The sequence below is a fragment of the Saccostrea cucullata genome, unplaced genomic scaffold (assembly GCF_032062105.1).
Source record: "Saccostrea cucullata isolate Sc308-1 unplaced genomic scaffold, CSIRO_AGI_Scuc_v1 ctg2667, whole genome shotgun sequence".
Classification (NCBI taxonomy): Eukaryota; Metazoa; Mollusca; class Bivalvia; order Ostreida; family Ostreidae; genus Saccostrea; species Saccostrea cuccullata.
The window spans coordinates 104,899-227,500 of record NW_026927697.1 but is presented as its reverse complement, the minus strand read 5'-3'; the positions used below and the strand labels follow the sequence as shown (position 1 = coordinate 227,500).

The 122,602-nt window shown below is 32.6% G+C and overlaps 8 protein-coding genes and 1 long non-coding RNA gene across 17 annotated transcripts in view; 5 read left to right on the top strand and 4 right to left on the bottom strand.

Moving 5' to 3' along the window:
* The window catches only part of LOC134275268 (uncharacterized), a 28,779-nt gene extending 11,575 nt beyond the window's left edge, over positions 1-17,204 (top strand). Inside the window, exons 5-7 of the mRNA XM_062757544.1 lie at positions 15,372-15,446; positions 15,579-15,660; positions 15,768-17,204. Coding sequence (XP_062613528.1) covers positions 15,372-15,446; positions 15,579-15,660; positions 15,768-16,185 — 575 coding nt within the window. The 3' untranslated portion in view covers positions 16,186-17,204. The remainder of the gene's footprint in view (positions 1-15,371; positions 15,447-15,578; positions 15,661-15,767) is intronic.
* Positions 11,559-12,290, top strand: LOC134275271 (uncharacterized). The gene is made up of 3 exons (XM_062757547.1): positions 11,559-11,604; positions 11,694-11,879; positions 12,088-12,290. Exons 1-3 carry the CDS (start codon positions 11,559-11,561, stop codon positions 12,288-12,290), a joined length of 435 nt encoding a protein of 144 aa, XP_062613531.1.
* A 16,968-nt stretch (positions 17,205-34,172) lies between the features above and the next one.
* On the top strand, positions 34,173-48,700 carry LOC134275254 (uncharacterized). Its single transcript, XR_009993783.1, has 3 exons — positions 34,173-34,288; positions 35,192-35,296; positions 48,611-48,700. It is a non-coding gene; the product is annotated as an uncharacterized LOC134275254 (long non-coding RNA).
* A 1,845-nt stretch (positions 48,701-50,545) lies between these two features.
* On the bottom strand, positions 50,546-69,800 carry LOC134275267 (uncharacterized). 2 transcript variants are annotated; one of them, XM_062757542.1, is made up of 10 exons: positions 69,669-69,800; positions 57,092-57,178; positions 56,084-56,215; positions 54,458-54,537; positions 54,308-54,379; positions 54,020-54,194; positions 52,813-52,977; positions 52,633-52,706; positions 51,680-51,751; positions 50,546-50,686 (listed from the first exon to the last, which is right to left on the bottom strand). In XM_062757542.1, exons 2-10 carry the CDS (start codon positions 57,132-57,134, stop codon positions 50,558-50,560), a joined length of 942 nt encoding a protein of 313 aa, XP_062613526.1. In that variant the 5' UTR covers positions 57,135-57,178; positions 69,669-69,800; the 3' UTR covers positions 50,546-50,557. The 2 variants fall into 2 exon arrangements, with proteins under 2 accessions (XP_062613526.1, XP_062613527.1); XM_062757543.1 differs by lacking the exon at positions 57,092-57,178 and having other exon boundaries at positions 69,669-69,748.
* LOC134275253 (uncharacterized) lies at positions 58,288-60,399 on the bottom strand. The gene is made up of 2 exons (XM_062757524.1): positions 59,442-60,399; positions 58,288-59,349 (listed from the first exon to the last, which is right to left on the bottom strand). The coding sequence occupies exons 1-2, from the start codon at positions 60,246-60,248 to the stop codon at positions 58,618-58,620; spliced, it is 1,539 nt and encodes a 512-aa protein (XP_062613508.1). The 5' UTR covers positions 60,249-60,399; the 3' UTR covers positions 58,288-58,617.
* LOC134275265 (uncharacterized) lies at positions 67,147-71,556 on the top strand. The gene is made up of 9 exons (XM_062757539.1): positions 67,147-67,476; positions 68,066-68,223; positions 68,535-68,640; positions 68,875-69,047; positions 69,265-69,580; positions 69,689-69,868; positions 70,006-70,298; positions 70,476-71,209; positions 71,306-71,556. Exons 1-9 carry the CDS (start codon positions 67,456-67,458, stop codon positions 71,509-71,511), a joined length of 2,187 nt encoding a protein of 728 aa, XP_062613523.1. The 5' UTR covers positions 67,147-67,455; the 3' UTR covers positions 71,512-71,556.
* A 5,888-nt stretch (positions 71,557-77,444) lies between these two features.
* On the bottom strand, positions 77,445-79,414 carry LOC134275266 (baculoviral IAP repeat-containing protein 2-like). The gene is made up of 3 exons (XM_062757540.1): positions 79,178-79,414; positions 78,725-78,906; positions 77,445-78,561 (listed from the first exon to the last, which is right to left on the bottom strand). The coding sequence occupies exons 1-3, from the start codon at positions 79,344-79,346 to the stop codon at positions 77,860-77,862; spliced, it is 1,053 nt and encodes a 350-aa protein (XP_062613524.1). The 5' UTR covers positions 79,347-79,414; the 3' UTR covers positions 77,445-77,859.
* A 2,283-nt stretch (positions 79,415-81,697) lies between these two features.
* LOC134275245 (transmembrane protein 161B-like) lies at positions 81,698-87,040 on the top strand (the record flags this gene model as incomplete). Its single annotated transcript, XM_062757517.1, has 2 exons — positions 81,698-81,725; positions 85,687-87,040. Coding segments are annotated over 2 exons (1,335 nt in total), but the record flags the coding sequence as incomplete, so codon positions are not given.
* An 11,856-nt stretch (positions 87,041-98,896) lies between these two features.
* On the bottom strand, positions 98,897-121,245 carry LOC134275261 (uncharacterized). Of its 8 annotated transcripts, none has more exons than XM_062757529.1 (19): positions 120,297-121,245; positions 109,557-109,657; positions 108,318-108,341; positions 107,750-107,867; positions 107,399-107,424; positions 107,132-107,272; positions 106,853-106,948; positions 106,694-106,755; positions 106,228-106,350; positions 104,501-104,611; positions 101,823-101,931; positions 101,164-101,307; positions 100,761-100,866; positions 100,470-100,555; positions 100,290-100,365; positions 100,050-100,138; positions 99,782-99,851; positions 99,431-99,571; positions 98,897-99,328 (listed from the first exon to the last, which is right to left on the bottom strand). In XM_062757529.1, exons 1-19 carry the CDS (start codon positions 120,900-120,902, stop codon positions 99,215-99,217), a joined length of 2,343 nt encoding a protein of 780 aa, XP_062613513.1. In that variant the 5' UTR covers positions 120,903-121,245; the 3' UTR covers positions 98,897-99,214. The 8 variants fall into 8 exon arrangements, with proteins under 8 accessions (XP_062613513.1, XP_062613516.1, XP_062613515.1 ...); XM_062757532.1 differs by lacking the exon at positions 104,501-104,611 and adding an exon at positions 105,864-105,899 and having other exon boundaries at positions 120,297-121,244; XM_062757531.1 differs by lacking the exon at positions 104,501-104,611 and adding an exon at positions 105,403-105,483 and having other exon boundaries at positions 120,297-121,244.
* Positions 121,246-122,602: the final 1,357 nt, after the last annotated feature.

Sequence of the window (122,602 nt, the reverse complement as noted above, 5' to 3'; positions counted from 1 at the left end):
CTTTCTCTCATTATATAAACATTATAATCTTCATTGGTACATTATATGTATTCTGTACAAAAGTAAATGCCTTTTCAATTGATCCAATAAAATTGCTTTCAATAAAAATTATTTTTATAATATTTTTTGGACTTTAAATGAAGTCCAAACATGACAGAAAATCAATAAACTTTGACTTTTGCGTGCTCGACATGAACTCGAGTAGATTACCCTTGGTTTTGACATGAAAGTCATATGTATTAAATGTATCTGGTATTTCTGATAAGTTAAAGAATTTTTGCAATCTCAGGGATTGTTTTGAAAGTTTCTGGTAATTTAAACAGATTTTGACCCTAAAAGATATCACACCTACTTTTTCTTATCCTTTTTTTCCAAAGACACCTTCGTATTGAATCCTTTTCCAACCCAGTGTGTCGAGTCTTGGACGAAAACCTATGTCAACAGGAAAGCTAAAGATTGCCTAGATAACAATATTTATGAATCGAGGAAACTGACTTCTATATCCAATTCAATCAATAAATATCAGTAACTGATTGAGATGTGAAATTTCATTCCCATTTAAAGATTCATCTATCTTATCCATTACATGTTCAAAATGATACATTTAATTTATCAGCTGCTATAAATGCAGAGTGAGAATAGATGCTTTTTTTGACTTTTGCAGTTTTTAATTTTTATATTTTTACTCCTTGTAGATAATAACGGTGATGCGTAAATGTCGTTTGAGTCCATATATAATGTCTTAATTAATACATGTAGTTTGAACATTTAAAAATGAAAAATCTTAAATTCATATCGCAGCGATTTAAAAAGAATAAACTATTAGATATTCACATACAAGGTGAAAAACCTTCGATAAACCATGAAATATTTGTTGTATTATTGTAGTGCTAATGCAAGTAATTGGATTCTAAATTAGTATTTATGATTTTATATATATCATTGTTTTTCTCATAAAATACAGAATAAAAATTCATCTACATATAGATATGTATTAATAAAATTTTGGTTGGGAAGTATATATCGCATAAATATATTGTATGGTTTTATTTTGGCTTACAGAATGTATTTCATAAGTCTACAATTAATTGTGATATTTCTGACTGAGATATTTTAGTTATGTATGCCACACTTTATTTTGGTGATAAAAGACAAACTTTATTTAGAACCTAGAGTGAAAGTAATTTGTAATTACATCATATAATTTATCAGACACAAACATTACCACAGTAGAAGAGAATAAAGCGACTAGATCATACGACTTCACCTCACAATTTACTGAAAGGACAACCTCTTCAACGGATGAATTAGTGGCAGAATTATCTTGTTCTTCAATTTAGGAAGAAGGTAAGTCTAAAATATTAAAATAATCATCATGGTAGCAAGTGAACGAAAAAAAACTTGTGACTTTCTGAAAATTCATAAGGATGTTAAATACATTGCTTACCCCAATATATTTCACGAAGAGCGTAATTTATGTGACACTTATGACATTACGTAATTTGAGCTATTTTTCAATCATTGCATTATATTTTTGATGTCATGACAATTTTATGCTAATGCATGCAAGTTAATATGACAATAAATTGGATCGTTTTTTAAGAGAATCTTTACGGATATTCAATGTGTTTTTTTTTTATGAGCATTTCAAAAGATGTTAATCTTTATGACGTAGACCTGATTCAAATACAGATGGTATGTTGCATACTGTATATCATCTGAAAACATTTTTCAGTTTAGTATTTTTACCGATTCAAATTATATCATCAAAAAGAAAAAATACAGAGTTTTTATGATTTCATTTTTTCTGTAGAAATGTTAAAAGCAGAACATACAGTCATATATAATGCCGGCTTTCTCAAGACTTGGTAAATTAAGAACCATTACTAAAAGATTTGAATATAGCTGTTGATAGACTATAAACCTATTAAGTCTCTTGATAGCCTAAGAGTGTACTTGCTATTAAATGTCATCAGGTCACTGTCCATTTCCCCACGTACTAGTTCATCGTCCACTTTTGTGTTTTTTAAATTCTTTTTGAAACACTAAAATAGTTTAATTTTTCAATATATGTATAATTATTTGTAAATAAAAGATCATACAGTTATAAATCGTATATTCTCTGCGACCTAGGTCATTGTTGGGGACCAAAATCATCCTTATAAATGCAATTTTTTTTCCCAGAATTTTTCTAACGTGCTAAACATTTGAAAACAAAATTAACAAGCAAATCCTTTATTAACATTTTGAAAATCACGGTTTCTTTATTTTAGACTTCAGTTCGGACATAGTTTTAAGTAATTTGCATTATTTAATATTTCACTATGAATTTAAAACAAACGTGTAGATTTTAAGGTAATTTTTAGCCAAGAAATATGCACACTTTTATGAGAGTAAGTCAAATTCAGGAAAGTACACAACACATTGAAAATTGTCCTATTTTAGAGGAAAAAGTTTCTTACAGATTGCCGTTTCTTACGTGGCATAAGTGATAGGTTATGTGCAGTGACTGGATTTCGATTTCTTCCTTTTTTATGAATTCAATTTGTTTTGAATTTTAGAGGCCTGCTTGTCTATATGTATACCAATATCAACTATACTGGGTTTGATTGCCCTTTTTCTGACTCTATTACTGTGGCGCCAAACCAGGTAATTGTCAGTTATTTCATGCCAAAAGATATCCTGTATTCCTAATCGTTATTTGTGTGAGTTTTACAGTTTAACTTTTTATTTTTAATAGGTCATTAAAATCCTTTAAGGAACTACGAGAGACATATTCTGATGTGATTGGGAGACCTATGAGAATGAACACTGATTATGAGCGGATCACAAGAGAGAAGAGTAACACGTACGACAAACAAGGAAAATAATTGTGACAAAATTATATTAATTGTGTAAAAATGGTTCCTTTGTTTTTGTTACATGTACTGGAATACCATTGGGTAGATGCAACTGTCTCTTAGAATTTTTTTTTTATATTATCATTATTAGTTCGCAGTCATAGACCATTTTCTGTAATTTAGGAAAAACATAAGCGTAAGGAAATTGTAAATCTCAATTATTAACATAAGGCATAAAAATAAATCTATCAACATTGTCAGCAAATATTACTCTCATTGCTACAGTGTAGGTTTTTAAAATGCATACCTTAGAACTCAGTGATTTTGAATAAAATGACAAATCATTCAGCAAATGCTGATTTTTTTCCAAATCAATCGTTATTTTAAAAAGACCAATTTGCAAATCATAAAGAACTCGTTTCATCGCCCTCTGCAGCTTAGGCTTATGATTCAATGATTTTTAAATAGACCAAAAGAAAACTTTTCTGAGAAACTAGCCAGTAGGGCTAAAGGATTTGACATTATTACTAGCCCAAAGAAAATTTTAATAGCCAACGAAGAAAAAAAAATGAAATCGCAGAATTAACTGTTGTTACACAGCTGTATCACTATTCCATTTAAATTTCATACTGATTGAATTCCTTTCCTTTTTGCTTTTCTTCTGCTTAATTATTTTGTTTTTCCCCCTCAGTCATAAACACATGATAAATAAATCACTTATCATTAATAAAAAATTAAATTAACTTGAACAAACAATATTTTTATAGCTTTTTAACAACGTAGATGCATTGTTCATTAGCCCTTTTTCTGGTCATTAGTCTTCTCTTCCAACGGAAGTTATTATTTGTCTTAACAAATTTTCAGATACATGTGCTGTTAATATAAATATGGATTACAGATAGCATAGCTAATTCATTTATCCTTTCCTCTTCAGTTAAATGAGTAATCAGATTTATTTAAATGGGATATCTGCATGCATTTACCATAAATGATGGAATGGAGGAAAACCCCGATGCATAAGCAGATTGGTCTAAACCAAAGCGTTACATAAAATCTTTCTGTAAGCTTTGAATTAGGTATTTTGACATCCAAACTTGTCTTTAAATTTTTTACGTTTTGTGGAAGTTTGTCGCTTAAAACTTAAATTCTGCGATTTTAACACGTCAAATTCTATTAAATTGTACTTATTAATTATTAATCTATTAATTATTAATTAATATTCACTCACAGTCATTGATTTTTCATTATAGCATATTTGTAAATTTAGTAATAATTCTCAAAACATAAAGTTTAATTAACGAACGTTTCAATTTTTTTTTCTTAAAATGTGTTTTTCACATTGAATTTTCTTACATTGTTTAATGATTAACCTCTTACTTTAACAAAGAAAAAAAGAAACAGGATTTTCTGTTTAATATGGATGCTAAGTTTGTCATAAATGTACGATATTTTTATGTTCGCGGAATATTTTTTATGATATTAAATGTATTCAACTTACAGTATGAACATCCATTATACTGAGTAAAGAAGCAAACACGTATGACGTAGTGGATTTCTTACATAAGTGCAGCTGTATCTATTGTGATAAAAGGTTGGATTGTATAACTCAACTGAGACTTGCAGAATTCATAAAAGACAAAATGTATTGGAGGGAAGTGGTTTTTTTTTGCAAGGAACAAGTGGATTGAACGAATGAAATAAGATTTTTTTTTCGAAAACATCAAAATAGACGCAACAATGCATGCAAATACAAATGTATATCAGATATCTTTGAGAAAGATATTGAGAATCTAATAGGACAGATACACAAACAGAGATACGAATGGAATGCAGGGAAAATTTTATTTTCCTGTGGTTTATTTGTAGAAAAACCGTTCACTGTAGCTCAATTTAGCAGAGCTCTCGCTTCGTGACAGGGAGGTCGTGAGTTTTAATCCCGGCCGTGACTGACCTATATCGATAAACGATTGGGTAGCAACTGTCCCTTCGCAATGCGCTGGGCAATTCAAAGTAAAAGTTTCGGATGAGACCTTAAAAACCGAGGCCCCATGTTACGGAAGGCGTTGGCAAGATAAAGATTCTTTACCGCTCAATGGCTCTGAATGCCAAGTGAAGTTCAAAGTTGAAGCCTTTAGCTGATTTATGTTGACGTCTCTATGAATATAAATGAAAAAAATTTTGAGTGTGACGTCAAACAACAATCAATCAATCATATTTGATATAGAAAAACACATTCAACAGTCTTTGCAATACCCATGATGCTTAAACTTATAAAGTCTGAACTAAATCTTAAAGGTATTCGTCTTGATTATTCTTTTACATGTACATTAATCTGTTATCATAAAAACGTTTTTAAAACTATCACAAAATTCATAGAAGAGTTTAAACATACGGTATGATTAATTAATATACGAGGGTTGTCCCAAAAAGTCGTAGACAATGTTTATAACTTTTTAAACATGCAACCAATTCTCACCAAATTTTGCATAGACATAATATATTCAAAGTTCTTTAAAACTGTGAAATTCTAAATTTATATCTTTCATATTAATAATATTAGGACGATTTATGTGATGGCCGATAAGGTCTGTCGGCGCACGAACAAAATTCGGAATTATTTACGCATATAACTGTTACATTTCCTTTAATTTTTTTTTAGTGCTATGTAAAACAGTGAATTCAAATTTAAATCAGTTAAACCAGAATCAAAACCTTAATAATATTTCCAAATTTCATATAAATATCATTAAAAACAGAAGATTGGTGTACTGATTTACAAAGTGTTGTTGGAATCGAGTTTGATGAAAATGACGTGGTCGAACGCGTAACCGGCGCACGGAGATCTAATAAATAGTGTTGGATATGGTTTATTTACACCAAAGACTGGAAAGAAGAGTGCTGAAGTGACATTAAATACTAGATTTTAATAGAGAAGTTATTTTTAAATGGCTTGAAATTCAATGAGAGTTTTTCCTCTATACAGAAAATAGTACATCATGTAAGAAGTAGAGTACTGTTTGGTAAATGCAGGCAATGGGAAAAAATCGGGACCATGGACGACGTCAAACAATGTGTATTCTCTGCTGCCTAAAATGTAAGGCGATCGATCTTTCAACAGAATTTCGACTGAAATTCGATTCTGCTTTAAAAAAAAACAAAAAAGAAAAACCGGACAGTAGTGAATTTTTGTAAGTCCCTTATTCAAGAGGAGTGGTCTTTCACTTTTAAAAATTATTGAATGTTAATAGATACGTGTTAAGCAGAAAAAGAGATCATGACGTGATAAGAAACGTAATTTACGTCTGTCTTCGTTCGCCGATATACACTTACATGCTTTCTTTATTTCTTCATAATTTTTTTTATTAAATATGATATCATCATGAAACTTGAAATGCATGATCCTACAATGTTACTTTTTCCTATGACAAGGAAAGAAATTTGATATAGCAAAGAGAAACTAAACTGTTGTTCCTGTCTACGACTTTTTGGTACAACCCTCGTACATAAGGAAGAATTTCTATTTTTTTTTTATTTGCTTGTTACAAGATTCTAATTGCCACAGGGGATAATGCATTGAATACACATTTGATTAATATCAAGTCGAGTTTAAAATATAATAACGATAAGGAACTGTTGTTAAGGAAGCAAATGACATAAAATTGAATTGAATATTATGTTATGTAAAGTGATTCGTTTCTTGCAAAGTAAGAAATGCATAATTAGAACAGCAATGCTTAATACCGAGTTTCTCTTCAAAAGAATCTAACGAAAGAAATGCTATGAAGTTGACATCGTCATATAGTCAAACTTCAAGGTCATGGGGAATAAATTCATAGTGTATTTAGAATGGCATTGTCACAGGTAAATACTAATACACATGTGTAATATGAAAGTCCTTCTCTTCTCATTCAAAATATATGACCATAATGACCAACGTTAGATTTATTGTGATAGACGGACAGACTGACATACATATGAAATTTAATGTCCCCTACCTTTCGCGAAAATGGGGGACAATAAATGTCCTTGCTGTTCTTGAGAAGTAGATTTATGATGGAAAAAGTCAAATGTATATTTCTATGTAAGTTGGTTGCAATTGGCCCAGTGGTTCTAGAGAAGTTGAAAATGTGAAAAGTTTGCAGAGAAACAGATACACGACAGAAAAAATCTGATCAGGAAACCAGAAAAACTCAAGGAGCCAAAAATTTATGATTCACAAGTATTTGGAAAGGGTTACAGTTTCTGAAAAGCTGTTTTTTTCATGCATTTTTTGAGAAGCTGAAAATGTATGCAACCTGATGTTGAAAAAAGTGCACATTTCAGATAACAGTATTTGATTGAAAATAGTTAATTAAGGTGCTTTGAGTAGCAAAAAGCTAAAATGGTATAACTAGTTCAACTGCAGAACTTAGTCAATTTTAATTTGCACTATTAACCTTTTAAACTCTAATAATAATTATTTTAAAATATAAAATGTACATTGGCAAATAATCACGATGGTTTTAATTTCACTATGTTTGCGATGTGTAATTATTCCGCCAAATAAAACCTATCGTGAATTCTATCATTAGTTTCTATAAACGTTTAAATGCGTATACACAATTAAAATTAATTTCTTGCAGCGTGAAATTAAAACCATCGCAATTGGTACTTTTCAAGAAATCGTGAATTTTAACACCGTGGAATTAAAACAACTTACAGTATATCATCATTTCTGATTCAAGGGAGAACTTAGTAGATATGACCAGAAGTATGGAGACACCACCCCTTAAAGATTACCATGACAAGACGTGTTTGTGAAACACTGATGCCCCGTATGGCAGCTTTTAGCGAAGATTGAAGTTTCTCAAATGTAAGTCAAACTCCAAGGTCAAAGTGTCAAAATTGTTGGTATCAAAAGGAAAGTCTTGTCTCAAGGAATAAACATGTGACATAAGAGAGAAATCACAAGTACTTCCTGTTTAAAAGTTATTGCCAAGGTTAAAGTGTTTTTCAAGTGGATCAAACTGAAGGGTCAAGGTCAAAAATATTTATACCTGTTGAAAGTTCACAATGAATACACATTAAGCATGAAAGCCTTAGCACCAACTGCTCAAAACTTAGGCCAAGTTTATACTTTGGTATTTTTCCTGTAAACGTGGGTCAAACTCCAAGGTCAAGAGATTTATTAGGTATCCATGTGATACTGTAAAACGAGAAAATTTGGCGCATACGTATTTTAACGCAAACGCAAGTGGGAATGCATTGGCGCAAATAAATTTTAGCGCTTGCACTTGTCAGTAAAATACTAGTATATAAATGTGATATTCTGTTTTTTTTTTAAATCCACATCCGTATTTGACTTTTTGGTTTGTCAAGCACAGAAACACATTAGTACTCTCATAAACATTCGTTAACTTTACCGCGTACGTGTTATCACATGGCGGTGGTACAATGTCAATTTTTTTTTATTTCTAATTTCAATTAAAAGAAATGGAGTATTTACTCTCTTAAATTATACAAAAACAATGCATGCATCGACAGAAAATTACTCAGATAAAACGGTAATCCTAATCAGGTATTGTCTGCAAGCTCAATCGCCATGCTTGATTGCATTGTTTCCCTCCAATCGATAGATGACTGACACGCCGAGAAGCCAAACTTTGAGGGTGCTAATGATAATAATCGGCTAACAACTACCGGGGTAACAATAGCTTAATCAAATTATAATTTGGCGAACTTTCTGTCTTCCGAACATCTGCAGTGCTAGTGTGTATATAAAATCCTATGACCCTTCGACATTACGTAATCGCGCGTTATGGTTTACAAGTACTTATGTAAAAGCTTTGAACACACACAAAAATGATATTTAGAAACCTTTAGCGCACAATAAATTTTAGCGCTCAGGGGCTCTTGCGCCAAAGGCGCTAAAATTAGTAGTGCGCCAAATATTCTCGTTTTACAGTACATTTATTTACAGCAAATTTTTGAAAGAAAGCATCTTATTTTAATGTAAATAATTTTTTTAATTTTCTTTGAAAAAATACAAAAAAATCATATGAAATAATTAAGAGCTAATGTCGGCCTTTCAATGCTGAAACCATTGTTTAAAAAGGTTGACTCAGAGATCTATAAAATAAAAAGTTGGTGTGGCATTCCTCCTTAAAGGTGTTGTCACAAGGAATTTACCTATGAAATGTGGAAGCCACGTGTATAGCCCAACGTAGAAGAAACAGACATAATGTAAACACAAGAAACAATTAAAATGTAGAGTCAAATGGAAAAATATTCTACTACTTTGGAGTAACAAGATCATATATCATTTCAGGGAGAGTGAGTGGCTAGGGAGATCGGACCCCCCCCCCTCTGGAACTTGCAGAGTTATTTAAATAGGACTGTATACTTAAGCAAATAAAATGACTTTGGACGCCCCCCCCCCCCAAAAAAAAACCATGAACCCCACCATCATTGTTTTTATTTTATTCGTTTTTTCTTTGCTTCTCGGGAAATTCTGGGTGTTGGAATTTTTTGACTGAGGTGTGACCCCCTCCCTCCTTTCCAAAAAAAAAAATAGTATGGATCTGCGCTTGTAACTGAATGTCACGTCGACAACGGGAGATAACTTAAGAGTGTGAAATTCGTCTACTGTGGCATGCGATGATCTTTGACTTTTTTTGAACTTGAACTTAACCATGTGCATTTCAGTTTATTTCACTCCAATCTATGTATAAACTTGTTCTTACCGACTGTCACAGGTCCTGTCAACTTCATGAAATATAATCCAATTAAAACACAAAATGAATTATTTCAAATGACATATACACACCGAACTGCACCATCAGCATGTGCTATCTCATTCGGAAAACATTGGCAAACCTTGGCTGATTCCATCGCCTTTATCAGATGAAGTACGAATTGGACGAGGTGTGCCGAGTGGTGCTATCTAAAAATGATAATGGGTGACGCAAACCCAATGTGATGAAGAAATTTCAAAAAGGTGTGCATGTATAGTACAAGAACAAATTTCAAATTATAATTACAAAAGATGTTTAAGCATAACTTTGCCGTCTACGCTATTTCAGAAAACGTGTGTGCGTGTGTGTGTGTTTGTGGGGGGGGGGGACAAAATTGATTGAGTTGGATTTTCCAGGGGTTTTTTGCCTGACCAAATACTAAAAAAAGTTTGCACATTTTGATAAATTCATCAAAAATGCTTTGTACTATGCCTAAATTAATAGTATTTGTTGTCAAGAAAGTAAATTTAAAAAGTGCAAATATCATGAACAAAAAATGTATCAAAATCTAATTTATATCATTAAATTAAATTCTGTTATTTCAGAATGGTAATGAATTAAGGTAGCCCGATCCTCAGGTTCATAAAATCAACAGTTAAGTAATTGAAAATACTCATAGAAATATCCCAGAATCCACAAAGTAATGTCAATTTATCCACAGTTTTTTTTTCTTTGAAGTTAAACATTAAAGTTAATCATGTTATACGTATAGGGAAAATTGACAAATCTCCAATATTTATGCAGAAAAAGCGAATATGAATATCAGTTATGCATTTTCTATTTGCAAATTGATCAACAAATATATTTTAGGTTTTAAAAAAATAGGTATCCAGGCATTCGGAGAAATTGTCATGATTTTTATTCTTATTAGGTGTTCTACGTCTTCTATTTCCTTCATGTATTATATAATACACAGTGTAAAATGTTTTTACTATCATTGCAAGACATCACAAATCACTTCTTATTTCATATTATGCTAATTAGCATTGGTATCTAAGGCACAATTTAAGAAAATTTTATTTCTTTAAAACTGTATTTATTTCTTTTTATAGGGTAAAATTGTCAACTTTTTATATGACCTTTTCTAAGACTTCCAAAAACCTTGAATCATAAAAAGATGAATATTTACATTTAAGATGTCTTTGTCCGAGATAAAATTACAAATAGTAATTGTACTTTATTTCCCCATCAATGTATTGGTTCATCAATAGGCGCGGTTAAAAAAAATCACGTGAAGGGCGGAACAAATAGCTAGACAGAAGCAGGGCTTGGAGCACGTGGATTGGCGGAATCCAAAGCATGTAAGTATAAGGAATAACTGTCAGATTTTTCAATTTCATGTCGATGATAATTTTATGCATAAAGGTCTTCGGCGTATTTGCAAATTATCACGCAAGCCAATCGATTGATCACATCATGAAATCGAAAAATAAGACAGTTTTTCCTTAAATAAAATGAAAATTATTACATGAAAAAATTTCATTTTCAAGCTTCATAATGATGCATTTTAAATCAAATATTGATTTTTGGAGTTATCCTTCCTGGCTGAGGATCGGATATCCTTACGTATATGAAATACATTGTCATATAAAAGGCTCATTGATCACCTAAGAATTTTATGCTCTAGGTAAATCATAGAATTATTTTGACTTTTTCCTTGGAAAGTCCAATATGAAGAAGCGTGTATTTAGAGGCAAACATCTTAGCGTGGGTATTACTGTCTTATGGCAGCATCTAGTTGAATTTGAATTTTAACAGATAACAAAAACAATAACAAAAGATGTTTAACTAAATATGACTTATTTACTGATATGCCGTGCCATAAAACATAAAATTAAATAAGGAAATTCGTGTAACTGGGGTATGCATGTACATGTATATACATGCAACCTAGACTTTAAGGTTCGTTTATTTCCTTGGTTTGAACTTCAACGTCCTGTTGAAAATGAAAATTTATTTGAAGGTTCTGTTGTTTTTGGTTCTGGTTACAGGTAGGAATTTCTTTTTTTAGAAGTACCGATTTATAAGGACTGATAAATTTTATCAATGTATTGGATTTGTTTTTATCTTTTCAATTAAGACTTCATAAGGTGCCGTTCTCAAGACGGAGTAGAGGCGTTGGTAGAAAATGCATACGTTTCCTGTTCGCCCAATGATACCTGTACAATAGAATGCTATCGGGGATACATTTTCTCTAGTGGAGAGAGGAAAACAATTTTCCAATGTTTAAATAACAGCTGGTCTCCATCTCTGATGGCTTGTAAACGTAGGTGAATGATAGCACTTCCTTCAAAATCTCCATTTTCTAGACCTACACAATTTTTAACACACTTTGATCGTACAGATACGCATTTTTTAAAGATCTACTGAAATTATACGAAAAAATAAGCATTTAAAATTGCTTCACATGATGTATATATGTTTATCTTGCATCTAAATTTTTAAAACATCTTTTCTACACAAATTTCCTACAGGTATACCTATTGTATCTATGGAGTACTACACCGTCTGGAGTCTTGACGTTCAACCATCGGAATGCAACAATATTTCACAGCGTTTAGAGAACCCAAAACGTACACTTGAAGACAATTTCAGCAATATCTGCAAATACTTAAATGTTGATGTGAATGTGACTTTTAAACATTCTTCTAGGGCGTTTGAGGTAATGATTGATTGATTGATTGTATGTTGTTTAACGTCTCTCTCGAGAATTTTTCACTCATATGGAGACGCTTTGAGGTAATGAGAAGAATGATTAAAAAAAAAGCCTTGTCAAGTTTTTTTTTAAATCCTTTCACTTCTACTTTATGTACATGTACATATTTTTTACTAGTGTGTTAAATAAATGCATAATCCTGGCTTATTTTCTTCTATATCCATATTGATTTCTACAAGCATGATAAAGTTCCTGAGATTTGGCTTATAAATGATTGAATAATAATTTAATTTTTCACTGCATTGGAGAATCTCTCTCTCTCTTTCTTCCATATTATAAATAACTTTTATGCTCCCGTTAACGAATCTGTCCGTCCGTCTGTCTGTCTGTCTCTCTGTCTGTCTGTTTGTGTGTTTGTCCGCAAAAACTTTAACCTTGCCCATAACTTTTGATTAGGTGGAGCCCTGACTTTCATATTTCATATGTGTATTCATTGTGACAAGACCTTTCTTTGGGTACCACCAAATTTGACCTTTTGACCTTGGAGTTTGTCCCACTTTTACATGAAAATTTTAAACTTTAAATTTGGCCATATCTTTTGAACAGTAGATATCAGGATATTTATACTTCACATATGTATTTTTGTTGGAAGGCCTTTTATTGGATACCAACAACCTTGACCTTGTAGATTTCCGTACTTAAAAAAAAACTTTAAACTTGGCCATAACTTTTGAACGGTAAGGGATAGGGCTTTCATACTTCAAATTTTAAATCCTTGTGAGAAGACGCTTCATTGGATACTAAGAACTTTGACCCTTTGACCTTGACCTATGAGATTGACCTACTTATAAAAAACAAAACTTGACTCTAACTTTTAAAGATTAGGGCTAGTGCTTTCATACTTTACATATTTAATTCTTGTGACAAGACATTTCATTTGATAACAAGAACTTTGACCCTTTAACCTTGACCTTGAAGTTTGACCTACTTTTAATTTTTTTTTACCTTGGCCATAACTTCTGAACGTATATGGTTAGGGCTTCCATACTCTACATAAGTATTCTATGTGGCAAGACCTTTCATTGTATACCAATTACCTTGACCTTTTGACCTTGACCTAGGAGATTTTTGTACTTATTGAAAATTTTAACTTTCAAATTTTACAATTGTTTTCCAGTGAGAATACCCTACTTTTGGTACCAATTAATTAAATTTGCATTTAAGAAAAGTTTAATCTTTGCTATGTTGCCATACGGGGGCATCAGTGTTTCACAAACACATCTTGTTAGTTTTGAAATGGTCCTTGCAAAGAGACAAAAATACTTTCATCATTTAAGTATAAGGTATAATACAAATGTAAAAACCGGAGGTTATTAGTTTTAATTTTTACACTCTCTCTCTCTCTCTCTCTCTTCAATGTATAAAAATTTATGCATTTATACAAAGATCTCCATCTGGAACATGCCTATTTCAAACATGCTTGATAACATAACATGTAATTGCGACCTCATATCAAATTAAATGTAACAGAGAAAAATGAGATTTGTCACCCAAATACTACTGTACAGAGTGTGACTAGAAGTGATATGGATAGCGATGGAAGAGAAATGTTTTGTGGTGAGTCTCTCTCTTTTTCTCTCAATAATTAATATCTAAAAATTTTCATAAACCTACACAGTTCATAAATGTGCTTTTTAATAAAATGATAATTTTATATCATATAACATGTGAAAATAACACATGGTACTGAGGAAAAATACAAGAAAATAAGATTTATCGGGCACTTGCACACTCCGAACCTTCATGTTCAGTTCAATTTTATTATTCTTATGTTTTTGTACACTCTAGAATCTGCGACGAAGCATTTTGCTAGACAAAATGTGCCTTATTCACTTTAAAAGGTTTGACTGTAAGGAGCAAATGTCTAAAATTAAAATTCTTTATTTGAAAGAAAATGTCGCATGTGTCCATATATATCCTGCATTTACAGCTGCAGGTTTCATTTACTCCTCCATAAGTGCCTGGTCATTGGTGACCTTGGTAGTTGTAACTGGTCAAATGGAGAGAGTAACGGCGAACTGGTGACAAATCTGATTCAAATGTGGTTGATAATATAAGATAATATCATACAATACGTCCGTGTTTATTTTAATTAAAACGTTGTAAACCAATGACATGCAGGGTTCGAGACTTGCCTGTATGAAAAGCATTTTCTCGCCAATTCCCGACTTTCAGTGTCAGGAATATCACAGACAGTTTCACTGAACCGTACTAATATTCCATTGAGAGATTGAAGGTTTTCTTCAGAAAATGTCGTTGCCCTCTGATGATTTCCTTTTCTGATAGTCTTTCACGCTTTGTGCTAAAAAAATCTTGGTTGAAATTGCAATACAGTACATTGCTCAGCAATTTTATTCTGATGGTGTCTTCGTATTAGTAGGATAATAGCCAGACCAGGAAGAATTTAAGTAAAACTTGGCATTTATGGTCAAAGTCTATTGAAATTCTAGATTAATTCCAGCTATATGGCTTTTAAATGAAGTTCAAGGCAAACCTAACTAATTATATTTATGATTGACGTAATCTTTAAAATCTCTATCCTTTACTTATGGTAATTGTAAATTAAAAAAAATTTTAACCATGAAAAAAGGAGCATCTATAGTAGTTCATTAAAGAAAATATGCGTTCTATCGGGTAGATCAATATATACATGTATAAGCATGGTTTACAAGGACAATTGACTTTTATTTTCAATGAATATATATCTTTTTTCAGGTGGACAACTTTGATACAAAATAAACACATTGATTTAACATGTACAAACGATAATTGTCCTTAGTATTTAATAATGAATTTCTTTTATTTTCCAGAGTGACAACTTTGATAAAGTAATAAATGAATTGAATCTCATATATTAACAATGTATCACAAACGACCGAAGCACAGATATAATTTTTTTGTATAAATATATATCTCGATAACTGAAGAGTTAAATACAAACAAAATATTGTTTCTAATTTCAATCAGATAGGTCAAATTCCACTTGGCAAAGCATGGCGGCGGGATATAACACAGAAACTAATAATTCTTTTCTGACCACAGAATATACATCCATGACAACTGTAGTCACCGAGTCCACGTCAAACTCATTAAATGTTTGTCTTGAAATACCACAGAGTAAGATACTTCACAAATTAACGAATACGATATTATTGTTGGTTAAAATTCATCAAATTTTTTAACACAATTTATATGTCCTGACATTTTCAATTTAAAATGTCTAAATGGAGAACTTTTCTTTTTTTGTAGTCTTGTTCTTAACTGTACCAGCAGCAGTCATTTTGATTCTTGTCACAGCAACAATTACTGCACTAGTTACCAAAAAATCAAAGTAAGTGAGCAATAAATTGACCTCTTATTTTACGAAAAAAACCTTTTTATATCATACTTTCATTTTTTATTTCTAGATTAATATTCATAAACTTATTTTTTGAACAGCTCTACGAAAATGATAAATGTTGATATGAACCCTGATGACGTAATAATAAGACAGATACAACCAACAGACGTAGAAATGAAAGACATAATTTATATAAAAAACAGCGGAGGTGAACTGATAGAAAACGACCTCTACCAAAGAACTAGCGGAGCACAGGACGGTGCTTCTTATTCCGGAATCAATGACGTCAGCACGTCCCACGGATATTCTCTCGTTGTCAAAGATTACAATGTTGTCAGAAACTCTGCTGTTGTCGGTAACTCTTCCGATGTCCGAAACTCAGCAGTTGACAGAAATTCTGCTTTTGTTAGAAACACAACAGAAATAAGGGAAGGACATTTACCATATACTTCAGAACATGGAGACACTGAAAACATTCCAGGGGATTATTTATATTCTCAAGTGCAGAAAAAATAAGTGGCTACGAAATAAATTAGAATAGAGAAACATTTTTCTAAAAGACAGAAAAATGTCTGCAAAGTTATAAGATTGAAATTATCTTTAAAACTGTTTACCCTCGTTTTCACTGAAAGTGGGGATATTAATTCTGGTCTGTCTATCTGTCCGTCTGTCTTTCTGTTTGTTTGTAACACTTTCATTTCCGCAAGATATCTCGAGAACTGTTTAAGCGTTTGCAATGAAATTTAAGTTAACAAATGTCTATGGTCTAAAGAAGACTTCTATTGATTTCTAGGTCAAAAAGTCAAAGATCAAGTGAAAATTCATTCATTCTTTTGTGGTGTAAAACTCTTTGAATTTTGAACGATTTCAAAAGAGGCTTTTGAGCTTCAACAATTTTTATATCATAGTTTCGTATGGTCGTCCAAAAGTGTCTGCCATCCCCTTGCTCCCTTTAAAATTAAGCATTTTCTTTTTTCCTTTAGGGTAGGACACAGATTCTCTGAAATAGCTTGTTCTGTAGTTCGTGTTTTATATGAAAGAATACAAGTCATTTACCCATGTTAAGAATAATATACATATTAATAGAATCTTACATTGTTTATCAAGTACAATTACCCAAACACCATTACTCAAAATCGCAAAGAAAATTAGGGGTCAGTTTACATCGTATTATTAATTTGCCATTTCGTAATTAAAAATTGTTACCTTTAGACTAATCACTTTAACATGGACCATACTTTTTTTCAAATGTAATCATAAATATAATGTTATGTTAGGTGAAATTATTTTAGCAATTCTATAAGTGATAAATCCTGCAAATTAATGTGCTTTAATTGTTTTGAGACATTTTTTGTATCTACAAATATTATTTCTTGGAAATAAAGAAACCATTATCTATTTGAAACATAAAAGGTATAATTACCAAGGCAACAAAGAAATCCAGACTAATGTTGTGAGCTGTACACGTTTTCTATGTACAAAATGATCAAATAAAAAATACAATAAGTTGATTTTTATAACCAAGTAAAATAAAAATGTGTAAAGCCTCAACCAGTTTATTCATGCATGGTTATGGAAAGATACTAATTTACATAAATTGGTATGTGCTTTTGAACAAGGAATTTGTCTCGATCAACTAATTAAAATTATTTTCCCCTAATTATATTTCGTATAATATCTAAATAACACTCGTTTTCTGAAAGTTTTTGCAGTCTACAGCTGCATTTAATATTTTCCTTAATCACAACACAAGTATGTCCGCCTATTTTGTTTGACTTTTTTAATCACAACACAATTATTTCCGCCTATTTTGTTTGAGATTTTGTTAACTACATTGATGATAAAATTTCTTGCTAATTTAGTAAAAATATGTCCGTGTGTAAATGCATGTTTATATATTTCTTATTAAAGATATGTAACAGTCACGACTAATTCTATTAAATCGATTATTATATTTTTTTTCCCTATTGCAGTTACATTTACATGTACATATACATCAAAAGTAATCAATGTTTTGCAAACTTTTGCTTTTATATATTCAGTAAAAAAAAGTTTAAATGAATAAATCATACAAATAATACTCAATTAATCAAATGTAATATACCCGTACTCCATTTAGTTTTGATATTGAGATAGTTTTTTATGATAAAACAATACGTAGAATTAAAATTTTAAAGTGGTAATCTAAAACAAAATTATTACATTTAATGATATTAAAAAATGCCTACAAATAAATGATATGAAATATATCGCAAACCTGAAATTTACAAAGATCACAGTTTGAAATTTTTAAAAAAAAATGGTAAAACACAAAAAGTTCTCTTGACAATGATGATATATTTTTTTTAAAAAATACTATAGAATTATCTTCAGTAAAACATTATCTCTGGTTACTTTACATAATCAATATAGGCCAAAAGGTAGTATTTCAAAAGATGGACTTCGATTCACTTGATAATATTGAATGGAATTAAAGACAGTAAATATGCTTAAGTTCCGTAATCATTAATAATTGAACGTATTTTGAAACTTTTTGATGACTTTTTGTAAAGAGTGAAATAAAGAAGTTGTGTTTTGTGTTTTAATTCTAGTAGAAAGGAAAATTAAGACGTAAACACACACTAAAAGTAAATGTGACAGAGTGATAATGATCTGAAATCATTTTTCTGCTTTGTTTTGTTTTTTTTCATAAGCACTAGCTGAGCAATGATTTTGTTTATGCCATATTTGCTAGCAGCCCACTGATTTGATTTGGTTTTCGTTCATGAATTCCACTCATAAAGTTGTGTAGTATGAAATAGTTTTCCCTCTATAAATACTGATACGCAGGCCCATTCCTATCAGGAAATTTACCAGCTGTACTTTGTAAACTACTTGAAAGGTAAATATTTTGTCTATCAAATATTTTGTATTTGAAGTTCAATTAAAAAGCGTAAGTTCTTTGAAATTCATATTTCTGGGGAAAAAAGTTTTAAGCTATAAAATGTTATATTATATAACATTTTTTGAAGAAGTTTTCGCATAATATCACAAATATAACATTTTTATCCATATGCACTGAAAAACTGTTTCATCACGCCGGATATACATGTAGTTATATTCCACCGGAAACAGTTATATTGCCCTCCCGAACCAGTTATGTTCCCTCGCGTGCCATCATTCTGCATATTAAATACGTTGGGTTCAAAATTCACAGAGGCAGTTACTAAGCAAACGTGAACAGTTCCGCTAAAATTAAAAAGTCGGGACGTCTGCTATTTGTTTACTTGAATTCATAGGAATTAGATAATTTAATTGAGGAGAAAAAATCCTTAAATGCAACAAAGGTTACCAACACAAGTGTTAGTATACTGAAAACATTCTGCCATGAAACTAGCTGCACATCTGTAGCGTTATGGCTCTATATATTTGTTATTGACCGTCAAAGACAAATACATAAAACCATAACGCTACAGATTTGCAGCTACCATGAAACAGGACGAAATATTTCGGAATTGTACTCAACGTACATGTGTACATAGTGTTAAATAAAATAATCTGTTCGATGATCGATTTGAGTTCAATGTTTAAAAATGTTATATACCATATATTACATAACTTAATTCTCGGGCAACAATACCAGAATATTTGCCCCTCGGTGACAGGAAAGCCCTAGAGTGCTATGTCGTCCTCTGCCTTCGGCTTTCTTGTCACCGAGGGGCATATTTTCTGGTATGCTGCTCTCGAAGCCATGTAATACCGGTATATGTATAAAATTACATAAGGATTTTGAAGAAGTTTTCGCATTAAATCACAAATATAATATTTTTATCCATATACCCTGAAAAAATGCTTCATCACGCCAGATATAGTTATATTTCACCGGAAACAGTTATATTGCCCTCCCGAACACAGTTATCTTCCCGCGCGTACAATCATTCTGCATATAAAATACATCGGGTTCGAAATTTACAGAAGTATTTGCTAAGCAAACGTAAACAGTTCCGCGAAAATTAAAAAAAAAAAAGTCGGGACAACGTCTGCTATTTGTTTATTTGAATTTCGTGTTTAATAAAAAATTATGTTCGGTGATCGATTTGAGTTAAATGTTTAAAAATGTTATATATCATATATTACATGGCTTAATTCTCGGGCAGCAATATCAGAATACTTGCCCCTCGGTGACAGGAAAGCCCTGGAGTGTTATGTGACCCGAAGGCAGAAGGCGACATAACACTCCAAGGCTTTCCTGTCACCGAGGGGCAGATATTCTGGTGTGCTGTCCTCGAAACCATGTAATATATGTATAATCTACCCTAGTTAGTCATCGATTGGACGTTGGTCAGTATATTTGAGTCAGTACTGTAACAATAGTTACAGGAGTCTGACACTCTCAAAAAAGATATTTTTAAAGATTGTTTACTGACATGGAACTACGAGCAGATTTTAATCTTAAGAAATTAAGAAATTAAAAAAATGATGATAAAGACTATGCATGTAAATCAGTGATTAATTTCTTATTTCAATTTATTACTTTTAAAGAAAATTTAAACAATTTGAAACCTTGTAAACTACATGGTACCAATGCAATCGATAAATATTTACACAGCATTTTTGACACTTGCATATTTTTAAGAAAACTACTCTTCGATTATGTATGAAAGAGTGACCTGTTTGTCAGTAAAATTGTTCATCAAAAGGAATTTTGCTTAACACCGAATTCAATTGAAAACCCAGCATCAATACAAATATTTGCAGCAGATGCAAACTACCTGGTAAATTATCAAATTTATATTAAAAATAACAATTAATAAGGGCATCTTTGATAGTTATACAAAATATTTATTACAATTTCAAATCATCTAATCGTATGTTATTCCAAATCTTTAAGAACTTTAAACCTAATTTATACTAAAAATAGACACGACAATGTACTGAGGACTCGCTTGTTTGATCAAGTTAGGACAAATGAGTATTTGAAGGAATTGACTTCCGTGCTAGGATGGGAGACATTTTGTTATATGGTTTTATTTTAAGTTAGTTTTCAATATATTCATGATTATTCATATCAAATGTATTAGATCTTAAAGATACATCTAACCGTAATATCGAGGAAGAAATGAAATAAAGCCTAATATGTAAATTCATTAGCAATTTGCAGAAAGAATACTACAATGAATATTTGCAGTTAATGCACACTCATTAATTTAATCATGCTACACGTGTTTTAGGTATCTGTTTGGCTGGAAATCAAACAGGTATGAGACCTTGAATTTAATGAAGCAGATGAAAATATTTATCTTCGCGGTATGTACATGTACATGTATTTCTTATTGTGGAAATCTTTTTTTTTTTGCACGTCATTTATATGATTTATATGATTTCAGATATATACTTTTTGCAAAGCAGCTGGGGAATCAATTGATTATACTTGTAGTTTATATCTAAACGTTTCGAAAGAAGCAGATTACAGTGGTTGCAACGTTATTGTTGACAAACCAAGGCATCGAAATCAAAGGAAGCTTAATTTTTTTATATAGGTAAAATTCATATCCGATGCTTAAGTTCAATTTAATTCTTCTGAGGACGATGCATTAAAGACTAAACGTAGTTTTTCCAAACACACCATCATACCACTTACATTGGAAGACAATACTAAAGGTATCTTAAAATGAAATAAATTTATTAAAATGAATTTTTTTGTATGTCTATCATTTGAATATTTAATTGAACACTGTAGGAACATTTTAGGGCTGAGTAATTTAAACGCAAAAAAATTGCAGCACGTACAGGTAACGGTATAGATGGTTTTCCATTGAGGTAATTTAAGCAAGAGTTATTCCTCATGGCCGCCATGTCCTAGATCCCTTCATTATTCAACCATGTTCAATTTGTTATACTGGTTACTGAGGTAAAGTTAAGGTCAAACGCAACGTACAGTTTGAACTTTATTGGGTTTCTTCCCTGGAGTTGAAGAGTTCTACTAAATGAAGGACCTGTGTGCAATATTTTTAATGTCTCTATATGGATTTGCACACCTCTTCTAAAATTATTTTTGAAGAAAAAGATATGGAGTTTAAGTTTTGAATTTTTTTTCTACATTTTTCTTTAAATAATGCGAAAATTTTCAAAAATTCAAAACCCCTGGTAAGGCATGCTGAATTTTTTTTCTAAGAAAATGTAATGGTATTATAAGTTTACATGTAGAATATCTTGAAAAATTATCAGTAGGTAAGGTACCTTCCCCCATATATTTCTGGCATGCATGTTAAACATTGTTTGCTCAAAGAGGAAAATTCACTGCTTTGCCCTACAAGATGGCGGCTAAGGGAAATAACTCCGAGGCAAATTATGTCAAAGGAAAACCATCAATTTGATTGAGGGTTGCTATCAATAGAACATATCAAACCATAATACGAGGGTAGTCCCAGAAAACCCAAACTGGAGCACCTTAATACCAAGCAACACTATGTTGAGCGAGATATGACCCCTGTACATAGGACAAACAGTTGTTTACGACAAAAAAGACAAACATAAGTATAGCAAACAGGTTTGTCTCTAGTTAAAGGGGTTTGAAGTTGACTTGACTTGTTATCCGATAGATAAGAATAGACCACTAACATGAAGAGAACTGAAAAGACATAAGGAGATTTCATAGGTTGCTGTTATACAATTTGATCAGTTTTTGATGGAAATTGCGAAATTGTCTATTAAAAAATTAAACTGCAATCTTTTGGTAACACGTCTTTCGTGAATAAATCGGATATAGTAAAAAAAAATTGCATATGACGAAGCACTTGTTATATCAAAATCTTTACCGGTAGAGAATATTTAATAGAATACACTTTTATGACGATCGAAAGTATATATAAACTTATGATATATACCAAACCAATTAATAAAAAATGAAAATTTAAGTAGTAAACAAAAAGCACAATGAAAGGACTTACAATGCAAGACACATCTAAACAATTGACAAGAATAAATCACGTAATACATGCGTGAAAAGAAAACTTATTGATCATTGTACATGTAGATGGGTCATGTTATACAAGACCAATCATGTTCAAGACAGGTAAAGGAAATTCACAAGGAGAGCATTCTGAATTTTTGCATGTTTGAATTTCATTCTCATTCAGGAACATTTTTATTCTTTCTCAGGTACGTAGATTTTGATATAACACATTCACCATCCGAGGAAGAAATATGCATTTAATTGTGCTCGCATATTCAAAGTACGGGGATAAATGTGAATGTAAATTGTATGTACCTCACCTTGAAATAAAGATATTTCTACCATTTGAAGTTCATTTTGGTAGACTTGGCATTTCATGAGGAAACACATATACTCACCGTCAATAGAAACGCAACACCCTAATTTAAGGTGTGAAAATTATGTACGGGATATAACTATGTACCAAAAAAGTTAGGACATCTTTTACTTTGCCAAATCAGTTATTTAACGGTTGAATGATTTTCATTCCATTACCGGAAGTTGATTTTTAGCCATCTGAACAGAAATCAAAAATAAGCATTTTTAATAAAATTATTGACTATATTTTGGGTTTTCAAGGTTTTGTACCTGTTAATCATAAGTCTTGTATAAAATGCCGGAAAAAAATATCCTTCTTTCTTTTCCGGATGTGATGCCTGTGTTTCCTCAAACCAACTGAAAACACGCATTTTCATTGCTAATGTTGGAAATTCTCAAAATAAAGAAAAGGGAGAGCTACAGATGTAAATATACACTACATATCGACTTTTCGGGCTCATGTGTTTCAAAAGCATGAATGACAGTTCCTTGACCGGAAGTCCAAGGGTTTCTACACTACGCCAAGTTAGAGAAAATTCGACCTCAATATCTGAAAAACAGGCATTTAAAAATGCACAAGATTATTTACTTCGCTCATGTTAAGACATTGATAAACCTAATGCATGGTAGAATTCGGTCTGCGTTATGTAGTGTATATTTGAATCTGTATCTCTCCCTTCTCTTTATTTTGAGAATTTCCAACATTAGCAATGAAAATGCGTGTTTTCAGTTGGTTTGAGGAAATACAGGCATTACATCCGGAAAAGAAAGAAGGATATTTTTCCGGATTTTTAGTACAAGACTTATGATTAACAGGAACAAAACCTTGAAATTAAACCCAAAATATAGTCAATAATTTTATTAAAAATGCTTATTTTTGATTTCTGTTCAGAGGGCTAAAAATCAACTTCCGGTAATGGAATGAAAATCATTCAACCGTTAAATAACTGATTTGGCAAAGTAAAAGATGTCCTAAATTTTTTGGTACATAGTTATATCCCGTACATAATTAATTTAAAAAACTGAACTGCAACTGTGTTATACGAGGGTTGTTCGTAAAGTTCGTGGACAACTGTCATATCTTTTTCATTTGACGTCATATGTTATCCCAATTTGGTGGAAATATTTTTACAATAAATCCTAATGATTTGTATTAATTTTTCCAAAATATTACGATTCATTCAAAACTTATCCAGATTTTAAAAATGCAAAAATCGGATCGCGGAGCAGGTCAAAATTTAGTAAGTTACAAACAATACACTATATAATGTCTGTAGTCGTATTTTCTGTAAATTGGAGAAAAAACGAAAAAAAAAACCCTTGAAATCCAAATTAAGAATTGTTACATCGATTCGTATACCAAATTGTGACTTTATGTTTTGCTTTGTTAAAAAAAAACAACTTGAGAAGATAGGTAGTCCTTAATGAAAACGACAAAAACGATGACGTTTTAGAACGTCAAGGAGCAGCAGATAACGATGCAATTCGGTATTTTACTCAGGAAAATATATGAATAAACTCTAAAAATGTTGGAGGAATCCAGAAAATATGTCACAAGCGAGTTGTGCACGTGTGTACAAATAGTACAAGCAGTATTTCATTGACAGAGACTCTGTATCGGTTGAGAACAATCTGTAAAGCTACGATTTAACTGTAAAAATCTGAACAAAAACTTTTAAAAGTTGGAACGTCAAGGAAAGACATAGGCGCTTCAGAGTTGCGTATCCTGTGAAAGCGGAGTTCGGTAATAAAATAAATTTAAACCTTAACAAAGGAAATTATACAACGAGAGCAATTCTTAAAAAATAAACGTCAAGTATTAGAACAAGGATTCAATGAGTGGGTATTCGTTTATACTGTGTGAAATGTATAGGGATAGTATTTTTAGAAATTCTTGACGCTATGTTTTGACGTTACATTGCCGTTTAGTGTGCTCTGCGGGTACAAAACATGTTGATTCTATCATGAAGTAAATTGATTTCTGTTAAATCGAATGGTATGAAACTTCACACATCAAGAAAACAAATATTTTTACATATTATATTGTGCTTAGTTTAAATTTCTAGTGAGTAATATAACGAAGATTGACATTATCCACGAACTTTTCAAACAACCCTCGTATTTACACGTGTAGATGGCTTATAAAATTAAATGAGAGAAAAAACCTAAGTGACAGTTTACAAGTGACATTTTCTAAATGGAATTGTATTTCTCATTCATAGTGAAAATAGATTAGTTGTTAATGAAATTAATTGTAGCGACAATTAAGTTAAAAAGACCAGAGATCTGATATTGGTCGAAGATTGATATGGAGTGTGACACAGGTTTTGTCCTATATTGATGTTTTTATATATTATGAATTTGAAAATACTGCCAGAGAAGGTGTGTTTGTGAAACAGTGATAGCCTACTATGGCAACTTATGGCGAAATTTCTCAAATGTAACTTTAACTTCAAGATCAGGTTCAAAAATTGCTACTCAATAAAAGGTCTATTCACAAAGAATAAATCAGTAAAATGCAAAAATCCTAGTACTACAATTAAAAAATCAATAATAGTCAAGGTTAGAATTTTCTTTAAAAGGATCAAATTCCAAAGGTTAAGGTCAAAAGGTCAAAATTTTTGGTATCCAATGAAAAGTCTTTTCACAAGGCCTACATGTATGAATATATGTATGAAAGTCTTGGTATTTTTTCAAAACTTCAAAAGTTATGGTCAAGGTCAAAGTTTTCTTAATGCGGGTCAAACTCTATGGTCAAGGTCAAAAGGTCAAAGTACAAAGTTCACATTTGTCCATTTTTGGCCCTCTGAATTTCTGAAAAATCAGAACTACTCAGGTTTAGTTGTAAATATGTTAAATTTCACTTGGACCGTTGGTGACTTTATATCAAATAAAAATGACGTAATTTTTCTCCTCTCCATGTATTATGACGTCATGAATTTCGTCATTTTCCTCAAATCTTGAAAATTTCTTTAAATAACAGTAAAAATTTAAACTGTTTTTTAATATTTTGCATAGCCCCCAACCTCTGATCTAAAATGTTTAATCATGTAATGAAAGAACTGTTTCAGAAGATTCTAATCCATGAAAAAAATTTTGGATCGTGGGGTGGGCTCATATTTTTATAAAAGTTGAAGATGTTCAATTTCACCCATTTTCTTCAAAAATCAAGAACATTGCAGTTTCATAACGCCCGAGTTTCCAAACTTGGACTCTCAGGATTTTTTTTTATTGGAAATGAAAGCACTAAGTCTCTACTTTATGTTGATGTTCGAAGTGGGACTTGATTTACCTCTTTGTTGCAATCCAGAGGATCGTACATTTGGCCGTGGTTTGTGACGATGAATACAACGAAGAATTCTCTATTAGTTGATAAGTTTTAAAGAAAAATTGTGCCTCTTTTCATTACAAAAGATTTTTGGATTCGTTCTCAATAATCGTGTACATTTCCAATGGAACCAGAAAAAAACAGATATACATGTAGGTGTAGGCATGAATATAAAGAGCTAATTTTTCGAGTAATCTATGCAGCAAGTTTGCATGTAAAAAGGAGACTGTCACTAAAACTTGAATTACATTTATAACTTAATTGTTTTGGTTCATCGAGAAATACATAAAAATCTAACATTGAATAACATGTTTCATGATGCCAATGCAAACCGCATGGTATTTTCTAAATTTATTTCCTGAGGCGAAGATTCAATCAACTAAAACAATCAATGAGGCCCTTTCGGATTACAATATATAAATATTGCATGTTGCTGAGTGTAACATTGAAAATTTTCACCCCAAGAAAAACCAATGTCAACCGAGGCGCAGCCAAGGGGTGAAAATGTTCAATGTTACACTCAACTACATGCAATATTTATTATATTATACTAGTACTGAAAGTTTTATACAAATACATATAACAGTGAACCGTGGGCGCATAAATTCTGCGCAGTCACTATTTTTTGGAATATCAACCGTCGTCAAGAAATGTTGACTGTTGCTACGCTGGAGGCTGTGGTTTCATTATTCAGCGGGTAATAGTGTTTTTTAACAATTATTTCTCGACCAATCATTTTCAACTAATTTACATGAAAGTATAATATTAAAAAATGTATGACAATAAGATTGGATATCAAATGTGACCACTCATATTCTGAACGCCGATGGCATCAAAAATCGATATTAAATGCAGATTCCATAGAAAGGTAAAAAATATCCTTTGTTTGATAATGTATGCATTTCAATTTAGAAGCATTTAGTTACAAATCTTTAAGGGATTTCAATCTAAATATATACTAAAAATAGACACGACGTCATTCTATTAGAACTAACATGTTTGATCAAGTAAGGATATAATGTGTATATGTAGGCATTAACTTCCTTGTAATGATGGGAGAAAATTTGTTTTTCGGGTTTATTTTAAGTTACTTAGGTAAGGATTTTACCTCTTTAAATTAAATTTTTTAAATATATTTATGATATATATATATCATACTTTGACATATAACCTTTAATATATTTATGATATACATATTTACGAATGCTTAGATCTTAAAGATACGTTTTAAAGTTGAATCTATGAAGAAGCTCACATGTAAGTCAATGTACACTTTACAGGAACTGTGACATGATTATAACATGTTAATGAAGATATAATTTGAGAAAAAACTATAAGATCAATTCGGCATTTCTAAGATAAATGAATAATTCAAAAATTGAAGACAAGACTCATGCCATACTTATTTTTTTCCAGGTATCTGCTTCGCTGGAAATCAACAAGGTATTTGCATTACTTTTACTTTATGAATCATATGGAAAATATTTATCTTCCCTGTATGCATTTCTTATTGTTGAAATCTAAACTTCATTTCAATTATTTCAGAAATTACATTTTGCAAAGCTGAAGAATCATTTGATACCCATTTACATCTACACGTTCCGAAGGTATCAGACTTACCTTGTTTGTGTCAACTATCAACCACCAACTGGAAAGAACCAACTAACATACATATAGTCTGGGCATCTTCTCTACCTCCTAATGACTGTGGTTTGAATATAGAAATTAAAGAAAAAGAGAGCAGCAAAAATGTGGAATGCAATTACCTACGTATTTTTATCTCATTGAATGACAGTACACCTGTCCTCCTCACCCTCGCTAACAACTCAGAATCAATAATGGCTTCTTTTTATTTGTTTACAAGATCTTTTGGTGTGTTATGTCCTTATTTATTATTATTTTTTGTATTCCATTTATTACGTTATTATGTTTACGATGTTAACTATAACTTTGGAAGTTAAAAAATGTTTTAATGAAATCAAGTATTTTTTTTAGGTAAAATTCACATCCGATGTTTTGGTCCAATTTTTTCTGAGGACAATGCATCAACGTTCCTGCAAACGTTAACGAATAAACATAGTTTTTTCAAACACACCACCCTTCCACATACATTGGAAGACAATACAAAAGGTATTTATTGATTGATTGATTGTATATTGTTTAACGTCCCTATTGAGAATTTTTCACTCATATGGAGACGTCACCGTATGCCGGTGAAGGGCTTCAAATTTTGACCTTTACTCGGCACTCAGGGCCATTGAGTAGTGAGGGATCTTTATCGTGCCAACGCCTGCCGCTGACACGGGGCCTCGGTTTTTAAGGTCTCATCCGAAGGACCCGCAACTTTCACTTCAAAGTGCCGAGTGCATGGCGATGTTCATGCTTATTCAATATACATACCTAATGTTGTTCATGAGAAAATCTACTGCATTTTATTTTGTAAAGAATGATAGGGGAAATTTATTGGAAATGTAAATATTGAATTTTAATTTTATTAGTATTGTTATATAAGGAAAGACATCAGCAAATGTAAATATATAGGAATGAGACACGGGATTATCTCTACATATATCAGCTTAAAAATTCATTTTTATTTCGGTCAGAAAAAGATTTCGGAATACTACCTGTACATGTTAATCGAACCACTCTTAGATGTGTTCTTATTTCAGAATTTGTTATAAATATAAATTAGTTGAGACTTCTCGTTGATAGAAAGAATTCTTGTCCGCAGTTCTTTTGAAAAAGATCAATACCTTTAAATATATACTAATATATTCGAAGGACTTTAAAAAGTAGAACGGGCCTAACTGTGAATGAACATTTTATGTACATGTACCTCGCCTTCGAATAAAGGTATTTCTATCATTTGGAGTTCATTTTAGTGAAAATCTTATTCCATCGGGATACAGTCATATTATCAGTACATGCAACATTTTGTGTGAAATTTAAATTTTATTTTTTGTCAAGCAAGTAGGGCATCGTAGCACATTTCAGGTTAAGGGTGTTTATGTATTTTTTCTCCAGGTTTAATTAGCCATCATTATATAAGTAAAACTTAAACTGATTTTCTTAACGCTATTTCATTATTATCTTAATTTTTTTCAATGAAAAACCTCTAGGAAAATTTGAAAGTTTACTTGAACTTTACGGAATTATCCCAGCAGATTTTTCTTCTGAAAATTGCTGTACAAATGTTATATTTTGTCGACATTATGATAATATCTATAATCTATATATATATAATTCATAATTACATGTACTTTATCCATGATGTACAGATATTAATGATAAATATGAATTTCTTCCATTTCAACAGTGTTAAAGATATTAAGATATAATTAAGTTCTTTTTCAGATTATTCTCCGAAAAATCTCCATTAAACGAACATAATTGATAAACTGATTATTTTAACCTCTTCAAATCTGCTTCTTTTGACCTCCATCAAATGAAAAAGTTTCGCTGTGTATGTTACATATCGTAATATGAATGAAATAAGTAATAAAATCACATGATTTTCTTTACAGATAACATCCTAGCTATATACATTTCCGTACCAACTGCTGTCCTTCTGATTGCTTTTATTATAGCATTAATTATATTTATTCTGATAAGAAAATCAAGGTATGTTAAATTTTCAAAACTGAAGCAAAATAAAGCGAATCTAAATGAAGCAGGACCTTACATATGATTTTTTTTTCAGATCCAAGAACAACACTACAACCGAAATAAATGAATGTAATCCCTACGAAACTGAGGCCTTGGGATGTCGTCAATATGTCCATGTATATGATGTGATTAACAATACTAACAACTATGAGCAATAACTAGAGTTACATGGTTCATAATACTATGAGTGATAAACATTAAAACCGTTGTTGCTCTAAATGATCAATAGTTCTTTGGACATTTTTCAACAATGGTTGGTAAAATGGTAAAATTAACGATTTTAATTGTAAACTTAAGGAACTGCATTTAGATACAAATAACTGAATATAAATGAACCAAAATTAAGCCCTACAGCGAGAAAAAAAATGAGTATTGAATTTATTTCTCTCCATAGTGTCCATGATGTTTACAATTGAAAAAAAAGACGAGAAGAAAGTCAATAAAACAGACTTCAAAAATGATTTTCGCTTAAGAAAAGTAACAATACGAAAACATACTGGTTAAGGACAATTGGGTGCATTTATCTACGATCTTCGTACAATTATCCAATATAAATTTACACAAATTTACTTTTAATTCATTACTACATTATGCAAAAATAAGAATAGTCGTGTTTTCATCACTTTTTCACCAATCTTTACTCTGTCACTTTGAAAATCTATGATCTGAAAATAATATCTTTTTAAAGACTTGTTTGTATTCTTTGACAAACAATAACACCTTGGAACTGTTTTGACGGATAATGCCGATGAATGACTTTTTATAGACCTTAATGTTTGACGGAAGAAAATACAGATCCTTGACAACAATTGCAGTAAATAGTAACAATTTTCGATCACAAAATGTTTCATTCTTGTATTCAATCAAATTTTTATTTTCAAATTGAAGTTCACACTATGCATTTCTTACTAATATATGTTAACTACTGATTCAGAACTTTCTACAGTATATTTATATAAAAAAATCTACACTGACCACATACCGAACTCATCACTGGTTATGAAAACAATGTTATTAATACTGATCTTGCTCTTGAAAATTCTAATGAATAGTTCTACTACATCCCTTCATTTTAGGCAAACCTGTTTTAATTATCAAATGAAACCGATTGCTTCAATAAAAAAAAATTAATACTCGAAAAAATACATGTAATGTTCTTGTTGTAAGATTTAATTAGACATCTAGATTTAATTTTTTGTCTTATTCACTAATCAAAAACTGAAATTCAGCTATGTACATGTAACACGTATAACAGGTCCATAAAATTGAAATGAAAGAAAAGGATTACAACTGACAATTTCTAAATGAAATTGTATTTCCCATTTATACAGTAAAACTTGGTTAAAAAGAAGTCATACGGACTAATGAAATTACTTTGCTATATCCGTAATTCGTTATATCCGTATAAGGAATTCGTGAAATTTATATAGCTGGGGATCCAAGATAACCTTGATTTATCCGTGAATTGACAGTATCCGTGTTCATACAGATTAACTGTGTTGTAAATAAATTAAGTTGTTCATGTACTAATTTGTATCGATTATCAAGTTAATTTAATGAAATGTATTTATAAATCTGAAATCGATTTCTTTTCTTTTTTGCTGATACTCCAAATGACGAGTTACCGTTCATCGATTGCTTTCTGACACCAAAGCAAGTTTCCGTCTGCTTTAGGTTGCAATAACTTTAAAATCTAAACCCGCACACACACTTTTATAAATTCTGCAATTGATATAATAGTAAAAAGAGAATGATACATTACAAAATCTGTACCAAAAACCCCGGAAGAACCCGAGACTTCAATATTAGCCCGAGTCCCGAAGGCCAGGGCTGTTATTTGTCGAGGATTGTAAGGGGTGTGATACAGATTTTTTCTTTATTGTTGTTTTTTTATAAAATTGAAAATAGTGTTAAAAAGCATAGACTTGTAAATAAAATACCTGATCTGTCATAATGGACTATGTTCTTTTTTTTCATACCTCCCGCTTGAAAAGTGGGAGGGTATATAGTAATCGTTATGTCCGTCCGTCCGTCTGTACGTCCGTCCGTCCGTCTGTTACGCTTTGGGGTACCCATCTCTTATCCGCAACTCCTTTTATACTACTGAGTGAAATTTAATGAAACTTTCACAGAATCTTTATTACATATTGCCATTGTGCATCTCCTATTTCTCCTTTTTTATTCGAGACGTATTGTAGGTTTCCCATAGCAAGACAAGGACATTTCCATTTTATTTTTACCTTTGACGTCACATATATGGCGCTTTCTGAATAATATTTGATACGACGAATTATTCCTCTTTACACATTACCGAACAACAATACACAGCAAAACATGGAGGAAGGCGGGGGGTATAATTTAGTGAGCTCATTGCTCACAGTACCTCTAGTTTTTTGGTTGAATCTACTCTGAATGAGAAATAGAAAAATTTTCCGGAAAGGTTTAAAAGAAGTGTTAAATATAAGATGCTGATAAAAGGTGCGATTTACAGGGCGCGTGTCTTTGTTCAGATCAGGGAAGCAAAAATCCTGTATTATATAAGATAATTATTATAACTTTAGTTAATAATTATATGTATAATATTACAACAGAAAATTCATTCTAGAATTCAATTCCTTTGTTGAAGAAACAATTAATAAAATCAATCAGTGAGGGTGTTTTGGGCATCAATAAAAAACACATTCTAGAACTTGATTAAATACTAGTATTAACTGATTCTTCTCGCATTTGTTTCGCCGATGGAAACTGTGTACAGTTATTGACTTGGGATGAGGGCAAGATATAATTTGTTGGACCTGAAGGTGAATTTGTTGCCCTTGGCCTGCGGCCTTGGGCAACATTTTCAGCATCATATATTTGGCTAAATCGATGAAAATAATAAAACTATTATATCGCTAAATATACTTATCATAAAACATGCTCTCCACGTGTCTCTGTCTTTCAAATACAAGTAGCAACAACTTTTGCAGCTCTAAACTTCGGCTATTTCTTTGTCTCCGATCTAGTGCCGTTCCGGTAACAATTCTTATATTCGACTTTCAGGCGATGAAAGCAGAGCAAGCCGTGAAATTGTTAGACCGATGTAATAAACATTTCTTTAGTTCGACTTTTTATCAGTAATAAATATATTGAAAGACATTTATACATTCATTCAATTCCAAATCTATCAGGGCTTTTAATCTTAATATATACTAAAAATAGACACTTCATTTTTTAGGACTAACATGTTTGATCAAGTAGGGATATAGGTGGCCTAATGAGTAAATGTGGTATTATCTTCCTTGTTGTGATGGAAGGAATTTTGTTATTTGGTTTTATTTTCAGTTATTTAGGTAAGGACTTTACCTGTTTATACTTTTAAAAATTTATTTATGATATGCATGTACATATTAACGAATGTTTAGATCTTAAAGATACATTAAAAAGCTGAATCTATTAGGAAATGGAATAAAGCTCGTGTAAATCAACGTGCACTTTTCAGGAAGTGACATGATTATGACAGGTTTATGAAGTTATTATTTTAGAACAAATGATACGATAAATTCGACAAGATAAATAGATAATTCATAAATTGAAGACAAGAATCATGCCACATGTGCTTTTTTCCAGGTATTTGCTTCGCTGGAAATCATCAGGGTATACGAAATTTGCATTACATTTACTTAATGAATCATATAGAAAATATTTATCTATTTCTATTGTTGAAATATATTTCAAACTTCATTCAAATGATTCCAGATATTACATTTTGCAAAGCTGAAGAATCAGTTGATTATGATTTACATCTACACGTTCCGAAGGTATCAGACTTACCGTGTTTGTGTCAACTATCAACCACCAACTGGACAGAACCAAACAAAATACATATAACATGGGCATCTCCTCTACCTCCTACTGACTGTGGTTTGAATATCGAAATTAAAGAAAAGGTGAGTACCAAAATTGTAAAATGCGATTACCTAAATATGTATATCTCACTGAATGACAGTACACCTGTCCACCTCACCCTGGTTAACAAATCAGATTCAACAACGGCTTCTTTTCGTTTCATTACAAGATCTCGAGGTGCGTTATGTCGTTTTATATTTAAAGCACTTATTAAGATATTCCTTTCACATTTATATTTGCTTGTTGTTAACAGGTAAAATATATTATTGTCTTGAAGCTGCATAGTTTTTCAACTGAAGGATGTTAAAGTAATTTTTCAGGAAAAATTCAGATCCGCTGTTTAGGAGATAATAAATCAGTGTCGGTACCATCATCAGTGACAAATTCTTTCTCTTTACCACACTCGGATATAAGTCTTACACGCACATCCAAGGACAACACTAAAGGTAGGTTATCATTAAAGTATATAACTAATAAATAATTCACAAAAGTTAAATTTTTTTCACTATTGTTAGACGATTGTTTAGATTTATTTTGATACTATTGAAATACATTATCAACAGAAAACGTAATAAAACTCTTGACAATATTTCGATACTAGTACACTCGTATTTATAATTAGTAAATACTAGTTCTAACCGTGCTTAGATTTGACTACCTAAGCAAAACTAAACTCGTCGGTAGAGGTGACTTAATTGTGTCTACACGTTTGTATAAACATATGTTTTGAGCTATTAAAAATTGAATTTCGACGTAAAAACATTCCTCTATGCATATCAAACATTGAAGAAAATTAAAATTTCTACGTAATAGTGCTATGTGAATTTTAGTTTTACGTTGGGGGGAGGGGGGCATGGATGTGTAATTGTGTAATGTAATGGATCGCTTATCCCTATGTCACACTCAAAATGGCATACTGTAGATCCAAGATTGGTGGAGGGGGAGTGATTTTTAAATACTAGTGGGGTATAGGCTAAAAACTCTAATCATTATAAGTAAATTTGTAGACAATAATTATTGATTTGTATGTTCTCTATTAAAAAAAGAAAAACATGTATTATTAATTTTGAAAAGTTTTAAAATTGTAATAGTTTGTAATTCAGAAATTAAATTGGTGTTTGTTTTAAAACAAGCACAACTGCTTCTTTTCATTTCATTACAAGATCTCGAGGTATGGTATGTTGTTAAACATTTTAAGCACTTAGAAAAATATCCTTTTTTCGTTTATATTTACTTGCTGTAATTAGGTAAATAATATATAATTGTTTTGACAGCTGTATAAATTTTCAATGGAAGGTGGTAAAAAAATATCTCAGGAAATATTCAGATCTGATGTTCAAATGTTTCAGGAGATAATGAATCAGCGTCGATACAATCATCAGTGACAAATTCTGTCTCTTCAACACACCACAATATTATCAGTCGTATAAACACACCCAACGACAACACTAAAGGTAGGCTATACTTAAAGTGTATACCTAATAGATAATCCACAAAAGCTAAATATTTCACTCTCATTTTTTAAAAACTTTTTTATTCTTGATATATTTGATACATAATATATATTAAATATATAACCAATAAAAAACGTACAAAAACTCTACAATATGTGGATATAAGCCTTGACTTTTTATGTTTGATATGACGTCAAGAGAATGATGAAAATTTAAGATTTCCATGATTTCTACAGAAAAGGGGGTATATTACGTCGATTTTTTGAGTAAAAGTCACTGAGCGCAGGTCTACTCCAGCTCAATATTTTGAAATAGGACTGTTCAATAGATAAAGTCCTCGGTGCTCGGAAAGAAGCTTTTCAACGATTTAGTCTAAATGATTTAACTTAATATTCTCTTTCAATTAAAACACGTCCGTAAAATTTTTTATCCATTTGCTGATTGTTTTTAGAACTCATTTTTGGGTATGACCCTAAGTATACTGGAAAATGGCAGATCCAATGATTTCCTGGACTCGTGTCTCCCTTCTGAAAGATGTTTTTTTTTCAACTTTGGAAAATAAGATAAGTCAAAGGCGAAAGATATGGCGAATATTGTAAATGTGAAAAAAATTAACTTTCTGATTATCCAAAATAAAAACCTCCTTTACTCTTTAGAGCTTGCGGGTTTGGACGCTGTCATGAAGAAATTTAATGTAGTAGATTCCTGATTCTGGTTCCTTCCTCTCATTAACCTTTTGATTTTTAGCAAACAATTGCTTTCTAGACTCTTCCAGAAATTAAGCTGGCTCCAAATACAAATTTGAAACAAGACCACTAATATATATTTAAAGTTGCATATAAATCTGTGTTTGTGCTCTTGAAATTCTGTGCTCTTCTCAGACCTTTGCTATTTTTGTCAAGTACCTCTTATTGTAAATTTTGTTTCGAGGGTATAAAGCAATCGATTCAAGTGTCTTTATCTGTTTGTATTTCAAACAAACGTGGATAACTACAATTACATGTACTGATATCTTAAAATAATTGTTCAGATATTCTTACACGCTGTCGTTTTCATTCATTTTACAAAACATAGGGTGACCTTTGAGTACTAAGCTTTTTTACTGTCAAACGTTTCTTTTAAACAGTGTGTACTACTCTCGAAATGATGTCTATCAAATCTGTTATGTGTTTTAAAGTCAATCATACAACACCAGTGACTATTTGTTGAAATTTGGCAAACAGTACATTAGTTGTTATAATTTTAGTTGGCATGGACGGCATCCATGTTTGATGCCCATTATATAATTTTTAGCTCACCTGAGCCGAAGGCGCAAGTGAGCTTTTCTGATCACATTTTGTCCGGCGTCCGTCTGTCCGTCTGTCTGTCCGTTCGTCTGTCTGTCTGTAAACTTTTCACATTTTCGACTTCTCCTCAAGAACCGCTGGGCCAATTTCAACCAAACTTGCCACAAAGCATTCATGGGTAAAGGGCATTCAAGTTTGTTCAAATGAAGGGCCACGCCCTCATTCAAGGGCAGATAATTTGGAATAAATAAAAATTTGATGGCATTTTAAAAAAATCTTTTCCTCAAGAACCACTGGGCCAGGAGAGACGAAACTCATGTGGAATCATCTTCAGGTAGTGTAGACTCAAGTTTGTTCAAATCATGACCCCCGGGGCTAGGGTGGGGCCAAAATGGCCCACCCAAGTTTTACATAGGAATATATATGAAAAATCTTTAAAAATCTTCTTCTCCAGAACCACTGGGCCAGGAAAGATGAAACTCATGTGGAATTATCCTCAGGTAGTGTAGATTCAAGTTTGTTCAAATCATGACCCCCGGGGCTAGGGTGGGGCCAAAATGGCCCACCCAAGTTTTACATAGGAATATATCTAGGAAAAATCTTTAAAAATCTTCTTCTCCAGAACCATGGGCCAGGAAAGTTGAAACTCATGTAGAATCATCCTCAGGTAGTGTAGATTCAAGTTTGTTCAAATCATGACCCCCGGGGCAAGGGTGGGACCAGAATACATGGAAAAAAGGGGGAGAGGGGGGTAAAAGTCGACAAAATTACGAATTTTATTAATATCATGTAATATATAGAAAAATAAAATATTTTTACATATATAAACTCAAGCTTATCCATGCATATTTAAGTCCTCATTAAAAACACTGTCGGGTATCCGCGCCGGTTGTGACATGTTTGGATGCGGTGAAACTGGCGTAAAATGTACAAACGCTTAATACTGTGTACCTTTTCCAGGTCTATATTTTTGTAAATATTAATTTTTTTCTCAATTTTTTATTGAAATTTTATAGGTATTTGGTTAATCAAAATGATGTGTTTCTATTCTGTTTATAGAGTTCATTTAAATAACTCGTCCATGCAATTTTTTATCGATGCACATGACATTCTTACCACTTTAGCAAGTTTTAATTCGTGATTGTTAAAATAATATCAAATATATTTAAAATCTGAAGCAGCCAAAAGAAAGAAAAATCATTTTACAAATAAGATATTGAAAGTGTAATTTGTGTCCCATACAAGAAATGTATTAAAAAACGTTTTATTTTATGTATCCGTAACAAATATAGTACGGTTTGGATGATGGGAGTGTTCTGGTTTGGATGCAAATTCAACATCAAATTTCTGAATCCTGTAGAGCTATGCGAACAAGTTTGCTTGTTTAATACGCCCTTACATGGAGGAAATGGCGTTTATGATAACATATATATTAGTATCAATTCATATAACTTTTTCATAGGCACATAGATGAAAGTTGAAAAGAGCCATGCACCTTTCCCTTTTTCAAACATTGTTTTTGCTGTAACAGTTGTCTTGATTTCATATAAAAATGTTGAATCCCTTTTCCACCACATGATTTAAAGGAAAGTTTTCGATCACACCCTTTTCTTCTTTAAAAATGATACTACGTGCCTGATAGCATAAAATAAATGTAAGATATGTTAAGTATATCCCGTCAACAGTGAGTTACCAAAGAGTTACTCTAAATCCCCCCCCCCCCACTTTCCTTCTCAAAACGACATAATATACACTGTATACAGATTCAATGTAGTCTCGACTGTCTCAAACTGGATTAGAAACCGCAGCGTTATGATTCTACATACTTTAGTGTTTGACACTAAAATATGAAACCATAATGCTATCTGCAGCTAAAACTGGATGAACCTTGTCATTCTTGTCTTGCTGTCCAAAAAAAAAAATTCTCCAGTACTACGTGTACGAATTCCTTAGTTTTTGTGCAATAAACTGCATACGTATTATCTACTATACAAATTGCCCGTTATGCAGATTATCCCACGTTTCCAACATTCGTCGGTGCTCTTGCATCGAATGCAATGCGCACTGGTTAGAGCGTATGCTCTCGAGTCAGGAAGGAAAGAGTTGGTCCTCACGTCGCAGGTTCGAATCCAACTGTGGGAGAGAGCGGTCCTTCGGATGAGACCGTATAAACCGAGTTCCCGTGTCGCAGTAAGTGCTGGCACGAAAAAGATCCCTCACTGCTCAATGACCCTGAATGCTGAGTATAGGACATAGAAGGTGCTCACAGCTGTATTGAGCGACTGATCGTGTAATGCCGGACCCCAATTTGTAGTGATTTTAATTTTGTAATAAGTTTGCCACATTGATTGCCTATGTTATATTCTCCCTCACTATGTTCATTCCAATATAAGATAATTATATTCTAAGTATGAGATTAATAAGAAAAGAACTCTATATTACATAGGCATTGAACCCGAGGGGGGGGGGGGGGGGTTGCTATCATTAAATAGGCATGCACTAAACATCTGGGCGTTCTTTACATCCCCTACCCACTTTCAACAGCCAAATAATCAAAGAAGGGTAAGCAGTATATACGCAGTATATATCAGGTTCGAATTTTTTGGTCTTTCAATTAGCCCCCCCCCCCCCTTCTTTTGCTTCTGACGCCAATATGTCAGGATTGGTACTCGTTATAAACTTTTATTTTGCATTGTATTATATAATTATAATATATACTGATTAATTTTATTATAAATAATTATTTCATGAATCAATATATTCAGAGAATAGAATAGTATATATTCGTTGTACGTATAAACCGAACATGTCTGATTACGTAATAAGAGAATGAAATGAAAAAAGAACAGGAAACAGTATAATGACTAAGGGCTAAAAAAGGGGGGGTCGGCTACTTACACCATTTTCCCCCAAATATAAATCATAATTATCCTCTTACTGTGGAACTTGTTCATTGAAAGGCCTGTAACCCTAATCTCTTTTTTGCGGGGTTGCAATACAGTCAAGTCATCCTTTCGTAGTACTTGTTTGTGATCCCCCCTTTTTTTTTTTTACGAAATATGATTTATTAAGTTTTGATATGTAACCATTTATTTGTTCGTTAAATATGTTTCCAGGTAAGTTTTCAAACAATTTATCTGGAAACCCCGCCCCTTCCTTTAAAAGTGTTAAATTGACATATTATACCACAATATTAAGTATAATTTTATATCAACGAATCTCATCCAAACCGTATCACAACTTCGTCCAAACCGTACACAGTTTTTTAAACACTGTCATCCAAACATGTTACGTTGTTCTATAGCATGTCACCATCGGAGCAGTTTCTTTGCATTAAATTCGTGGATTTATGGCAGAACTACAGGATAAATAATTGCTTTTAAAAACAGGCTGTCTCTTAGTTGTAAAATTACACACTACAGATTCCATTTAATAAGACTAAAACCTTTCGATGAATAGAAGCGGTTGTTTGACTCCGCCATTTTCACTGCATCCAAACATGTCACAACCGGCGCGGATACCCGACAGTGAAAAAGGGTGTGTATAAACACTTCAACATGTTCAAAAAGAAAGATTAAGATAATTTACTTTTTTGGTTGCAGTGTTTGTTTGTTTTTTCTAACTCACAAATGGAAATATAACAAGATAAAATGAATGAATCTGTACCAAGAAATTCATACTTTAAAATAAATTATGTTCCAAAGTTGTTTATTAATTTAAAAAAAAATCTATAAAAAAAAAACATGTAAATAATAGAAATGTCAGCTTTCAACATGCACAGTCTATAGAGCTACCAAGAATGCAAGATAAGCGAAACATTTTAGCACAATTTAACGTCATTTTAATTTTGAAGTTATTGTATTCAATTGTGACGGCCGTCAAGGGTACTGTGACTTTCCTGAGTCGACGCTGCGTTAAAACGTATGCGCGTATCAGGTAGATCGGGACTCGTTAAAACATGTAACATTCAATATATTCTCTATGATATCATTATCGGGGATTGCCTTAAAAGTCAACAGAACTCAGGATCTTTAGACTTGATACATTGCTTTTCAGCTTCTATCAAACAAGACAGTAATCATTGCAGCCCGGAGGACCGGGCTGCTCTATACATATAAATGATTTATGTAAATAAATCATTTATATATGTTGCCTTCTGTTTACTTTCATTATGCGCATAGCGGGGACTCCGGGTGATATTAATAGCAACCCGATTTACATAACTACCAAATGCGCATGCGCTGTCTAAATTTATATTTTGTAAACAGAGGCAACTTTGAGTCTATGAGAAGGTGTTTCGTAGATAACTTGAGAATAATCTGTATTTTAGAAGCCTACCACCGACAGAATATACAGCGATAACCCGTGCACTGTTCGAGATAGGTAAAGTGATATATTATTTTGTGTTTTCGCTGTAAAACTGATAGCGTCACTTGGAAAATTCCATCTTGTGTAATGTGCGGGAATAATGGCGGGACACCAGCGATCATCATAGTGTAGTTGCTCAAAAATTGGTTAACCGGGCGACCTGAACCGTATATAACAAACATTTGTGACCTTGTGAACAAGGTTAGTAATATCATATTTGCAATTTGAACAATATGTGTTAATTACGCATTTCAAGTCCTTTTCTCTTATGAAAACTCGTGATGTCAACACTGTGCATCGGTGATTCCCACGTGAAGAGACTTCAATCGCATCTCAACCCACATCGTTCGAGTGCGTCAGCGTACAACATAGCGGGCCTGAGCCCCGTCAACTATTACGGAATTAGTGGAGGATTAGTAGCTTGCGATCGTCACTTGGCTTTGTTAACTTCTGCTGTGAGACAATACAAACCGCATCACCTCATTGTGTGTCTAGGAGGTAACGATTTGGATGTTATAGATTCAGACTGGAGCGCAGAGTGTGTGGTTTCAAAACTTGTTTCATTCCTAACGCAGCTAAGGAACCGATTCTTGTTAAAAACTGTAACTGTCCTCAGCTATTTTCCTAGACAAAGAACTAGGTCCATTCCGCCTGACAGTTACAGGTTAAGAGTTGAGGAAACAAACAGCCTACTACAGGACTATTGTAAAAATCACCAGTTGACTTTCTGGAGGTTAAGAGGATTCACTGAAAGTAAACAACCGATTCTCTGTGACGGTGTCCATCTTAATTACTACGGCTTCCGGAAACTGATAAGACAATTAAGGGGAATTCTTCTCGCTCATCGCCATTCACGTTGTTAATTCCTGTTATTTAGAGGTTAGAAGACAGGGGCTTCTAACTTTGTTTTCATTTATTGTCTTGATTTTTTATGAATGTATCATAATAACTGGCACGTGACATAGGGGTTCATTATGTCTTCATAGGTAGAAGTAAAAGATGTAACCATTACAATCTTTAATTACTACTAAACAGCTATAATAATCATGCAATGAAACAAAATACCTAATTCATCTTTGATACATTTATGCTAATTGTCTTGTCTGACATTCTTTTTCAGTACTTGATCATCAAGGTACAATTGTCTACCAAGCATTCATATCTTGAATATTTGGCTTGAAAAGGTAATGTTTAACTCAGCCATTAGTCGGCATAAAAATTTAGTCTATTGCAACAAACTCTGTAATAGCTAGTTAAATGGATATGCTCTGCATATACCCAACAGCTATGACACAATAATTTTCATATCTGTTTGTTGTCATGACAGTTTTTTATAGCTTTAAGCATATTACACAAGCTCAAAGCATATTACACAAGCTCAAAGCATATTTTACTAGCTTAAAGCATTATACTACTAGCCCAAGCTTTTAGCTTGGAGCTTTATTAGCTCAAAGCATGTTTCACCAACTCTGTTGGTAAAAATTATAAGGTTGGGGACCTCATTAGCTCAAAGCATATAATTATTAGCTCTAAGCATTTCCCCAACCAATACAGCATTAGTTTATGTTATGCATTCTCATTTCCTAATTTTTCCCCCTATTTAGCATGGCTTCCAGACCAAAAAGGAAGAGGGCGAACAAAACTGACAGACCAGCGACCATTACAACGGTGACAAGCCCAGAACCAGCACTGCCATCTCCAGACGTTGAAGGAATGGTGAGGGCATGTATGACAGCGTTAATTCCCTCAATTGAGAAAACCTGCCGTGACATTATCACACAACACACATCAGTGCCGGCACAAACTACGAGCTCAGAAGCCACTACCTCAGCCACCACGTCCACACCAGCAAAGGAGACCACCACTGATAGAAGCGAACAGCAGCCCGGACAATCTCTCCTCCAAGAGATAACAGGTATCTCATCATCTGTAGACACAAATGAAACCCCAAAGCCCAAACAAACATCAGCAACAATTCTTACCCTGGGTGTGGATGATAAAACCCGATCAAAAATTCATGCTGGAGAGTATATCAAATTCTCTACGTTGTTGGCCTCTGATTCGAGCTCGCCCACCACAAACAAGTATACTTCAGTAGATCAAGATGGGCAACTGATTTTTCTTAAATCAAACGAAAAAGATCCCATCAAAACAATTGCAAAATGGACTGAAGCGTACCAGATTTTTGTGGCTATAATGGCGGAAAAATGCCCTCAGGAAATTGGCAATCTAATGGTTTATGCTCAGACAGTCCAAAAAATTGCTGAGTCATGTGGGGATCAGGCTGCTCTCCAGTACGACGAAAAGTTTCGGCGCTGGAGACAGAAGGATCCTACTACATGTCCCTGGCAACAAAAAAATGCAGAGCTGTATCAAGAAGCTCTGGTTTTGGGATTGGATTTTAAATTAAAATCCAAAAAGCAACAACAGCCCTTTCCTGCCCCCCTCAAACACAGATACTGTTATGCATACAACAATCATGGCACATGCCCCAAAGGTAACGCATGCCCCCACCCACACATATGTCAAATCTGTGCAGGTAAACATTGGCGCAAACTCTGCCCCAAATTCAAACAAAGTAAACCAAAACCTGTTTCCAGGGACAACAGCGCAAGTTCCTCCAAGCCATCCACTTCAATTTCAAAGTAAAATAATTACTCCTATAAATCACACTATTCTGGCGGACTACTTAGAAGGATACAATCATACTTTGGCAAACTTCTTAATTGAGGGCTTTAAATTCGGGTTTAGAATCCCATATCAAGGGCCTAGACAATTTCGCCTCTCTCCAAATTTGCCTTCTATTAAAGGAAAAGAATCTATCCTCAAACAAAGAATTCAACAAGAACTGCAAAATTTTCGCATAGCAGGCCCATTTACCGAACCCCCTTTTCCTAACATTCAAATCTCACCACTGGGCCTAGTCCCTAAAAAATCACCAGGGGAATACCGATTAATACATCACCTTTCTTTTCCAGAGGGAGGGTCCATTAACCACCATATCCCACAAGAATTTTGTACTGTGCAGTACCAATCAGTCCAAACAGCTATAGAGGTCATAAAACAAATAGGAAAAGGTGCTCTTTTAGCTAAGACTGATATTGAAAATGCATATAAGCAGGTTCCTATACACCCTGATGACTTCGAACTTCTGGGCTTTATGGTTGAAAACTATTATTATTATGATAAGACTTTACCCTTTGGGCTTAGCTATGCATGTAATTTGTTCGAAAAATTTAGCACAGCACTTCAATGGATTTTGCAATCCAAGTTTTCAGTTTCCCACTGTGTCCATATATTAGATGATTTCCTCTTTGTAGGACCACCCCAATCGCCAGAGTGTTACAGTGCACTCTTGGCTTTCCATGTTTTAGCGAGAGACATAGGACTTCCAATTAAAAATGAAAAAACAGTTTACCCAACTACCACACTAACATTTTTGGGTCTTGAGTTTGACACGTTGTGCTTCCAAGTCAGATTACCGCAGGATAAGTTAGATCAACTTAAATCAGAGATTAAGAAATTTCAAAACAAAAAGTCTGCTACACTTCGCGAGCTCCAATCTTTAATTGGAATGTTGAACTTTGCATGCAATGTTGTACCCCCTGGGCGCACATTCTTAAGAAGGCTGATCAATCTCACTATTGGCCTTAAACAACCCTACCACCACCGAAAACTTAATTTAGAAGCTAGGGCAGATCTAAAAGCTTGGGCTGTGTTTTTAGAACATTTTAATGGAAAAGCATTCTTTCCATCTGGCATTACACACTCATCATCTTCCCTACACCTTTTCACAGATGCTAGTAATTTAGGTTTTGGGGGTACATTTGGTAAGAAATGGTTCTCTCATAATTTTACACCTGATTGGTTACAGTATCACATTTCTGTACGAGAGTTTTTACCCATTGTTGTTGCTTTGGAAATGTGGGGCTTTACATTAAAAAATTCTACTGTGGTCCTCCATTCGGATAATTTAGCAGTTGTTCAAATCATTAACAAAAATTCATCAAAAGATCCTAATCTGATGCAGCTAATGCGACGTCTGATGATTCTGTCCCTTACTTATAATATACATTTCTCTGCTAAACACATTCAAGGGGTCGCTAATATAGCTGCTGATATGCTTTCTCGGTTACAGGTCTCAGAATTCAGAACCAAGTTTCCCCATATGGACAAAGAACAGACACCAGTCCCTCTTTCCTTAATCAGGATTTAAGTCAAGCAGGTGATCTATTACTTCGCAGTTCACTCAGCAAATCCACAACCTCAGCTTACAAGTCCATTTTTCAGTCATATAAACACTTTGTAGAACAGTCCTTCCCTACAGAACACCCTCTCCCCCCATCCCTACAACATCTTACAGCCTTTGTAGCTCACTGTTACCTAAAGGGATCAGCGGCTTCATCAGTACGTACCTTAGTGTCTGCGCTAAGTTTCACATTTCAGCTAGGGGAATTTACAGATATCACAGAACATTTTATTGTTAAAAAAATGCTACAAGGTTTTCAAAAGATTAAACCATCATTAGATTCTAGGCTCCCAATAACACCTAGTATTTTAAAATCTCTTCTCCAGGCTTTGGAACATACGACATCATCATTTTTCATCAAATTACTGTTGAGAGCTATGTTCCTGGTAGCGTTCTGTGCATTTTTACGTATAGGGGAAATAACTAAAACCTCTGGTGCAACTCAACACTACATTTTATTTCAAAATGTGGCACTAAAATCAGACACACAACATGGCCAGTACATAGAAATAAGCATTCCCCACTTCAAACATTCAAGATCTGCTACCTCAGTAATACGACTTCATGCAAACAAAACGAATTCTAACCTTTGCCCACACCAATCTCTTACACAGTATCTCAATATTAGGAAACATGACACACCATCCCAGCCCCTATTTTCCTTTATGGATGGTGCTCCAGTATCGAGACAATTTTTCACTCAACAACTTCGCTCAGCTCTATCATTCTGCAACCTTAACCTTCACCACTACCAAACTCACAGTTTTCGCATTGGAGCCGCTACCACTGCAGCTGCTCGAGGTTTTTCTGAACTTCAAATTCAACATATGGGCAGATGGAAATCAAACGCTTTTAAAAAGTATATCCGTATTCCTACCTTAGAACTCTGAATTAGTTACCTGACTCAATCATGGACTTCGAAGGCTATCAGTCAGGGGCTGACAGCCAATATGTTAGGGAAACTTGCCATCAGTCAGGGGCTGATAGCAGCAAACTAATTTTACCCCATCTCCGGACTCTTGCTATTAGTCAGGGGCTAATAGCCATTGAAATGTAATTCAAAGACACTTGCTTCAGTCAGGGGCTGATAGCTAGCAAAACATGGTTTAAAACATTGCTATTAGTCAGGGGCTAGTAGCTTATGCTGTGCTTGTAAGCATAATCTTGTTAGTGAACAATGTACATATTACTATTTCACTATTTTGTAATGGACTGTTTCTTTTGTTGTTGGTTGTGATGATGGGGGCGTTAACAAGCAAGTCAATATCTGTACATCTGTGTATGCATTTCTACAAATATTGCCTGGCTTGTTAACATGGGCTTTTAACGCCCCCTTTTCAGATTTTTTCCAAGTTGTACAAAGTTTTTGTTTACATTTTATATGCCAAATATGCCATAATTTTTTACTAGTCATAATATGTCGGATGACACACCTATTGTCTCAGGTGCAAATTTTGTGATTTGGCAATTTGTTATTCATACTTTACTTGTATTTTTCATATGTATATAACCCTTACTTATGTTTGAATTTTGATTGTGTTTTCTTACTGTCATTTATTATATATTGTAATAAATGACCTATTCTAATCTTAAAAGGGTGTTTCTGGTGTTTTTATTATAAGGAGGCAGACAGGTATAAAAATGATTTATGTAAATAAATCATTTATATATGTTGCCTTCTGTTTACTTTCATTATGCGCATAGCGGGGACTCCGGGTGATATTAATAGCAACCCGATTTACATAACTACCAAATGCGCATGCGCTGTCTAAATTTATATTTTGTAAACAGAGGCAACTTTGAGTCTACCACCACCCTCCCCACCTCCTTTGTACCTTATGGCAGTATATAATTGTTATTTTGATTTACTCTTTCCTATATGTTGGGCTTTTAACGCCCCCTTTTCAGATTTTTTCCAAGTTGTACAAAGTTTTTGTTTACATTTTATATGCCAAATATGCCATAATTTTTTACTAGTCATAATATGTCGGATGACACACCTATTGTCTCAGGTGCAAATTTTGTGATTTGGCAATTTGTTATTCATACTTTACTTGTATTTTTCATATGTATATAACCCTTACTTATGTTTGAATTTTGATTGTGTTTTCTTACTGTCATTTATTATATATTGTAATAAATGACCTATTCTAATCTTAAAAGGGTGTTTCTGGTGTTTTTATTATAAGGAGGCAGACAGGTATAAAAATTTAACTGTTAGTGTATGGGAATTGGGGTGGGAGTAGTTATTTAGAATTAAAGGTTTTCTAAACATTGAAAATATTGTTAATCAGAATATTCTTTCCGTTTATAAATTACGAGATACATAATATATTTACTTCCAAAAAGTGAATCTTTAAAAATATATATGTTTTTCATATTTAATAAATAAAGTTGTTTATCATTTACTATCGAAAAAACGACAGGTCCCTTTTTTTAGAACATCGAATTTTACTTCTCGGATAAAAACGTATTCTGCACAGTTCGTGTTTTATAGCCTAAAATTGAACTTTAATACATTTTTAAATATAGGCGATGCGTGTGCCTAACTTCAATTTATATTACATGCAGCCAACATTTACTCGAGGAATTGATCATGTTTAAAATGGTATCATTTTTGATTGATTTTTATCCGACTACAAGTTTTCAAAATATTCGCGACTATCGTCTTCATCAATTACTAGTAGACGCATGCCTTTTCACACATATCGAAGCGGTTTGATGATCAAGACTCATTTTCATTGTTTACTTTATATATTTCCCGGGCGACAATTGATGGTTACATCAATGTTTTCTTGTTGATTGATTGTATGTTGTTTAACGTCCCTCTCGAGTATTTTTCACTCATATGGAGACGCCAACACTTGCAGGTGGAGAGCTACAAATGTTGTCCTATACTCAGCACTCAGGGCCTTGAGCAGGAAGGGATCCTTTTCGTTAACGTTAAAGACAACAATCCTATATAAAATATATATAAATATTAACAGTCTTGCATCATGTATATTTCCATTTATGAGTAAAATCTTATTTGTAATATTGATATTATCAATATAATTTATATATTTTATATTTATTGATAATTCATGTAGTTCATTTTAAGAAAAAAAATCCTTACTAAATAATGCTTTGTGACAGATAAAAGTACTCTGATTAACTTGCTTAATTAATATAAAATGAATTAAAGCCATGTCACAAAAGTTTTGTTACCAAGCAATCTCTGTACATTATAATGAGAATGGCATTGTAACAAGAAAAATATAATAGATAGCATGTAAATATATATTAATGAGGTTCAGAAAAAAAATTCTTGTATTCCTTTTATTTATTTTCCTTGAATTTATAAACTCTTATAGTTAACAAAGACTTTTGTCGTCCATACAACGATTTAACTTTAGAAAATTTGGCTTTCAGATGACTACACCATTGTGTACATCACTGTTCCGGTTGCAGTTTTGTTCCTTATTATCGCTGCTGCTGTAGTCGCCATTTTCTTGTGTCGAAAGAGAGGGTCAGTGTAGTTTATTTGCTGTGTAATACCAAAACACTCATTTTACTCATTTAGAAATTTAAAGTAACTGTTTCTTTTTCTTTGTTCCTTAAGAAAATCATAGTCGTTTAGTAGTCAATAAATATGCTGCTAAGTATACTACCTGTATGTATTTCTTTCGGCTAGTCCACCAGTGAAATGTACAATGGCATACTACTCAGTTGTACAATAATGAACCTTCCTATATTTAACTTATTTGAGATATACAATACAAACATATCGTGTTTCTTTATTTGTTAGTATTGTAATAAGATCGAAGCTATTGCAGAAAAAATTATCTGCGTTATGTTTTTCTGCAACAGCTGCAATATTAAGGAGGCTGTGGGTCAACAAATTAACGACAAATTAACCACCAGATTTAACTTATTTTTTCATATGATATATTAAGCTGTCAACTATTATTTGGCAAAGAAAAATTTCAAAAATTTCAGTTTTAAAATTTGATTATTTTCTATGTCTTCATATGGAGCTCTTCTTCTAAAGGAGATCAATATAGTCTAAAAATGGCCACAACCCACCAGCCTCTTTAATTCCCAAACTATCAATAAAATAAAGCAATTTTTTATTTAAATAAGCTTTCTAAGGTCTCATGTGTTCATTATAGATGTCTGCTTGATAAATCTGATGCAAAAACACACAATAAAGCAAAGCAGCTCCAGTCTGAAAAGGACAAATCTCGTAGAAACGGATTTCATGATTGCAGTTCAAAAAATGATTTGAGTGATAAAAATGACCATATCGACATATCAGTCACATATGCTGTACCCAACATTCAACCACCTAGTGAACTTAGTGTTTCTTTAGATACTGAGAACAAAGAGACAGAAGAACAAGGCAGAATGTACTTGTATTCCAAAATTCAAGACCCCAAATCGAGGCCTGAAGTCACCACCACCCAACTCTTACCCTCCAAAAAATAGCCAAAAAATAAATCTGAAATCAGACGTTAAGAAGGGTGAAACCACGCCTGGTTCAGACAAATTTCGATATGAGAAAGTAGACTTGTCGTCAATGATTAAGCACAATTATGAAGACACTTCTAATGTTTCCATAAAGAAGCTGCCCCAGCTATCGAGTGATCAACTTACCAGGAAGAACTCGTACATCTATTCAACTGTTACAAAACAAAAATCACAGGACACGTCTAACAATTAGGTTTGATTGAGCTGAAGATATCAACAAGGAAAATCAGATGATATAATTATATTAATTGTATTCAGTGGCATGGTTTTCTATTACTTAACAAGGAAAATAGTAAATTTACTTAACAATTTTTATTTTCGATCAGTTTTCGTTTATTTTTGAAGGTATGCTTTTCAGCATGCATTTTATATCCTACACATCTTTGTATTCAACAGTAAAAATTATTGAAACATAATGTGCTTTACTTTTCAGCAGCGACAATTATTCATAAAATATGTAGGGGAAAAGAGAGGATGAAGTTAATTGCAATTAAAAAAATATAAAACTAATAATCATTAATACAATCTAATAAAATCGATATTTGATTGATTGATGTTGTTGTAAAAGTGTAATATGTAAAAATGTGTAAAAATACACCACACCAGATATACCATATGCATCTTTAGTGGTGTAAAATATTAAGTATGTAATAGATATCTATTCCTAAAGTGAAAATAACATAATTTCATATTTTTTTTTTACAGATTTTTAAAACTTTTATGTATAAAGGATTTAAATTTTGATATGCAAGGAAGAAGTCATTGATGATTCCTCTTTTCACAAAAACAATAATAACTCAACAATGCCCTATGATACGATAAAGTAAACATTTATTCTTCAGTGGCTTTTTATTGGATACCGTGTTCGTTACACATCTCGCTATCACAACATTTACCCCTCAGTGTTGTCTGACCAAACTGTCGCTTACCAAACCCTCCCTGACCACCTGTCCTACCACTGAAGTAGGCTGTACAAATCTGTAACAAATAAAGAAGTATAATATATAAGGGGATTAGTTCTATTTAAACTTTGTACATGTACTATATACATGTACGATGACTGCATTTCAATTATTGTTAAGCAAAAAGCTATTTATTGCTTATTTAAAAAATACATGTAGCGAAGTTGCGATAAAATAACGAATAATTTTTAAAAATCAATTAACAAATTAAAAAGGCAATTTTAACTAAATATCCCGATCGTTCCTTCGTATACGACAAGACTTCTTCATAACACATGTATCTAAATTCATGAAAGAGATGATCCCATACCCCTAACATGTAATTATAATAAAACATTCTCGTTCATTCTAATACATTAGAACTTTTCGATATTCTTTGGGAATTCATTTTTATGATGCGGAATTGAATTCTAAATTATAAAATATAAAGAAATTGATCTTATCAGGCTGACTACATTTAATGAGTTAAAAAAAAAACATCGAAAAATATATATCAAATATTTGTTTTCTGCAGCAATACTAAAAAAAGATTGACAGCCAGATTTCAGCAGTAATTGTTTACGCGTCATACTGTAAATCCTTATTTTGTGCGATAACTTGTTATCGCGAAATGGCTCCTTAACGGCAAATCGTGAGAACAATATTCGCGAATGAACGGTTGATGAACAGAATTTTCATTGATTTTAGCACCATAAAAATTAAACCGAGTACTTTTATTTCGCGAGTTAAGCATCTCGCGAAATTACGCGATAATTAATTCCTCGCGTATAAATAGGAATCTACAGTACATGGTTTCTCTCGCGGTTTTTAGTGTGCCTACACTTTCTTCGAAAACCAAAGAAACTATCTTTTGTGCTGTACTACTGTGTGCCAAAGAGGATTCAAACTGGACACGGCAATTCATTTAACTATAACGATTACTGATTCAGAAGCTATTTTATCTCAATTGCAGATTAATTATGTTATGTCATATATATATTTTTTAAATTCGGGAGCAGTGAATACCAACCTTTGCGTCCATACATCCCAATACAATAGATAGTTGTAAGTTTGAATCTAGGCGCTCAATTGTTACACATTGCTGAAAACAAGCAAAGGTATGTCAAATGGAGTTCAAATGTACCAAGGAGTACAAAGATCATCAAAAGATATTTTAAATTTACATACACTGTACACATTATAGCATAGTTACTAACTTATGATTGGAACATTGTTACTGTAATGGTCGGGTAAGAATAATCACTACAGGATCGGTCTACTGGATGTAAGGACCAGGACCTATAGAAGAGCCTGATGGCTTTGTTGCTTGTTTACTTAAAGCGCCATTTGGGCATATAACCCCCAGGCTGGACAACCTCTTAAAGACGGCAAATTTGAACCTGTACTTTTAAACGGTCAAAGCAAGGTCTGAGTTTTTATTGTTTTAAAAACAAAAAAATAACACATTAATTGTTTAAATCCTCCCGAATAAAAGTCATACTGTTTTGTTATACTAAGTCTGAAATTATATTAAGTTTTGGTGTTCATATTTTTATTAATAAAATTAAGGACACTTCATCACATGTAAGATATTATTAAAAGCCCATGCTGAAAGGAGCAGGATACAAATATCAACACACTTGCATAAAATATAGACATAGACATGCATATTTTAACCTTTATAAATATATCAGGATAAAAATAGCGATTTGTGGAAAGCAACAAAAGAACTATGATATTGCTATACCGTTGCTTTACACTATACATTCAAACTTAAGTCTACCGTCTTTTCAAATGTACTTAATTTTTGGGTTATAAACCTAATTAAAAAATTAGAAGTCGAGATATTCTAAATGAAAAATTTGAACTCCTTCGTTAAAGCTTTCTATAACGCAAATAAATGTAATCGGTTATAAAACAGGTGGTGATATACAATCATGTAGAAATGATAATACGATACTAAAAATCAGAAATATTTCATACCTGATCTTTTTTACACAATGTAGTATTCGTACAGGACGCAGGATCAGGCACTGATTTACAATCTCTACAATGAACTGTAAGTAAAGTATTCACAGATCATTATTTCGTAAAGCTTTGACCGATGAAAATTGGAAAGAATTCATAAAATCTTGCGATTTACTGTATTAAATTTGAGCTTACGACAAGTTCCACAGAATGACGGACATAACGTGGTGGCGATACAGTTGTTCTGACAGATGGAGGGATCAGTAGCGTTCAGCAGACGACAGGCCTCCGTGTCTAGATCCTTCTCTTCACAGACCTTTATCTCTTGGTGTGTCGTATTGCCAAGTAAGGGGTTAGTGCCTATAGAACAGGAGAAGAGGTGGGTATGTAAGTGCATTTGTCATAAAGCCCTTCATAATTTAAACATACAACTAACATGATCTAGCCGTGAATCAAAGGGAGTTTAGATCTGCTAAGGAAGGTAGCATGAATTCTTCTACGTGTTTATGGAGGTTCTCGTTAACACAAGAATAAGGTTATCTTAAAATAAACATAATAAAAGTGTATTTTAAAACAGCTGGTTTATGTACAAACTTCTATACATTTATACATGTATACAGAATATTCAGTTAATGTAATGGTCGACTAGGCAATCGTTTGTGGGATTTGTATTCGGGGATAAAGTTGATTCACGAAATCAACAAATAATAGTCCTTAAAAAGAGCTAAACATCAACAATTGAAACATCTTAAAACCGAAACTCTCACATAATTCTTCATACTTTACATGTACTGATGTATTGAGTTGTTTTTCCATGGTAATAAATTAATTTCAGCTCTATCGAACAATTGTTCAATATTTATATGATAAAAACCTTTTTATAATCTGTAAGAGTTCAAACACGATACAAAAATCCAAATGTACCTAATTATTTGATTTTTATGAGCATAAATATTCAGGGACTCATACAGGATGAGGGTCTTGATGTCTCCCTGGCTATCAAATAATAACAATATTTACCACACTTGGATGTGGAACTTTTTTATTTTTTATTTGGTGAAGACTTTATTATAATCATTATATCCGTGTCGCTTGTCTTCCAGTATTCTAAAATTAAGAACACCAGGGAAACCAAACTCCATACAGTGTCCATTCTCCGCTATGATTACTTTGAAATGGAATTGACTCTTAAATTTTCTTTAATTAAATCACTTTAAAATATGAGCTGTTGTAGCATCAGAATCAGTTTTAGTAGAGTACATGTACAGTGTACATCTTTAAAATCGTCATTATTATACCATGTAGTTTTGATGGCCTAGTTTTAAGTAAGAAGCAGAAATACAAGTTACATTACAGACTTTATTACGAAGAAATTTTAGAATTTAACTTATGTCTGATTTACCAGTTGGTTTCGGTGGACGACTGGAGGGATCCACGGTCGATGTCACATTTGAAGGATCGTGTATGTTACAAAGATTTGAATCACAACATCCGCCATGTAAATGATATGATCTTTCATTGAGCGTCGCTTCAACTTCGCGTTTGGTGGAATCAAAACCAAAAAGACTATGACAGAGCTGAAGAAAAAGCACATTTGTAAATGGTATTTTAAATTGAGCAGATGACAAAACAACAAAATCATGTAAGGTTTCGTACGATTTATGTTAAGCGTTATAAGTACTACACGTACCTCTTTTTCTGCGCAACCGGAAGTGAAAGTTGAATGGAAATCTGTTGTGTACCTCTCAGCTGCTATGCAAAGCTGGTGAAATCAAATGTAATATTAAAAAAATACTTAATACAAGAAAAAAAGTTTCTGAGCCTCTTTTTTCATTCATACCTGGTTTGTAGTTAGACATTGTTGGACTTTTGTACAAGCTTCCGGTGTACCTTCTTCGTTGCAATGATAACAGGTAACCGCTATAATAAAGATTGAGTTCAATTGCTTGAAACAGCTAAAGTGTTTTATTTCTAGCTCGTTAAGTCTAATTATTTAGTCTAATAGATATACGTTTGTATATACTACATATTCTACAAAAATAATATGTATAAAACTAAATGTACTTTGTTGTTTATTTATGGCATTGAAGACTAAATGTGTTTGTTTTCTTATACTTTACAATTTATTGGTTTCAAAAAAATAAACATTATGGATAGATGTATTTAAGTCCTGGATAATGTTAAAAATCTTGAGAAAAAGTTTGACCTTGCTTGTGACTCACCATTGTTTTATAATCCACATTTGCATATTGGTGGAAAACCATTTTTATAATATACAAATGTTTTAATGCAACATTAGACAACTTAAAGGTATCATTAATGAGGACGGTTCACTATTTTCTTATGAACATTTCTGCAACACCTATCCAAACATAAAGATTGTGTTTTTAGAATTCAGTAGTATTATTTATGCTATAGGGGATTGGATGAAAAATTCTGGTCAAGAAAAAAACTATTTAAAAAAAAGCCCACTAATCCCTTAATTATGTCAAATATCTACACTGTAATGAAATGTAGAAAATCCAAATGCTATTATGAAATCCTTAATCAAAACTCTTCTGTTGCAGCAGGTAAAACATTTTGGAATTAGCTTTTAGAAGTTGGAACTCGGGAATGGGAAAAAAAATCCGCATAATACCCTTCAGGGTAACAAAAGACTGTAGACTCTAATGGTTTCAATATAGGATTATAAAAAAAATCTTAGCAACAAATTCATTTTTATTCAAAATTTAAAAAAAAAATGACTGTAAATATGCAGTTTTTTTGTCATACTGAGGAGGAATAAAACACCTTCTATGGGAATGCGATAAAACACATTTTTTCTAGAAGAAATTGTGTGTTTGTCATGTATGTTTGAAAATAAAACTGGTCTAATGATAAATGTTACTAAGAATCTTTTATTTTAAGTTTTATTGATGAAAATACTGATATTCAAAATGCTATTCTATTCTGGCTTAAATATTATATTTATACTGCAAGATGCACAAAGAAACCTATTAATGCAAAAAATGCAATATCACAAATGAAATTTCATTATGAAACACAATTATTTATTTCTTATAAGAATGGTGAAAAGGAAAGGTTTGATATCCAGTGGAACAGGTGGAATCTGCTGTTCTCTTAACTTGAACCTCTCTCTCTCTCTCTCTCAAAATAAAAAAACACACATCTGTACTTTTGAAATCTGATATATGTATATAATGCTGTATGTTGTGTAAATGAAAAAAAATAAAAATAAACATTATAATAATTAAGCATATGTACATGCATCAAGCTTTACAATGACTCCGAATTTTTTTTTTTAGTTATATAAATGTGTTACCCACCGGTAAAAAAAAAAATGCAAAGTAAAGGAAGTTCTCATTAATGCTTAATATTTTACGTTTGAAAAATGGGAAAATAAAAATTCATACTTAATAGAATTTCATTCTGTGTAGAAAAAAAAATAAATGCTATTAAAACTCACGACAATATCGACAGGTGTCCTTGCAGATGTTGGCTACACAGGGGTCGCCACACATATCCCTCCGTTTGGCAAACATTTTCTGGCACGCTACCTCATTGACGTCATGACATTTCTTAACTTGGTCAGCAGCATCTGAATATTGCAAACAATGATATCTACCATATACTCTCTATTGATAACGCCGTAGAATAACAACATATGTATTCTTAGACAAGGGCATGAATCTATTCAGAGATAACTACAGATAATTGTATTAAACATGTTCAAAGCACATCTGATCTTCCAATAACAAAAAAATTCAAAATTTTCTGTTGAAATCTTTACGATCTGTAAAATTTTAAGAGAGAAATACAAAAAATATTATTATTATTATTTAATTGATGTATCTGTTTTCGCAGTGTTTACAACCAAAATAGGTTTAAATCATATACCATTCTAAGTGTCCTGTTTTTGTTCATATCACAATTCTGTCCTTAAAAGAAATTCATAAAAAGAAAATCCCTATCATATGTACGTCATTCTGCATGTTTTGGAGATAGAGTGACACCTTATAATAATTAAATCTTTTAAGCCATGTATCATATTCTTTCAAAAATACTCGGATTTAAGCAGTGAAAGGTGTATAATGATTAAGGCCTTTTGGTATCAAAGTTTGAATTTTACTGTAGGTGATGAAAGCTAGGGAGGAGGCTGTATAATCCTCTCATAGCAGACAATAGATATAAATATATTTAGTTATTAATTCACACTCAAAGCACGGCTTCCTGTACAAAAACTCGACTATAATTAAATTTTTAAAATCTTTTTTAAAAGAAATACCGGTGTTTGGCTTAGCATTGTATATGTCGAGCAGAAATTTGATAATTTTTGAAAATAAAATTAAACTCACTAAACAAAAGAACTAATGAAACTTTGTTCTTTTTTTTTCTTTCTGCAGTATAAAAATTCAAATTATAGGAACGTTTGAATTATTATTTCCTCTAATGTTTAACAATACAGTGTACTTACAAACGATTGAGAGAAAAGTAAGAAACACGAGTGCCGTCGTCATTGTTAGATTATTCCTGAAGGCCGTCGTGACTGAGTTATCATTATCTAGATCCGAGATAACGGTAAGTATTTAACATATATAACACATACATAATACATGTCCACTTCTAACATAATGTTGTAAAAGTATCAAATCATACAATACTCACACTTAGCTATAAATTATTTTAAAACATAAGAAGAAAAGAATGATGGAAATCATATTAGTTAAAGAAAATGAAGAGGGATGATTCGGACGTAATGTTTAGATGTGAGATAACACACCTACTTTTGAAAATATATACATAATGGTAAAATTTTTATTTCTTCTTTTATTAGAATTTCTTATGTGGCATTTTGCTTATTTTAATAAACACCCGTCCCTTTTAATTACCTACGAAATCTCTCACCTGTGGGGAAAAAACCGGTAAGTAAATATAAGATAAATAAAAAGGAATTACCTTTTCCTCAAATATTTCATTAAAATAAACACTTAGGTACATGTTTGAAGATAAAAAAGATAACATGTTTTTCTATTTCTTCGAATATGTTAAAAAACAGACCTTCATATCAAAGCATTAAATGACAAAAAGGTCAACAGATATGTCTCGTATGTCATGTTGAAAGAGAGAAGGTATTACAGTTAGGGAATCATTACAACCGGACCTTTGCTTCTTTTAAAAGAGTTCATGTCGTGTTATCATTCAGTTAATTGCTAAATGTATTTTTTCAATAAACAAAACAAAATCTTGCCAATTCAAATATAAATTAGATGTACAAATCGGGATTTTTCAACAATCTAATCTTCTCTTATCATTCAGACATTCCACACAGGGGTTCTTTATGTGCTTATGTAACATATACTTTAAAGTTGGTTTGAAATATTCATCCAAGGTATTTCCTACATGCAAGAGGAACGCACGTTCCAACAACCCTGTGCAAAATTTACGTAAGCCTATTCCATATGTAGACTTGAATATTCTCCGTATTTTATTACAGTGGTTTGAAAGCTCAAAACACATAAAAAAAGAATTAGTTTTATTTAAAAAAGTATAAAACTCAAAATCAAAAGAAATCGAATGAAAAGTACATAGCAATTTTTCATGACTTTCAATACAAATGTAGATCTATTCAAACAATGACATATTTTTTAAATTAGATTTCATATTGCCTTAAGGAGATAAATCTTAATTTTCCACACAATACAACAGAGTTTGTATTTCAACAGTCTATAGAATACTTACACAGTATAGATACAATGTATGCAGTGGATATTATAACAAACTTCAAAAGCAAAGAAGAGAACTGCCAGTTGATTTATGATAACAGAGATCTCAGTGAATATCTATATATCTAAACAAAACTTCAAGGGCCTTAAAAAATAAGATGATTTCTTTGAGAAAAAGGACTGTGGTTTCAACTCATTTGAAGTTTTAATGGATAGGTTAGTTGTCCGTGAATTTACACATTAAATAAGTTCTTCTTTTAGCATGAAGGTGAAGATATCACGATCTATCTAGCACATTGGCGTCCTTAAGTGACGTGAAATAGAGGACAAATATGACTATCCCACTGACAGCTAACACGGTTATCGTGATATACACGGATTGTGGATCGTATTCCCCTAATGAAATCGTGTCGGTGGTCGGGTTATTCACGCACTCCCACTTCATCAAATAGACGTCCACGAATTTCCTGTTCAATCTTTCTTTGCTCTCAACAACTAAATTCTGACAGTAAATATCTATATCCATAGAATTACTGAGGTATTCCATTATGCGTAAAACGTACATCATTGAAAATGAATGGACTCTTTTTCTTTTCAATATTTCCCTCCTTTCCAAGGGGTTTGCACACATATAGGATCTTATTTTACTAGAGGAGTTATTGGCCACCGTCTTTATACTGCTACTGAATGAAGACAACTTAAACAAGTTGATAAAATTCATCACTCTGCTCAAATCCTCTCTGCTCAAGTCTCTGGTACTCCTTAAAAATATTCTTATGACCAGAGTCTGACATTGGGAATTCTTCCATTTAATGAGATCAACAGTGGCCCTTTCTGCCGTTAAATTGACATTATTCTGAAGAAAGTTGTAGACAAAGTAGACAGTACTGTACTTTATGTGGTAGTCACTAATGGGATGAAATGAATCGACCTCTATTTCTACAGTTTGATTCCAGTTTTTTATCAACCGTGTATGGCAAAAATTTCTAAATTTGTATGGACAAATTGACTGAAAATAGAATGGAAAACAAAATTGTATCACATAGTTGAAAATCTAATTGATTTAATTATTTGCCTGATATAAAGCGATTTTTTACTTACATGTTTTGGGTTTAAATTACTTGAGTTGTCAATGAATCTTATATGAAGAGATGTTCCGATTTCTGAAGGTTGCTTATAAATATCTGCTATATCTGTAACATTTTCTGGCATCGGATAACCGTGTATGTCCTCAAAACAGCGTGTGTTTCTATAAAGGACGGAGGATATCTTTTCTGGTCTCAGGTTGTTGTAACATTCACTACTAAAAATTTTCATCGTCTGTTCTTCTCGCAAATCCAAACAAAGTCTTGGGAATGCACGACTGTCACTTGGGGGAGAAAATATAAATCTGCAATTTGATTTCCCAATAGACATGACGAGATTCATAAATCGTGCTTCAAGAGACGAAATAATCAAATCCACATCACAAAGATCATCAAGAATGACATGGATATCCATGGGCAAGAAAGACGAAATATTATTACATTTCGCAATATCGTCATCCACAAACACGGTTCCGCCCTCAGTCACGACAGGTAGAAATATGCCCCTTTTTTTGACAGCGCCCTCTCCCGGACAGGATGTGACGGCCCAGAATGAGGGGAAAGATCTGCTTCCAAAACGACGACATTCCTGTTTGGGTTTTAAGCTGAGGGTTGTGTCTGTAAAGTCGGCCACGTTATCACAACAGTCTCTATAGGTAACACAGTCAACATCGCAGTGACAAATTGGAGCCATGTGAGACATTTCCTCTTTACAGGCCCAGGAATCTGCAATTCTCTCTGGTTCATTACCGCCATTTATTGCTCTTGCAAAACAATTACACAAGAGAAAGACAAAACCCAAGCAATGCAGCATATCTATCATGAGTTGTACATTATGATCTCAAATTAGAGTTTACCCGCAACGTGTTTGCCATATAAGAAATATTTCAATACTCTATCGACTTTTATAACTGCGCCCCCTGACAAATACTATATTTAGAAGATTATTTGACCAATGATATCTGCATGCATATAAAAAAAACAAATCTTTAAGTAAAACTGCACGTTATCGATAATGTTATTCCTACAGTCGTGAATGACGAATCTTCCGTAGAAAAAAAGAGACGGTAATATGATAAGACACCCCGGTACGAACTTTTATAAATGATCTCTTCTGACATCCTTTCTTAATATATATGGAAAATACGTTGAAAGAAAAAAATGCACAGTTTTTTTTTAATCAATCTCACAAATATTCAAAAGACCAGTGCTTATCCTTTCATGTATGAATAATAAAACCCATTGAAGAAACCACAAGTAATAAGTCATAGTTTAGCAAGTATAAACATCTCACATTACATTTTCCAAATTTGAAATAGACGTGTGAAATTGTTATAAATAGCATTTCAAATCCATATATATACATTAATCTAAGACACTGTTTAGGAATATATTTTTGCAATTAATTTCTAGCGCAAAGGATTTCTATCTGTTCTACTTATTTCGAGTATGCTGAATCCAAAAATATGCTGTTGACATCAAAGTGACGTAAAGAGACAAAAAGGCGATTCAAAATGGCGGACATTAAATATTTGTAATTAAGTCTTAATGTCGTTCCGACAGGAAAAGTAATACATGAATATCTAACTGAACGTAGTGCATATATAAAATTGATACAAGAGCACCTAAATAATTCCTTTCACTTATAGAATTTATCAGTTTAATTTCAAAGCTGTGTGAAATAGCTAAAAATTGTGATTTAAGACCGCAAACGCTGGAATTTCTCAAAATGCTCAAACTTCTTTATTCTGAAACTTTGTGAAGAAAATAAAGAAGACAAAAAATTGTAACTTTTAAAAAATTACAAGACTCACTTCTTCAAATATCATAAATACGAGGGTTGATCCAAAAGTAATGTCACAACTTCGATAAAACTGCTACCAGTCGACGTAAAACAACAATATTATTGATGATGAAAGCTACTCACATTTATTTCAAATCAGACCTGAAAATTTCAATTCAACATGATTTATACTTTTCAAAATATCGGATTATATACACCGTGCGATTATGGTCGTCGCCTCACCTAAATAACGTCTCATGACGGATACGCGTGTCAAACATTTAAACGCTTCCTTTCGTTTCATTAAAAAAATATTCGAGATTCACGAACACGTTCTCAAATTTCACTTTCTTAAAGAAAACTTGGTACCCATCGTACACTCATTCTTTTCATAATTCCTCTGTCAAAATTATTTGAACAGTAGTAGAAGACCAACTTAAAATTACACATATCGTTTTAACCGTCTGTCTTTTTTGGCAACGTCACACCATTGTACGTTTCAGTCCATCCTCCCATTCTTCGGCCTTTTTGTACCTGCTGAGTATTGAAGGACCAATCACCCACCCAAAATCGCTGACACCATCTAAACAAGTATCTTATTTACATTCTTTCCTCTGTTGGTCTGGTGGATCAACTTAACTGTCTCTACCGACGATTTCTCCAATTCGAAGCAAAAATGCATTTCAAATGCATGTGGCGGTTTTTTTTCACTTCGACATTTCCTTTTTTCAATGCATCGGAGTAAAACAAGGATATCTTTTTTATCAAAAATAGCAATGATGTCATGAAATTTTCAACGGAAGTCTAGAATATGATGTAAATTTTTGCTTTTTAATGTCTTTGTCTTTTTATTCTAAAAAAAAGTACAGTCTTCAATTTGTGACGTTTGGGTGTGACGCGGCGACACTCCCTATGTTCTATGTTTTTAACATCTATAAAATAAATTCAGTTTAACAATATTGAATGAAAAATTCATTTATCTTTGTGCATCTTTTGGTACATCATATTTGATAATATGACGCCAAATAGAAAAGATATGGACACTGTGCAATTACTTTTGGATCAACCCTCGTACATCAGATAATGATAGATTCATAAAAGTGCTTTTCTGATTTGTTTGTAATTAAATAGAATACGATTTTTTATCGTACATGTATATCGTTATATTGTAAATGTTTTTTTACAAAGGCTCAGGGATTAAAAAACACAACTCAAACACAAATCATAAAAGATTATTTTATCGCATGTTTTATAAATCATTTTAATGTTTCACAATGTTTTATACACTGTATATGAATCCAGTTATTTTTTTTTTGTCCCCCGCTTTCGTGAAAGTGAGGGGACATTAAATCTCATTCGTCTGTCCGTTCGTCAAAAAAACTTTAACCTTGCCCACAACTTTTGATTAAGAGGAGCTATGGATTTCATATTTCAAATGTGTATTCCTTGTGATAAGACCTTTCTTTGGTTATCACCAAATGTGACCTTGACCTTGACATTTGACCCACTATAACAGTAAAATTTTTAACTTTTACTTTAGCCATAACTTTTGAACGTAAAGAAATAGGTTTTTCATATTTCACATATGTATTTTTCATGGCAAGGCCCTTCATTGGATAACAACAAGTTTGACCTTTTGACTTGACCTTGGAGATTTCCGAACTTTTGAAAAAACTTTAACGTTGACTTTAATCTTTAAACGTTAAAGGATAGGGCTTTCATACTTCACATGTGTAATCCTTGTGAGAAGACCTTTCATTGGATACCAAGAAATTTTACCTTGACCTTGGAGTTTGACCTACTTTTAAAAACAAACCTTGATCATAACTTTTGAAGGGTTAGAGCTAGGGCTTTCATACTTCAGATATGTAATCCTTGTGAAAGGACCTTTCATTGGATATCAAGTCAAAAACATTGACCCTTTGACCTTGACAATGGAGTTTGACCTACTTTTTAAAAACTATGACCTTGGCCATAACCTTTGAACAGTAGATTATGGACTTTCATATTTCATATATGTATTCTTTGTAGCAAGAACTTTCATTTGATACAAACAACTTTGAACTTTTGACCTTGACCTTGGAGATTTCCGTTCTTATGAAAAATATTTAACCTTGACCATAAATTTTGAACGGTAATGGCTAGGGCTTTCATACTTAACATATTTGATCCTTGTGACAGGACCTTTCATTGGATATCAAGAACTTTGACTTTGACCTTGGAGTTTGACCTACTCTTTAAAAACTTTAACCTTGGTCATAAGTTTTGAACGGTTAGGGTTAGGGCTTTCATACTTCACATATGTAAATCTTGTGAGACCTTTTTTAATAAACCAATAACTTTGACCCCTTGACCTTGGAGTTTGACGTACATTTCAAGAAATCATCACTGGCCATAACTTTTTAACAGGTGGTGTTAGGGCTTCCATATTTCACAATCGTATTTCTTGTGAGAAGACCCTACTTTGGATTGTAAAATATTTAATTTACGAAAAGTGTAGGGCAAGGATCAGCTATTTATAAATAATAACGACCGTCACTTTTGAAATTGAAATAAACAGGAATATATTTTTTTTATGATTCATAAAGTTGTATTTATAATTTTGTAATATGAAAGAGAAACAATAAACAATTAAATCTTTTTATTTTAAGAAATAAAATTATTATTACCGAATTTGTATAAAATTATCCAACTTTTGCGCATGCTTATAAGAGATTTTCCAACCTATGTGTCAAAAATGCAATTTTTAAAAATACCTTTAATTAACACATTTTTATATACAACTATTCTAAAAGATTGATGTTTACCTTACGATTCTAGATAAAAATAATTACTATTTGCTTATCATTATCCCGAGAAAAATAGCTTTGAAATTGAATAACGGACGTTACGAGTGTCGGTCAACATGATGGGTTAACTTTAAACATTGAAATTAATGTAATTGTATTAAAAATACACGAATATTTTATATTTAGCTTTAACTTTAAAGCATACTCAACGGATTCTTTTCAATAACGTTTGTGTAAAAGGATTAAAATAATAAATTTTCGCACATTTATCAAAGGTGCACAGGTGTGGTCAAATTCGTAACGTCCGTAATTTGGGTCGTAAAATGGCTTTTACAATGCGGAATATAGAATCAGTTCGGTTTTTTCTATTAGTTTTACCACACATTTGCAAGCTCCAGACAGCTCAGTATTACGTTACGCTACAACTCCATATCATTCGTTATTCGTAGGGCACGAAAGTAGTCTCGGAGAATCGACACTGTATGGAGTTTGACACATTTGCAGTAAACGTCATGAAAAGCGACCGTGATACGTAAAATGGAGGCAAAGTGGGCGAGTTTGTATTGTCGGTCAATAACTTCTTGCTAGATAACAGACGTCACGCTAATTACTGAATTAGATTCGTATAAAATTTAATGATAAAATGTACAAGCCATGTTCTCCAATGTGTTAAAATCTATAATAGTTATTGTTTGACACAAACGTTTAAGTATTTTTCTAGAACTATTACGATCATAGAGGTCATTTGGTGTTCGGCAGTTAAATTTTGACTGACATAACATTGTCAAACCATAACTGCTGAAGCACAGTGATTTGATTATGTTACGTAGAAATTTTATGGACATATTTTTTTCAGTAAGATAGAAAGAAAATATAATATTTACCATTACTTATCTGTTAAAGTCGCATTTTTTTCCTGTCTTCGTACATTATTAACATAACAATATTTGGCTGTTACATGTTGACAAGAAATTGAAAAACGGATATGACATGTTGACACTTTTTCTGGTCAAATGATAACTTCTTTACGCAGTATGATAATATTATCATGAAATTTGGAGTATTTGTTTATATTTTAAGGTAATTAACAGAGGTATAACTCATTTATTTTCTTTTCAGATGCTATGCTACCAGCTCCTTAGGATTTTCTTGGCTGATTGCCTGTTATTATTTGACCATTGTCAAAATTTAAATCTGTGCTGATACAAGATTTTTTTCTTATTATTTTGTTAAAGATAAAATTTTATTAGTAAACTTCAGTTGTATATTAATGAAGATCAAATAATAAAATTACTAAATTTATAAAAATTACAAAGCTGTAGAGAGTTAAAATATCCCTTCCACGAAAAACTGTGAGGGATGTTATAATGTAACATCCGTCACAGCGCTTAAAATTCATGGAAATACTTTCAGTAGTTTTAATTAGTATTAGAAGAATGTTTAAATGGAGTTGTATTTGACAAATTAACTTCATTGCATGTATTAAAAGTCGTGTGTATTCTTAACAAAACTTACGAAATGCGTTAAAAAGCGTCTTCAATGTAACCTCCATAACTACCTTCCTTTAGTTTGTCAATTTGTCAAATATAACATCCGTTTATTATACAGGATAAAAAATTCTTCAAGAAAGAACTAATGTATCCTGTTCTGCTTTTTAATGAAAAACTAGTGTTATTTCCTCATTTAGAGAAGAAAAAACTCACGGTAAACATGATTTCTGTGCAGAAAAACGAATGATGAAAATGCTATAGTAGGAAAAATTTATGTCACCTCCGTCACGACTAATTGTGCCTTATTAATTTTACAGATAGGTCATAGAAATTTGTCTACTTCGTCCCAAGTAAAAGTGTGGTCAGGTCCATGCATATGATGGTCTTTTTTTGGTTCTCTGTAACGCGAAATAACTTAAAAATTCACATTATATGTGTCAACATAACGCCCATCACTTTTTGATCACCTATATTTGGATGCGATTTTCTTAAAAAATAAAAATGCAACTATCTTTTCTTATTAAATTAATGAAAGAAGGTATAGATATAAATGTATTTAATTAGAAAAAATGTAAAAATATTGACACAATTTTTTTCACTGTGACGGCCGTTATTATTTACAAATAGCTGATCCTTGCCCTGTAATCTTCGCTTTGTTGCCATACGGGTCATCAGTGTTTCACAAACACATCCTGTTCCTTATATTGAGAAGAGATAGGGCTTTCATATTTGACATGCATTACTTGTGACAATATATTTCCGAGGATGCTATGATTTCTGACCCCATGACCTTCACGATTGACCTTATTTTCAATAAAAATCAACTTTAGTGATAATCTTTAAATGATATTTGATAGGAAGTTCATATTTGACACAATATGTCATAAAAAATTGACATCTCACACACAAAGACACCGAAAGTGGGGGACCAAAATTCTTTGAATTTGCTTGTTACTTCATCACTTTTACACAAACAGCATTGTGGCGTCAAAGCATAGGTTTATGAAACAAATGTCCTTTGGGTGTTATTCATGGTATAGTAGGGTAAACATGTGATATTCTTACCACTTCTTAGAAAAAAACATACAAAGTTTGAGACGGAAATAATAGTTCTTATTTCTGTTGTCCATGAAAAACATTCAACTGCTACGCTATATTTTTTAAATAATGAAGTGACTACTAGTAAGTAAAATCAAGAGCGTTGTAAAAAAGGTTATTCCTCAAAAAGTTTTACTCTGAATGCCACAGAATTAGAAGGGACTTATCCTAATTATTGCTACTGCATATTTTCAAGTTGCAACATTTCTTTTCCTTTGCTAGAAGTATAAACAAAAATGTAGGATTTGGGTGAAGTCTTAGATTTGTGATAAAATTGATTTTGTAGCTTCAAAAACGAGGCTTAACATTTTACTGAAGGCTCACGAAGTCACACGAAGGTACCACTTGAGACACGTGATATTCCTGTTTGTAATTGTGAATAATCCCTTAAATACAACACTACTTTTCTTTCAAAATGGTGATTATCTACCATAATTTCAAACATGTGGGGAAAAACATGAGTATTGGTGTTGATTTTCGATTAAATTTCAAGTATATATTGCGACAAAAGGGACATGATCCACATTTTTACTACTGTTTGTTTATTTCATACATGTAAAACTAAAGCCTTTACACAACAGATTGTTCGTTTTTGATTTATCAACTTTAAGAACTCATTATCAGACATTATAAACAGATTGCAATCCAAATGTGTTATTAGTTGTAGCAAGCCATGTACTGATTGATATATTGGCTGATTTAAAAGCCAAGTCTCCCGTGATCAGTCAATATATCTCCAAAATCTTTTAAACTTCCTAGTTGTATGAGGTCTGTATAATTGTTCCTTGCTGTTCGATCATCTTTATTTGTGAAAGAGGTAACATATAGACTTGGAGTTTTGGTGCTTTCAGTTTCAAAAGAAAAGCAAACATGAATTCGTTTATTCAAGAGGTAAGAAATTCATAATTCAAATAAATTGTCAGTAAATGTTCTGTAAAACTTCTTCAATAAAAGGTACAAAATATATGGGTTGTAAATGACAATACAAGGACCTAAACAGTAATACAAAGCATAACGATAAACAATGACAAAGACTCAAAGATCTTATCTCGAGGCATCAGATCTAGTCCTTTTTCCGATAGGTAAGATACAACTTTAAAACAAAAACACATATCTCAGTATCTGTGTGTTTTTATAAAAATCTAATATAATATTTTTTCTTATTTTCAAAACACAAAAAACATTACAGCATACTAAAACATTTCAATAAATTGTTGATATATTCTTTTATTATTGCTACCAAGTATGATTACAATTTAAATAGAGAACAATATTTAGATCTGCTTTGATTTGATCCTTTTAAATATTCATCCAAAAAGCATTAAAAGAAAACTCCTCCAAAATAGATTTTAAGATATGTACGTTTTAATTCAAAATATGAGTGAGTGTTTATAAAGTAACAAGAAATATACATAAAGCTGTAAACTAATGGCTTAATATACATAATTAAATGTAGAAACCTGTTTTGTTATAAACACAGGACCTTTTTACGCGTGAAAACCAACTTAAGAACAATTCGGATCCCAGAGTGCTTACCGAGTTCTATCAGCCGGTTCTGGAGTCTCTTGATGTCATTAACAGTGCTCTGGATACTTTGGCTCTAGAGGGAGATGGAAGGGACCGGGAAAGAGAACAAGTGTACGTCATAAACCATAATTAAAAGTCATTCAATGCACTGAAGGGTTGAAATATGTAATTGTTTTTTTTTTTTAAATAAACTGAAAAGGAATTATTCATACTGTAATAATCTGATAAGGTAGCCTATATATGAATGATTTCACAGGGCTAAAAAAGATGAACCCTGGTCCTTGTGAATCATTTCTGATGATGTATTTTAAGTCCTTATGTAATGTACATACAGTGTTTTAGGTATACATGATCACTTATTTGGACACTTCTTTTTTAACTTAAAAAAAATTAATGTACTAGTAATGTACTCTTTAACACAGGCAACAGGTGATTGAGGAACAAGTAACACAGGGCATACAGACTGTGTCCCTGTGGACGGAGTGTGCAGATGAGAGTGTCAGGGAAGGAGGGCTGTCCCAGTGGGCGGTGAGACACGCATATTCATGATCTAAAAAATAAGTATAAAGGGGATGCAATAAAACTAAACAATAATTATCATTGGGGGTAATGCCAGATGGAGTTGTAATGGGCGGTGAGACACACACATATTTATAATTTCAATAAAACTGAACAAAAATATCATCGAGAGGTAATGTCAGTTGGAAGTGGGACTCTGTTCATGTGTTCTGTTCATGTGCATTTTGTCTTTTCAAAACATAGAATACGACAGCCTTTGGAGATGAAAACAAAAAGGTAACGACTGCTGTAGATGATATTATTAGAAAAACGGAGCAGGATAAATCCGGTTTTCTGAACCCATTGAAGAGCAGTGTCACCATGGTAACAAAGAAAATTAACTTAATGATGGACATAGCTGTGGAAAGTTCAAAACAGTAAGTTCTATAGAATTCTTTGGTATGTATACAAGATATATATTTTGATTTATACATTATCTTTTTTCATAAAAACCTCCAAAGACTTCATTTATCATAACTTTATAAAACAATTCATCTGTTAAAATGTGTTAAACCTACGTTATAGTGTTGTTTTACTGTATTTGAATTAAATTTATGTAGTGAAATATCTTATCAAAAGTTTTAAATGCTACAGAAACCTGATTAGAATAGATCTTGATGGACGTGTAACGGAGTCTGTTTTAAAAACAATAAGCACTCGTTCATGGGGATATCAAGAGCGGGTGGAGAATTTGCCATCGCTAGAGACTTTCCAAACAATGGAAACTAATATATACTGGTTTGAAAGCAACAATAATGGACAAACAAAAAGATGCTGTGTCACGCTGGGTGGGGGACAAAAAATAACTTTTTATGTTGCAAGCAAAGCTGTAAAACACATAGCAGACATGGTGCTTCAAGCAAAGGTACTCTATGATGGAAAATGGAGCATCTCCGAAACTCAATGTCAGGTAAAACTATTTAAATCTTTACCATGACATCATATTGCAATGTACCATGACGTCATATTCTAGTGTAAAATACGGTGTTAATGATTACCTTCGTTTCCTGGTATTTAGGGTGAGTACGTCGTGTTTCGATTAGAAAAAGTGGAGGCATTTTTCATCCTTGGAACACCTAGAGAAAGAGACTTCAATGTGGAACCCAGCGGTAGTCAATACATCCACAGAACAGACAGGCGTGTTCGATTGAACATACCAGAAGGGGCTGTAAAAGAAAGAGAAAACTTTAAGATCACGGTACAAAAAAATTTAAAATATTTTCTACAAACATATAACATGTACATATTCAAAATATTTAGAGAGTTTTGTTTTCAGCGTCCTTTATAAACCCACTTTGATTTGGTCTTTCTATGTCTTGTTATTCTATTTCACAGGTGTTCCCAGTAAAAGTGGAAGAAATGAAAAAGAGAAGAATCATGTTTCCAGACCAATATCAGTTTCTCTCTGTCACAAAGGGAATACACGTAGAGGCAAAAGTACTCAGCAGGGAAGTTGAAGTTCATCTACCAATGGAAAAGCTTGATGAGGCCGAAGAAACAGACGTTGACTCACTAGATATGGAATACGTGTATTTCCACATAAATGGTGACAAAGTGACTCAGCTGAAAAACCAGCGCATAGAAAGAAGAGGGGACACGATTATTACAAATGTGGACAAATTCAGCACGTACGTCTCTGAAAGGAAAATTGGGAGGGGGTTGTTGTTACTTCAATTAAGCAGTACAATACTTTATAATAATGTAGATTTACAAGATTTTTTTTGCCTAAAATCAAATATTTCAAATTAGGGAGGAGGGAGTGTAATAAATCTTTATTTTTAACAGTTTGCTTTTATTGGTTTTAGGTACATAGGTGCAAGGGTTAGGCGTGGTAGTGTAGACAGCATAAGTAGCATGGAGGTCCTCATTTCACTTGGATTTATTTATCACTGTAAGCTCATCACTTTTCTAAAGAAAGTCTCTGAGGAATATGTCCAAATCTGGTGTGAACTTGTCAAAAAGGAGGACTGGAAATCTCTAGAACAGAAGCGATTGGAGGAGCATACCAGTTTAAGGAAACTCAAAGATTCTGATTCAAAGGATATCTTTATAGCGGAGCGTCAACGACTTAGAGTTAATGTGACCGGGAACTCCGTCGTTGGGCCAGAGGTTCCGAAAAATTCGCTTCTTATAACATTCTTTCCAATAGCGGAAGATAATCATATTTTTCCTCCTCTTCGAAAAAAAGGTGGTATGCATGGTGTAGCTTTTTCTTCCATCATCTATAGTATGGATTCCGGGAGAAAGATGGTATTACACACCGTAACATTTGATCCATGGAATTTACCAAAAACGATTCGAAAAGATCCACAAATACCTCAAATAGCGTCAACCAAACCTTCAAAGTCAATACAAGAAAAAACAAAGACCAAGGAAAGTGTAACTATAAAAGCCAAACCCAATGACCGTAATTTGAATCAGGGTTCGAATACCCAAAAAAGTCAATCAAACGTAAACGTTCCCTCTGGGTCTGAGGCTTCACGTGCACAGGTGGCCATTCCACCGGGTCAGCGGGTGTCTTCTCAAAGGAAAAATCAAGGTGAGTTAATCATACACATGTATCTGACTCTAAAAATTGCATTTCGGTCTCGTGTAATCAGTCTTCTTAACGTTTTCTTCGAATTTTCTATTTCAGACTATTACCTGCAACATTTTGAAGAGTTTTTGGAAGACTTTAGTATCGCATTTGTTAAAGATAAATGTCAGAGAAATGGAATTGACAGTTTGGAGATTTTCCTGTTGTTGGGAAAGGAAGATCTAATGAATGTTTTAGGCTTAGTGTTGGGAGACAGTTTGAAATGCATACAGGCCCAAAAGAAATATCGTGAATTAGACAAGTGAAAATATTAATAGATTTATCAAACTTAATATAGGAGTAATAACCAAAAATAATACCAAAGAAACCTTTTTATGCTTTTTGCATGTTTTGCCTCTGGGAATTTTTCTACGCATCCCCAGTCACTTGTGAGTGTGTGCTATAACAAAGATTATTTTTTCAGCAAGGCATAGCAAGGTAATGGATACTTTGAATAATGGAACATATTGAAGACATGAGAAGTGCTGGTTAAATAAAATTAAGTATCAAAGTTTGTGAAAATATTTTTATCAGAATTTCCTCTCTCAATTTTCAATATTGCATTAGATATTTATCTTAAATGTATATTACTAACAAAATAATTAATGACGACATTTCTAGACAATTTATAGCCTCGGTTGACGTATCAATATTTAATATTCTGGTCATATCTTTTATATTATACAATCATTTATAAACATACATTAGAACTTACAAAAAATATAAGTATAGAAAAAGCATTGAAAACATTTTTATTATGGTACTCTTTGGATTGGTTTTTAAAAAGAATGAGATTTTGTATTGAATTGTTGTCATTAAATATAGTTGTATTTATGTAAATATATATATTTAAATATATTTGTTTTCAAATTGTATTTTAATCCTATTCTCTCAGTGATTTTAAAAACGTTTATACTTTTTATCTATATATATTTAATAAATTAATTTTAATCTCATTTCATTTTTATTTTTAAATATGACATTGCACTATAATTTCATTTTCCAAATTTTCTAAAATATATCCAAAAGTTATATCCATCAGTCTGTTGTTGGTGTTGTAATTTTAGAACAATTTATGACAGAAACATAAATTGAACTGTCTTAATTGTGTATTTTGATACCAAGATATTACATGTATATTGCAATGCATACAATGTACATTCAGACCCACTGTGCCAAATCTTTTAATAAAACTATATTTACATGTACCTCAAAACAAATAAAATTCTAATCTTATTTTATTTATGGTATATTCAAGCCCACTTTCCCAAATCGTCTTTGAATAAAACTGTTTTCATCTCAAAACAAATAAAATTTTAATCTTATCTTGTTTGTTTTATAGAATGCAATTTAAAAAAATATATACAAAATAGCATCATCACGTACATACAAGTGAATTAGTAATGCTCTTAAAGAATCCTTTTAAGCATTTAGATATATATTTGCGACATAGCCTACATCAATTGTGATGTAATGCAGTGATTGAAGTTAAGTACAATAAAGACATGATCCTCATTTCTCATTTCTATCAAATAAATATATTTTCTTTCTTTCCAACATTCAATTTTCATTTTGAGAGAGCACACCTTTAATTCAAAATCGGGGGAGGTCAACATTACCGCTACATTGTCAAAAATTTCAACTCATTACCGCTACATTTTTTCAGATTTTCGACCGATCATTACCGCTACATATTTCTGGCCAAAAACAACTCATTACCGCTACATATTGAATCAGCCCAAAACAACTCATTACCGCTACATATCGATTTAGCCAGGTATAGTTCGGTATATGAGTTCTAATCAACAGAATTCACTAACTATCTGATCAGAATGAATATATATTAATTTTATATAAATAACTCTGCAGTCGAAATTTAATTATTTAGCGTCATCTGAACATTATGACCACAATTGAGAAGTTTGTTACAAGTCGAAATTTTAATAATAGCTCTCTGGGAGATTTTGGCCGTGGTTTGCGACGATGAGATGGGGGAATGCCGGCTTACTTATCGATGGTTATAAATTTAGAAAACAACAATATGTCAAGCAAATGGCTTTCAAGGCTTTAGCGATAGTGTAAAAACATTTGACAAAACTTAGAATTTTATCTATGAACAGAGCTTGATTTTATTTTTTTTTTTTTTTGTGTGTGTGTGTTTTATGAAATAAAATTGATTTTAATAATAATAATAGAAAATAAAACATCCTGCTCAAAGTCCCACTTTCACCTCCCCGTGATGAGCAGGGGAAACGGGTCTTATGCATTTATAGGTTGTACTGTACACGCATATGTGGCTGGCTAACGAAAGAGGCAATGTAGCGGTAATGTATACTTTTTTATGTAGCGGTAATGTAACGTATATACATGTAGCAAAAATTTTGAACACATTAATCGGATGCAAGTACTTTTACACTCGATCCATGTGGTAAAAGAGATAAACAATGTATCTGCATGGTATAATGAAATTTTAATAACCCTAAACAAAAGTACAAGTGTATTATTGAACTTTCTCGCTTCTTTCTAGGGCGCAGCTACATGTATGAGTATATACACAAATAACACGTTAATTGAGTCTTTACTTCAATTGTTTTCTATGTAAATTGGAAAAAGAGGTGTCATGGTAAGTAAATTCTTATAGTTTGAGGGTTTTTGTGGTATATTTTTCAAATTTTATTTTTGACTTACACCTCAGCTTTATTAACTGGGTCCAAGTGAGCCACTTGGGGAAAGGGAGAGGATTTGCAGAGCTGTGTAGAACAATACATGTAAACAGATTTTATTATGTACGTTTATCAATTTGATTTTTTAAGATAAAAATATTACTTCACCGTTCAATATCATTTTATACAAAAATTCAATTTTTATTTATTATAATAAGATGATACATCATTATCATAATAATAGTATTATTAATAGGATATTAAGACTAGTAAGACAATTATCTTATAATCTATTAAGACATTTTTCGGAAATGATTTTAATGTACTGTTTAACATTATTATTATTTTTTAATACTAAGGTATAACTATTGTTACACCTATTTACAAAAACAACGGCGATCCAACTTCCCCTGAAAACTACCGTCCTATTTCTTTATTGAGTTGCTTGGGTAAACTTTTCACATATATGCTAAGCAAGCGTTTAGAAATGTACTCAGATGAGATTTAACTCATTCAAGAGAATCAAGCAGGTTTTAGAAAAGAATTTTTTACTCTAGACCATATTTTGACAGTTTACATTTTTTTATCAAACACACTGATGAAGTGTTTGTGCTTTTAATATATGGATTTCAAGCAAGCATTTAACACTGGAAAATGGTCTCTGGAGTAAACTTTTAAATTATGGAAATAAAGGCAAATGCTTAACGTATATTACAAATGTGTATCAGGGAATTAAATCACTTATAAAGATGAACGGCACGACAACCGATTTTTTTCTCTTGTAATGTCGGAGTCCGGCAGGGGAAAACTTTTCACCTATTTTATTTTCCTTGTACATTAATGACCTAGAAAATTATCTTGTTGATAGAAATATAATTGGCATAGGCGTCGGAACCGGGGGGGGGGGGGCTAGGGGGAGCTTAGCGCCCCCCCCCCCCCCACTTAGTTTGCAGATATATACATAATATATATGCATTGAAAATATGGGTATATACTTTTTTGTTGATTTAGCCCCCCCCCCTTTCAATTACCCCTCCCCCCTCACTTTTGATTTGCTTCCGACGCCTATGATTGGCTTACAAAGCTTACTACTTCAATAGAAAATTAATTATGTGTGTATTTGAAACTTATTATACTTTTATATGCAGGTGATACTGTCATTTTAGCAGAAATTAACTCCTGATGATCTACAAAATGCTTTGAATGAATTAGAATGCTACTGTTCAGAGTGGAAATTGAAAGTAAATATTGACAAGAGTCTAGAAATTGTGAAAGAATTTTAAATATCTTGGTATCATTTTTTCAAGATCTGGCTCTTTTCTAAAAGCCAAGAAACATCTTTGTGACCAAGCCCAAAAAGCAATGTATGGTGTTATCAGGAAAATTAGACAATTTTATCTCCCTGTAGCATGTCAGCTTGATTTGTTCGATAAAATGGTTTTACCAGTGTTACTCTATGGTTGTGAAATCTGTGGTTTTGAAAACCTTGATATTATTGAATGCGTTCATTAAAATTTTTCGTAACATATTTTTAAAAGTAGTACCCCGAATGATATGGTTACCGGTGAAACAGGACGTTTCCAATTATTTGTCCTTATTTATTCCAGAATAGTCTCATATTGGGGTAAATTATTGAATAGCGCAGAAAAGAAAATTTCATGTATATTATAATATCAATATTTAGTTGCTGATCTACAATCTGAAATTGGTAAGAATCCTTGGATTGACTGTGTTCATCGTATTTTTGATTCATGTGGACTATCTCATATTTGGAATAAACAGTTTTATTATATTCTTAATCAAGATTGGGTTACTACCGCTGTTAAGCAAAGATTACATGTTCAATTTATGCAAAAAATGGCACTCTGATATTAATAGTTCATCTAAAGGTATTGTGTATAAACTTTTTATAACAAATTTCGAGTGTGAAAATTATCTAAGTATTTTAAAGACTGTGTGTACACACTTTCTAATGCTAAATATGTTGTTGTCGAATTTCATTTTATACATGTGTCTTCCCATAAATTTTTATTAAAATAGAAAATTTGGTGTTATGACTATTTGTAATAACACCAAATTTTCTATTTTAATGAAAATTTGTGAGAAGACACATGTACTAATGAATGTATTGCATTGTCAAACATTAGGAAAAAGTATATTAATGAACACTAATTATAATTTAGTAGACCAAGTATTCTTAACTTTTCTCAACTGATAACAAAACAAGATGCTAAAACACTTTTAAAAATATGTGCCTTTATATCAAAAATATATGATTTAGTCTGTCCTCCACGATTTCCCCCCGCACTTATTTCATTATTACATTTTTATATGTTTTTCTTTTTCTTTCTCTCCCTTTTCATTTTCTGATTATGTATATCATATACTTGTACCTCTGTCAGACCTGAATTTTTATGCTGTAAATATTTTTCATTGTCCTCATATACCGTGACGAGTGAATAAATGAACTTGAACTTGGAAAATGATAGGTACTCTAATTAATGAAAAAAAAAAGGTTTTGTAATGAAATAAGCTTTTCGTTGTAGGCAACATTTTCTTTTATGAATAAAAGAAGAAAATAAATGTATATTTGAAATTAAAAAATTATATTAAAGTAGCTGATTTACTATAATACCAATGAAATAGAGTAAGAATTAATGTGAATATTTCTTTTTATAAATTGTTTGAGGCAGTTAAATTTTTGAGTGTTTATTGACTTCAGTGAATCATTAAATACGTCAACGTAATTCCGTTCTACCTCATTCATTTTGTCGGTCGATGTCGTCCTTAAAAATAGCTTCAAAAACTTTGGGGAAAAACCAGATATATAAATTTATCTCGTATTTTGGATGTCACTGGGAAAATTCCCTTAATAGTTTCCCTCATGATTTGGAAAAATGGGCCAATCTTGATTGATGATCCGGAAAAGTTCCATAGGTTTCAAGTGACTTGTTTGTTCATGTCCGTTTTGAAATATAAATGAAATTTTGAAAATCCTTGACTTGTCTCCAATTCTGTTAATAACGCAAGAAGAGGTCTATTGAGATTTTTTTCTTTATTCTTATTTCTCGGAATTGAAAAAAAAAAAAATGAAAATGTTGTCGCTTTGATGTTTTCGGAATATGTCAAAGATGTCGAAGATTAAACAAGCATTACCTGAATTATTTAAAATAATTCAACTTGGAAATTCAAACGTACTTCGTTTGTCATTTATGTCGGTCTATATATTTTGAATTTATACAAGTGGAAAAAAAAATAGACAATAGTCATGCTATATTTTTTTAAATCTCGCCTAGTAAATTTAAAACAAACCATTGTGTTTTTGTTATGAATATAAAATTGATTGTTTTGTCACGTTCTATAATGTTCGTGTTTACATCCACCCGATAAAATGTTTTATAATTATGTGTACTTTATATGGAAAAAAAACTTGAAGAAGCTGGTCATGATACTCTTGAAATATATTCACCAATGCTATGTTTGTGGATTCAGAAATAAATATCACGAGTGTTCGAATTCCTTTAACAAAAGAGATCTTATTTTTTTAGATTTGTATTTTGCATAATAAAATATAATCAGATTTCATTATTTGAAGACTGCTTATACATGTATATAGTATAAAACACTAGTTTACACATTATACTTAAAGAAATACTGTATGTTTTGAATTTTTTTTAAAAATTGTATTATCTACAGCGAGGTAATTTGATAATTAAGATTTCTAAATTTTCTTTTTAAAAAAAATTGGACACACACACAAAAAAACAATGAAACAAACAAATAAAAAATTTAAAATGTGTCCATCTCAACTCATTAATAATGCCGTTAATTTCCAGATATGTATTAATAAAAATTGACTTTTTACAGAACTTTTAAGGAGGGAACAAAGTAATTTGCTCATATAAACAGCTTTAAAGTCTCCCTTTTAGATATATAAAATCAATATATATATCAAACCAAATAAGCTTTGACAATTGCCTTGACATCTGACCTACATACGGGGCACTGTTTCATGGCGGGAAAACACTGAGCACATGTCACCATGTGTGTGCATGGCAGAAATATTACACTAACCGTGTCGTCCATACAAACTTTACAAATAAGCGTATCTCTTAGTTCTTTGTTTTCGGCTCTAAGTTTTTCAGTTTCCTTTTCCAAATTCAGATTAGAATCACCTGTTCTTTCACTTTCATTTTCACTATCAGAATCATACCCGGAGTCACAACTACTTTTATCTTCGCTATCTTTTTTATCATTAGTTAATGGTGGTAATGTCCTATCAGTCTGCGTTAAATCATCAGAATTTGTGTTATGTTTAGTCCTATTGTTTTCGATACCATTTATATTAGTCGTTTCCGTCCGATTGTCACTCACAGAACTACTTTCCTCCTGCTCTAGATCCTCCAGCGAACCGTATCCTTGGTCTTGGTAATCTAGAATCAAATTCACAATGTCTGATACAGAGAAACTCGCTGAACCATAGCGGGAGTTCCAATCCCGAATGGCTTTTTTGACCATTACCTCGGAATATCCCATTTGTAATGCCGTGATGGCGGCTAAACTTTGTAGAGAACAGTCGGGAGAGCTAGGGGCACTAACTACGCCCCTCTCTTGATTGTATTGGCTGAGACTTCCTAATTCTGGTACCCGATCCTAAAGCATAAATTTAAACAAAATTCAACTAAAATGTACTCTAGTAGGATAATTAAGGTGTACAATATCATAAATGCTCTTCTACCAATATATGCCACTGTGCATTTTAAAGTCTGTAAAGTACTTGTACATGTACCTATAGAATAGAATAATTTGTACAGACCTGTTGGCATTGTCGTTGTGCTACGATTTGTTGAACTTCTAGAACAAAACTTTTCCCTTTACATTGGATGAGGAAGACACATTCTGGGAACCAGTGGGCATGCTCGACCCAGGGGTCATCTTCTCTCTCCCAGTTCTCCAGACCATTTCCGCAGAAAAAACAACGAACATTGTCGCCATTGCCTGGAATTTGAAAATGTTTCAATATTTTATATTAGGCAAATTATCATGCAATATAGACACAGAAAAATATGAAAGTGTATAAGGATTTTTTATTTTAAAGAAATGTATATTATTTTTTTTATATATCCACTATCATCATGATCATGGCTATACGGGGATATTTCTTTATAACTAAGTAGTTTCAATTTTCTTCCGGGGGGGGGGGGGGTAATTATTAAAACAAATTCAATCATGATTAGTAATTAGTTTAAACATATGACAAATGTCTTACCCGTGTAGAAAAAGCCAGCTTTAGCCATTGTGTCTGCAGGCTGGTGATGGTTCCACGTAGAAAATGTCGAGACTCTTTTTGCTAGGACGGAATGAGAGGGATACTTGGGCTTGGCGAAGGAGACCCCCAACTGCTCCAGCGCTGTCTTTTTGCTAGCATTTCCTTGCATCTTGAGGTAGAAATTCTCCAAATCGTAGCACAACTAATAAATGGTTTGGATCGTGTTCTTGGTGAATATGCAAGTAACTCAGTTACTGTTAACTTGTTGTTATATATATAGAGTGCAATTCTAAAAATAAACTTTGGGAAAACGAAATTATTTTTGGATTCCTTTTGCATCGAAACATTGGGAAACTTTGAATAACATACGCCTTTAAAATATCTCGAATTACTGTCGAAACATATATTTAGATCTATAAATCATTACAATAATTTTATTTCCGTGTAAATCTATTAAGAAGATTAAAAACAGAGAGCACGACGTATTGCTTATTTTAGACAAGGTTGCGTTCTTTGTTCTATAAATAGATTTAGGTAAACCCTGCTTGTGATATCGTTATTCTTAATTCTAAATATTTAGGCATTATGAAATATTGATATGTATTATCTAGAAATTTATTAAAACCATAGACCCAAGGTAGAGATCTGTGATTAAACTAATGGGCATTTAATCAATCGTGAAATCTGATAAAATGAAGTTGATGCTTGAGTTGTCTAATGCCGAACGCACCGCGGTGAGGTTGACTTTCCAAGTTTTCTCGAAGAAGCCGAAGCGTGTCCTCTACAGATTTGCCCCCAGTAGGTCATATGTAAGTTTTATATATTCTTTTAGGTAGTGGGGCACAGTCTTTTACAAGAAGTACACGATGATTTATTTATTAGAATATAATTTGGGTTAAGAATTTGTCGTCTTCATTCACATGTAAATCGCGAATTTTCTGTTTCTAAGGTGCGAGCACAATGATGTGCAGATTGACCAATATTTTTGTATTGATAGTTCATAGCAAAAATGAAATTGATTGAATAACCATGATTTATTTGCAAGGGCCTGGGTCAACGTAAATCTAAATCAGCTGTAAATATTATCCTTCTTCATCTTCTTCCAGTAATGTGCCTGGCACCAAAGTTGGGCATTATCACACATGTTTAAAAGATTAAAATAATGCTAAGGAAGGCCTCTTTAAAATCTAGATAAAATCTTCAATTATTAAAATGGGTAGGATCTGGAGCTGATTCGAGCTACTGATGTGCATTTATCCGGACAGAGATTCTTCTGACTCTAGCCCCTGCTTTTTTTTTATTATGACTTGTGTCCTGTTGTCCAGTGAATACAGGAATTTCAGTTATTTACATTGACGATTCATATATTTAAATGGTATTCATGACAGCTACTTTGAGTCTACTTTGCAAGAGAGGAAAACAAAATTCCTAGATCTATCATATTTCTTTAGTTAATGAAAAAATTGTTACAGTAGACTCTGTCAGATACATGTAAGATCATCTTGGAAAAAAATTTCTCAACTTTAATAAGAAATGTCAGCACTCTGTAGTATAAATTACTAGATGATTAATTTACATAATAAATACAGTAGAGTGCCAATAAATGATTAACTGTGTAAGATACACACCCTGTGGTATAATTTTAATTGTGTTTAATACTCCCATTGCCTTAGGTTTGTTCATGAACACCAGTTGATTACTTGTGATTGTATTAACACTTGCAGCCACGTTACTGTACATGTATGAGTGGCTCTGTAGTTGTAAACTAAAAGTAATGAATTACTTTTGTGGTTAGGAGGTGACAGGTATGAACATTATTCTACAAGTTTCATTTAAGGATAAAAATTTCCTTTATTTCAGAAACCCAAGATTTCTCTGGACAAAGATAACCAGCGGGATGGCGGTGTTGGGGGCCCAGCTGGTATTGTCTGATCATATTCAGTTTTCATGTAAGAAGTTATCTCTCTCGATTTGTCGTTTGGTCAAAGTATCTGTAATCAATAGGGAGATATATTTTTTGAATTTCTTTAACCCAGCGTTTCAGGTTTTAGGATACTGATGATAGTGTGAAAATAGGTGAAATATTAGTTATCATAGATTTATAAGAGAGAGAGAGAAAGTGTAAAGGTAGGACAATCACCCGGATTTGATTTTTCTACAATTATGTTGTCGGTAATGTCATCTTCAACATATTTAATTCATATAATAGTATTGTACCGAAAGAACATGTTAATTGAAAATTGTTTTTTTAACTTTTTAAGTGGTAAATGAGTACGTTAATATTAAATGATTCCAGCCATAAGAATTTATTTCTGAATATGAATGGGAGGGTTTTGTGCTTATATTAGGAAAAGTAAACCCACTGTGTTTTTTCTAAATGGAGATCTGAACCCAGTTATTTTAAAGTCGGGAATGTTAAAAAAGTGAGGAAATGGCATTGTTTAATGATCGAAAAATTTACAAACAATACAAATCTGTGAGCTGGGAGGGGCAAAGGTAGGAGGAGTAAGCATTCCTTGATCACCCAGTTATCAGGGGAGGGGGAAAGGTTTCGGATCAAATTGAGTATAAAAACAAAGGTCTAACAGTTGGGTGAGAATCAGGGGAAGTTTAAATAATAGGAAAAATATTTTTTGTCTCAAAAAAATTTTTTTTTAGCAAACTCACACAACCATTGAGGTCACCGTGGCGTAGGGTTAACGCATTCAAATCATTGGCTTTGAAGAGATCAAATCAAAATATATTTTCCTTATTACATACCTTTAAAACATTAGTGAAAATGTATAATAATAATAATAATAATAATGATTGGATTTATATAGCGCTTTTCTAGCATAAATGCTACTCAAAGCGCTTTACAATCATTGTATATTTATCAATACATTGTAAATTATTTAATGGCAGAAATTTGAGAAAGTGTCTTTGGATTATAACCCACCCACCCCATATACGCCACCATTCTTCAGTAGGCAAATCAAACATAGCATTTCTACAAATACAAAATGCAAATCTGTATAGCACAAACACCAGCAATGATTGCACATTTCATCAAATTCTATAATTATTTATTTCTGTTTAACTTCTTTTGACTGATAAATGTTTCTCTTGTGATTATGAATGCCAATATGTTTTCAAAACTGTTGAAATCGCAATAATTTTATCAAAAAACAATAAATCTTGATTTCATGCAAATCAGTAAAAGGATCCGAAAAAAGTATAGCAATCGCAAAAATATGTTGCAAACATATCTCATCACTCAAAACAAGAATAGCTCAATTTCTCAAAAAGCGTAATGCATAGAAATCAGATGATGTTTCGTGGGTGAATTGAGGAGAAAACTTATATACAATAACTTTTACAACAGAATATACTTTGAAAAAAATGTTGAAATAATTCAAAATGAGTGAAAATAGCATTTTAACTTAGGAGATGGTACCGGTTTCAACTTAAAAATTTCCTCAAATAAATTTACATTGATTCTGCAAAGGTTTAATAAGTTTTCTAATTTCTGGAGCCTGCAAATTTTCTTTTTTAATAATGCATCAGAGTACCCAAAGCAATATAGCTAGTGATCCAAATCAAGTAGATTTTCGATTAGCACTTTGTATACAGTGACACATGTTTAAAAGATTAAAATAATGCTAAGGAAGGCCTCTTTAAAATCTAGATAAAATGTTCAATTATTAAAATGGGTGTTAATTGTTTGCTGATTTTCTGATGTGCATTTATCAAGAGATTCTTCTGACTCTAGCCCCTGCTTTTTTTTTTTATTATGACTTGTGTCCTGTTGTCCAGTGAATACAGGAATTTCAGTTATTTACATTGACGATTCATATATTTAAATGGTATTCATCGACTTTGAGTCTACTTTGCAAGAGAGGAAAACAAAATTCCTAGATCTATCATATTTCTTTAGTTAATGAAAAAATTGTTACAGTGTTGTCAGATACATGTAAGATCTCTTGGAAAAAGATTCAACTTTAATAAGAAATGTCAACACTCTGTAGTATAAATTACTAGATGATTAATTTACATAATAAATACAGGAGAGTGCCAATAAATGATTAAATGTGTAAGATACACACCCTGTGGTATAATTTTAATTGTGTTTAATATATTGCCTTAGGTTTGTTCATGAACACCAGTTGATTACTTGTGATTGTATTAATACTTGCAGCCACGTTACTGTACATGTATGAGTGGCTCTGTAGTTGTAAACTAAAAGTAATGAATTACTTTTGTGGTTAGGAGGTGACAGGTATGAACATTATTCTACAAGTTTAATTTAAGGATAAAAAATTCCTTTATTTCAGAAACTGAAGATTTCTCTGGACAAAGATAACCAGCGGGATGGCGGTGTTGGGGGCCCAGCTGGTATTTAGTCTGATCATCTTCAGTTTTCTGCAGAAGTTATCTCCCTATTTGTCGTTTGGTCGGTGGCTGTTGGTGGGGAGACTGCCTCTCCAAAATTATTATAGAATATTGAATTTAGTTAAAGGTTTATGATCAAATCAAAATATATTGCAATACTTAAGAATAGATGTACTGTATAAAACATGTGCAATGGGAGAGGGAAAAAATGCAGCAGATCAAACCGGAATTTGAACCCAGGCCCCCTGAATCTCCAGTCAGGTGCTCTACAAATACAGCTATCTGGCCACAGGCAATCGAACATGGCTGACTGCCACATTGCTCCCTTCTTAAGAGTCTTTGATCCCTCAAAGACCCCAACCCAGGTTCATCCCTAGCCGGTCTCTCACCTGTCAGTTCCAGGTCATGGTACAGCTCCAAATGTAACGGGAGAGGAGAAAAATGCAGTGTACCAGACCAGCTAGATATGAACCTGGGCCCCCTGAATCTCCATGTAGGGATGGGTATCGCCAAAAATTTCGTATCGCGATATATCACGATTTTTTCCCACAATATCACGATAATATCATGTTATTTTTAAAAGCAGTTTTTACAAGGCCAAAATAAAATTATAGTTTGTTTGAAAAATGCCCCCCTCCTGAAAAAATTTTATTGACCAAAATAGGAAGATTTTTTTTTAAAAATCAATTTTTTTTGCCCATTACATGTATCACACGCACCATAAAAACACTGAAATGTAGTGTCAGATCTATGTAAAATTAGGTATTTTTGTTCTGAGATTTTTATCAAAAATTTATAATTTATTTAATTAAAAAAAATAATAATTTCCATGTGTCAAACCCTCCAGGCGGCAATCTCAAACAAACAATTTTTTAAGGATGACCCAATGATTTTATATGAAAAGTCATTATTTTTCTAAAAAATATGCTAGAAAAACAAAATTTTACTTTCTTGAAATTTTTATGCATATAAAATCAATTATGTTTGGACAGTAAGCATGGTAAGATGCTGTTCTTTTCACTTTTTACAACATTTTTTATATTTTCTGTACTTGTAATTTGAAAGATTGAACAAATAAATGAATTATTTCTGGACTTTACCTTGTACCTAAAGATATTAAACGTTCAAATTTAATCTCACTGAAAAACCATCATATACCGGTATACCGATAAAATCGCACATCCCTATCTCCATGTATATATAAATTGATTGTTTGTTATTTTATGTCCCTAGTGAGAATATGCCTGTTAATTGTTTGCTATTTTCTGTTGCACAATTTCTACTTCACTTAAGGGGGCCGACTATAGTTTCCATTGCACAATATTTCGTGCATCATAGTAAAATGAAGCGTATTTACTGTTTTAATGCAACTTTTTTCCCTTAATTATTAGAATTAAATAAAATTAAGAAATCATAGGTAAAAAAATGTAATAACAATTTGATATAACTGATTTTGCAATTGATAGGTAGGTTGACGTCATTGCAGTGTGTTTTTGATGTTATGATAATCTGTAGCTCTTAAAGAAAGGGTAATAAAAATATTATTAAAGAAAAAGTAATAAACATACGCTCTTGAAATTTAAAACACAGAAATTTGAGAATATCTCCAATATTTTTATTATGTTTTCATGTGAATCCAATGTATATGTCATATTTTGTAATACTGTATAAAAATAGTAAAATTTACTAATTTTTTGCATTTTGAGATGCCCCCTCTGGTAACAAGACGGTAGAATTTTGTGTTTCTTACATATATTGTATAATATAGTATTACTCATCAAATATTTTAGTTTGAACAAAATGTCTAATGTAGTATTTGTATAATTTGCTTCAAAGTGCTAAAAATTGGCATTTTCCTATATAATCCTATAGTAAATGTACCTGTATTTTGAGACGGTCCCAAAAAAATACCTGGACGGTAAATTTCCCCCAAACTTTGCATGTACACTGAAGTTAATGTAAGTTATAAATGGTATAAAAATGAAGAGTTTGGCTATTGTAGTTTTCACACAATAAAACTAATTAATGCATAAGTTGCATTGCCTGACATTTGTTGTGTGAAAATTATAACAAAATAAAAATTTTGCCAAAATGAACAGATCTGTATAATTAGAATTAATGAGTTGGTTTTTTGACAGGAAAAAGAGGGGATAAGAAGAACCACAAAGAGTCATCAGACAACAACTTTACAATACCTCGTAATACTGATATAGCCCTAGACTCTGCACCAGTGGAGTCTGTGGATTTGTTACAGCTGAGGTTCTACCCAGACTACCAATGGCTGGTGGACTTCTCTCTCTCTGCTGGAATGGTGTACTTCCTCACAGAAATCTACTACACCATCGGCCCTCGGTCAGAGTTCAATATCAGCATGCTTTGGTGCCTGCTTGTGATTGGGTTTGCACTGAGAATTCTGCTTGCCCAGACGGCCATGTATTTCAAGATGGAAAATGGAGGGGAGAGAATCCTGTGTGTGACCTTTGGTTTCTTCTTTCTTGTGGCAGCCATGGGTGTTCTTGTTGTGGATGAATCCATACTGGAATTTGGTTTGGCGGAGGGTTATGAGAATTTTTCCACAGGTGCTAAAAACTTTCTAAAACACCAGGATGTGGACTATGAAGGTCCTGTAAGCTTTTTGACTTTCAAGATCATTCTAGCATTTGTTTGTGCAATTGTAGGAGCCCTGTTAACCTTTCCTGGGCTTCGGTATGGAAAACTTCACATTGATGCATTGAAATATTCCAAAGAAAACAGAATTAAACAGCTCTTATTGCATTTAAACTTTGTCTTACCATTAGTGATTATCTTGCTGTGGATAAAGCCATTAGGACGGACATTCTTATGTGGAAAACACTGGAGAGCAACATACAGACATTTACAGGAATCACAATTTGACATTCTTCGTCTGCTTTTAATAGGAATAGTGTTTGCTTTAAGACTCTGTTTGATGCCAACTCACCTACAAGCTCACCTCAATACAGCTTATGAAAAAGTGGAGAACTTAAAGAAGGAGAGTGGAAGAATCAGTGGAACTGAGTTTCAAAAAATGGTAGCAAGGATTTTCTACTACCTCTGTGTGGTAACCCTACAGTACCTGACCCCCGTAATTCTCCTCCTGTTTCTGATGTTCCTACAGAAGACCCTGGGTGAATACAACTGGTCCTCTGTACTAGGGCAAGATTTGGAGGAGTACTTCACTTCCTTTAGTAGAAACTCAACTCAGATCTCAAACTCAACAATCTCAGGGGCTCTAAACTCGACTACTCTTGAGTCAATTAGTGAGACAGCAGCCCAGTTTTCATTGACTCTAGTGAACTTGCGGCAGGTGTTCTCAGCTCAGTGGTATCGCGGCCTGCTCTCCTTTGTTACATGGTGGGTGTGTGCTTCCTGGTTCACCACGTCAGCCTTTGGAATGTACTACCACTCCAATGTGGGATCCAGGTGAACTCACATACCTCGTAATATCTGACATTGTATATGCCAAATGTTTGATATTAAGAATTCATATGTGCATTGTTATGAGGTATATTAAAAATTATTTGTAAGTAAAATAGAAATATGGTATGCATGAAAATCAGCGACACTGCTGACGGAAAGCAGTTTTTATAAATTTTGATAGATTTTGGTGTAAAGAGTATAAACTTCAGATTTCTACATAGAATTATTATTCAAGAAGACCGTATCAAAATATGAAAAAAAATATAAACATCAATCCAACCCCCCCCCCCCCCCCTTTCCCCAAGAAAAAATTATCCACTTCTGTGCACTTTGTAAGGTTGTGTTAACTTGGCATTCATTTTTTTCATTAATTTCATGATGTTTAGATTAGACGATGTGAAGATGTACATGTACATGAGGCAAAGTGTAGGAGGAGATGATATCTGTGTTCAATATATACTCATAGTGTTTAACATTTTTAATAGTATTACGTACAAAAGTTTGTTTCATATATGTTTATTACAAGAAACATGGTAAAAAGACCTATTTGCTTAGAAGTTATAATATTATTTTAAATATTACATGTAGAAGACTCAAGTTATAATATTATTGTAAATATTAAAATATTTTAAACATAGATCTATTACTAGGTACATGTAGTCTAAGAGTTATTGATGCATTTGAAAATTGATTCATTTTGGCAGTTCTCATAGAAAAAAAAATGTGCATCTGACCCAATTGGTTTATTAGCTTGTTTCTTCGTTGTGACAAGGTGTCAGCATATATGATTGAAATGTCAAAAGAATAATGATCATTTAAACATTTAATTAACTTTAATTAATGTGCGTTTTTGTGGTAACAAGTAAGAATTGATCTCAAGAATGAGGATGCTTTAACTTTTAAAAATGAGGAATACAAAAGTAAATTTATCTGATGTAAGAGTATAGGTTGCTCAATTTACAGTGTAAAATTCTTTTAGAATGAAGAATGATAAACGTGTTCAAAAATTCAGCAGATATGTGTGTGAGGAAGATAGAGAGAGTAATAGTATAATTATTCGAAGAAAAACGGAATATCCATGGCTTTATATTGAATCTATTACATGTATATACAGAAAGATTGGGAGTAGAGTTGCCTTATTGCAGTAAGTCTGATAAGTATAACTTTAATTGCTATTTTTGCCATGTTCTTTCTAAAGTTGACAAAATGCTTCATACCTTATAAACAGATCATTTTTATCCATTTCACTCTTTAAGTTTTCCTCTATATTTTACTTGTCAGCCACATATTATACCTACAGTAAACAAATATTATAATGATATTCAAAGGTCGAGTTGATGTGCAAAATTGATAGTTTGGTGCTTTGTCAAATTATGTGACATTTATTCTTTATATATTAATCAGAAGTGCATAATTCAAATGTACAGCTGTTTTTAAAAGACATTCATGAATGTGTAAAGATGGTGTTTATTGATGATAAATGTTAGGCAGCATATACAATACATGTACATTTATTCGTTTTGAGGTGTATGAATGTTCTGAACTCAATTTCTGTACCTTGGTTTTATGAATAAGATTTTGAGGAGATTTTTGTTGCATAATTTTGATTTTTGATTTTGATTAATTTATCATAAAGTATGTCTGAATACAATGTACATCTATTGTCAACTTTTGATTAAGTTATCTTAAAGGATACCCAAATACAATGTACATCTATTTGCAACTAGTCAAGTATTCGCATTATATATTACATTCACTTGATTGGAATGTTTCAAAATAAATAATTATTTTACATTTGGAGCTTTTCAAGTGAGTGTTTCAGAATGAAGCCTAAACTCAATTTGACAGAATTATGTATTCTTGTGTTTTCCAAATGTATATACATGAATCATTATTAAATGCAATCAAATCAAAACTGATAAGAAGCAATAAAAATGGTCAACTATTAATAACATAAACAATTTAAAGTTCTTTTTTTTTTTTTGGATGCCTTTCCGTTTCCTATTTTGGAGATAGAAATGATTTTAAAAAAAGGTAGAAAACTAAATCATCTTCCACTTCAGCATTGCTATTCAACCCTATTTAGAATTTCACCCTTTGAATTTCAATGTTGAAATTAATTTGAAAAGAATCCAGACCACTCAAGACACAGTCGTTGAGCCCAGTTCCCTGTAATGATGACCATATGCCCCAGTACATGATACTTTTGTATTAAATCTTTAATATCTTGACCAATTTAAGGACTAGGAGTATCAAATCTTCATTTTTGCTTCTCAAAATAACTGAAGAATCATGAATTTAGTTTAAAATTTAAGAAAAGTAGAGAAAATATCAATTTGAGTCAATTTTTCATGCCAATTTTGTAATATCATCTGTCAGAACCTATATGATATCTCTTTATGTAAAAAGAAAAACATTCAATCAGTTGAATTAGAAGTTGGCATATTATTTTATTCTAAATGTTCGATGAAAAAATAATTAAATGACCTTTATCTGATCTTGCTTCTAGAATAAAACGGTCAAATGTATTCTTATATCATCACAAAGTGATAGTCTTTTCGAATTTATAAAAAATGTCATTAATTTTTAAATACAAGAAATATGAAAAGGATCCCTCCATAAGAATTATAATGATTGTATTTTAGTACAAAACCGTAACTACATGTCTTACTTCATCTAAATGAACCATAGAGGACAAAATGCCATATTCTTTGTTGAAATGTAAGAATCCAGCATGTATTTTACGTGTTCTTGAAAAATGAAGCCTTTTATTCAAGTGTCTCAAAAGTTCGGTTTTGGTTTATAAGCCGATATATTAAGTATCAATGTCTGAATGACTATAGCTGCAACTTATGTTGATGTCACTGTTTCATATGATCAGTTGATAAAGAACCCTTTGCATATATATGAAGTCTTTAAAAGTCTGTTTCAATATTTAAAAAAATATCACGCGGTATTAAAGCAGCAGTCTTTCCCCAATCTCACCTCAATTTCCAAGCTTTTGAGATGACCTTAAAAAGACAAACTCTTATTATATCTCTGACACAGTCTCATATTAGCTCAGCTGGTCCCGCTCCTAACGATTCATGAAGCATTGATACCCATGTGTTCAAAACAATTTGTGTTCTTTGAAAGGCCCCTGAGAAATCGAAGGATTTTAAGGTCCAAGATATCATTTGGCGATTGCATGGAGACCATGAAAGGTCCATGAGAAGTCTGACCAAATAAACATCCCTTTTTTTACTATTTTTAATATGCCCCCTCTAGAAAAGTGGGGGGAAATAAACGATTTAATGATGATACTCGCGTACGGCCGCAACAATTGAGGGTATCCATCCCTAATCTGTAACTTCTCCTAAACCGCTGAATGAACGTAAAAATTGAATAAGGAGCATATTCGAAGTATTCAAGCTAAAAAAAATCATTGAAATGATTCAAATTACAAGAGGCCCACGGGCCTTATAGGTCACCTGAGTATCTTGTAACAACTTTCTAACAATTGAATTTGTTCGTGTTTTGAACCAGAGGCCCTGAAATTCACAATTTTGAAAAAAGGCACCATTGCTTATCTTAACTTTACACTTAGCAAGCTTACTTTGGTTACTTAATACACAGAGGTAGATCAGAGGAACAAAGAGAAAATGCATTTCCACTTTATAACAACCAGTTGTGCACCCCACCCCACAGGAACCACTGACGCTGGGGCCACATATTTCATAAGAATGGAGGGGTACAAGGCGAGGACAATCCCCCGCTCTGAGAAAAGGAATTTCTCAATTCTAAAAGTTATATTTTTCAAAATTATATTGTTTATATCATCTTTTACACATTTGACTCTGTATTTCATTGTTTTAATATTTTATTAAGGGTCCTCCACACACCCACAGCTTATGTTCTCATATTATTGAGCATTACTTTTAACAAGCATATCAACCTTTAAAAACTGTCCAGGGATTAAAATGCAGAGAGTTTTTGAAATCCACCGGCAAAACTGGTAAATATTTCAAAAGTCCGGTAACTTTCTTCATGTAATCGGTCCGACGGACCGGTAAAAAATTTCTACTTTTCCGGAATTTAACCTCTTAACCTGTGAAAAGGATTGCATCTGTGTGTATGATAGAATAAACTTGAGGGCTTCTATGACATTTAGTTTTTGATTAAATGGCAGCGCCACTGCCTAATAAATTTGGTAAAAGAAAATCAGACCCATTCAATTACCCCCGGGTGTTTTTTTTTTCCGCCGTTTGTTTAATCAGCTGATTCAATTTGTACAAAAAATAATTGTAGCTTTATTTGGATACAACATATGTCAACTTAATCATCATTTAGGCTACCTTAAATATAAAGAGTAATCTTTATTGTTACATTAATTAAACATTTCCCCCACAACATTTAGAACTTCTTTTTCTGTGGTAGACAACCATGTTGGCCCCCATACGAAAATGTGTAGTTGACCGTCAACTAGCCGTCAACTAGATTCAACTGTTAATGCGAAAACAGTTGACCACTCGGAGGTAATGCTTTTCTGAAAAGCGATCAACTGATTTGCATAAAACGGCCATATATAGTTGAATGCTCATAAATTTGAAATTTCATGCAGAACAAGAGCCACTGTTGAACACTCCGACTTGTTATGGAAATTTCTCCCACGCTAAATTTATGTTGGGTTCAAAATTACATTATCATAGATCGGGTTTGTTATACCATAATTACAACAACCAAGATTTGAATCGATCAGTACATGTGTGTTTTCTGTAGAAGATGGGAATTTTGATTTGAAACATTATTATTGTCTTCGTGATGATTCAGCGTGTGAAATATCTCATGTACTATTGTAAGTATATAAAATTTAAAGATTTGTTTTTACTAAACTTGTTATTTTTAAACAGATATAATAGGAATGCAAAACAATGTAGCCAGTATAGGTCCCTTTTTTGTGTACTTTTTTAAATATGGAAAGAATTCTGAAAACCTGTTATGCATCAAGTGTCTTGTTGTGTTGTAAAAATATACAATTGCTTTAGACTAATTCTATATATAACCTTTTCTGCCAAGAAAATGAAGAAAGACTGTAACAACTTATGAGAGTGTGCCAGCTCAATTCATTTATAATGCATTTAGATTTACAAGTACATTTATGTCAATTTAAAAACTCTATTGGTTTGACTTTTCATATTTTCAAGAACACTGCTTGTCTTAGATTTCAAATCTCCCTCCATTTTTTTTCAAATATTTAATGAAAGCAACCTACGTGCACTGACAAATGGAGTATTCAACTAGCGGTCAACTGCAAAGGAAATAGTGGAGTATTCAACTAGCGGTCAACTGCAAAGAAAATAGAAGAGTCATCAACTAGCGGTCAACTGCAAAGAAAATAGTGGAGTATTCTCTTTCAACTGTAAAGGAAAAAAACATTCAACTAGCGGTCAACTGCAAAGAAAATAGTGGAGTATTCAACTAGTGGTCAATTGTAAAGGAAATAAAGGAGTATTCAACTAGCGGTAAACTGCAAAGAATATATAGGAGCATTCAACAGTGGTCCACTCTATGCAAATGAGTTGATCGCTCCCTCATTTGCATGGCAAAAATTCAACCAATTTTCAAATGACAGTCAGTTGACCGTCAACTAGTAGTCAACTGAATACTCCGATTGAATTCTAATAGTATTTTTTCATATGGGGGGTATCCACTGTAAATATCACACCTGGTTAATAATTCAGACTTGTCGAAATCCGTCGGTCCTGTTGGCAAGGCCGGTAAAAATTTGTTGAATAACATTTAAGAAAACGTCGGTCTTACGATGTCCGTTTGAAAAAAAATGAGCGTTATGCAAATTTAATAAAGGTCGGGATCGGGATGCGTAGTTCAAGGTCACAAACACAGAAGGAAAAAGAGCACCAAAGACCCAGATTTTGACATCATTTCCTGGTTGAACAAGATGAAGCAGAGTAATAAATGGGTAGGCTTTACCTGATTGGCTGATATATGAGGTATGTAAATATTTTCATTTTAAAGTAAAAATATTAATGTTTGAAATAAATGATGGAATGTGGGAATATTACAAAAATTCTAGAAATACCAGGGGAGATTGTAGGAGTGGGGATTGATATTTTTGGCAGGGTGTCATTTACTGCCGATCTCTGTAAGTTCTAAATAACTGCAAATTTGACCTATAAACGCCGCGGAACGGTGTATTTTTTTTCGTGTTTTTAATAAGTGCTTAGAACGAACTTTCAAATAATACCAGTGATTTGTTTGAATGGGAATTAGTAAATTACTTGGAGGGCAAAAGGTTTGTATAGAGTTCTATGGGAAATTAATTGGTACTCTTTTCCCTATAGAGACCCCATTTTTTAATAAGTAAAGTGAAGTGAAAGTCATGAAAAGTTATTTTTAGCAATTTATTTGAATATTGAAGACATTTCGAGAGAAAAATTAGCAAAAATTTGAATTATTTATCTGTGGAATTAGGGTTAGAGGTGATTTTGGGTCTTTTGTAGACATTGGGGGGGGGGGGGGTTACAGAGGATGGAAATTGGTAAAACAATGTGTAGTTGACTTGGCCATAGGAGAAAGGTAAGTTAAGAAAATGTATCAGATTGATCTTATAATAAATGTTTGTATGTATTCATAAATTTATGTATGTATTTTACATGTACATGTAATTGTGTATTTATATGATTTGCTATATATGTGTACTTTTGGAAGTGTAGGATGGTGGCCTGGTGTTAATTTTTGTTTAGTTTCTTATACGTCTGCACGTTTGGTATCTTTTCGAATAATTTATTCGGCCCTTAAATGTGCGTTTCGTGGTGTTCATGTGAAAGGAGGTCATTTTCTGTCTCGACGTATCATGTCGATAGTGTATGTGATCCTCTGGATTGCCTCCCTTTGACTGCGGGGGGATCAGTTTGTAGTTTGGTTGTTTCTATATTGTAGCTACACAAAGGTATGTGTTTTCCCTCTTTTTGCTCTTTGTAGTTCCATCAGGGTGACTCTCTGCAACTCATTTTCTACTGCTTTCCAGTTTTTGTACTTAGAGTTACTTCCCTTAGACTAGCTAACCAAATATGTAGAATTTCAACATGATATAATCTTAATTATTGTGACCATAGGCTTCTGATTTTGTTTTCTTGAATTATTGGAATGGCATTACTGCACATCACATTTGACTTTTCTAATATTTACATGTAATTACATGTAAAATTGTAAAACGTGTATTCCACCCTTGACGGATCCTTTTTTTAAACATTCGGCCATGTTGAAGATATGTAATTTGGTAATTTTTCAGAAAACTTGAAAAATATTGCTGTTTTCTTTATGATTTATGCTTAATTTGACTAACTTTATTGATTTATTTTCATTTAAAGACTATAGAGGACTTTCATATTTCAGCTTCCTAACCTGTGAGAGCTTGGATTGATCGGCGTGTGTTTTCTCTATATGAGAAGAAGACTTGAGGGCTTCTACCCACCCGATATATTTTTGATTAAATGGCAGCTGTACATTGCAGGTAAATTTTTCATTTATTAATTTTTCAGCCTCTTATTGTGGTGTACATTTTGGGGTTTTAAGTCAATTATTGCATTTCTTAATTTTTTACAAATTAATCTGAATTCCCCTTTTTAAAGCATGAAATTCAATAATGTAGATTATGGTTGTACTGTATAAGACTATCAGACACTGCACTTTGATTTGTTATCAAAAGTATTAATTTTCTCTTGTCTGAATTAATTGTAAACAAATATAATAGGGGGCACCTGCTATTTCTCTACGTGTCTTTCACTGGGGGGTGGGGAAACTTTTTTGTATATACTTAAGCAACAGGAGGGGTTAGATAAGAATCATTTAGTATATCAGAGTCTAAATCAATTTACTTTTCATAAGCAAACAAAATTTCTATATCAGTTTTTTAAAACCTTTTAATTTTGCTTAATTAATTATGATTTATCAAATTTTGGACCTTTTTTCTTTATTCTGGGTAGATTCCACCCCTATGAAAAATTTGACACAATTATGACTTTATTCATTTTATTAACATCAAAAAACAAAATCATGTTATTTTATATTATTTTATTCATAAAAAGATTATTTCACACAGGAATGAAAGTTTTTCACTCTTTGGAAAAGCACCTGCAGCAGGGAGGGGACATTTTTAAGATGGCCACAGATTCCAAGACACTGAAGTGACAGGCCTCAAATTTCATACATGTATATTGGTAAGTATAAGGTCTTTGAAAATTACAAAATTGACTAATTTTAGGTAAATATGTATAAAAAAAGAGCACCAAAGACCCAGGTTTTGACATCATTTCCTGGTTGAACAAGAAAGCAGAGTAATAAATGGGTAGGCTCCTTTTGGCTGAAAGAGGTATGTAAATATTTTCATTTTAAAAAAAATATTAATGTTTGAAATAAATGATGGAATGTGGAAAAACAAAAATTCTAAAATACCAGGGGAGATTGTAGGAGTGGGGATTGATATTTTTGGCAGGGTGTCATTTACTGCCGATCTCTGTAAGTTCTAAATAACTGCAAATTTGACCTATAAACGCCGCAAAACGGTGTATTTTTTTTCCGTTTTTAATAAGTGCTTAAAAAACTTTCAAATAATACCAGTGATTTGTTTGAACGGGAATTAGTAAATTACTTGGAGGGCAAAAGGTTTGTATAGAGTTCTATGGGAAATTAATTGGTACTCTTTTCCCAGAAACAATGGCCGCGTACGCAGCATGTTCACGATAGCTAAGTAAATTTGTTACAGCAAAGTCATAAAACTTGTCATTTATTTCTATGTTAAAGACTCTCTATTCCAAGAAAGGAAACTTGTTAGATTGAAGGTTATTGATAATAAAAAAAAGACATTTTGGTGCCGTTATTCATATGATTTTACCAGCATCAAAATATGTAACGTACAAAAGTTTGACTGGTCCGACAAAACATTCGACTGTGTCAGACCTAATGTCTGACAGCGATTAAAAAATTTCGACAAGTCTGTTAATTCAGTTTGAGGATGTTTGACTCTCTTTTTTAATTCAAACAATTTTAAGGTTTTTTAATATGTATGTTGATTGACCAGTGAATATTAGCGTGGACCAGTGAATTTCACTAAATCATTTTTTTTTTTTCAAAAACTCTGAAAATGTATTTTATATTGATTATTTAAAAAGATTATTTCACACGTTTCAAGAAATTTTTCCCAAGGCGTTTTCATACCTAGCACAACAAATTTTGTCTTACCCTTTTGTATATTTTTAAGCTCACAGAATAACCATAAAAACTTAATTTTATCGATCAACATATTTTTTACAGAAATTTATTTTATTTATAAAAAGTACATAAAACTCATTTTCTCTAAAATACATCTTGAGAAAAATCAATAAGGACTCCTTTTGTAGAGAAGAAACATTAATGAATTAGATTACATCAAAAAATTGAATTAGAATTAAATGCACTGATGTAGAAAAAACATTTTCAAAATCTTTGGTATCAAAGTTATTTTTAGTTATCTTTCCTGTATATTAAATACTCAAAAACTTTGGCAAGTCTCCACATACGTCACCATACTATATTGAGTAATTACTGGTCACTGAAGTGGACAGATATAAAAGAGGAAACAAACACTATTTTATCAATATTTATAAACACACAATGAGATAATGTATTTATTTATTGAAACGCACAAATTAGTGTGCCGAAATTTCAACTATCAAAACAGACTCGGTTGATTAGCCTGAAAGTATAAATAACCTAGTACATGTATTTGTCATACCCGGTACCTGTTGTTTACGAATTATTATGTAACATAATCCAAAACGTCTGTTGTTCTTTCATTTAAAAAATCTGCACATCTTTTTTTCCATCCGTCACTCCGTGATCATGTCAGCCATGTTTTATTGTTTACAAACGGTGCTAGGCCAAATCGTCCATCCATAAACTCGATAAAGCCGGAAGTTAAAATATTTTTTCTCTATATACGTCACAAGTCACATGGTGTGGAGGACCCTTAATAATTTATTTTTTCACTCATATTTTTAAGATATGTAAAAGTAAAACAGAAAAAGCTTCATGTATGATTCGAATTCTCTCCATAGCGCAGGATTTGGTCCAAGACCGACCGCTTTAACCACTACGCTACGAAGTATATGAATTATTGACGTCGGTCAGTGTGATTTAAATGAACGGACTGGTTGAAGCGTACATTTTTTCAGAAATTTTCGATTTTCATATAGAATGGGTTCAGATTCCATCTTTTAGACAAATGATCATGAAATAAATTTTAAATTTACGTGTCCATCATTTAAGCGTTAACGAAGAATAAAAGCCCATTCATGTTGGTTCATTTTTTATTGCTCTAATAAACCCATTTTTTACTAAATATGCTTAACTGTCAACTTTGAAGTAAAGATTATCAAATAATAAGTCATTCAGTAAAATAAAATGATAAAATGTTTTGAAGATGACAATATATCAATGTTAAAAAATAAAACTTTTCTGTGACTTTTGAAAATTGAGAAACATTTTGTCTGGTAGGTGTGATAATTAATATCTGGTCTTTGTTTTGGAAATTTGATTATAAAATTTATTTAGTTATAAATTTTGACAAAACCAAAAATTACATTCACTTATTTTCAAACTTTAACCCCCACCCCTGTACACACAGGGGCCCTGAGATTAACCATTTTGGAAGAGGTAGCCTTATCTAACATATTTATGTACTTGGTTAGTTTATCTAAAACCAAGGAGCAGAGGAGAAGATTTTCAAAGAATTGATATATTTTCACCATATAATCAATACAGCCCCACCCTAACACCAGAGTCCCCAACCCTGGGGCCATGAAATTCATAATGTTGGAAGAGACATACTTGCTCATCATAACTATGTACTTGGTTGGTTTGTTTCATGCCCAGGGGCAAAAAAGATGATTTTCAAAGAAATAATGGATGTTAACTATATAATCTTTATAGCCCCGTCCTAGAACCAGAACCCCTGACCCTGAGGCCATGAATTTCACAAATTTGGTAGAAGACTTAATGCTGATTACAATCATCCCAACAGTCTGACAGCTTGATGTTAAGAAGTAAAGAAGATTTTTAAAGATTGCATTAATTTTAGTGGTTTTGGCCCCATCCCTAAGTCCCCAGGGGGACAGGGACGATAAAATTCAAAATTTTTGTTCCCCTTCACAAACAAATACTTTATGCCAAAATTGGTTGAAATTGGTTGAGTGGTTGCAGAAAAGAAGCTAAAAATATTTAAATGTTAACACACGACTGATTCATCAACTTGTTCGTCAATATCTTTTTGAATATAATTTACCGATATCTTTCACAAAAATCTGATTTGTATATAGCCTAATGAAATCGTGCATGCATCTCTTATTTTACGTTTGGATCGAAGAGACATTTGGGGTTTACCATAGCAAAACTTAAACACTGTCATTCTTTCCATAGTAACATACTTAATATGGTAACCTTCTCTTATCCGCAACTCCTGCTATATCACTGAATGAAATTTATTGAGATTTTCGCATAATCTTTTGGTACACGGTTACTATTGTGAATCTTCTATTTCGTTTCGATTTATTTAACCTGTTGACAGATACTTTGGGTTTCCCATACCATAAACCTGGACAGTAACACTGGGACTACCTAACTCTTATTAACAACTTCTCCTATATATGCCATTGACTTAAATTTAATTGACATTTCACAGGATCTTATAACATACTGTCATTAGCACTTTCTATCTGGTGTTTTGATCGAAGAGACATCTGGGTTTTCTCAAAGTAAAAAATGGATTTTGCCACATTATGCTAATATGGAAACGGGGGGAATCATTTTGTGAGCTCTATGCTCACAGTATCCCCAAGTTTAGTTTATATTACAACAAATACTTTAAATTTCATTTCTCAATTTTATTTAGGTTATTCTTAGGGTGAGAAAATATTCATTTCATACAAATTGGCATAAAACATGCATGTATATATAATAGCAATGAACAAGTTAACATTTACATGTACATAAAGACACACAATGTATAAATGGATTTACTGATATCACAGATTGGCTTTGGTAAACAATAGTACATGTATATCATTGTTTGTCAGACATACCGGTAGTTACAGAATAAATAACACTGGACGGACCTCTATAGTCAGAAATGATTAGATATAATGATGATAAAAACGTATTGTCCATTGTTGGTTGCGTTTTATAGTGACGATATCACTGGAATCGCCCTGCATGAGGGACGGACCCCGGACCGGGTTTTAGTTTAAGGGTCAGGAAGTACGGTATATGTGCCAGATATTCTATCTTGCTAATTTTTACTCCTTCGTCCTACAATAAAAAGGAAAATAATCAATAATAAAGTTATATACTTATTCACCACTAAATGAAGGATAATCATTTTCATGGTAAAATATTAATCGCGTGACTTACAGGCTCTATGACGTCGAGAATTTTGTTCCAGGTTTTATCGTCTGCTGAGAGATCAGTTTCCTGCGCGGTAGACAGGACTTCCTGTAGAGATTCTAGCGAGATTTTACCTCGCTGATTCCGGTCCACGGACTGGAACAAGTCCTGAAATTATTTACTACACTGGTCAGATTATGAGCAAGGTAAACAATGAGATTCTAAACAAGAGATGATGTTCAAACTTTTCTTCATATTGCATCCAGTATTCTATCATCAATTATTTCTTGAAATAATGTATGCCCATTGACTATAATAGAAATTATAAACAGTCTTTACGCCTCTTTGGTTGCGGACAATTTCTAAGAAATATCTTACCACATATTTGACGATGTTGCTATGTAGCGAAGAGAAGTCAAGGTTACCGAAGCTGTCGGCTGCCTCCTCTCTGGAATTCAAAATGATCATAAAATTAAAATATATATAACATCTTTAGTCCATTTATGGACTAATGTTAAGATTGAATGTATTCTTTTTCAGAGATAGTAGTACTCAAAAGCTTACCGATTTGTTTGCATCACATGTACAGTTTAAATGAAATGATTTGTACATTTAAGTATTGATTAAAATCTCAGTGAACCCTTACTTGAGGCTTTGTACTTTCTTGGTGAGTGTTGACATGGTCATAAACTCGTCCACACCGAAAAACGTACTGGAACTAGTAATTTCATATACCTATAAAATAAAAAAGTCATACTAAAAAAAAATTAAACATGTACACAGGTCTAGATCATGATATTTTATTCAATTTACCAAGAGAGTAATATGCTGCACAAATTACATTATTGACGTTTAGAATTTCAGGAACATCTCTATGAATACACACCTGTTTCAAAAACCGTTCTTGTTGTGATGTCATCTGAGGAGGAAGTTGCGATTTCACTTGTTGATACATCAGATGACTATAAAAAAGGAAAACTTAATCAGCACATCTTCATCTTCTTTATACATGTAAAGCTAAACACACCTCAAAAGCGTTTACAATTTACAGTAAATTTGTGATTACCCATCTGCATCTGTGTCCAACTTCTGGAAAGCTTTTCTGAGCTCATCCCTTTGTTCCTCAGGAAGTAAGTGAGAGAGTTCACTCCCCTGGGGAAATGCAGTCATTTTATCTTACAGATTATACAGATGTTCGTTTATCAAACAAGAATTAGGTTAATGGAATTGCCAAGGACAACAATAATGTATAATTATTAAACTGCATAAAACTATAACTTCAAAAATTAAAAGACAAGGACAAGTTAAACTCAGCAAAATTGTTATACATGTAGACATATTTGCTTGAGACTATTACCCTGAGCGGGTTCGGTGTGGGGGCCTTCATTGGACTGTCGGCGAGTTTGGACCGCCCTGACAGGCGAGATTCCACTCTCTCCAGGGCAGCCACGTCTTGTTCTGGCCTGATACGAGAATTATCACAGGCCAAGTCAATAAAATATTCTTACTTTTGCTATTTGCCGCTTGTTACAGAATGCGAATTCTACACTACAGTTTACACATAAATATTTGAGATACCGGTACTAGACGTATACAATCATGTATATCTTATTTCTATCTATCTTTTAATTAGATTTCATTTTTCTGATTGTTGTACTATATAGGTATAAACATGTAGCAAATACTTCTAATTTTTACTTTTGTGCATTTTCTAATATGAAATAAAATATGATTTAATTATCCAACATGCAGGGACTCACAAGTTTTCCTTTAAGTTGTCAATCTGTAGAGGATTCTTGGACGAGTCTATCATCGGCTCCACTTTCTCTGCACCCCGTGATTTTGGTAAGTTGCCAGCGGAAGGAATTTCCACTCTTTTCACTGCGTCATTTCTTGTCGAAAGTCTGCAAAATCCAGAGCTATTACATTTGCATTCTGAAAGATTTTTTGCTAGGATTTTAGTATATCAGTTTATTTTCGGTAAGCGGTATGACACGTTTCACACAGGCAGAGCCCAGTCCTTTAATATCTGGACACTAGTCAGCTAGTGTCATTTCTTGTCGAAAGTCTGCAAAATCCAGAGCTATTACATTTGCATTCTGAAAGATTTTTTGCTAGGATTTTTAGTATATCAGTTTATTTTCGGTGAGCGGTATGACACGTTTCACACAGGCAGAGCCCAGTCCTTTAATATCTGGACACTAGTCTGGTAGTTGGATTATAGTTCCCTAATTGTCTATTTTTCGAGTCTTTACTTTATGCAAACTACTTATATACTTCAATAATAATATCTTTAATTGAATTTCCATGTTCACAAATGTTGAGCATAGATAACAAATACGAGTAATAATAAACGATTCGCCTTACAGGCTATATACATGTATGTGAATCAAGATACGTTTGAATCCTATCAACTTACTTCAGTTGTGTATCGGTCGCTTCCGGTAAGGTGGCGCTTCTGTTGACCACAGAATCCATCTTGGACTGGATGTTTGTACGTGACCGCTTCAGGTAGGCAGGACTCATACCTAATTAATGATTAAAGAGTTGCAGGTAAATTATTGTATTTTATGTTTATAGAGAGAATATCTTTACATTTCTCCCTCCGATGGCTCATACATTTGTTGTTACGCCATACATAGGTCAGTTCAGTTAGTAGCCACTCAATAACTGATGGGAGATAAATATGGGATTTTGTTAAATTAAATATAATATTAATTACATCTTCTGGTTAAATGCAACATGGAAAGCATGCATGATAACATGTTATATTTTAGCCATAATATTAACACTACGAAAAAGCGATAGTTAGACGAGTGATGAAGAATGCCTAGCTCCTAGCAATTTGTAGCACTGGAAGACTCGCGAGATGATTGCATGTTTCTGATCAACCATGAAAAAACAGAGGCAAATACTTACATCTGGACAACTGAAGCAGAATTGTGTTTTTACTTAAAGTGACTGTCACCCTGTCTTCTTCTTCCTTTTCAGAGTCGATCATTTTGTCGATCCTTTACAAATTACTTGAGAACTCCGTACAAATTCCACATTTTATAGCATCGTGTTGACCTCTTGGCATTTGATTATGTTGGTTTGATTTAGAAAAGAAGTCTTCAAGCAGAATTTGGTTGGATTTTAAACGGGTTAACTGTATTAGAGGTGTTTCTAATCCGGTAAGTATATCAGCGGAAGGGTTAATTAGATATATTTGTATACTCAAATTAGCGACCATGCAATTAATGAAACATATTGATTTCTTAATCCATTTAAAAACGCTGCCTAGAGGTTAGAAATAATTCCCTTTGTATATATTTTTTGCGGCCAAGCATTGCATGCACAAGTACCAAAGATGATTATGTATTATCCCCAATTAAGTTTAATGTTATCATTTGCAAAGCATTCAATAGTTTCGTGACTTACATAAATATATACATGTGCATTTCACTATTTGCAAATATATCTTAAAATTTTACAAAATTCAAGAAAAGTAGAGAGTGGGTAATTTTCCAATATATGCAGCATTTTTAGACAGAATTTATGATTACTTAATTTCTTCTTAAGCTAATTCTTATATAAACTTAGCACTACTTTTTATATTACAAAATGGTCGATATAATTTTTTTACATTTTAAAATTAAAAACAGAAAAATTATTTTATTTCTGACTTTTTTCCTTTTTGTTTACAGTGGAAAAAATTGCTTCAGGCGTCACCATTCAGAATCTCTACGAATAATTTTAGGGAGGAATTAAAGATTTCATAAAAAGGCTCAGGCAGGTACGATTTTAAATCATTCCTGGTCCACCCTAAATCTCGATCATATAAATAATTATCACGATATATTTACATCAATGACAGACTCAAGATAAAACATGTCAAAACTAATCAATAAAAAATTACCCATTAAAGAAGCTCTAAACAATAATGAAAATAGGGGGTTTTTTTGGAAGTTGTATAATTTTTTTAAATAAAGGTTTGTATATTAATTATCTTTACCCAATATTTGCAATATTTCTGTAGGATTGATACATGTATTAGAAGATGGCAAAGAATAAGTGAAAAGAAAACACTGTTAATGTTTTCTTTTGTTTTGGAAAATGCATACAAATCATGTTTTCAATAATTATGGTTAAAAATAATTCTATTTTCTAATGATTTAAGTTGTTCATTCATAGTAAATTTTCAATTAAATCAGCTCACATCAAAGGGCAGATAACTCTGTCTGCAATAAAACTACCATGTAATCAGAAATCTTCCGTGAGCAGTATTTAGAGCTTCCTTAAGAAAACTTAAAGTAAGGTACAAAAGGCATAAATGTTAGTACTGCCAAGTTATTTGGAAACCATACATGACATGCTGCAAAAATGAAGCGCAGTTCTATGAAACTTCGTAGAAAGTTAAATGTTACGCGGAAAAGTCATGCAAATTATGCTTTCAAACACATGCTTTTTTAAATCAATAGAATGCCTCTGGTTGAAGAAGTTTGAAAATCAGAGGTGTGAAGAGAAATACTGTAAACATTGGCATTCGTAACAATGCATGCAAAGTTAATAATAACGCCGATTTACGTGTACATTATCAGAATTTTCATGAGAAAAGAGAAAAGAAAAAATCCAAAACTTATGTCAAGATTAGTTGTTTTTGATCACTCAGCATGCAGGTACAAATTTCATGACTGATATCCAAATAACTAGCAATAAAAACACTTTTACACAGATCAAGGCTTACCAAAATTTCGACCTATTTGAAAAATACTGCATGAAACTGGCTTTGAAATAAAACTATCCCACCACTAGTATTACTTTAAATTTTATTTTTGTTACTCAAAACCCCCTAAATAAATAAATATGCTTTCTGTTGACAGTTGTTTGCATACAATACATCAATTAAAAAATGATTTTCAACAGTTCAACAAGTCATATATAGCAAATACTCAAGTACAAAGATTACTTTCAAAAGGAACTATAATACATAAATTATGTTTTGTAATACAGACATAGCTCTAGAACAACTGTTTTCTTTGAAAAATGATGAGGTATAAAATACAAATGTTTACAAGTCACTTATTCAAAGTCGTGGAAAAAATGAAATGAGTGTACCTTGGCGAGCAAAGTTTTCACGTGTCCAAGGCCCTTCCTCCGAAAACCGGTGCGTTTCCTGTGCCATGTCATGTGATTTGATTGATATAGGTCTCCGGCCTCGCTGAAGTTCTGCAGTCAAATCACAGACCGAATAATACAATATACGCCGCCTAAATTCTCTATCTTTGCTGCTATTTTTTTCATTGAAATCGAAATGGAATAGGAAGTTTGTCCTCCATTCAACTTATATGTACAGCAATACAAAATTAGAAATGTTACTTCTTTGGGTATCATATCAGATACGATACACTGCTTGTTCTCAAAAGTCAATTGCAAAGATCGATCCCACATCGTTTACACTTTTCATCTTTTTCTTTAGAAATGGTGTATCATATTTTAAATGATACCGCTCTTACCCTCAAAAGGCACACAACAAACGATGTCACAAACCTCTCTTCTCGACATGAACGGTGCAAATCTCGAACTCAAACAAAAACAAAGCAGCATAAGAACAAAAGCAGAAGCAAGCTTTTACACAAGAAGACACACAGGAAATGACGTCACAAATTACAGGAAATGGTCAGTTTCAGGTTCCAATGCAATGAAATCGTAAGTATGTTTCACACAATAATGAAGACAGCGTGGTCACTCCCCCTCTCTTTGGCGTGTGCTTAAGCTATCTGGGTAGGATGATATTAGATGGATCAAAGTTCGTGTTATTGCCACAACAATCAAGTCCGAACGCAACAATAAATAAAACCAATAATTTTTTTCTAATTCATATCTCACTTAAGATTTACTATTCGTCAAAGAATCAATAATTACCGTTTAAATAAATACATGATTTTCATGATGAAGTAAAGTGTAAAGTGTGCTTGGGAAGCAAAAAATATCAAAAAGTGAGATTCATGTGATCAAACCTGCGGGAATGCTAATTCTAGCTTTTATTTGATCTACAGTGCGCTTTTCTCTGGCTAGAAGAAGAGGTGAATCAGTAGAACCTGAAGGAGGAGAACAGGTCACGCGTCAGTCACGTGCTACTCAAAACATGCAACAGTGCTACCATTACACAATAAAAATTAAAATATTTTATCCATTTATGGGTTGTAAATGTGCTTTTATTCTTATTTATTTCTTTCAGAAGTATCTTCATATCTTTCTTGATTTATAATTATACAGTTCTGAACAATGTATCTTTATTTTATTTTTAAGCAGCAGGGTTATGCATTAATTTGTCGTCCAAACAGGAAGCAATGTATTATTTTGTTCGGAGTTAACTTGCAGATTCTAGAAAACAAAATAATTATGCAGACATGTCCATGCATTATACATTTGAATTTATTTTGCGTTATATTGTTTACATTCACTTGATTATACATACTACCTTCAGCTTCAAAGGAGAGATAATGTCGGTCTTCTGCATAAATATTTACCAATATAAAATACATATACCTGTTGTCGTTTAAAACTAATTAAACTTGATCGTAGACTAGAATTCTTTTCACAAAACGAAACTTTACAAAAGCATAACATTACAACACAGAAAATAAGCATGAACTGCATTCTGAACTGTTACATGCTACATGTACGTAGAAAGCAAGGTTATACTGTAGCTTATGAACTGCATTAGATATTAGGGTTTAACGGGATACACCTATGGTGGGTTAAGTAAGAAACAATAAATCATTATAAGAACACTTCATCAGAAACAGGGAAGCCACGCAATGATTGTGGTATATAAGTACCTATCATGTTTCTGTTGTCAATTCTCGGAAGTTGGCCGGCATTTTGCCTTAGCCTCGGTCTGGGTAACCCAGTATCTGGGTCAACTGTCTGTTTGCCAAGACGATGACTAGAAGGAACTGAGGCTGAAAAAAGTTTTAATGGCTGATGTATTTGAAATAATCAGTTGAATGTACCTACCTAAATTCCTCCGTAGAATACTTACTCGTATTCTAAAGAACATGTTATAAGAAGTTTTAATTTGAATGAAGAGTAAAGATGTATACATGTACAAACTACTTTCTATATCTTGCTAATTGAACTAAATATTTTAGCATGAAGATAAACATTATGTGAACAAAGACATTTACACAACAGTTCAACACTAAGGAATGTAGTAATCCAAGCTCTACAAAGATTATTAAAATAAATTTAGCATATATAGATGGACGCTCATTTTGATGACGTCATGTATTGATGTGTACTCACTGTCCTCATCACTGTCGTAATCCAGTATCGGTGGCCGCCGTGGCTTCATTGACGAGTGCATGCTGTACAAAATAATAAATTATACATAATTATTAATTGTACATAGTAAAAATTTGCCATTAAACATTTATTTTTTATGAAATATCGATAAAATCTTACTCTGGTAGCTGAAAACCCCTTCCATGAAATAAATCCCTGGCATTTCTAGGCATGATCAAGGATTTCAATTTTTGAATCTCCTTTTGGATGTCAAATCTGTTAAATAATTTTAATACATTTTTATTACTGTAAATCTTATAGTTTGGAAATTGATTTCTTATGTATGCTGTATTCACTTTTCCCTGTGTTTTCTTTGTTTTAAACATTAATTAATAATAAAAAAAACATATATTAAGCTAAAATTTGAAATATAAACAGTTATACTCCAAAGTTTCCTACCTTTCAGAAAATTCGACTTTCTTTCCCCCCATGAGAAGGTCGAGCTGGGCTCGGTGAGGTAACATTTCTCGTCGTCGTTTTATTCCGCGCAATCTTTCCATGTACTCCAGCTCGGCCTTTAGTCGATCCCTCTGGCTCATTCTGAAAGTTAGATAGCAAAATGATACAAAAGTCAAAGCTATATATATAAACATGTTTAAGATTGACGATACCCCTTTAATTGTGTTTTTTTAAATTATCAAGTTATTGATTTTTTTATGTACCTACCCTTCGAAAGACTTAGGGGCATCCCACTAAAAAATGAAATTAACATTCATCAAATTGATATATCTTAAGCACTTTGCATAACTTAAAAAAGAAAGTAAGTTGTTTCACTGAATCACAACATTCAAATTCTAGGATCTAGCGTCAAAACAAAACATTTTAATAACATGCAGAGTAAAACATGCAACATTGAACGTCTAAGAATATTTGATCTAGCCCATTTATTTATTACCAAAAGAGCACCGTCTCTCTAAAACACAATTAGTATACCAAGATACAATCAAAATCAACTGTACATGGGTTTATATTTTGACAGGAGAGGAAAACATAGAAAATGAGGTAAAATTCGCTCACCTGGTACCGATCTGTGTGTAGTATCACTCCGCGCTTAGAACCTAATGAATATTCATAACCCCCAAAGGAATCTAAATGACGTTTTGGTATAGGAACTTTCTTAAGTAATGTGGACGACCTGTTTGAAATGAAATTATTTTACATAAACTGTCATTTAAGGTATGTCCCACTTTTTGATTTAAAAAATGTGATCGCAAAAGATAGAAAAAAAAATACATAGACAATAAACGAAAAACCTAGGGATTATTTGCACGACAAACAACATAACTACAATTTATCAGTAGGTATACATTGAACATCAAACCATGCTTTTTAGTTTGAAATTTCATGCCTAATGCTTAAAAGAATGTTTCCATTAAAGATGCAATGAAGGACTATATTTCTGTTAATAACAAACGTCATTTCTTTTGTCTTTCTCAAATATTTCAATCAGGGTTAGTAGGAAAATGTTATTAAATTTGTTTTTTCTCTATTTTTATCATGTTTTCATTGACATGAAGAAAATAGTAAGATCCTGTGTTACAGAACTATCCAGAACGTTTCCATGTTTGACACCTGTAATACTCACTCTATCCGGGGTAACTCGGACTGCCTAGTTATAGAGAAAGTCTCAATACAAACTGTGTCAAAAGTAGTCAGCCTCATAGAGGACAATCTTATATTGTCAAACACATTTATAATGAAGAAGGTTTTTAATTCTAATTGTTATGCCATCATTTACACATTTTGTTGTCTACAGATTTTTCACCGCTCATGAAAAGGAGCAAGCAGCGAATTTGACCGGTCGGCAGGGGATGCTTACTCTTTCATGGCACCTAATCTCACTGATGTTTTGAGAGGCTTGTGTTTGCTTTGTTCCTTATTCATAATGTCTGAATGGACTTTGAGCTGAAATACTGTTCGTTATCTCTATATTCCATTGTATTTGTTTTTAAATGGATGGTTGTTTGATTCTTTTTGTAACAGCATATAAATTATCAAGAAAATATAACACATACAACCTTTTTATCTCAGATATTCCATAACTTTGTTAGTTTTTTTAGCATTTTTTTCAGCGTATAGACGGAACATTGAATAATGTCACCGTATTTAAAAATTTAAATAGAATTTGACCTTTTTAATAAGCTTGTACTTGAAATCAATGTTCAGGGTTAATTGCAATTGATGTACATATCTATTTAAACAATTCAGTCAAAACCGTCCGTATAAATACTGGTGGGATTTAGTCCTGTCCCATAATGTTTCACGACAAGGAACGTGTGCTTCTATTCAACAAAATCCAGAGGTTGAGACCAGTTAACGACTTTAATTACTTATGCATGTCATTAAGCCTTTGCTGAATAGACAATTGTTGAATTATAAAATGAACAATTCCTTAGATTAGGAGCCTTTGAATTCAGATTATTCTGATCGATTTTAAATGCCCTGTTTGAGGGCGTTGTGATACTATTGTTCAAATTCTGAGGAGCTGGGGTTTTTTAACAGACATCTTCTTTTACGTACGCGCGTTTTCCAATTTTTTCCTGCCATTTTAATTCATATGTATCGCATTTAGACTGCAAATATTTTACATCAACTCAATTTTTAAGCAACATATGTACAGGATAACCCAAATGTTAAAATTAAATTTCGGCGATGCCAAAAAATTATTTACAAATAACATCTTGATGTCTATTATTTTCCATTGAAATGAGAAACATTGAGAAACAAATACATCAATATTCCGTATTTTTCTACCCTTCTATTGTCAACTTATCTCTACAGTTGTAGTGTTTCCTACCCTCCTTTATAAATAAATATAACCTACATGAAGTTTTGGGGTTGGTAGGGCACGGGCTCTGGATTAATATTAAACTCGCCATCATCCATAGACGTCCGCGTCCGGTTTGTGTAGGACATATGACGAAACTGAAATGAAAAAAAAAAATAAAGGTAAGTCTTGTTGTAGAACAGTAATAAAACAGAACAGGTAAAGGTAAGTCTTAGTTTGAAATATATTTTATTCACTGAATTGGAAGTGAAGGTAAGTCTTGTTTTATAACAGAGCTAATATATGTAATAAAACAAAAACATGAAAGGGTAAGTCTTGTTTTATAACAAACCTACTGTAATAAAACGAAAACATGAAAGGGTAAGTCTTGTTTTATAACAAAGCTACTGTAATAAAACGAAAACATGAAAGGGTAAGTCTTGTTTTATAACAAAGCTACTGTAATAAAACGAAAACATGAAAGGGTAAGTCTTGTTTTATAACAAAGCTACTGTAATAAAACAAAAACATGAAAGGATAAGTCTTGTTTTATAACAAAGCTACTGTAATAAAACGAAAACATGAAAGGGTAAGTCTTGTTTTATAACAAAGCTACTGTAATAAAACGAAAACATGAAAGGGTATGTCTTGATTTATAACAAAGCTACTGTAATAAAACAAAAACACGTAAAGGCAGGTCTTGTTTTAGAATTGCATTTTACAAACTTCCGTTGGAGAGAAGTGTTTTTCATTAACTTTGCCTTTCAGAAATTTACAGGCAATAAAGGGTGAATGCTTTTACAAGTAGCTGAAATTGTTTACTGTACTAGAGTTTGAATTGAAACTTTTGAATTTTTGAAAGATACTGCAACGCTTATTATGCATCCGCATCGAAAGATCCGAGGAGTATATTGTTTTGTCCTGTCTGTTTGTCTGTTTATCTGTTTGTCTGCAAACTTTAACCTTCGCCGTAACTTTTGAACCATGAATAAAAGAGACTTCATATTAGGAATGCATACTTCACTAATTAAGCTCTTTCAAATGGCACCAAAGTCAATGACCTTGTGACCTTGACTGTGACCTACTGTATATGCTGAAAATAAGGTTTTTTTTGGAAACTTGAACCTTCGCCATAACTTTTGAACCATAAAAGATCCTTCATGTTTGGTATGCATACATCACTGATTAAACTCTTTTAAATGACACCATGGTCACCTTGTGACCTTGACTGTGACCTATACGCTAAATATAGCTTTTTTGTCGGCTAACTTCTCAAATCACCTTCGCCATAACTTTTGAACGAAGAAAGATAGAGACTAAATATTTGGCATGTATACTTCACTAATTAAGCCCTTTCAAATGACACCAAGGTCAATGACCTTGTGACCTTGACTGTGTCCTTTATGCTAAAAATAACTTTTTGAACTTTTACCATAACTTTTGAACCATGAGAGATAGAGACTTCATATTTAGTATGCAAACTTCACTGATCAAGTTCTTTCAAATGACACCAAGATCAATGACTTTGTGACCTTGACTGTGACCTATATGCTAAAAATATGTTTTTTCAACTTTGTTGCCGCCGGGTGCATAGTGTTTCACAAACACAACTTGTATCTTAAAAATAAATTCTTACATTGTATCAGTATGAATTGTACTTCCATGAACATATTGATCTCTTAAAGTCTTTAATCACTTTATAAAGCCTGTCAGTAAAGGACAGGCGGCCACTTAACAAAATCATCTTTTTTGAGACTTGGTAATACATGTACAATGAATGCAATATATTTTTTTAAAAGTCCTATATTCAGTAAAGGAAAATAAAGAAAACAATGGGATTTGGAGATGCATGCAAGAACCATGAGTTCATAGAGGGTGTACAAACTATGGAAGGTTGATGTAGTTTATAAGTCAGAAGTTCATCGAACGAAAGAAACACTGGGGCCGACTGCCTCGGAGATTTCAGGAGATTTAAGTGATTAAACTTTAATCACTCTCGAATAACTTTTCCGGGGAAAATAGACACAACTTTACCATTCTGCATATTAGTAACTTATTAATTTTAATTCCTTAAGGTTTATAATAATGCCGAATTACGTGCACATGCTTTCGTCGAAAAATTTGACAACCCATACCTCCGGTACTTTGAGTTTTGTGCCCTCTAAAACGAAGGTTGTGATTGGTCCAGAGGTAGAAATTGGTCCGGTAGAATTAACATTGGAGGGATACAGGTCACGAACACTTAGAGCTAGTTCTCCACTCTCCATTCTGATAATTCCAAATCTATGTCAGTAGCTAGTTCAATAGTTTAAATCCGAAAATTGTGCATAATTCATCTTGAAAACCATTCTTCTGTTGAATCACATCTTCACCCATGTTTTATAAGTTACTAGAACTTGTTAAAAGGAATGTGAATCCATGATTCAAAAGCAAGGAGTCTTCCATTACCAAATCACACAGTTGCAAAAGAAGACATGGAATCTATGTTCACTTTGAATACAATCGGTGTACAAATAAACGATTAGATTATTAACCGGAGTGTGATGAATTTCTTTGTTAAAATAAGATAACAAATGGAACAATATTGTAGCCGTATTGTTTTTGCTAAATCACCATTGTTCTAAGCGGCAACCCTTAACAACGCGGACCCTCCGGTCGCTACTATCCTCCACGCTCATTCGGCATACATCTAGAGTTTTCAAAACTGCTGGTGTGTGACGAATGTTAAATATCCTTTATCGAATGACAGTACACAATAGGCTTGTGTTTTATGAATTGATGCATGGTTCGAATTTTATCTATTAAAACATTTATTCCGTTGAGTGCCGGCCTCTTTTGATCGTTAGTCAGTTTACAAGCTTTTCAGCGTTTGGGTAACGTGCCAATTGAATTTATTTTAAAATCACTCTTTGCAAATATTTTGAATACGCTATTTCAGTCTATGTGCATATAGAACAGGTATAAAAGGTACACAGACTTTTATTTCAATATAAATTTTTTAGGACTTTAACACACTTAATACAACTTTAACCAAACTGCAATCGATTTTCCCTAGAGTCCCCTCCCCATGTTTGTTTGGTGTTTGAGTGTGTATTTAGTTCATTGTGCTCAAATTAACCACAAAACAATAGTTCCTCAAACTTTTCATTTTTCTCGTCTTAAAAGTCACTATTAAATATTAAAGGATGTCAACAATGCATGCATTTTTACCGATTGCAGTCATAAAGAAGTACCAGCGTTGCATGTCCCTTAATTCCTTAGACTGGGCTCTGAGATAATCCTTTTAGTTTTTACAGAAAAACCGTTTCGCGATAGATAAGATGTGTTGGTTGATTAATTACTTAGTTTTAACACGAACACTTACAGTGATTCGCATAAAAAGAAATGTTTTGTTGTATCCTCTAACTGCAACATCAAAAAAGATAGACGTCACAGATTTGAATCTTTTGGGGAAGCAAAAACTTATTAACAAACTCAATTCAATTTTTTTAATTCATTATAAAGATTTAATGTAAATGTTAAATAATGTTATTGCAAGATAAAGCATAACATTTTACGATTAAAGTACAAGCATATGTTTTTTAATATAAGATTTTTTTTTAATATCTATTAAGGGGTATTCGTCAGTCTCTTCTGTAGAGTCATTTTGACATTTTCTTGATTTCATGACACGAGCTCCTACAAAACTTTGCTGGTCTACGGACCAATGGGACGGCCCTCGTATATATATATTATAAAACAATCAAGTTCTTTGATATGTTTTAAGGGGGGACCTATGTCCCAAAAGTCTTTGTGTGAAATTTTCAAAACTTTGACATTTCTTTCCTGACCACTTGCTCTTAATTTTTAGGTATTAAAAACAATACCTTTATATGCTTATTTTTACACAGGAGCACGTGCAAAAACAGTGTGAAATGCTAAAAATAGATTATTTTCAGTCATTATTGTTCTACCCCAAATATGCGCTAAAAAGAACCAAAAATGTCAAATCATATTCAAAATCAACACTTATTTAATCTATATGACTTGTATCTTTAAAATGGAGGCAAATTCATTGAAATCCATCCCGCTTGAAAAATTATAATGGAGCACAATGTAAGTATTTCCCCATTTTTCTTGTCGTATTTTTTACAATTCCGACATGCATAACAGGTAATATCTTAAAAAGTCTTTGTGTGAAAATTTTGTAATTCATATTTTTTGAAAGAAATGATTCATCTCTTTATTTCAACAAAGAAAAAAGTATACCTTTATGATAAAATAAACGAGAAATATGACGTTTCCTTTTATTTTTGTACTCTTGTGTCATAAATATTGACCTTTCTGCACTAAAAAAGGGTAAGTAAGCACTGACAAACACCTGAATATAAAATTATTTTGTGGAAAACGAGTATTTTGTCTTGATTAGAAACAATTTAAATAGATAAAAAAAAAATTCTACATTCCATTCATTCTGCCCCCCCCCCCCCCCCCAATTTCCCCGTCAACAACCAATGCCTATTAGAACCTAGGAATGACTTTATACAATAGAATCTACATGTACTATATAAATCAATAAGCAAATATACAAGTGTATACATTTCTTATTTTTTTCTTAGTTTTCTCCAGAAAATCGATCAATGGTAATTATAAAATTAAACATTTTCCCCTGATTTAAGCCGCTTTCTTTCCCGAATTTTATCTCTTTTTTGCACTATTATATCAGCATATTATCGGGGTATTTTTTAACAACAGAAATTGCTATGAATTATCAACCAAAGGAAGAGAATTCTAATATTAACAAACTCCATAAATCAAATAAAACTGTGATTAATGATGAATAAATTTTCCTTTTTGTAAATTTTGTACGTAATTGATTATCAACGATGTTATGCCTATATCACAGTTGCAAAAGTCAACAGGTAAAAACAAACGTCGCTATTGTGATGTCACATAACGCTGCCTTGACGTAGAACGACATAGGTCCCCCCTTAAGAGAATAAGAATGCACTGCAACGGAAGCCCTTTTATGATTTGTGCAATATTGTTAACAGCGTTTTCTGAGAAGACCCAGCATCTCCACCCAATATGCTAACATAATTATTCAATCTGGCTAGACACAGAGGTCAACTGTTTTGTCAGAATGTCGCCAAGTTTCAATAAAAATTGTCTTTGCTCTAAATTTTCTTATTAATCTCCGTTAATAACTGTTCGGACACAGGGTTTCATGGTCAATCGTTGAAATATCAGGTTGGATATGTAAACATATTTATCTTTGGAAATACAACGCTTCATAACAAATTTTAAATTTATTTTAGCAAAAAAAAAAATTGTTGGGTATGATAAAGTACATCTTCATGTGCATCCATCTTTAACATTCTTTGAATATTTATCCACTGTTTGATTTCATTGATGATTCAAATTAAGATTTGTCTGTTTAAAAACCAAGTGCTATATACCACGGACATAATTCAGATAAAGTTTACCTGAGATCAGATATTATCTCAGAATGAAATGGAAGAAACAATGTACTCTTCGATATCCAAACCAAACGAAAGAATACAGATACAAGAAATTTTCCTATTTTATTTAAGGAATGAAGTTTATTTCAACTTATATTATACGATATAACATAACTTGGAGCAGTTCCGCGAAGCGGTTTATAAAAAAGCGTAAAGTGTCCCAAGTTTTGTTATATCGTATAATATAAGTTGAAAAAAGCTTCATTCCTTATAATTTAATTTCAGTGCAGACAATGAGACAATTTTTCCCCTAGAATAAGGATTAACATTGAATAAATTTTAAAAGTAACGTCAAGCGGAGTAATACGTTTTTTGACGTAACTCATTGTGACGTAGGCAAGTTATGTTATACAAAATGGATAAAATCTTTAATCCAATCAAATGACGTTTTACAAGTAAAATTAAATTATTTTACTTTAAATCCACATTCTTAGGACTATGTTAATATTAGGTAAAGTGACAGCTAGATTTATTATGATAAACGTGATGACCAAGTTTTGTTTTGTCAGTTTTCCTTACTTATGGAGAAACATACTTTTCTCCTGCGTATGGAAATAATGTTTCCCAGTTGATTAGCAAGTAGTATACGTTCTACCTACGAATATTTTTTAAAAGAGGCAGGTCTTTGACAAATATGTTGATATTACATATATATCAATATTTATTTAAGTCAACATTCCACAAATTCTTCATTCGATTCCCACATTAACCTTGTATGCAAATATAATATCTGTCGTTAGGCTGAATGCTGAGTATTGATTTACGTTTTTGCATATAAATTGATGGACCATTATTTTAAAACTAAATTGTTTGTTTTCCTGATTTAGACAAAGGGTACATTGTGGAAAGAGGATGCTTACTCTCTCATGGCACAAGATTCCTCTTCTGTTTTCAATTGTTATTGGTTTGCTCATATTTTTTATTGTTTAATTGGACTTTCGAGAATGATCAGCAAGCATTATTTTATTTCATTTCATTACGCAATATGATTTTTCTCTATAGGATAATTGATGTTTTGAATAATGTTTCAATGAAAACAATGCTTAGAAGTTCCTCTCCTTGGTCTTTGGAAGTGCGCGACAAGACAGACCTTCCAAAACTGCCATACAAAACACAAGTTCGGGCCATTAACCCCCGCAGTTGGTATGTCTGGTGTTTGCCTGGGCTGTTTAGAAAGATTTACCGCCTTCGTCAAAGAGATAACGGTATTTGCAATCAAAATATAAAACTTCGCGTTTTTATATGTGCTCTTTTAGCAAGGGTTCTTATCTGGTAGTTTTCAATCGATTTAAGAAAACTTTTGACATGGTGGTTATTTAACATGTGTTCTAAATGGCATGATATTTCTTCTGTGCGATCTCCTTCACCTGTTTAAATGTTTTACTGAATTCAGAATACTTGAAAGCTCAGAAAAGAAACTTAATATATACTTTTCTCTCAAGCAACTTTAAAGGGACATCCGCCAATTAAACATTTTAAAGAAATAAACGAGAGATTATGCTTACTTTCCTTATTATTACCATCCAGAGTTTATTATCGTGTTTGGTTAAGCGTGTAATGAAATCTCATCCATGGAACTGAAGGACTCTTTAAATCTTAACCTTAATACGATTTCTTCATTAGTTTATTACATACACTGAACGTACCCCGACAACACGTATCATAATAAATGTGGAATTATTCTTTTTTTTAAGATATCAAGATAATGCACAGTAGTTTTCGAGATTTATACGCGTGTTATTTTGATTTATTCGTTTATATGGCATTTCTGTTTTACCAACTGTTAACATTTTTCACGTGTAAAGTACATGCAGCTTTAAAATTGCTTTTTATTGGTGTTCTGATTCTGAGATTTTTTTCAGCCAATCTTCTTCGTGGTCCCGCATATTTCAGGTCATGACTGATAGTTTTTTTCTGCATATTATGCTTAGCTATATACATATATAATTCCTCCACTAAAATATGTAACTGGCTTTTATGTATGATATTCATGTCCTTTAGATAATTCCAGGCATTCATTCTGAAGACAAATAAGTTTTAACATACAACCATCTGCTAGTGCCAGCATAATGATACATTATTAAATGAAATATATATGGAGATAACGAACAAAATTCAAGCTCGAAAGTCCAATAAACAATACAAAAAAGGAGCAGAGCAAACACGGACCTCCAAAACATCAGAGGTTGAATCAGGTGCCATCAAGAAAATATTCTACAGAAATTTCTACAGAATACGAGTAAGCCAGATTTGTGAGTACCTTAGATCCGGGAGTGGTGAGGAAGGTATTGTGCCGTGAGGGAAGGTCCGGGAACATGCTGTGTGACTTCTGTAACTCACAGTCCGGACATCGGGGGTCATATAACACAGCCTTAGAGCTCTCCACCACTAGAAACGCCTCTCTAGCATCCATTGTTATGGAGACTGATTTACAATTCCAAAGTTACACTTTGTTCACTAATATTGTATATCCTTCACAGAGGTGAAAATATTTTAAACTCCATGTAGCGACAGAACGAATAAGTAAATTGACTCTATTCAAGCTTCATTTAAAGTTTTATGAGACACCGAATTTTTAATTTCTAAACGAATTTGGACCCGTCCTTTTTCTGCTACTCAAGGTATTGCAACATTCGGTCTGGTTAATGTGTTATTGGCTGATCTTTTATTGAACACTTTGAGATGACTGCACAAACCAAAGAAAAATACCACCCTCTTTCTTGGCGAGATTAATAACTTTAAGATCGAAAACCGATTTTTTAAATCACGAGAGCGTCTTCTTAGCAGTGGTGTTTTGACTCTTCTATCTAATGGTGGCATAATAATCCTTAAGATATATAAATCGATGTTTGCTAATCTCCGTCTTCATATGAGCTTACATTGATCCGGTACCTACCTCAATGTTATGAAAATAGCACCACAAAAAAAGAAACGAGACCCCACCCTATTTTACACCTTAACTAATCGGTCGTCATCATATGAGTAAAAAAATTTGGAGAGGGACGTTAAACAACAAAACAAAACGTAATTGGTCATCGTCGCAAACCACGGCCAAAATGTACGTTCCTCTCCCATCGTAGGAGAGAGCTATATACGCGGACTCCGGACCATGGCTTGAGACGATGGTAATCGGTCTGCTCCAAGATTAGTATTCTATAAAACATTTGGTTGTATTAAGGCGTAATCATAATGAGGAAATATTTACACCCCGTTGTTTTCTACAAACAGCAAAGCAATTTTAATCAAAAGTTTTATTTGCAGTTGCTCTAATGTATATCTCCATGAACAATTGGTTATTTTTCAAAAATATATATTATCCTGTTTTTATTACATTTCGATATCCTCTATCCCTCTCAAAATGCTGATAATTTTTGTCTTATGAAGTATGAGGAGTAAAGAATAGAAATGCATTCAAAGTGGTCTCAAATTACATATTTTTAACTTCATCAAATTTAATAAGTCTCAGATACAGTTTGATGAATTAAATTTCTAAGAGATACACACTCAAAGGAAAAGTAGTCCTTTAAATCAAGGCCCTAATTCGTTTTCTGAGTCACGCCTTCGCACTAGAATTCTATACCCTATTTATGATAAATCGATCAGCAACTTTCAAATAGTATTTAAATCGTTTAAACCACTTTAAACTTTTCTTACCTGAGTTAGGGACCCGGTGTTGCGCCATCTGAGATGGTGTAATTAACTATCTGTTATATTATCGTAATGATAACGGGATTTTGGAATAAACAATGAATTAAACCAATACCACTTTACACTTTGAGGACTATATATACCTCGACACATGCTACAATTGATTAATTAAAATTTATTAAATACCTGTCATCCTGTTTTATAGACGGAAGATTACATGTACGTATATTGGCTTTAAAAATTGTCCAAAAAAAATTGGCACCCGAGTTTTGAAACACCATTTAGATCAGCGTTTTAATACATAGTATAGAATTACAAAAGCCTTACTCATTTCATTATTTTGTGCATAAATAAACAATTTTTCCCTCGGGATTTTGTGACCATCATACGTTTTATTGGTGACATTTTAACCCGTGACCCCGACAATACTTTAATCTGACACGGCGAGACTGACCACTTCTAATATCTCAATTGACACAAATCCCCATAACTCAAGGTACGGACCTTTCTGACTAAATTTAGGTATATTAACCAGATCTACTTATTTGAAAAGAAACAAAAATGAATCTTTTCTAAAGTTGACCATTTATAAGCATTCAGGTAATGTATTGAAAGTAATGTTTTACTGTGAATTATAACTGTATAATCATACATGTGTAGAGCCTATTGATGAGAAAAAATGTTACGCAATTATAGTTAGCTTGTAAATTAACATCAGATTCTTTAAGTGTTTTCTGGATGTATACGATATATTTTATAAATTATAGAGTAAAAGCAGATTTCTGTTAAGATATTTTGATTCAATCGAAGCATATAAATAGTTCTTCCATTGCAAATATGAACAAGAAAAGTTTTACAATGTTATTTTTCTTTCATTGAAATGGTTATTTACAATATTGCAACAAAAAACTCCAACAACAAAGTTGCAGCTCATATTGCTTTTATAATTTAATTAAAAACAATTCAAAATACATATCAAGATTCGCTTCCATTCGAGTTTGTTATTTAAAATTTATCGGACAAACGTGAAAAAAAATATTTCCTTTAAAGATTTGTTTAATACATCCCCTCTAATAAAACTGCAAAGGTAAAAGTGATGATTGAATCTTACAAAGAAACCTGGAATTCTTTTATCAATAATAACCCGTTATTATACAGAGAACTAGATTGAAGAAATCTGTTTCTTTTATTGACAATCTTGTATATAGAACACGCCGGGGATTAGATTTGTGTATCCCCGCGGGAGGCGATAGGGATTACTTATAGAGACCTCAAAGACTTAACATGTCTATTTCATTTTATCAAAGCAGACCAGATATATTACCTGTGTGTATGTAAACAGCAATTGATCTGAATTGGGGGACTACCTGGTTGTTTAGACTGTTTCTATTACCATATTCTGATACACTTTTTGACCTTAAGGAGTTATTTGCAGTCAGTAAATTTTTCAATTCTTATATCACTTATCTAAAGTTCGCATGCTTAATTTATCAATTTCAGTTTAATGACTGCTGACAAAGCATAAAAACGTTCAAAAGACCTATAGTATATTAGTATTGTTGCACTCGTACATAGAATATAAGCATGACTGCACAAATTCAATCAAAATACAATGTCCCTGTGTGAGATAGATAACTATATTACATACCGTGGGGTGAGGCAAGCTTCTTTTGGACTCGGATCGTTGTAATGGCGCTGACTCGCTAACTTTGGCGATTTCCAGAGAACCATTGGAGTGTCTGTCCATAGACGTATGGGCTTTGAGAGGTAGCTGATTTCCATTTGGTTTAATCGGTCCCAGAACTTCCCTTTGACTCAAGATGCTTTTGGTTGATCTGTCCGTGTTAGACGCGTCCTTTCTTGACAAAATTTCGTTGTCTGTCGCTGTTGTTGGTTTCGCTCGAGATGCCTCTGAATTAAGATATGCATAAGGTGTTATACTAGAGCCCCGAAGAGTTACGTATGTCGAACGTGAAATAGAGTCTGTGGTCATTGTTGTGGGGGTATCACTAATGCTGCTGGCTGGAAGTCGAATCAGCGGCGATGGAAGTTTAGGCGGGCGCCTGCGCAATCCATACTTCGGTGTCTTGATGCTGGCAGTAGCTCTGTTTCCAGCGTTCATCCAATCAGTGACGTCATCTCCGAACTTGAAGGCAATGGACGCTATCCTCTTTTGAAATGGTGTGCTTCTATTCTTTTTCAATATCTTTATTCCTACCGAAGAATCCATACTTTTATTTGTTTCCACTTCCATGGTAAATCACAAATTCAGATCGATTTTTATGTACCAGAATGCTCCTGAATACCGACAAACCACTTGTTTAACATGTGCTTCATTTTAAATCCTTTTGATATACATCAATGAGAAAAATTTTAAATCTCACTGAAAAATTGAACGCAAGGATGTATGAAGACTGCCTTTAACAGAACATATTTCACAAACACACCTAATGCATAAAGAGAGGGCAAGTATTACTAAGGATTCAAACAAAGCCAAATAATCGTAAAGATACAAATATTAGGGGATTTTTTACAACTGGATTAAATTTGTTAATCGGCTTTTTCGTTGGCAAGCGCCTTCCCTAAATACGCATGCGTGATGGAGGTTACCTACAGCTTCGATCTGGAAGGCGTTTGCCTGTACCAAGTCCTATGTATATATGTGGCATTGTTGACCCTGATATTAAAGGTAAATTTACATTCAGTTATCAGGAACAAGAGCTTAAAAGCGGCGTTTTCAAGTCGTTTTGTGAGAAGTCTGCCAGCTATTTACTACGGCTTTTACTTTTTAAATCACTGTTTGACGTTTTTATTGTGCATTCAGAATTATTAGGCATTGTTATTGTGAATCCATGTTGACGATTTATTTTGCACTGTGGGGTGATTTTTTTTAACACCATCAATCGAAATGTAGACATTTAAGATAGTCCAGGCGACAATAAAAATGAATATTTTGCTAGAAATCACTAGTGTGATAAAATTCTTCTAAAAGACAGAACAGAAACACACGCAGAATGAGATCACAAGGAAGTCAACATATAAATAAACAAATGTATCTTAACCATAAATGACCACAAAGCATTAAAACGGACTAAGGACAGATTATACAAACAAACAAGTTCTGTTTGTGAGACAATGATTCCCCCGTATGACAGCAAATGGCGAGGGCTGAAATTTCATATGCAAGTTAAACTCCAAGGTCAAGGTTGAAAGGTCAAAATTGTTGGTACCCAAAGGACGGTCTTGTCACAGGGAATAGACCTGTGAAATATAAAATCATTAGTTCTATTGGTTCAAAAGTTATGATCAAGGTTAAAGTTTTTTTTTTAATGAGGACCAAACTACTCTTACGTCAAGGTCAAAATGTAAAATATTATACACCAAATGAAAGGGCTTGCCACAAGAAATATACCTGTGAAATATCGAAGCCCTAGTGATAACGATTCAATTTTATAAAGGTTAAAGATTTTTAAAAAGTGGTCCTAACTCAAGGGTCGAGGTCAAAGGGTCAAATATTTGTATACTGGTGTCTCATAATATCGCGGTACTTAATCCTTTTGATTATAAATTGTTACTCCAATTTTTTACTTTAACTTTCATCAAATACTATCCATAAACCAATCTATGGCCTAACTTTTTAGTGTCAAATTATTTCTCAAGTTTGCACTGTTTAATTTGTTGTCTATTTTTAAAACGGGAAGTCTTATTTACCTCCTAAATTGTAGAGTCTCATAGTATCACGGTATAGGAAAACATGGAAACTTGTGGCTGACATGGACTTCAATTTTTATTTTTATATTTACGGTGTAATTCTACATTAAAAGTAAACATTTATACAAACCAAAGACTTTCGAAACATGAACTTTATTCTGGCTTTTACTAGGGTATAAAATCATTGATCTAAATATGATATAAACGGTAATGGAAATCTGTAAAATTACGTTTGATTTGAAT

What these genes read in the sequence shown, in the direction of transcription:
- LOC134275253 (XM_062757524.1), bottom strand. Translation starts at nt 60,248, where the DNA reads ATGATAGATATGCTGCATTGCTTGGGTTTTGTCTTTCTCTTGTGTAAT. An exon ending in GTAATTTAAACCCAAAACAT is followed by an intron (nt 59,350 to 59,441) that starts GTAAGTAAAAAA and finishes TTCTATTTTCAG; the next exon opens with TCAATTTGTCCATACAAATT.
- LOC134275271 (XM_062757547.1), top strand. Translation starts at nt 11,559, where the DNA reads ATGAAAATTTATTTGAAGGTTCTGTTGTTTTTGGTTCTGGTTACAG. An exon ending in GTTTTTGGTTCTGGTTACAG is followed by an intron (nt 11,605 to 11,693) that starts GTAGGAATTTCT and finishes TTTTCAATTAAG; the next exon opens with ACTTCATAAGGTGCCGTTCT. An exon ending in ATCTCTGATGGCTTGTAAAC is followed by an intron (nt 11,880 to 12,087) that starts GTAGGTGAATGA and finishes AATTTCCTACAG; the next exon opens with GTATACCTATTGTATCTATG.
- LOC134275261 (XM_062757529.1), bottom strand. Translation starts at nt 120,902, where the DNA reads ATGGAAGTGGAAACAAATAAAAGTATGGATTCTTCGGTAGGAATAAAG. An exon ending in TCCGAGTTACCCCGGATAGA is followed by an intron (nt 107,868 to 108,317) that starts GTGAGTATTACA and finishes CATTTCAAACAG; the next exon opens with GTCGTCCACATTACTTAAGA. An exon ending in AGGGGTTTTCAGCTACCAGA is followed by an intron (nt 106,756 to 106,852) that starts GTAAGATTTTAT and finishes TATTTTGTACAG; the next exon opens with CATGCACTCGTCAATGAAGC.
- LOC134275265 (XM_062757539.1), top strand. Translation starts at nt 67,456, where the DNA reads ATGAATTCGTTTATTCAAGAG. An exon ending in TCTCCGAAACTCAATGTCAG is followed by an intron (nt 69,581 to 69,688) that starts GTAAAACTATTT and finishes CCTGGTATTTAG; the next exon opens with GGTGAGTACGTCGTGTTTCG. An exon ending in GAGAAAACTTTAAGATCACG is followed by an intron (nt 69,869 to 70,005) that starts GTACAAAAAAAT and finishes TCTATTTCACAG; the next exon opens with GTGTTCCCAGTAAAAGTGGA.
- LOC134275267 (XM_062757542.1), bottom strand. Translation starts at nt 57,134, where the DNA reads ATGACGACGGCACTCGTGTTTCTTACTTTTCTCTCAATCGTTT. An exon ending in CATTGTGTAAAAAAGATCAG is followed by an intron (nt 51,752 to 52,632) that starts GTATGAAATATT and finishes GCTTGTTTTCAG; the next exon opens with CAATGTGTAACAATTGAGCG. An exon ending in TGGGATGTATGGACGCAAAG is followed by an intron (nt 50,687 to 51,679) that starts GTTGGTATTCAC and finishes TATTTGTTACAG; the next exon opens with ATTTGTACAGCCTACTTCAG.
- LOC134275266 (XM_062757540.1), bottom strand. Translation starts at nt 79,346, where the DNA reads ATGCAAGGAAATGCTAGCAAAAAGACAGCGCTGGAGCAGTTGGGGGTC. An exon ending in AGCTGGCTTTTTCTACACGG is followed by an intron (nt 78,907 to 79,177) that starts GTAAGACATTTG and finishes TTCAAATTCCAG; the next exon opens with GCAATGGCGACAATGTTCGT. An exon ending in CACAACGACAATGCCAACAG is followed by an intron (nt 78,562 to 78,724) that starts GTCTGTACAAAT and finishes TTTATGCTTTAG; the next exon opens with GATCGGGTACCAGAATTAGG.